Source organism: Indicator indicator, chromosome 22 (genome assembly GCF_027791375.1).
Source record: "Indicator indicator isolate 239-I01 chromosome 22, UM_Iind_1.1, whole genome shotgun sequence".
Lineage (NCBI taxonomy): Eukaryota > Metazoa > Chordata > Aves > Piciformes > Indicatoridae > Indicator > Indicator indicator.
Genome location: NC_072031.1, coordinates 14,891,633 through 15,013,528, shown reverse-complemented (window position 1 = coordinate 15,013,528; position 121,896 = coordinate 14,891,633). Strand labels below are relative to the sequence as shown.

The 121,896-nt window shown below is 51.0% G+C and overlaps 3 protein-coding genes across 6 annotated transcripts; 2 read left to right on the top strand and 1 right to left on the bottom strand.

Annotated features, from left to right (window-relative positions):
- The first annotated feature begins 1,181 nt into the window (after positions 1–1,181).
- On the top strand, positions 1,182–62,666 carry TOM1L2 (target of myb1 like 2 membrane trafficking protein). 4 transcript variants are annotated; one of them, XM_054390945.1, is made up of 15 exons: positions 1,182–1,233; positions 27,253–27,337; positions 27,992–28,070; positions 29,994–30,143; positions 35,587–35,721; positions 36,689–36,847; positions 37,584–37,700; positions 40,344–40,477; positions 42,867–42,915; positions 44,411–44,534; positions 45,875–45,992; positions 47,922–47,997; positions 59,207–59,266; positions 61,923–61,959; positions 62,518–62,666. In XM_054390945.1, the coding sequence occupies exons 1-15, from the start codon at positions 1,182–1,184 to the stop codon at positions 62,664–62,666; spliced, it is 1,524 nt and encodes a 507-aa protein (XP_054246920.1). The 4 variants fall into 4 exon arrangements, with proteins under 4 accessions (XP_054246920.1, XP_054246921.1, XP_054246923.1 ...); XM_054390946.1 differs by lacking the exon at positions 1,182–1,233 and adding an exon at positions 51,597–51,685 and having other exon boundaries at positions 27,261–27,337; positions 47,922–47,995; XM_054390948.1 differs by lacking the exons at positions 1,182–1,233; positions 36,689–36,847 and adding an exon at positions 51,597–51,685 and having other exon boundaries at positions 27,261–27,337; positions 47,922–47,995.
- Positions 62,667–73,332: 10,666 nt separating this feature from the next.
- SREBF1 (sterol regulatory element binding transcription factor 1) lies at positions 73,333–84,025 on the top strand. Its single transcript, XM_054390877.1, has 20 exons — positions 73,333–73,438; positions 76,783–77,178; positions 77,328–77,491; positions 77,567–77,701; positions 77,787–78,005; positions 78,094–78,208; positions 78,304–78,515; positions 79,024–79,186; positions 79,544–79,582; positions 79,753–79,937; positions 80,195–80,456; positions 80,897–81,063; positions 81,152–81,320; positions 81,401–81,509; positions 81,586–81,695; positions 81,795–81,927; positions 82,688–82,850; positions 83,189–83,374; positions 83,454–83,577; positions 83,762–84,025. Exons 1-20 carry the CDS (start codon positions 73,333–73,335, stop codon positions 83,983–83,985), a joined length of 3,381 nt encoding a protein of 1,126 aa, XP_054246852.1. The 3' UTR covers positions 83,986–84,025.
- A 4,656-nt stretch (positions 84,026–88,681) lies between these two features.
- RAI1 (retinoic acid induced 1) lies at positions 88,682–96,184 on the bottom strand. Its single transcript, XM_054390875.1, has 4 exons — positions 90,587–96,184; positions 89,467–89,560; positions 89,091–89,164; positions 88,682–88,696 (listed from the first exon to the last, which is right to left on the bottom strand). Exons 1-4 carry the CDS (start codon positions 96,182–96,184, stop codon positions 88,682–88,684), a joined length of 5,781 nt encoding a protein of 1,926 aa, XP_054246850.1.
- Between the last annotated feature and the right edge of the window lie 25,712 nt (positions 96,185–121,896).

Below are 121,896 nucleotides of genomic sequence, written 5' to 3'. Positions count from 1 at the left end.
CACCACCCTCAGTGCAGAAAACTGACTCCTTTTATCTGGTCTGTATCTCCCTCTTTTAGTTTAAAACCATCACCTCTTGTCCTGTTGCAAAATGCTCTGCTAAAGTCTGTCCCCATCTTTTTTATCAACCCCTTTAAGTACTGGAAGGCCACAAGAAGGCCTCCCTGGAGCCTTCTCTTCTCCAGGCTGAACCACCCCAACTCTCTCAGCCTGGCCTCACAGCAGAGGGGTTCCAGCCCTCGCATCATTCTTGTTGTCTCCTCTGGACCTGCTTCAACAGGTCCATGTTTCTCCTTGACCTGCCAGATTTTCCACTTCCCTTATATTTGTCCATTTCTCTTTAGGCAATATCAGTTGCACAGAGCTTCCCACATCTCGAGGTCAGCACACCACTGCACCCAGAGGGAATTACGTGGGTGTCAGTGTGGGAAGCGGATTGCCCCCCACCCCAAACAAGAAGTTGCTGCTCAGAATCAGCCACAGCCCAGGCCTGAGGTCAGCGCCACGGCCTTGACACTCCCTGGCGCCCCTGACTCTGCCTATCAGGGTGGCTCTGACGCCGACGACTTGCCCCGAGACGCCTCCAGGACACGACTGTGGCCCCGCGAGGCTCTCACCCTGCAGGTCCCCAAGGTCGCAGGTCCCCAAGAGTCCAGGCGCGCTCCGTGCCCCAGCCTGCGCCTTCGCCTCGGTTGCTACGGAAGCCCAGGAGCGCTGCTAAGGACGGCCGCATGACAGACTCAGCCGCCAATGGCCAGGGAGCGGGTGGGAAGGCTGGCTGCTAATCAGAGCGCGAGAAATCCATGTCAGCCAATCAGAACCCGCACCGTGCCCTCTGGGGCGGGGGGAAGCTCACCTGATTGACGTTTCCCTTGCCCGATAAGATTAGAAAATACTTTGGCCGTTGCCCAATGGAGAATGGCAGTAGCCGTGTTCCTGCTATCAATCAACTGGAGGGCGTGGAAAGAGGCAGGACTCCGCGGGGACGGGCCCCTCTCTTGACAGTGATGGACACGCACTTTAACCTATGACTCAACGGGGAGTCCTGCCATTGCCCAATCGAATGCGAGGAGGCGGGCTATGACTAGTAGAATGAGATGAGGTAGGTTCTTGCCGCTGTCAGTCAGGGTGGGGTGGGGGAGGGAGGGCGCCGCCGGGCCGCTGTTTGTTGTCATCCCAAGATGGAGTTTCTGCTGGGGAACCCGTTCAGCACCCCGGTGGGGCAGAGCCTCGGTAAGGCGGCCTGGGCAGCATAGGAGGCTGCGGAAGGGTCTGGAGAGCCAGCGGGGCCTCTGGGACGGGCGGGGGGATCCAGGTAGAGGTGGGGTCTGAGGATCGGTGAGATGCTGTGGAGGCGGAGGGGGGTCTGTGAGAGCCCAACGAGGACTGTGGGGACTGGTGAGCACCCAGGGAGGGTTCTGGATTGTCGGTAAGGTACTGTGGAGGGACTAGGGGCTCTGTGACGACCAGAGGGACGGTCATAGGGGTCAGCGAGATGCTTTGGAGTGAGGAGAGGTCTGTGAGCTCCAGGAAGCATTCTGGGGGTCGGTGAGGAGCTGTGGAGGCCGAGGGAAGGTCAGTGGGGGCCCAGGGAGTGGTCTGGGGTAGAAGCGGGGCTCTGGGAGTCCATGAGGTGCTGTGGAGATGGTGGGGAGTGTTGTGAGGGCCTGTGAGGGCCTCTGGAGCCAGTGAAGATGTTCTATGGGGCTTAGTGGAGGTCTTTGGGGATTGTGGGGATCTCTGTGTGTTAATGGAGGGCTCTGGAGGCCAGAAAGCATATATGGGGCCTAGTGGGTGTCTCTGGAGGTGTGAGAGGGCCTTTGAGGGTAGCAGAGGTTCCGGAGTTGATACAAGCTCTGGAGGTGGTGGTGGCCTTTCAGGGTTGGTGGGGACTGTAGGCCTTAGTGGGGCTTACTGGGGGTTTGTGTAGATCTGGAGGGATCTGTGGGCAGTAGAAGACTGTCAGGGTAGTGGTGGCTTTGGGCAGACTGTTTGCCATGAGGGAGTGACTCCTCTTCGAGATGGTTGTTGGATGAAAGAAAGTTGCTGCATCCCACCACTTCTTTTCCTGCGAGTGCCATGTTACAGTGACCCTGCCATTCAGCCACCATTTTTCCAAGGCACTGAAACTTCCCTGGGCTTGTGATAGTCCCTGGGAGGGTGATGGTGTCTAGAGATGCAAGTACACACGTGGTTTTCAGCCCAGAGCTTGAATTGTGGTTTTGCTAATGCTTTGGTGACATTAAGCAGGTTATTTTGAGTGTGCTTTCACTGCCTGGCTGACCAAGGCCTTCCTGGGTTGCTGTGTCTGCTCCCTCCCTCCCTCCCACCGATGTGTTTGCTCTCGGCAGTGGCAAGTATCGTTTTGGTCTGGGTTGCCACATCTGGTGCCACAGGAGAAAGCCTGGGTGCCACATCTGCTGAGTTTGATAACTTTCCCCTGGTTGGGTGGGCTGCTGTTGCCTCCTGCTTTCATCTCCTAGCCCTGATGAAATACAAGAGCTCTTGCATTGCAGTGGGGAGGAGCAGCAGACTGGCTGAGGTTCCTGTGGTGCAAGGACTGTGGTGTACAGCCCCAGAAGCCAAGGCTTACACTAGCACCCCTCTTGCTGAAACCATGCTCTTAGTTTCCTTGATGTGTTTCATAACCAGCAGTCATTCCAATGCTTTATTTAGGGGTTGTATATAGTACAATGTGTAGTTATTTGTAGTTTAGTCTATAGCTATTCACTGATGGAAGATTTATGTCTTTGGAAATGAAAGTGGAAGAATTTTGCAGATAACCTGGCCATGGCCTCAAAGCCCAGAAGTTCTTTGGCAGTGATTGCTTCAGCCTTACGTGCAGAGACCTCCCCTTGTAGAGCTTTTACCCCTTGGAGTCTCACATTGTGCTTTGAAGATGGCTGGACTCTTGCTTTGTCAGACTATATGGAGCATATGTATAGCTTGCTGTTTTTCTTTAGCCATCTGGGGTGTTTATTTCTTCTGCTTAGGGAGAGGAGTGCGGAGAGTTGGCGGATGGTAATGAGAATGCTGAAAGTTAACCATGATTTTAAAGTGAATTTGCTTTGTTGTCTTTGGCCATCTGACCACATCTGCTGGGACATCTGGCTGCCTTGCTGTGTGGACAAGCCTTCTGCAACGTGCCGTGCTGAGGGGAGGCACTAATTTCTCATCTGGTTATTGTCAGATGCTTTTAGCCTCAGTAAGTGGTTTAAAAGGGCTTCCTGAAGACTTAAGAATTGCTAGTAGAGGTTAGCAGTAAAATCTGCTTTTCTAGCCTTCTGCCTTCCTGACTCTGGAGTGCAGAGATTTTTTTGTGGCTCTTACATCCCTTGTTCTCTTGGAATGAGTCGCTGACAACTTGGAGGCTTCAACACAAAGCTCTGAGGGTTCATCAGAGGAAGATCACAGAATCACAGAATGCCAGGTTGGAAGGGACCCCAAAGGTCATCTGGTCCAGTGTTTCTGGGTGATAGTCTAGTTTACACAAAATGGCCCAGCACCCTGTCAAGCTGAGTCTTAAAAACTGCCCAATGAAGGGGAATCCACTGCTTCCCTTGGCAGATTATTCCAATCTCTAACTGTTCTCATTGTGAAAAATTTTCTTCTTGATTCCAGTTGGAATGTCCTTGGGAGTAACTTGTACCCATCACTCTTTGCCTTTTCATGTGACTCCTTGTAAAAAGGCATGCAGCCCAAACCCTGCTGGCTACTCCCCAGTTGTGGAGCTGGTTCCTTGAGTCTGTCAGAAATGGTGCTGGTGTTGGCACTGTAGGGAACTGGGCAGTCCCTCACCCCAGTTGCCCAGAACAGCACAATCATGCAGTGAAGTCACCATCCCTGGAAGTGTTCAAAGAACATGTGGACATGGCACTTTGGTAGATGTTATAGTGGTCAGGGTGGTGTTGGGTTAACAATGGACTTGATCTTTGAGGTCTTTTCCAGTCTTAATGATTCTATGATCAGATAAGGTCAGATGTGTGTGAGGGGCTTGTAATGCAACTTCCCTTAATGCAAAATTCATAGATTCATAGAATGGTTTGGTTTGGCAGGGACCTTAAAGATCATCTAGTTCCAAACCCCCTGGCATTGGGAGGGACACCGTCCACTGGACCAGGTTGCCCAAGGCCTCATCCAGCCTGGCCTTGAACACCTCCAGGGAGGGGGCATCCACAACCTCCCCGGGCAACCTGTTCCAGTGTCTCACCACCCTCCCCATAAAGAATCTCATCCTAATCTCCAATCTAAATCTCTTCTCTTTCAGCTTCAATCCATTCCCCCTTGATCCTATCACTACAGGCCCTTGTAAAAAGTCCCTCCCCATGACCTCCCTTAGCAACCTCTTCCAGTGTCTCACTACCCTCACTGTAAAGCATTCCTTCCTAATACCCACTTTAAATCTTCCTTCCTCAAGCTTCACATTCAACTGCACTTGACAAAATGTTTTGCCATCACTGGTGTGGGGTGAGAAAGAGATAGCTGCAGATTTTATTTTGGAAGGAAAATTTTTCTGCTTGTCCTGTCACTGCCAGTTATCCCTTTGCAAGAAAACAGGAAAACAAAAGCATGCCTTGTTCTCAGACACTGAGCTGTGCCCAGTGTTTCCACAGTTTGGTGGTGGTTTGTTGGGGGTTTGTTATTTCTTTTTTTTTCTTTTTTTTTTTTTTTCCCTCAGTGAGCTTGTGGAATATAATTCTCACTTATGTTTCTCTTCATTCTTTAAAAGAAACAGAACAAATTTGTATTTCTGTTTAAACATATTGTGTTGAACACAGTTGTGATGTTTTCAAGCAAGGCCTAACACTCACCATACGGGAGCAGTGTGGAAAATTATGTAGGTCCATCAGCACACCCAGAATGCACGGTCTCTGCCAGAAAGTAGCAGTGGTTCACATGAAGATTTAATTAGGGCCAGACAATGTCTTCAGATAAATGCCAGGTCTGAAAGGAACAGAGATGTCAGAGGAGGTTTGGGGAGAACTAAGGGAAGTAATACAAAGGATTTTCTCTTTTCTCCTTTTCTTAGCTGGATAATGTCTGAAGCTAGACAGGCTTTTTATGTTAACTCTTTTGCTTAATGTTGGAAAGTAATGCTAGGATGAGCTCGGAGGATTTGTAATGGAGATGGATGGAGTCTCCTGCATCTAAAGTGCCAGTTCAAGTGGCAGCCTGGTTCCTCCTCTCTGAAAGCTGCCTGATTTTTGGACTGGCTTATATGGTAGCCTCCAGGTAGTTTCCAGTGGTCACATAACAGAAACTGTATAAGACATCACCAGGGCTACTAATTACAAACTTCAGTTAATTTTTTCTTAACAGTTGACCTGTGGGCACTGAACTGTCCTTAAGTCTCTAGTGAAGTCCTCTGCTCAGAAGAGGAAGTGGTTTTTCAGCAGAGCTGATATATGGAAGGCAGTCAGCTGGGAGATTCCTGAACTTCTAAACCATTCTACTCATTCCATCTTGCTTTTTACCTGGAGATTGCAGTGAAGGGAGATAATTGCCTCATTTTACCTATAAGATAAAAACCTTCCCCAGGATTCTGCAGCAGAATCCATTACTTCCCAAACGCTTTGTAAGCAAATGGTGGTTTTCAGCATCCCATGGGATTTAGAAACCCAGCATGGTGGGAAGGAACCTCTGGACTAGACAGTCTAACCCCTCTGCTAAAGGCTTTCCTTCTCAGAGAGATGCTCCAGTCCCTTCAGAATCTTTGTAGCCTCCACTGGACTCTTTCCAGTTGTTTATTGTCTCTCTTGAACTGGGGAGCCCAGAACTGGACCTAGTACTTCAGCTGTGGGCTTACTAGGGCAGAGTAGATGGGGAGGAGAACCTCCCTTGGCCTGCTGGCCAAACTGTTCTTAATGCACCTGTTCTTGTGGTAGAAGAAGTCTTCATGGTCCCTTCAGCCCTTCACAATGTCACTTGGGTTGGTGGTCAGGGGTGTTGGTCTAGATGACCTTTAAAGCTCCCTTCCAAACCACACTATTCAGTGACTCCGTGGTCAGCACTTCCTAGCAGACTCCTCGGGAAGATCCCTGAGCAGAGGCTGTGTGTGGAGGCTGATGTGCTGCTGGTGCTTTTAGCTTGTGCCATGTGCTGGGCACCCAGTGAATCCAGCTGCTGTCGGTAATGCTGGACCAGGAGCCTGGGGGGCACTGGAGCTTTCTCTGGCAGCTTTGTGGTGTTGGCCCTGTGAGGGGTGGACATGCCACCAGATGTGGAGAAGGTCTTTGTGACAGCTGGCAAAGAATCTGGAGGATGGAGTTGGGTGCCGTGGGTTTCGCAGGCTGCTGTGTCAGTGCTGACAAGATCCTTTATGGCTTTGGGTGTTGGCCTCCTTCTGATGACTGAACTGTTTATTTTTCCCAGTTAATGCTGTAAATCCAATAGCCCAGATCCCTAAAAGAGGACAGTTGGGAAGAATATTCCTGATCAGTGAGGAGAAGTACCGGAAGATGTGTAGTAAACCAGCAAAGACAGACTGCTTGCTGTCAGGAGAAGAGCTGGCCTGGGGAAAAAGCTGCAATTTACAGGAGGGGGAATTTGCCTTGAGATTCAGCATCCTGCCATAAATTGTGGTTTTATCTTTCTTTGTTGGAGGGAGCCATCTTTAAAGTGTCACCGCTCTATTCAAGGTTATTAGAACAAATACCCTCACCGTAGGGTAGCAAAAGCATCTGAGGTGATTAAAGCTGATTGAATTACAAGAATGTGGAGTGCTGGTGACTTTTTTATGCTCATTCTGCTTACTTGATGTAGGCCATATGGCTTACATGTGAGCACACAGGAAAACCAGGTATATTTTTTTTTTTACTCTGGAGACCTTGCAAAGGCTTCAGGAGAGTGTTTATTTGCTTAAATCCCAACCAAGCCTTGCTGCTGGCCCCACCATCTCCTTCAGGTGCCAAGAGCTAACTTGGGGCAGTGATGTGTGAAATGTGCTTGGGTGGGAGCGTTGAGGTCTCTTTTGGTGAGGGCTCTGGTTAGGGCTGTTCCTGCTGCTGAAGTCAGCCTTCTTGCCACAGCCTGGATTTTGCTTGACTCGTAGCCAAAGACCTGTATGGAGAGAGGTCCAGCATCTGACTTAAATGTACAGAGACCTGGAAGTTAATTTTTAACTGTAGAGCAGAAATCAAGGTGTCCTGAGGGACTTGGGGTGTTGATACTGATTCACATCCCTGGTCCCTGTTAATGGGAGATTTGGGTGAAGGGTGCAGGTCTGGTCACTCGCCTTGCAGTCTGCTTTCAGAGGAGACACAGTGTGGTGATTTAATACAGACTGTTGTTTAAGGAGGCTACAAAAACAGGGCTTCAGCAAAAGATACAGAGGCACTTTATTGAAGCAACAGCAAGGCAGACAGCTTTTCAATTGATTTTTATCAGAGCACTTGCAGTTTCCATTCAACGCTGTTAAATTGGTAATAAATATGGTGGACAGAGTCTGTTTCAGAGCTGCTGTTTTGTCCTCTCGCTATTTTTTTAGATGAGAAAATCCCTCAGCTTGAGGGGGGATGTATAAACACCTTTTTATTTTCCTTTCCACAAGAAGCACTTAAGACCTTTCTCTGGGTTTCTTATCTTAAGATTTTTATGAGCCTTGCAGAAAAAAAGGAGTTCTAAATAAATGAATTGATGGCTGCATGCAAGAATGGAGAGATGAATTACAGCAAGCAGCCCATAGTAATCCTGCAGGAGGAATTAATTCAGCTTTTCTTGTGCACATACACAAGCCAAAGTTCCTTTCAGAGTAAACTTACTACTTTGCTGTGCTGTGAGGAAAACATATTTTTACAGGCAAACCTTTTATTCCCAGTGCCAGAAGTCAGTGTTTAAAGTGCACATCATAACCTTAGGATCTGGTACCAATAAATTACATGTTTGCAGCATGCTCCTGGGGTCTGAATCATCTCTCTTTTCATTAATTGCATTATAATAAAATAAAAAGCCCTTTGCATTTCCCCCTAAGCACTGAAATATTGTGCCCTGTTCTAAGGAAAGCTTTTTCTCAGTACAAGGTGGCAGTAACTTTTCTTCCTATCAGATGCGCACAGCATACAAAAAAGGTGATTTTTGTCTTTGCCTGCAGTGAAGAGGACACAAGTGCTCTCCTCAGAGTTGAGGTACTTTTATAGGTGCTTTTTCAGCTGGTCAGTCACTTATAATCCAGCCCCCCCACTGCTCATACTGAATTGTGCTAGTCATGCAAAAGAGCCTGATAAAATGCTTTTAGTTTTATAAGATTATTTGGATCTGCTTTCATTTCATGACAATGGATTATGTTGTAGGGAAAATCTCCATGAAATAGGAAAATGGATCTTTTTGCTTTTAAAGGAGCAAATAAATACTGAGTCATGAATCTGGCAACTTGGAGAAACTACATACGTGTGTGAAGCTGGATAATTAGTCTAATATCATTTAATACTAAGGTTTCTAATACTGGATTTATTTTATAGGCACAAAAGCAGATTGTAGTTCATGAAGGTATTATAGCATCTATTTCTGAGTGAAGCAGTTTTATCTCTTCCAGCACAGTGCACTTTAAGGTATGTTCCATGTGCTTCTCATGTAAACCTATGTGTGAGAGGCTGCAGCGTGAGGACAGCTCTTTCCCAGTTTGCTACTGCTCTGCTCACCTACTCGGCAGATTTTAAACTGCATATATGAAATATGCTGGGCTAAATCCACAGAAAATCCTCACAGACCTTACCAATTGATTTTTTTTTTTTTATTTTATCCAAACCAATTTTCACCCCCCAAAAAAGGAAGTGTTATATGTATTCCTTTGTTGAATTAAGAAGAGTTAAATTAGTCATGCTTCTCTTTGATTGTATAAACTACATTGGGTTTTGATTAAGAATTCTCTGAAGGTGTCAAGGCATTTCATGATAATGGTCAGTGGAGGAACAGCAGCAGATGCAGAAGTTTTGGTGAGATGATCCTTCATGGACAAGGACCCTGCACAGTACCTGCAGGGCTGGTACACCTCAGGGTTGGCCTGGCAATCCCCTTCCTCGTCTGTCATTTCTTAATTGACTCCAGGTAAATCATTTCACACTCTGATGTTTTGGTTTCAAAATCTGCCTGAAGTTGTGCCAGGTAACATTCAAGATAGATATTAGGGAAATTTTCTTCACAGAAAGTGTTATCAGGCATTGGAACAGGCTGACCAGGTGGTTGAATCACCATCCCTGGAGGGGTTTAAAAGATGTGTGGATGTAGTGCTGAGGAACGTGGCTTAGTGCTAGTGGTTTAGCATCGGGGGTGGGATTGTGAGCTCAAGGCGAGTAGTTGGACTTGATGATCTCAAAGGTCTCTGCCAACCTCAGCAGTTCTATAGCTCTATGTATAGGTGATAAAAAGCATAACTGTTTGGAGAACACAGGGGAGAAGGAAGCATTGTAGGAACTCTGAGAAGCTGGGAAGTGATCCACAAGGCCAGGCTGAGTGACACCATTTCCCACCCGCCCAGGTCTGATGTGCCGAGGCTGCACAGATCATCCAGAAGTAGCTTTCCGTGTTCTCGTTTGCACTCACCTGGGGAATTATTCATTTCTACGTAGAAGAAACTTGTTGCTGAGTGTGAAAATCCAATCTGAGATAGACAGGCCTTATCTGCTGCCTGTGCTTAGTCATTCTGCTGCCTGTTCTGCCCGATTGCTTTGCTCATTTGTTTCAGATATTGTCGATGGGGAAGGGCTCTTTTGAGATTGATGGCTCTTGAGCATAAAAGGTAGGCTAAATACAGCCTGGTCTTTCTTCCCTTAAGAGCAGGTCCTTTGCTATAGGTAAACATTTCTTTACCAAACTCATGGAGCCAGATCTTCCAATCTCTAAGATTTTCCATTGCTCAGGAAGGGGAAATGCCAGAAAACTCAACCAATCTGTTGCTGACAGCATTGTCTCTAGACGGAAATATGATTGTTCTGTACCTGCCACAATTATAGGCTAGACCCCATCATTCACAGATTCAGAAACTGCATTGGGTTGGAAGGGACCCTCTAAGGTCATCTTTTTCAAACACCTGGAGTGAGCAGGGGCACTTCCAAATAGATCAGGCTGCCCAGGGTCACATCAAGTCTGATCTTGAATGTCTCCACAGATGGGGCCTCAACCACATCCCTGGCCAGCCTGTTCCAGTATTTCACCACTCTCATTGTAAAGAAATGTGTAACTCATTTCAAAATCAGGGATTAGGGAAGGAAAAAAGTCCATACCTGTCTGTTTGGGCAATTCCTGGCACAGCTACCTAGAGATTATTTACCTGTGGTTCTGCATCTCTCCATTGACAGAGCCCTTTGGCACCTCAGTTTTTGCAGCTTAGTCTAAGAGCATCAGGAGACTCAGAAATGAGAAGATACTCAGAGGAACCTGTTGAATAATTGGGTTGGTTCGTAGCCTGTTTATTCTGCGTGAGTGAGCCAGCCTGTTCCCCAGCTGCTCCTCAGAAGCCTTCTGGGTTAGATTAGTTTGGGAAGAAATTCTTTGTTCCAACTCAGATCAAAGAAAATGTACACAAAGTGAAGGCACAGATCGATGTTAGAAACTGTGTTTGAACCCCAAGAACTTTTCAGAGCATTGGTTTCTTGTTCTTAAGCAAGAAAGATTTTGTTAGATGCCAAATGTTGTCAGGAATGTCGAGGGCATTGTTCACTTGAGTGTGTTGAGCATTACCTCTGTGAGATAAATCTACTACAAAAAGTGTGACCAGCTCAGCTTTTGACCCAAAGAACAAAAAAATTTGCTTTTCTTGCATAGCTGAGTGAATGCAGAAAAAAAACCCTCTTTTAAAAACCTGCCATTTCCTGACTTTTTTTTAACTTGAGTTTTGCCTCAATTATAGCTTTCTGCATTTGTTTTCCTTTTGGAAGGAAAAGGGTGTCTTTCCTTGCCTGTGCACACAAAAAGCTACCTTGAGCAGATTAAATAAATTGCAAGCTTCAGCAGCTTTGCCAGCAAAATTTGGAAGGTCTTTGTGCTGTAATAGGACTCCAGGCTTGTGGTCTTTGAAAGCTTCCAATCACTTTGTCTTCTAAGACTAATGAGTGAGTCTGTAATGTTTTAACAGAGGTGTTTTACTTAAGCTGTGATGACCAAATGCTTACTGAAATACAGATAATTTTTTCTTCCCAGACATCTGCAAGACTTTAATTAGTAATCTTGTCCAAAATGTTACAGAATCCCAGCATGGTGGGGGTTGGAAGAAACCTCTGGAGATCCTCTAGTCCAACCCCCCTGCTAAAGTAGGGACACCCACAGCAGGTTTCCCAGGATCACAATGTCCAGGTGGGGTTAGAATCTCTCCAGAGAAGGAGACTCCACAACCTGCCCCAGGACTCTGGCATCCTCACAGCAAAGTTTCTCCTCCTGCTCAGATGGAACCTCTTGGGTTCCAGTTTGTGCCCCTTGCCCTTGTTGTATTGCTGGGTGTGACTGAACAGAATCTGGCCCCATCCTCTTGCCCCCTGCCCTTTAGATACTGATCAGCCATGAGAAGATCCCCACCTCAGGCTGCTCTTCTCCAGGCTCAACAATCCCAGGCCTCTCAGCCTTTCCTGCTCACAGAGATGCACCAGTCTCCTCATCTTTGTTGTCGCCACCACTGGGATCTCTCCAGTAGTTCCCTGTCACTCTTGAACTGGGGAGCCCAAAACTGAACTCAGTACTCCAGATGAAAAAGAGTCCAGCTTCTGGAAGTAGGTTTTTGACTGACATGATCCAGAGATGAGACACTACATTATGACTCTTCCTTCCAAAACATATTTTACTGCACTTGGTACAGTGAACATCTGTTGGGCACAACACAAACACATTTCCCTCTCTCTAAGACCTGTTGAGAATCAGAACTCCACAGTATTCCCCAAAAAGCTCTCCAATCAGCTAACAGAGTGTTAAGGAATTTAACCAGGTAATTGATTCTTAATTTGGATTATTTAATTTGGAGTGAGTCTGAAAATCAGTCTCCACGTTGTGACCAGTTATTACCTGGGTGCTCTCTGCAGCTTTTCTGAGCAGTTTATGATGGGGTGTAGGTGTGATAACAAGATGATTGACAGTGAAAGGTAGGGGTTAAGCAGGACCCAGCATGTGTTGGGTTTTGGGGTACCCTTGTCTCACGTTTAGGCTGCTGCAGTAAATAACTTGTTTTCTCATTATCTCGGAGTTGCCCTTTCTCTCCTGATTTTCAGCTCTTCTAATTAGAAGGGTATTTCAGTGAAAAGAGCGATCTCAGACCTTTGTGAAATTTGCTGCTAGTCCAAATAATGGTAAATCTGAAATCACTTATTAGACCAGAAGTTGTTATGGCAACTCTAAGATGGCTGGCTAATCAGAGAGTGAGATCAGTTTTTATTTACAAGCATAATGAGCAATTAAGTTTGAGCAGCTGTCAGACTTGGAAAGTGATTAAAGTTCAGCAGACAACCCAAATGGGTCAGTGTTCAGTTCTGGTGGTTTTCTGACACTTCAGCTTGATCATGTGTGGGTTTTACCTTCTATAATTAAAACTGCCTTTGAAATCCCCATCTCTGCCAATGACTTGGCATAGCCAGTGAGTAATGAAAAATCCTCTTCCAGACAGGTTCTTTATAGGATATTGGCCTTGAATCTTGCTGCAACTAACAAGGTAATTCAGAGAATCATAGAGTTACGGACTCCACAATCTCTCTGTGCATTCTGCTCTAGGACTCCAGCACCCTCACACCAAAGATGTTTTTCCTAAGGTTCTAGTTTGTGCCCATCACCCTTATTGAATTGCTGGGCATGATTGAAAAGAGTCTGACCCCATCCTCTTGCCCCCTTGTCTACTAGCTCTTGCTGAGCATTGACAAGATCCCCTCTCAGGCCACTCTTCTCCAGGCTGAACAACCCCAGGCTTTTCCTCCTCAGAGAAATGCTCCAGGCCCCTCAGCATCTTCTTGGCCTCTGTTGAACTCTCTCTAGTAATTCATAGTGCCGCTTGAACTGGGAAGCCCAGAACTGGACCTAGTACCTCCAGCTGTGGCCTCACTAGGGCAGAACAGAGCAGGAGGAGAACCTCCCTCGATCTGCTGGCCACACTCTTAATGCACCTGATACATTTCCATTGTTTTGAATTCTACCTCCCTCAGGCTATCATGCAATATGTGGTACAGGGGGTTGCAGTGGAACATGAAATGTCCTGGGTCAGTCCCTGACCTGAAAGATTTACAGAGTCACACAACAAGATCACATAAGCTTCTGAATGGGAAAATTAAATTGACACTCTCAGAAACAGGCATTTGCAAACCTGATCTAAACTTCTGGTATTTCCATTTCTGTTTATCAGTCTTTCTCAGGCTTAGCTCTGGCAGAGAGGCACATGAGAAACAGGGCTGTGGAAATGGAGCAGAATGAATTTTTAATAGGGTTAGTGAAGACCAAGAAATCCTAATTTCTCAGCCTGCAGAAGGCAGAATTGCAACTCATGGATCACATTCATGTTGTTGCCTGGTTTGCTCTCAGGTTTCCTGAGAAGATGGTTTGGAATGGTGAGAAGATGGTTCAGCCACTCAGCTTTACCAGGCAGAGCAAGCTTGGCTCGTTGGAATGGGCAGCTGGCAACAGAGCCCTTCAATTACAGCAGCCTTGGCAAAAGTCATTCCTGTTACCTAGTGGAACAGGAGCCAGCTCTCCCCTCTTCCCGTGGTGAAAACACTTAGTATGTTCCAGACGCTGATCTTCAAGCCGTGGAGATACTGGAGAGTTGGAATGGGACGGGAGCTAGCTGCATCTTGCAGCAGGCCTGCTGTCACCCTGCAGAACCGTGTGAGGGAAGGCTGCAAAGCTGAACAGCCGAGTGAAGCATTTCACACTCCAAAACGTGAGCTGTCAGCCCTCAGAAGCTGCAGGCTCCTTGCTGTCTAGTTCACTTCCATGTGTGGGATGATGGTGGTTTTCCAGAGGACGTAGCTCTCGCCTCTATAGCTGTAGATGTAGAGGAGAGCATGGAATGTGCACATGAAATGGTCTGCTGCAAGAGTTTGATTGCGTTGGTAACAGATTTTATTTATCATATATGAACACAGACTTAAAAATCTTCTGGAGCACACTCAGCAAAGGAGTAAACTTCTTAACTGCTTTCTTTGTAAACTTCTTAACTGCTTTCTTTGTAGAAAATGAAAGATTTTGCCTTTTCCCCCCTCCTTGCTAAATGTAATTAGTGTTTTCAGTTTATTTTAAGCATGTGAGAATGTGGGCAACTGATTTTAGGAGTAACCTGGAAATTGATAATATAAATAATACTAATGTAGGAGCCTGATGGATTATCTCTGCCTTATAGTTTGTTTGCAGCAAACAACGTGTTGCAAGTCAGTGGGTGGGGAGAGTTTTAAATATATGGGAATGGGTTTTTAGAGTTTGCAGCTGACATGGATTAAAAATTCTTAGAACATTTCATCCATGAAAGGCAATTAGTTTTGTTTTATGAATATGAAAAGCACGTACTAGAGTGAAGTCCCAAGTGAGTTATTAGAACTTGCTTTACTCATGTAGTACAAAATTAGTCATCAAGAGCTGATAGATTTCAAATATAGCTCACTGACACACTGATCATCCATAACTTCTCACAGAGACATTTTTTTTGGGCTCACCTGTAATTACTGGATGCAGTTGAGTCTGGAATGGGGCAGCTTATGAGAGATCAGGACTCCTCAGCACAGGAGAGACAGGGACCTGTTGGAGCAGGGCTAGAGGAGGCCACAGCAATGATGGAAGTGCTGGAAACCCTCTGCTGCGAGGCCAAGCTGAGAGAGTTGAGGTTGTTTAGCTTGGGAAGAGAAAGCTTCAGGGAGACCCTTTGGTGGCCTTTCAGTACTTAAAGGGGGTGATCAGAAAGCTGGGGACAGAGTTTTGATCAGAGCCTGTTGTGAGGGGACAAGAGGTGATGGTTTCAAACTAAAAGATGGAGATTTACACTAGATAAAAGGAAGAAGTTTTTTACCCCGAGGGTGGTGAGACCCTGGCCCAGGTTACCCAGGGAGGTAGTAGAAGTCCCATCTTTTGAAAATTTCCAGGTCAGATTGGACACAACAGTTTATCCTACTGGTGTTGTAAACCAACTGTAATAGAGCCTTTAGGTGTTCTTATAACAAAGAAGTGGAAAAATAAATCGCTAAATTCAGCTGCTGCTTCTCTTGGATTTGCAAGTTAAGGCTGATAAAATGAATGGAGTCTGCTCCTTTTTTTAGTAGTTGTTTTTTGGCATTAGGACAAAGTCATGTGTATTCATCTCTCATAAGGAGAGGCGGAGAGACCTGAGGCTCCTAAGCCCGGAAAAGAGAAGACTGAGAGGGCATCTTTTTGATGCTGATCAATAGTTAAAGGGTGGGGGGGCAAGGGGATGGGTCTAGGCTCTTTGTCAGTGATGCCCAGCAACAGGACACACTCCAGCACTTCAATGTCTTTCTTACAGCAAGAGGCTCAAAACTGACCCCAGTATTTGAGGTGCAGGGTCAGCAGTGCTGAGTACTGGTCACTCATTGGTCACTGATGGGATGTTGGTGAGATTTGGTAGATGGTGCTGGAGGAGGAGATGTGGGTAACCATCCCATGGCAGTGAGCTGTTTAAACAACGCTGTGCTGATGAATTCTCCCATGCAGAGTCCTGTGGACAAGTCAGAACACTCACATCTAGTTCAGAACAGGCAAATCCAAGGGAGAACATTTTGTCACCTGCAAAGGTTTTAATTTATGCTTTCAGGCCTCTCCATCTGCAGAAGAAAGATGGACGCTCAGAGTTTGATAATGTTAGACCAGGGGAAGTGCTGCCTAATAGATCACAGATGTTTGCAAAGTGGTGAGGCATCATCTCCAGCGATACAACCGCACGGGGCGACAGTCTGTCATGAGGGGTGACATGTCATAAAGGAGCATTGATCTGTCGCTCCCCTGCAGTAAATCACACCGTAAACATCTCCATTCGGATCCATTAAACCCCATTAATAACAGCAGCAGGTATTGTCAAACGGCTTTGACGTTTCTGATTGAAGGCTTTAGTGGTATCGATTCCTGCTGTGAGCAGCTCGGTGCTTGTCGCTCCTAGAGTGCCACCAGACTGTGAGTGTCGTGGGTTTGCAGTGAGATGGCAATCTGACCAAGGTCACTGCTGGGAGAGGGGAAGAAATGTGTGGGGTAGGCTGAGTTTTAAGGGAAAGTGCCTTGGAATCATGCAAATGACTTGATGGGCTGGGAGCTGCTGCTGTGTGACCTAGCTCTGAAGGACAGCTATTTACAGTACATGGGTCAACACTTTGGCTTTAATGAGCGTGCAGTACACAGGGAAGTTCTGACTGTTGTTTCTTTAAAAGCTGTGTGGAATGAGCAAGTGAAGAGGGCTTTCACTTGCTTGTAAAGGAGCAGTGGTCTCCCTCTCTGCCATCTGTTTTAAAAGAGAGCGACTTACGTACACGTCATTCAGTGGAGCCTGCTGTCGGCAGCAACAATTTCTGCTGATGGAGGAACTTCAGTGAGAAGATTCCTAACAAAAGTCTGTATTGTACAGAAACACACCGTTCTGCTTGGCATCCAGACTCCAAGTGCTTTTAAGAACTGTGACTAAACCATCATTTGTGCCTGACATGAGTGACACCTGAGTACAGGAACTGCTTGGCTTAGGTTACCTTGTTGTCGAGTCACAGAATCGTTCAGTTTGGAAGCGACCTTTAAAATCATCAGGTCTGACCCAGCACTTCCAGGTCACCATGAACCATGTCCCTCAGCACCACATCTCCCTGGCTTTTCAATTGCTTTAGGGATGGGGACTCCACCCCCACTGCCCTGGGCAGCCTGTTCCAGTGCTTAGCAATCCTTTGGGGGAAGAAATTGCTCTTCACGTCCAACCTGAAGCCTCCCCTGGTGCAACTTGAGGCCATTTCCTCTTGTCCAATCACTTGTTACTTGGGAGAAGAGACCAAACCCCACCTGGCTCCAAGCTCCTTTCAGGGAGTTGTAGAGAGCCAGAAGGTGTCCCTTCAGCCTCCTTTTCTCCAGGCTGAACAACCCCAGATCCCTCACAAGACTTTTTCTCTAGACCCTTCATTGCCCTTCTCTAGACACACTCTAGCACCTCGGTGTGCTTCTTGAAGTGTCAGGCTGTATCTGTACAACAGAACAGCATAGTACTGAAAGGTCCCTCTGGTTTTATAACCTGGAAATGCACCAAGCCCTGTGAGGTGTGATAAGCTAAGTGAGTCAGGCTGGTCTGCTCCCTTGCCTGCTCTGATGTTATTGTATAAGGATTTCTGGTTTGGGTTGGTCAGGTGAAGCTGTGATCTGAGAATGAAATAAAAATCTTCTTTGTTGTACAGCTGTTGATATTTATTTGGTGAGTATTAATCCATTTCCCCTGCTCTGCTGCTGAAGCTATGCCCAGTTAAATCAGCTGCAGTTCCTGCTCCTGAGAGAGGCTGAATTTGTTGGAGATGCAGGCAATGCCTTTTCTGCAGCATATCCAATTCACAGGAATGCTGTAGCATGCCTGTGAATACTATGTGGTCTTTAAAAAGGCACAATAATTGCAAGTTACATATTCATGACTGCAGGTAAGTGTGATCTGGAAAGGAAGGATAGACAAGTTTGGCATTTGGGCAGTAGCTTCAAAAAGAAAACCTGGAAGTGAAATAGCGGAAAATGACTTTTCACAGCTTCAGACAGAATCACAGAGTGCCAGGTTGGAAGGGACCCCACAGGGTGCAACCTTTCTACGTGATAGTGCAGTTGAAATGGCCCAGCACCCTGTCAAGCTGAGTCTTAGAACTGACCAATGTAGGGGAATCCACTGCTTCTCATGGGAGATGATTCCAATGTCTCACTGTTCTCATGGAGAAAAATTTTTCTTCTGGAGTCCCATGGGAATCTCCCCAGCAGTAATTTGTCCCCATCACCTCTTGTCTTCTCCGTGGGACTCTTTGTGAAAAGGTAGTCTCCATCTTCCTGGTTGCCACCCTTTATGTACTGCTACATGGTAATAAGGTCTCCCCTAAGCCTTTTTTTCTCAAGGCTGCCAAACCTAGCTCTTTCAGCCTCATATGGCAGCTCTTGCAGTGACCATTCTTGTGGCCCTTCTCTGGACAGTCCCCAGCCTGTCCGCATCTTTTTTGTGCAGCAGGAACTTCTTTATGTCTGCTGGTGATGGCCTTATTGGTGCAACCCACCATCCTGCTGGCTTTCTTTGCCACTGCAGTATACTGTTCACTCATACTGAGCTTGTTTTCCACCAAGACCCTCAGGTCCTTTTCCACAGGGCTGCTCTCCAGCCAGGTATTCCCAGGTTCTAGACCCTACATTTGTCCTCACTGAACTTCATAAGGTTCTTGCTAGCCCACTCACTCAGCCTGTCCAGATCTTCCTGGAGGGTCTCTCTCCCTTCCGGAGTGCCAACCTCCCCACTCATTTTGGTGTCATCTGCAGACTTCATGAGGATGCTCTTGATCCCAACATCGAGCTCACTCACGAAGATATTAAACTGTTCTCAGTTCACCACTGTGGCTTCATATAGCACTCGAGCTGAAGGCTTGTAATGATTGCACACCTGCATGTTCACAGCCTTCTTGTTTGGTTCTGTTTTAACATAGACTCTGCAGTCATCACAAACTCTTGCTCATTTATTCAGCACCAGAAACTTGGTGACAACAATAAGCAGAAGATAGATTATAGAATCATAGAATGGTTTGGGTTGGAAGGGACTTCTAAGGTCATCTAGTCCAATCCCCCTGCAGTTAGCAGGGACATCTGCAACTAAAGCAGGTTGCTCAAAGTCTTGCTGAACCTGACCTTGAATATCTTCAGGGATGGAACCTCAACTACCTCCCTGGCCCCAGAACCTCCAGTGTTCCACCACCCTCATGGTAAAGAACTTGTTCGTAATCTCCAATCTGAATCTCCTCTAATTTCAAACCACCACCCCTTGTCCTATCACTGCAGGCCTTTGCAAACAGCCCCTCTGCAGCCTTCTCATAGGCTACCTTCAGGTACTGGAAGGTTGCCGTTAGGTCTCCCTGGAGCCTTCCCTTCCCCATGCTGAACAACCCCAGCTCATTCATCCTGTCCCCATAGCAGAGGTGCTCCAGCCCTCTATCATTTTCATGGAGAGGGTCCTCTGGGCCCTCTCTATCAGCTCCTTGTCCTTCCTGTGTTGAGGGCTCCAGACCTGCACACAGTACTGCAGGTGAGGTCTCACCAGAGCAGAGTAAAGTGACAGGAACACCTCTCTTGATCTGCTGTCCACACTTCTTTTGAGGCAGCCTAGGATGTGATGGATGACTTCACACTGAAGAGTTTCACTGTAAGCACAGCTACAATCAATTGGGAAATCATGGCAGTCCAAGTGCTGCAGCACTACAACCCCAAGCATGTTTTCCTGTGCTGCCTTGCAGCTCAGGCTGAGCCCGTCTGTTCTAGCTGACTGACTTTTTCTTTGGAAGTGTGAAGCTCAGCATTTTCAGAGCAGTGTGAAATAAGGAATGTAGAAAAAGGACTTGGAGCAGTGAGGTGGCTAATTGAAAAATGCTCTTGGAGCTGTGCTTTCTAACAAAGAAACTGGAAGGGTTTTAGGAGGAAGTCACTTCAGAGCTGAGGTTTGAGCTTCAGTTTTCAATGAGTCACATTTTATGTTTTAATAGCAGCATTTTGGTAAAAAGGAACAAACCTCCTGTTGGTTGCCATAATGTCTAAGTGTCCATGACTGTCCTTAAAGCAAATGCAGAGAAAGCCAGGACCAAGTGTTAGGTCCAGGACTATCCAACTGTGTTCTTACTTAAGTGTTATCTCTCTCTTCCAAGTGAAATGTCTTGAACTTAGGAGCCAGGCAAATGCTGAGGATTTTTAGTCTTAACTTCATTTTGTTGGGACAGCTGAAGTATGTCTCTGTGGCCTCTGGATGGTCTTTCCCCAGGCCTTATGGACAGCGTTGGGCAGGTCACTGATGATTTGTTGAATCCAGGAAAGACAACTACAGTCTCCAAATGTAACTGTTCTTTAAAGCAAAACTATTCTGTAAGCTGCAGCTCAGAGATGCTACCCTTCCATTTGGTTGGAAAAGACCTTTAAGATTGTCAAGTTCAACCATTCTCTAACTCTGCCAAGTCTGGTGCTAAACCATGTCCCTCAGCACCATATCTCTGCGTCTTTTAAACTTCTACCCTCCCCAGGGAGCCTGTTCCAACGTTTGCTAGCCCTTGTGAGCCATCTTGTGTGGTTTTGCATTGCCTTTCCTGAAAGACTTCGTACATTTTGTGGCAGAATTTTGTATTTCACTTCAGCTGGTAGTCCTCACATCTGAGAGAGCTCTGCTGCACCAGAGGGAGAGGGACCAGCAGGATGGAAGTAAAAGCCTGCTAATGCTGTGGCTTCTTCTGTTCCCTGTCACACATTATGCAGAGTGAAATATAACACATCTGACTGTTTGATTTTTCCAATGGCAGTCTTGAAGCACAGCTGGCAGGCAGGTGGGCTGTTAAGAGGCAAGACAAAGATCTAAGAGCCTTGATCTTCTGAACTTGCAAACACAAGAGAAAAAAAAAGGCTGTTTTGTGCTGCTTGAACACCAAACGTGGCTGGAGGGGAGGGGGGAAATTTGGAATCAGAACTGTCTTGCTTTTGGATCTCTCTAATAGGAAGCATTGGCGTGCGTGCCTCTTGCAGAAACAGAAGGTGAATTTTTTTGTGTGTAATTCTTCCCAAATGTATGAGTTGAGAGTCTGAAGCAACATCTGGAGAAGTCCCAAGAGACAAAACTGTGATTTCTCCAAGCACAAAGATCTGTTCATTCATAAGATGCTGGTGTTCAGGCACAATAGGGCACAGGTCTCCCATTTGCATGTAATGGGATTTTTAGCTAGTAACTTGTGCCTTTTTTTCCAAGAACATTGTCCAGCACCACAATCCCTCATTGGTGATTAATTCTACCTACTTACTTAGACCTTCAGGGAGATTTTTACCCTGGCCATGCCTGTCGTCATCATTCAGCTGGAGTAGGTGCCCTTGGTGTTTCCAGCAGTCAGTTCTTCAGTCTTGGCTATGTAAGCATGGATATAGCAAGTGAATTAAACAGCATAAAGACTTCAGCTTGTGCAGTCCCAGTCCTAATGAAAATCTTCAGGCTATTTCCTGTCAGCAGATTCAGTATCATGGTCAGAGATGAGCAATGAAAACAGGAAGGAGTGAGGAGTTCTGCTTTATCTCATCCATATATGAACAGAGTCAAAATTCAACAGTGTCATCTTTGTTGAACTGTAACTTTGAAGCAAAATAGTGTGGACTGAAAAGGGCTGCAAGAGCAGCTTCTTGAGGATGACCAGGGATAGCATTTCTCTGGTAGGTCACTTCTGAGCTGGATTCAAGATGGGTCATACAAGTTCTTCTGGTTTTCCCCTGCATTAGAAAGAGCATTCCTTTCTTTGCCCTGTTTATGATGTAGTGGGTACAAAGGCATTTCTAACTCAATTTCCTTGTGGTGACATCTCTGAGGCTGGAGCAGGTCGCTTGGGAAGAGGCTTGGCTGGGTGGGGAGGTGCTCCAAGACTGTTCACCCAGAAACCTTTATGCGACTGAACTGCACCTTCCGAACAGTCAGGATTTCAGCAGCAGCAGGGAAACACTGATATTGCCATTTGGCAGGGTGTGGAAGTGGAGGCAGGAGTTGGAGCTCAGAGGGCAGGCAGAAGAGACAAACAGCAGAGTTTTTTCTGTTTCTTTGCAGGCTAGCGATAAGCTGATGCTTGTGTGTGCAGAAGCAGAGCCCAAGGTCTGCAGCATGTCAGGCCTGCAGTGCCAGATTGTCTTTCTTTCTACCGGAACATTTATGCTTTAATTTGGGAAACCTGCTGGGAACTGATAGCATCTTGTTTCTGAAAGAGACTTTCTGATAATCTCCCTGGTGGCGTCATGTCTCTGTGCCAGACACTAACTCCTGGCCCATGCTGTGGTGACGGAGTTGGCAATAAAACGGCACCCTGAGCTGCTCTGGGGTCAGGAGCACCCCTGGCACCCTGGCTGGGAGTTGCCAGCCCTTTTGTTACACTGTTAGACTAAACCATAAACTCCTCCTGCTCATTGCCTTTTTCCTTGTCAGATTTAACATTCCTTACATCAGCCTGGAATCCTCTGGTCATGTTCCCGAGTCCTTGTGTGAACTAGTGCCATTTAGATGCCTTTTAATGAGGCTGAAAGAGACTGAGGAACTGGTGACTCTTTTAGAGGGGATCTGCATGCCATTCCTCTGCAATTCTGCAAGACTGTCCAAAAATCTCTTTAATCTTTGTCAGGCCAATCTCTTTGCTGTTTGAGGAGAGAGATCACAGAGATGCACAGCTTCCAAAATGTCCGTTAAATACTGGGCAGGTTACTGAGTATTTTTGATTGCCAGCATTTTGGCTATGCCATGGAAGGATTCTCTGAGGGTTGAGTGCAGGCAGAGCTGCTTCACCAGAAACACAGGGCTACAGCCCACTGCCTTTTGGTTGTGGAGGAGCTCTACAGGCTTTCAGTTCATCTCAGTGTAATCCTGTTCTTCAAACGAATCCCACACAAGCCCCTGTGCCTTCTCTGCAGTCAGTTAACTCCTTTAACAGTTGAGAGAGCACCACAGCAGAAAATCTGGGTCAGACACCCTACAAAGGACAAACGACTACCGATGACAAGAGCTTGTGTGCTCTGTGTTGCTGAAGAAGAGACTAAAATTAGCTTCTGACTCTTATTCGAATTAAAAATTACCCAGGGGAGAAAGAACTAATTCTCCAAAAGACAATGGTTACATCTTAACCCCACACAGTCTCAAACACCTGTTACTCCAACTAGGGAACTGCAATGCAAAAAATTAAAAGGTGGTGACTTTCTGGGACAAAGGGGAGTTCATTCTCCCAAGTGGCTTGAGAGCAGCTCTGCAGAGAAGGACTTGGGGTTACTGGAGGGTGAAAAGCTGGACGTGAGCTGGCAGTGTGTGCTCATAGCCCAGACCCACCTGTGGCCTGGGCTGCTTCCCTACTAGCATGGGTAGCAGGTGGAGGGAGGGGATTCTGTCTCTCTGCTGCACTCTGCTAAGACTCACCTGCAGTGGTGGGGCCAGCTCTGGAGTCCTCAGCACAGGAGAGACAGGGACCTGTTGGAGCAGGGCTAGAGGAGGCCACAGCAATGATGGAAGTGCTGGAAACCCTCTGCTGTGAGGCCAAGCTGAGAGAATTGGGGTGGTTCAGCCTGGAAAAGAAAAGGCTTCAGGGAGACCTTTTGGTGGCCTTTCAGTACTTAAAGGGGGTGATCTGAAAGCTGGGGACAGACTTCTGAGCAGAGCCTGTTGTGAGAGGACAACAGGTTTTAAACTGAAAGAGGGAGATTCAAACTAGAGAGAAGGAAGAAATCTTTTACCCTGAGGGTGGTGAGACCCTGGCCCAGGTTGCCCAGAGAGGTGGCAGATGTCCCATCCCTGGAGCCATTCCAGGTCAGGTTGATTTGGGCTCTGAGCAACCTGCTCTACTGCAGATGTCCCTGCTGACTGCAGGGGGTTTGGACTAGATGGCCTTTAAAGTTCCCTTTCAACCCAAACCACTCTATGATTCTATGATCTCAGAGAGGAAATATGAATGAGGTTGTTGGGACCCTAGACAATTGTTCCTGTGCTACCCTCTGCGAGTGCTGCAGCAGCAGCTCCTCTTCACTCTACTGTCTCTGCTCCACAAGCATTTATAAAGAATCACAGAATTCTAGAATAGTTTGGGTTGGAAGGGACCTCCATAGGTCATCTAGTCCAACTCCCCTACATTCAGCAGGGACATCCTCCATCAGATCAGGTGGCTCAGAGTCTTGTTAAGCCTGACCTTGAACAGCTCCAGGGATGGGGCCTCAACTACCTCCCTGGGCAACTTGTTGCAATGTTTCACCACCCTCATGGTGCAGAACTTGTTCCTAACATACAATCTAAATCTCCTCTTAACTCATTTCAAAACATTGCCCCATGTCCTACCACTACAGGCCTTTGTAAAGAGGGAGAACAGAACCAGGGAGGACCAGCACTGGTCAGGCACTGCCTGATGCCAAATGCTGTCAAGGGCACACATTTGGTAATACAGTTTTAGGTTAAGAAAACAAATCTCTCACCCAGATTAAAGAACACCCTCTAGTTAAGACCTAATCTCTCATTTTGCAGCACTGTGCTTGCAAATCCCTTGAGCTTTGGAGATCACCTTCTCCAGCAGAGCAGATGAAGAGGATTTAGATAGATAGATAGATAGACAGACAGACAGACAGATAGATAGATATATCCCTGAATATCAACTTTTTTCCCTAATGTTAAATAAAATGTTTTCCAAGGCAGCAAGGACTATGTGGAGGTAAAGGCAGAGCACGTTCTATAGCAATATGCAACTAATAAAAGTGGTTGTTACAGGTGGCTTTGCACAGAGATGAATTCCTGTATCCCAGAAAATATTAAACAGCTCTGCCTCTGCTCTTCCTCGAGGGAATCCCTGCCTAACATAGCCTAAGTGCAGTAAATTAAAAATAGCCATTAACCAGTCCAGTATTTACTGGTAGACCTTCTTGTGGCCTTTCAGTACTTAAAGAGTTCTATGAGTAAGCTGAGGACAGACTTTTTAGCAAGGCCTGTTGTGACGGGACAAGGGGTGATGGTTTAAACTAAAAGAGGGACATTCAAACTGGAGAGAAGGAAGACATTTTTTACACTGAGGATGGTGAGACCTTGGCCCAGGCTGCCCAGAGAGGTGGCAGAAGCCCCATCCCTGGAATCATTCCAGGTCAGGTTGTCTGGGGCTGTGAGCAACCTGCTCTAGTTGCAAATGTTTCTGCTGACTGCAGGAGGGTTGGGCTAGGTGATCTTTACATGTCCCTTTCCATCCAAACCAGTCTGTGATTCTATGTTTTATTGGACATTTTGGAAGCCATGCATCTCTCTGAGGGTTCTTCTCAAGCAGAAAGTGTTTTTGTTGCCAAAGTGAACTCCACCATGAGGTGGTGATGGCTAAAGATAACCCAGAGGTGAAGATGGCACAGCTTGGAGCTTTGCAGCCACTATGACTTCCCCGACGGATCAGCTCCAGTGCCTTGCAGCCCAGCCTGTCTGAATGGGAAGCAGGGCCTGCAAAGAATGATCTCCTGTTCCATAACTTCCTTCTCCATGCTGTGCTCTCCATTCTGGAGAGAAATGGCTTCTCTTCAGCACTCTGCGTGGATTTTGCACGGCTGTCTGGTTTGTCTCAGGCTTCTGTAATTACTGTCCTTGGTGGAGCTGTTTTAGCCACGATTCTGCTGTAGACAAGTCACTGCAACTTGAATTACCCAGACATATAGTCTTTGTCCAAATAGTGGCCCATAATTATGGCCTGTGGGCATCTGCATCCTCAGCCACTGTGACAGAAATGTTAATGGAAAAAACGTTGGTAAACAGAAAAGGAGATGTGTGAAGTCTTTGGAAGCTGTTTTTCTCCACCAAAATCTGCCTTGTTCTAGGGGGACAGATCAGGGTCTGGTGTAAAGACAGAAGGATAGTTGGGGAAGGTGGTTCCTGTGATTTTGTTTCTGTTTTCAAATATTTAGAAGTGGGTTTTTTTTTCTTAATTAAACAATGATTTTGTTTACCCTGTTTGCCTTCCAACACTGGGTGCCAGGGATCTGTAAGAAAACCTGGACTAACTTAGCAAGGAAGGTCATATCTTGCTTGAAGGTCCCCTTTTTAGGTCTCTGGTGGCAGGCTTTCTGTTCAACTCAGTAACACTTCAGACCGTGGGGAGTGTAACACAGACCGGGTTTGAGAAGTGTGAAAAATCCAGGGGATGTTCTAGGCACCACCAGACAGAAGTACATTGATTTAAGAGGAAATCCCAAGGAGGAAATCATTCTTGTCAACTGATTACTTGAAGTTATGGTTATGCTGCTCTTGCAGACGTCTATAAATTAAACTGCCAAGAGCTGACATCTGCTGCTGTCACGGTGCTATAGGTCATCCTTCCCCTAGAATTTAGTCTGATGCCGAGTGACTTACCTGCCACACAGATAGTGAGAGAGCACTTGGGATTCAGGAGGAAGACAGGTCATGCTTGGGAGATGTGTACATAGCCCCAGCATGGATATGAGAATGGGGACAGTGTGGGACATAGGGAAGCAGTGCCTAGTCCCCTGGCAAGTAGATATTTAGGGACCATGGTACAGGAGTTAAAGGACATTGGGCAAAAATGGGGGCCCAAGAGTGGTATCATGACCTGAAGTGTCATGATCAGCAGGACAGTGAGGTGATTCTCTCCCTCTGCTCTTGTGAGACCTCACCTGGACCTGGACTACTGCATCCAATTCTGGAGCCCTGTGGTAGTTTTCATCAAACTGTTGGAGGCCAGAGGAAGGCCATGAAGATGATCAGAGGGCTGGAACAGGCTGAGAGTTGGAGCTGCTCAGCCTGGAGAAGAGAAGGCTCTGGGGAGACCTTGTAAAGGCCTTTCAGTACCTGAAGGGAGCTACAGGAAAGCTGGGGAGGGACTTTTTACAAGGGCTTGTTGTGGTGGAATGAAGGGCAACGGCTTCAAGCTGAAAGAGGGGAGATTTAGACTGGAAATTAGGAAGAAGCATTGTAACAGGCTGTCCAGGGAGGTGGTGGATGCCTCCTTCCTCACAGTATTCAAGGACAGGTTAGATGGGGCTTTGAGCGGCCTGGTGTAGGGGAAGGTGTCCCTGTCCAGGGCAGGGGGGTTGGAACTAGATGGTCTTTAAGGTCCCTTCCAACCCAACCCATTCTATGATTCTATGAAATGTTTTCCTGTGCTGGTGATTCTATTCATGCTGAAATTCTGGACTTCCTTGAATTCTGTCTCCCAAGTTGCTCTTTCCTCCCTCAATGTGTCTGGAGGTATTATCTACTAAAACAGGGAGGAGGTCATGTTGATTTTGGGGAGATTTTCCTGCCTCATAACTTGCCAACAATGCAGTATCTGAGAAGTTTAAATTGGAATTAGCTGACATTTTCCTGCTCTCCCAGGAATTCAGGAGTCTTTGAAGAACAGCCAGTCTATGTGGGTTGAAGGTAATGAGCTTGAGGATTAATTGATTCTGTCTGAAAACCTCTATGCTGATCCCTAAAACCAGAAGGGAAGGTTTGACATTGCTTACAGTCAGTGGGGACTTTTTTATCCCTGTCTTTCTTTCACTGGATAGTTTCAGCTCAAAGTAGCTGAAGCTGGATTGACATCTAGTGCCTGATCAGGAAGGGGGTGAAAAGCTTTATTTTTCTTTACCTTCCAGAAAAGGCCACAGATGGCTCTCTGCAGAGTGAAGACTGGACACTCAACATGGAGATCTGTGACATTATCAACGAGACAGAGGAAGGGTATGTGCTATTGCAGCAAACTGAAAGGTTCATGAACACAAACTTCATCCAGTTGTACTCAGCATGGCCGGAGGTGCAGCATCCAGGGACAGGTGCTTGTAGTTCAAATGCAGTTTGCAATGAGCTGCTCAGTTTTCATGCTCCTTGGGTATTTCAGAAAACCGCTGTATGATGCAGGACTGTCTGTGTTTGGTCTCTGCTTGGGAAGGCTGGCATGAAAAACCTGTTGTTGGAGGGGTACCCAGCTTGTGCTTCTGGGGTTTTTCTTTTCAGAGGTGTATCTCTTTGCAGTGCTGCGACGGTATTAGTTACCACCATTTGAATAGAGAGCTTCTCTGATAGATCTCCTCCAGCATCAGAAAAGCCCTGCTGCCTGCAGTTTGCAGGAGAACTGATCTTATGCCCTGGGCCTTTTTCTGAATGCCTGTCAATCTCTCCTGCTTGATCAACATCTTGCCTTTTTGGAGGCCTCGGGCGTTGCTCTGGTCTTGACTTTGGTGACTTTTTCTCTCCTCACATAACTCTATGTGACCCCAGTTTGGTTGTAGTTAAGTAGTCTGGCATTAACACATGGTAAAGGATTTCTCTTTCCACAGAGTATGGCATGTGAAAAGCATGTCTGACTCTTTTAAGAATGTTGTGTTTCTCCTTCAGACCAAAGGATGCTATTCGAGCGCTTAAGAAGAGGCTGAATGGAAACAAAAATTACAGAGAGGTCATGCTGGCACTGACGGTGAGTAGGGGCAGGCTGGAATGCCTCAAAAGGCCAGAACCCTTTTCTTTTGCCATTTTCCTTTTGCTGGCACTCTCTTGTACACACTATTTGCTTTAACAGCCACAGCTCTGCCCTTTTCTTTTTTCCAATTGCCTCCTCACTTCCTTGGGGAGAGATACTGGGAGCTTTGCATAGCATTTTTCTGACTCAATTGATCTCTGGGTTGTTTTTTTTTTTTTTTTTTGTTCAGGGCTCTTACTCATCTCAAGTAGAGACTGAGGAAAGTTAAAGTAGCCCAAATGAGTTTGTGTACCCTTTGGGGCTTTCCCTTTCACTCTCATCTCCCTGTGTCCAACCATTTCTCTACTTCCAGACAAGAGCTGTGGGCATATCTGCAAGTGAGGAGGATGAACTTGCCATATTTGCAGCTTCATAAGTAGCTGATGTGCAATTTCCCTTGTGAATGGATCTCTGTAGGGGACTCACATTAATTTATGCTGATCTAATTTCACTCAATAAAGTGTAAATTATATTCTGTGCGTTTAGGCAGCACTGCTAAGGTGTGAGATAATTTGCCAGTGACCTTTTCTAGTGCTGCCTGTAGCCAGGGGTTTCCCGAGTAGTGCAGCACTCCTGAACGTGCGGTGCTGGGCAGCAGTCTGAGGGATGAGCAGCACTAAGTAGATGGAGTTACAGTGCTGTGGGTAGGTGATCTGTGTGATCCTTTCCCACAGCTCTCGTTGCCTCTCCTTGAGGAAGCATGTCTGTGCTTTCTGTCTTCTTGCCATTCCCTCTCCTGGATTGTCATTTTGACAGATTACCAAAGACCAAACCAGAGGTTATCCATTGTACAGGGAAAGAGTGAAATTCATCAGGAGTGAGTCCGTGTCATCATGGCTGATGAAAGCAGCTGAAGGAGGAGAGTAATTACAGACTCCTCAGAATCAGAGTCACAGTGGTTATTAGGCATGGCAGTGAGGAGAAGTGACGCCTCAGATTTATCTCCATGCTAATCATGTTCTTCAGAGAAAAACCAACAGCTGTTCTTCCATGGCAGTTGAATGGCAAGTGGAAGGTGCCTCTAGCTAGGTTGCAGGGGGAAAATGTGTCAAAGTATAACCTGTCAGAGCATTCACCAGGGAGTGTTTTGAATGAGTGAAGATCATTCACCTGAATTCCCCCACCTCTAGAACACAACTTATAGCTCAGAGCAACCAGGTCCAGCTGTGTGCCAGGTACATAAGAAATGGTGGAGTGCCACAGCACAATGATATCTCACTGTGACAGGATGTCCTCTGTCTTACCTGCTCGTGATGCTTTGTGCTTAGCTGTTCAGCTGCACAGGTTGGACATTTTTTCTTTGAAGATGAAGAAACTTACATGTCTTTGCCTTAGAACAGCCAAAAGCAGATCACAAAAGTGTCCAGGATGTTAATGGTGGGTGAGGTACATAGAATGTGTGTGCAGAGAGGAAGCTTTTGCAGAAAATTCATATAATCATCGAGGTTGCAAAAGACCTCTAAGATCATTGAGTCCAATCATCAACCTAACCCCACCATGGCTATTAAACCATGTCCCAAAGCACCATGTCTAGGTGTTTTTTTAACACACCCAGGGATGGTGACTCCACCACCTCCCTGGGCAATCTATTCCAATGCCTGACCATCCTTTCAGTAAAGAAATTTTTCCTAATATCCAATCTAAACCTCCCTGGCACAATTTCAAGCCATTGCCTCTCATTCTATCACCTGATACTAGGGAACTGAGGAAGAAAAGAAGGGTTCAGAGTGTAATTGTAATTTCTCCTCTATCTTTCCTCTCTCCCATCACAAGTTTTAAAAATAAAAGAAACCCCCAAAATCTGAAACGCACCACACAGGGGCTGTGTGTGTGATCAAGCTTTGCTCCAACCATGAATATTTTGTGTGTGTCTGTATTTAGGTGTTGGAGACCTGTGTGAAGAACTGTGGCCATCGTTTTCACGTCTTGGTGGCAAACCGCGACTTCATCGATGGTGTTCTGGTGAAAATCATCTCACCCAAGAATAATCCCCCCACTATTGTACAGGACAAAGTACTAGCACTGATCCAGGTACACAGCTTGTCTCTGCTTCCATATGTTGCTGCCTGAAATAAGGAGTGTCTGCCTCGCTGCCATGCACCGCTAAACACACTGTCAGCATTCAAAATGTGGCAAGGTTTTTACAGGTGAAAACAAGCAGCGTATCCAGATTGGCAGGGAAGAGCAGACAGGCACATGCATCTGGGGTTTTAGCCAGGGAGAATGTCTGCATTCTAGTTAGAGAGGTACCACTCTCTTCTAAACCATGAGGAATTAATTGTAGAATCATAGAATGCACTGGTTGGAAAAGGACATTTAAAGACCACCTAATCCAGCCCTCCTGTGGTCATCAGAGACATCCCCAGACACATCAGGTTGCTCAGAGCCTCACCAGGCCTGATGTTCACAGGATCCCAGGATGGTTTGGAAGGGACCTCCAAAGATCATCCAGTCCAACCCCCCTGCCAGAGCAGGACCATAGAATCCAGCACAGGTTGCACAGAAATGCATCCAGATGTGTCTTGAAAGTCTCCAGAGAAGGAGACTCCACAACCTCTCTGGGCAGCCTGCTCTAGTGCTCTGTGATCCTCACAGTGCAGAAGTTCCTCCTCACGTTGAGGTGGAACCTCCTATGCTGTAGTTTCTATCCATTACCCCTTGTCCTATCCCAGGGTGCAAGTGAGCAGAGCCTGTCCCCTCCCTCTTGACCCCCAGCCCTCAGATATTTATAAACATTGATTAAATCCCCTCTCAGTTTTCACCAGACTAACCAGCCCCAGGTGTCTCCTCATAATGCAGTGCTCTAGTCCCTTCATTATCCTCATAGCCCTCCATTGGACTCTCTCGAGTAGATCCCTGTCCCTCTTGAACTGGGGCCCCCACAACTAGATGAAATATTCCAGGTGAGGTCTCACAAGGGCAGAGTCGAGGGGGAGGAGAACCTGCCTCGATCTGCTGAACACACTCCCCTTAATGCATCCCAGACTCCTCTTAATGCACCCCAGATCTTGAATGTCTCCAAGGATGGGGCCTCTGCCACTTCTTTGGGCAACCTGTTCCAGTGTTCCACCACTATCATAGTAAACAACTTCTTCCTTATGTCCAATCTACCCTTTCTCTAGTTTGAAACCATTGCCCCTTGTTCTATTGCTACGTGCCCTTGCAAACAGTCCCTCCCCAAAAAAAGATAAATGGGTGACTTTGCAATTTGACAGTCACATCCAGAAGCTGAGGACCTGCTTCTGTGATGGGCTTGTCATCTGAGGCAAGGAAATTTCAGAGGCTCACACTTTTGCTGAGTTGCAGAATGCTTGCTTTGCTGTGTCTGTTTCTCTGACCATAAAATGGAATTGTTTCCCTCCATTAGAAAGCATTCTGAATTCCTTTGAAAGAGGGTTATTGAAAAGTAACTGACCATATAGGAGTTAAAATGGTTTGGGTGTGTTTTCTTTGGTTATTGTGCACTGTCAGATTCTTGCCTGCAGTGGGGAAGTTCAGACCCAGGCCTGTCTGCTGCTTCTCCTTCTGTACAGCATAACAATAAACAGCCACTTTAATTCCACAAACCATTAGCAACACATGAGGAAACATTGGTGCCTGCCTGGAGGAAATCTGACAATTATAGGAAGCTTTATCACTAAGCTCCTACAGGCTATTGCATACACCAGAGACTGGAAAGACACTGCGTGCTTAAAATGATAGAAACCTGCTGCAGTGTTCCTTGTGGGAAGGTGTTTGCAAAGCCACAGCTTTGTTTCCCAAATATCCTTCTGATTTTTTGTGGCAAAGCATGCAGCTGAATTTCAGCTGGTTTATTTGTTGTTTCGTTACACAGACAGGACATCTGTAGAGCATGACAATGTAAAGAAATGATTTCTGAAAACTGAGGGGGTGGAATTAGGTGGCCATTGCATGGGGGGTCCATGAGGTAGCTTTATCTCTGGTCTTTGATCTCAAGGCTTTAGAAAAAAAAATTAAGGAAATTACTAAAAGCAATTCTGGTGCATCTGACTGAGCCCTCGGGTGTCAGCCTGCTGCTGCATGTGGTGACCAGGAAATAAGGTTAAATTATAGAATCATAAAATCATTTTGGTTGGAAGAGACCTTTAAGATCATTGAGTCTGACCATAAATACTGCCCTATAATGAGAAACTGTATGTGTCTTCATGCTGCTTGCTCTGCTGTAGTCTTTTAGAGAATGCTGGTTATACTGGGACCTTCCCAGTCATCAGTGCAACTAAGATGGAAGTCCTTGTAACCTAACCAAAAAATCTGCAGTCTGGGTGTATTGAAAAGCTTTATCTGAGTAGACTTAGTGCAGCAGAGCTAAAAGCCTCACACTGGGTTCTAAATGCCTTTTGGTATAAAAAGCCTGAGAATTATGAAAGTTGCCTGTGGGTGGGTTCTGTTAGTGTCTCTTTAGCTGGAGGTGGGAGGGGACTTTGTTTCCCAGATTGCGTGACAAGTTTGGAAGAGGGATTGCAGTCACTCATCCCAGGTGCCCTGTGGACACGCACCCCCAAAATATCCCACGTGTCGTGACCACTTCACTCAGCTTAGACTCTGCTCTTTAGAGCTCCCTGCAGTTGGAGTTAATTCTATTCCAGGGCCTGATCTCTTGTCAGCTCTGCTCCACTAGTGTTACATTTATCCCTTTCCATAGGCTTTACAGTTTGCTACCAGGGAATTAATAAGAACAGAAAGGAGGGAATTAATAACACTTGGAAAAGCTTGCAAACAGCAAATATCTTCAACCATACTGCTCTTATACTCCTGGGCCTTCCACAGCAAGGGTTGATGAAGCTACCATCCAATTTCTTATCTAGAGACTTGATTATTTTGAGCTATTGAGCAGCTTGTGTCTCACTTTCTCAACCTATTTCCCAGTGTACATGCATTAGCATGTATTACAGATTGCTTCCTTCTGCAACTTGCTGAAAGGCCTTGGAAATCTAACTGTGCCTCTGGTAAGAACTTGTGTATCAGCTCAGGGGTCATGTCACCTTCCTGCCCAGTAGCTGAGCACTGTCATCAAAGATGAAGCATAGGCGGATTTTTAGTGGCATGGGAAATTCTTTTGAGGATACCTGTGTTAAAAAGCGTCCAACACTGGAAAGTTCGCTTGGGATGGTCCCTGATTTAGCAGCCAAATTTGGAGTGGTGTTTAATTAGCCTGTTTGATTACAGGCCAGATGGGATTTATACAGCGGCATCCTTAAGTATCTACCTTTTGCTAGTCTGGTCCAAAGTCTTAGAAGACCTGAATTCGATCTCACCTCTGTCATACACTTGTTTGGACAATGGGCAAGTCTCCTAAGCTCTCTGTGTAGCTCCTTAACTGTAAAGCAGAGCTAATATGACTCTGCCTAGATGAATTGTAAGCTGTCTAGGACAGGGATTGTCTTACAATGTGTGCAGACAGCACTTAGGACAATGGCAGTCAGTCCTACTTGTGACCTCTAAGAGACGCATTGATGTAGATAATGCTCCCAGCTCAGGCAAAGAGGAGTACAAATGAAAGTGTATCCTTTCTCCAAGGAAAAGAGTTGCAGAAGAGGGAATATATTAAGAAGGTAGAGTGCAAATGAAGCGAGTTCAGTGTCATTAGTGCCTCCAACAAAATCTATAGGAAGCCAGTGAAACAGGGGATGCATTAAAAGATCCTCCTGGACAAACAAGCCTCATTAGAAGTTGAAGGCAGCCACACAGCATACTTTTGCCTCTAATTTCTTTTGAGCCATTATTAAATAGAGCATGCCTTGCCTGACATTTTTCACTCTTACTTGCAAACAGAGCTGAAGTGGGGAAAGCCATTATGTAGAAGCATCATTCAGATGATTTCTTATGTAAATTGAAAATGCAGAGAAAGAGCAAGGGTAGAGTTACTTGTACAGTCAATACCTCCATCAGATCAGGGATGATTTGAAAGGTCAGTTCCAAGGAAACCGAATGGCTCTTTGCAGTCAGAGCAGTTTTCCCTGGCTCACATAGGACTGTTTGGACTTGCCTTGCATCAGCACAGTTGATGCAGTTAATTTACTCTTAACAAAGCTGAGAAGCAAGCCTAGAATTGTTAGTGTGCAACTGATAATGGATCATCTTCTGGACACATAGGGTAGGAAATGGACAGAATAGGAATGGCAGTTAAATATCAAAGGAACTTCTTTACAGTGAGAGTGGTGAAATACTGGAACAGGTTGCTCAGAAATGTGGGCCTCATTGCTAGAGACATTCAAGGTCAAACTTGGTGAGGCCCTGAGAAACCTGATCGAGTTGGAGATGCTCACTGCAGGGGGGTTGGATGAGATGACCTCTGAGGGTCCCTTCCAACTCAATGCCTTCTGTGTGTGATTCTGTGAATTATGTCTTATCTGGCTTTACTAGCTTTGATTTCTCTCAAATTAAAAAAAATGGTTAAAAACAGCTTTTAAAGTAAAAATAGTCAAAGAACCAGTGTAAAAATGATGACTAAATGAGTTAAGTTCAAAGCCCACACACGCGTCTCGCAGTACTGGATCCAGCACACTGATACTCTCCCTCACATATGTGGGGGTTTGTGGAGTGCTTCAGTTTTAATTGAGTCATAATATTTCAATTTTTCCTTCCTCTAAAATGTTAATACTTGGCTAATTTCAGTAAAAGTGAAAAGGAGTAAAGGCTTTGCAGATATTATGCTCCTCACAGCTTCATGAGTACTAGAGGCTTGCTAGCCAAGAGAAACACTTGGTACTTCCACTGAAGAAAAAGCTCAAATGTGAATTGAAGTCTTTTTTAGAGAGCAGAGAATTCATGTGGGAGAGATATTATGAGTGTTCTGGCTGTGGGAAATTCTCCCTTTAAACTTGTTCTCTCTGCCACACCAGGGTGTCTGAGTGTTGGCTGTGCTCTGTAAGAGCCAAGGCTTCATTAGTTCTGCTGCTCATGGGACTGCAGGTTTCATGGTGTAAGAACCTCAGAAACTCTCTTTTGTCTTTCAGTTTGGTCCATGTAAAATACTGAAGAAAACTTGAGAGCTATGGGTTGTTTGTTTGTTTGTTTTTTTACTTTGGCAACAAATAAGGATGGTTCAGAAATTAAATTGAGATGACCTCAGATTATTGCAGGACTTTATGAATCGATTTCATCTTTCACACAGACTTCTTTTTTCTGGTGGCTATAGAATATGCAAGAAAAGACCAGCATGCAGTCACTGCTAAGAAGAGGAGACTGAAGGAGGCTTTCATTTGTGTTTGCAGATTTTGATGATGTCAGGGGCTAGACATAGACACTGTGCGCTGGGTTCCTGCCTAGGTTTGAATTAAATGTCTACGTGACTCTCTTAACAATATTTGCAGGACCTTTTAGAGCAGATCTACTGATCACAGCTTCCCTTTGAAGCTGAAGGACATGAAAGCTTCTGTAGCCAGTATCTGAGGTCAGGGTGGAATTGGAGCTTCGTTTGGGAGGTTTATGGATAATCCCTCATGTTTTCCAGGCTTGGGCTGATGCCTTTCGAAGTAGCCCTGATTTAACTGGAGTAGTGCATATTTATGAAGAACTCAAGAGGAAAGGCATAGAGTTTCCCATGGCAGATCTTGATGCTCTGTCTCCAATACACACACCACAGAGGGTAAGCTGCAGGGTTGTTTTTTTGGGGATTTTTCCTCCCCAAATAATAGTTGAATAAGTACTCTTATTTCCTCTCCTGTGTTTCTCTGAAATTGGCTCATTTTCTCACTCCTGGAAGGACTTTTTCAATAGTGAAAAGACATGTGGGAGCAGCATAATACAGCTGCATTTGACAGGCTGATAAAGCTAATGATATCTTCTCCCTTGAGTCAAAACACCATTCTGAGAAGAGAAAAGCGTTTGGAGGAGGTTTGCACACTTGCTTTGTACCACAAAACCACCAGATAAATGCAACTGATTTGTTCAGAAAAGAGTCCAGCAGGATATATGTTTGAGATTTACTTCTTTTGCTCAAAACAATGGTTGTTTCTGTGGGTGAGAACTCTGATCCTGCCTGGCTTTTAAAGGTGTTCAGATTCTGAACTTCTCACTGATCCCACGGTAACATGAGATCTTTCCACCTCTGGAAAGTTAGGTCTGGAAAGTTGACAGAACTGCTGCTGGGAAGTCACTTAATAATCACAGATGTTCTGATTATTCACTCTGAAAACTGGAGTTAATGAATCTTTGAAGTGATAAACACAAGTGATCAAGGACTGAAAGATTACAATTCTAGTGTCAAGATTAATTAAATTCCTTCTCCTCTGTGTATCACGTCTTTTTTTTTTTTTTTGTCAGCTTCAAATAATTGATAATATTGATCTTTGGCTCTTGCTTTTATTTCCTTCTCACTCTTCCTGGAAAGGTAAACTGACTTCAGTGGGTTGGGTCAAAAGACATGGGCATGCATTTTTTGTTGCAGCTGCCTGTTTATGGGCTGGGCCTGCCAGCCTGTTCTCGTAACTGTGCTGACCTTTTCCACAAGGTGCAATTATGTTCTATATTTGAGCCTATTTGGCCTGGGGTTGCTGACAAAGCAAGTGCTGTCACAAGTCAGCATTTGAACTCCTGTCTTTCTGATGCGGCAGAGCGTTCCTGAAGTCGATCCTGCAGCAAATATGCACAATTCACAGTCCCAGCAAAGGATGAGCACCAGCTCTTACTCCTCATCTTCTCCAACAGCGTATTCTGCTCCTCAGGCCCCAGCTCTGAATGTGACTGGTCCCATCACTGCAAATTCTGAACAGGTATTGGGATGGTGATTTCTTTTGAGGGGGACTCTTTCAGCAGTTCAAATTAGAAACCAGTTTGCAGAGGAACTTCATTTTAACTCTTTCGACTTTGCCTCCTAGTTCTGGTTCTACTTTGCAATCTTTCCTCATATTAGACAGGAAAATCCAGGCTCCTAATGGCAGCAGTTAGGAAACTTCCCATGCTGATAGACCAGCCCACTGGGCAGTTGTGCAGTAGGTTAGCAGTTGTTCTCCTTAGCCCCACCTTCTGAAAGGCACAAGATCTTGCAGATGCAGGAAGTCTAACAGGGAGTTAAGTCTGCATCCTTAACAGCCTTGCAAATGCCTTAATACAGGATCCTCTTTTCCCTCTGCAAAAATAACCTGAGCCAAATCTCCTGCTCCAAATCTGTACAGCCTTCCCCACACTTGCATGAGGCACACAAGGTGCACTGAAACCAAGGCCTGGTTGGAGGTGCTGTTTTCAGTTGCTTCCCTTCCACACAAGCACAGCACATGTGGCTTTATGATGATAGTGACTCTTCTACAAAGGTCTTTTCCTGATGCTTTTTTGAAATTCTCTCCTGGGTAAACTTTTTATCTTCACTTTTTTTTTTTTCCCTGCTAGAATGTCTGGAGCCTCAGATGTCAAATCAGACAGAACCAGAGGTATCCCAAAGTCAGTTCTTGAAAATGAACTGCTTAAGCCACACTGTGTACAGTGTTTTGCTGTCTTTTTGCCCCAATTCAGATTGCCCGGCTGCGCAGTGAGCTGGATATCGTCCGTGGGAATACAAAAGTGATGTCTGAAATGCTGACAGAAATGGTACCTGGACAAGAGGATTCCTCAGACCTTGAATTACTTCAGGTAACAGTTCTGTAGCAAATATGATTCCGATCTGTTCTGTGCTTGAGTTTCCCTGGAGGGTGTGGGGTTTGTGGTAGTTCACTGCCTTGTTTTGCTTGGTTTATGTAATGAATGTGGACTATGCTTGACCCTGGTTAGTTTCCTCACTTGATGTTCTTCATTTGTTAAAGCTTCCAGTGGCAAGGGTTTCCTGACTTCCCTTGAAACTTATTCCAGTGCTTTCTTCTCCACGTAGCTAAAATTTCTTCCCAATGTCTCCTTTACCACAAAGCAGCTTAGAATTACTGTAGGCTCAATAAACCCTGAGTATTTCTACTTCTTCTGCATCCTCCACCATCACTTACACAGGGTGAAATTATTCCCAGGCACTATGCAGGAAACAAAAAACACTCCAGGTTTGCAGCTGGACAAAATGTTGCCAAGGGCCTGTGGATCCTCTGCCACTCAAACCATTATATATAAACTGTCTTGCCAGAAGATGTCCTGCAGCTTCTCCTGAAGGTAGTGTGTTGAGGCAGGCACTCAGGAGAGGTTTCATGCTCTCTGGAGGGTAATCAGAAGGGATTTCTTTGCTGGAAAACCTCAATCCAGTGCAGCGTTTATTATCTCAAGGGAGGCAATGGTGTAATCTGAGCTCATGTCTCAGGCTTCATACTTGCTTCCCTAGGGCACTGGCAGCAGGATGGCCTTTGGGCTGAGGAGAGTAATACACATGGAACACAGATGAAGAATACTGTGATCTAGCATTCCAGCTGCTGCCCTTAACATAGTTATTTGCCTTTCCATAGCTTCAGAAGTCAGCTTCTGGTTTGATTCTCCAGCAGGGAGGATGAGCTCCCACCACAGCATATTTGGAGGAAGGCAGGGAATTGCTGTCTGTGATACACAGAGTTTGAAATCCATCCAGAACCTGAAGTCTCTCCCATGCAGTGGTGTTGTGTGCTTGTCTCAGCGCCATCATGGCAGCTGATGAGAGGCTTTGCAATAAAGAAGCCTTTCAGTTAGCGCCCGCTTGGGTTGGACTGCTCAAAACAAAAGAAGCTTCCAGGAAACCTCCACAGCCCAAACCAGCAGAGAACAGTTTGCTTACACTCAGAAACAACTCCTAACATCTTGACAGCATAACCTTACAGCGTAGCTTTAAGGTGAAAGGACTTGATCATAAAATGGAGTGACAGCAAGGCTGCTTTATTCCAACCGGTTTCCTCCTTTGACTGATGCATCCTAAACCTGAATCACAGAGCTGGGGACAACCCAGTTTTGATCACAAAGGCTGGCTAGTCTTTTGAAAGCTGTGTGCTGTGTGCAAGGACTCCTTGCTTTGAGGTTTATATAGCCCTCCTCCTTAAATAATTCCTGACATTTTCTCCCCACAATCAAATGTAAACAGCTTGCTAGAGAGCCAGCTCAGAGCAGAATAGATAGGTACTGTCAGCCCTCTCGGAGAGCCAGCAAACAAACCCTCTGAAATGTCACAATCTGCTTCTAAAGTGATGGGATCAAAACTGACATTGGAGAACACATTCCTCAAGCTGTTAAGGCAGCTGGATTGCACTAGGTGAAATTTATCCAGAGCTTAGGATGTCAGACCAAGCAAGGAAAACAAACACATTTTTGCTTTCATCCCGAAGGTTGTGTACCAACAAGTCATCCTTGTTTAGTGCTCAGTTTTTGCTGTGAAGTGGAGCTGGGGGGAGGGGCTTGGGGGGAAGGGTGGTGAAGAGGATGAGAGGGATATGCTTTAGTTGGAATGTCAGTGCTTATTGAAGTAAAACCATGGGTCTAATCAGTGGCGCCATGCCACATGTCATGTCTCTTCTTGTAGTTCCTCCTCAACAGATCAGGTTTGACCTTTGGTCTTGAGGCCTTTCAGGAGGAAAGAATTCTGCCAAGTGATTGGTGATGGAAGAGATGTCATGGAAGCAGGAGAACTCCTGGTTTAGCAAACTTAAATCTAGATTTCTTGGTGTGAAAGGCTTCTAAAATAAATGCCCTTACCCTATGTTCTTTATGCTTTTCTTCTGAAACTGCCTTTTGGCAGTCTCTTCCTGTGGCATTGCTGAGTTGAAGGGAATGCTTCTGTGTGTAGTTCAGTACTGAAGTGTGTGTGGAGTGCTCATCTTTTCATGCTCCTGCTCCTTGTTTTGTGTCCTCCCTCATGTTCTCAGTAGTTGGTAAGTTCTGTGTCCCAAACACTTCTCATCCTCGGACACTCTTAAGCTACTTGTGGTAGCCCTGATGAACCTTTCCCCCTCCTTGTTCCACCATGTGCAACTTTCATTTTTAAGGATGATGCTGCCAAAAAGAACAGACTGAATTTTCCTTGAAAGTTCTCTTCTGGAAAGCTGCTGTATTAACATGTTTTATTCTTAAAACAGATCACTGAAATACAGATATTTATTTTCTGAAGTGCTCAGAGTTAAAGAAGAATCAGGATGTGGAATTGTAAATAGGTTCTCAAGGTTTTATGCCATCGTCTCTTGAAGGGCATGTTTGATTAGATGTGCTTTTGGGTGACATTTAATCATGCAAAGATAGACTTGTCTTAGTGTTTCTCAGCTAGGGCATACATTTGGCTGGGAACAGAACTCAACTAAATCTGGCTGCTTATCAGAATGTGTGTGCACGATGCATCCCTCCTAGGAGCTGAACCGGACCTGTAGAGCTATGCAGCAGAGAATTGTGGAGCTTATCTCAAGAGTGTCCAATGAAGAAGTCACAGAGGAGCTGCTGCATGTGAATGATGATTTAAACAATGTTTTCCTCCGATATGAAAGGTGGGGCACCTCTTCCCTCAACCCTTTGCATTCCCTCTGGGTTTTCACTTCAGTGGCAAAGTAGTCAGGGGACAAGAGTTGGCCATCTGGGCCAAGGGCACAACATAACCATATGCAGAGAACCAAACCACAGAAAGCATTTACAAAGTGTTTTAATGCTCTTTTATAGTAACGTTCCTTCTGTTCTTGCCTTTAATACTATCACTTTCTCTTTTTTTTTTTTTTTTTTTTTTTTGTCTCCTAGCCATTGAATTTTTGTGGGGCATGGTCATAAATGAAGGGCAACCTTGTGTAAAACTGTGAACTAGCAGAGACCTGAGTCTGAAGTCCCTGTTGTGTGCTGCTTTGCAGATGTAAGGACTTGAGACCAAAAATAGCTCAGCCACTAGCTCCATGCTTGCCTGGGCTCTGCACAAGTGCTTGTGCTGCTTCCTGGCTTAGGGAGGCTCCCGTGAGCTCTCTCTGACTTCTGATCTCTGAGCTTTCTGCTTCCCTTACTAGTGCAAGGGGAGCTGAGGTGGGTGTGACCTTCGTGCACGTAAGGGGTTTGTTTTTAAGGAACATTTAAAATCTTAGGGGGGGAAAAAGAGGCTGTCTGGTGCAGAGCTGAGGGGTTGAAGGGTTGGTCTGCAGGAATCATCCCCAGGGGCGGGATGTGGGTCACAGGACTTTGGACATGTTAGACAAAGGCTCTGTCAGCCACATCTGCGGCAGGAGCTGACACGTGATACGGCAGTCTTGGGAAAGTTTAATCTTCCCCTTAATGACAGGCCTGGGGAGGGAGGCACTAAAGAGTACCCTTTGTTCCTTGCTCTCAGCGCAGGGCTTTGTTTCTCAAGCCTTTAAAAATAAATTAGACTCTAGGTCTGTGTATTTGTGCTGTCATGGCAAAGGCTGGAAGGAAGACTCGGTGGCCTCGATTTTGTCTTTGATTTAGTCGTTCAGAGGAGATGGGGGCAAACTTTGAAACAAATGGTGGCTTTTTATGTGAAATGGTCCCTGTTTCATGCACAGGCATGATTCTACAAGTGGCAGAATGTTACTGTCACTAAGGCTTATTCTAGTCACCCTTAATATTTTTTCTATTTTCCTCTGTCTGTGACTTTGCTGCCTGGGGCTAATGTATTTGTAGTCATTAAACACTGAAAGGTGAGCTGAGTGATGTTAGCAGGCTCTTTGCTGTGGAATAGCTGCGCTGGGCTGAGCGTTTCAATAAATTCCAGTTCCTCCTCTGCCATTCCAAAAGCTCCACATTGATCACATTGATTCCTAGGATGGGGACCGAGCTCTGCCAGTGACTCAAGCAGCAGCTCTGGCCTGCTCCGGGAAGGATGGAAACGAGCAAGTGGTTCATAAGCCTTTGGGTGAGAAAGTTGGAGGTGGGAGGTGTCAGGTTTCCAGCGAAGGGAGCTGGATTTCCAGGAATAGTAGACACCCACAGTTTCCTAAAATGGAAATTTGGGCCTGAATTTGGGTTTTGCTGCCTTTTGAGTCTGCGTTTTCCTCTGTTACAGTAAGAAAACATTTTAGGTTGCTTGAGATTCCCTGTTGTGGTGTATCCATCTGGGAGAAAGCCCACGGGGTTATATGAATATTAAATACCTTACTGCTTTGAAATGAGGAAACATTTGAACCTGATAAGGAAGGAGGCTTAGACAGGCCCTGGGAGGAGGTAGTTCCCTCTGTGCTTTTTTGAATTCCTGAATGCTGGGTCTAGGTTTATAGCCCCAGAAACCTAGCTGGTTGGGGAAGGGGCAGAAAAGAGACCAGATCTTGACTAGGCAGACTTCTTTCCATAAGAACTAGGAGGATGTTTCTCTACCATCATCACCTCTCTTTCTTAGGAAAGTGTGTTTGAACATAGGCTCTGATGATATTTGAGCTGACCCAGAATGTTTTAAGAGCTGGATCTGTTAGTGATTGTTTCTCTTGGGTAGGGCTGTGCTGCCCTGCGTAGGACTCCTCATTTACATGGATTGCAGTAAGAGGGAGCTGTTAAGTGGGAGGAAGACTTGCTGCAAGCCCTCAGCTTACTTAGCTGGGAGCATCAATCTTGCTTCGGTCCCTTGGCTCACATAATAGTCTATCACGGAGCACTTAATGGGACAAAACTGAAACCAAACCAAAGACAAAGCCTACAGAGTTTTTCAGGTTGCAGGATCAGGTTGGTCAGCTTCATGGCCACATCTGCCAAGAGTGCAGCTTTGGCAGCTGTCCTCCCTTTGTCCTGGCTTGGAGTTAAAGCTTTCAGGGTTGCCTCCTGCACCAAAGCAAACTAAGTTCAGTGCAAAACACGTCATGTCATGGCATTGTTATAAACTCATGGTTTTCACTGTTTCCTGGTGGCTTTGATAGTCCTTGTTGGTTTCTTGTCTCTTTTTCTGGACAGATTTGAACGATACAGATCAGGACGTTCAACACAAAACGCCAGCAACGGAGTAAGTACCTAAGTCCATGTAGTATATCAGTAGCTACACCAGACTAGCTATCCTAATACCACTAGTAGCAGACCTTCTATATGACCAGCCTGTGTCCTTCCTGCAGTGGCCAGTAGTGGATACCAAGAAAAGAACATAAGAATGGCAAACATCAGGTGACAACTTCTTGCTCAGGAAAACACTGCACTAAAACATCTCTGTGTTTACAGTCCTTGATGGATTTTCTTTCCTCTATTAACTTTTTTTGATTGCTTTTGAGTCTGTGTGGACTTTAGGCATTCAGAATGTCCATAAGCAGTGGTTTCCAGTTTCACTGCATGTTTTTACATATTTAATAAACATTTTGTTTACATTTGATCGAGTCAATTATTTTTATTTGCTCCACCTAATTCTTCTTTCACTGTGTCACTGGAGTATCTGTTATGAGGAGAGGCTGAGGCACCTAGAGCTGCTTAGTTTGCAGAAGAGCAGCCCCAGAGGGGATCTTCTCAGTGCCCAGAAAGAACTAAAGGGTGGGGAGTAAGAGGATGGGGCCAAACTCTTTTCAGTGGCACCCAGTGACAGGACAAAGGGCAGTGGGCACAAACTGGAACCCAGGCAGGTCCATCTGAAGATGAGGAGAAATGTCTTCCTCTGAGTATGCTGGATCCCTGGATCAGGCTGCCCAAGAGAGGTTGTGGAGTCTCCTTCTCTGGAGAGATTCCAAATCCACCTGGACATTGTGATCCCAACCAACCTGCTATGGGTGCTCCTGCTTTAGCAGGGGGTTAGACTACATGATCTCCAGAGGTCCCTTCTAACTCCTACTATTCTGTGATTCTGTCTTGCAATACCACTGTTCAGTTTGATTTTCTTCATGCCACTTATAATTCCAGGAACCTCTCTGCTTTTTCAGTAGTCCCTTTCCAAGCTGAAGAGCTACGGTTCTAATTATTCTTCCAATGAAAACTCTATTATAGCTGTTTTAAAGTGTTCAAGATCTGAGTTTATAATGAACTCAGATATGGCACTATTGCAATTTCTGTTCTACATTCTTCCAACCATTTCCTCTGTTTACTTTCCCTATTTGATTGCCACTTCTCATGCAGTGTGATGCAAACTTCAGCACAGGCTCTGCACTGTAACTTCAGTCACAGCAAAGAAGTTTTGTTTCTGAGAATGATTTATACCTAATGTGGAAGATGATAGAAATTCAGTTTGACTTGGATCTGATGTTGATCCAGTGCTGAAAGAAGTGGAGAACACAGACACATTACCTAAATCTGAAGAGATGTAAATGACCTCCAGAAGAGTTTCCTACTGTGCTGAGCAGTCACAGTGTGGTTTTCTGGTTGCTGAGCCTTTTTATTCTGCTCTTATCACTGTAGTATCTAAGAGATTGATCCATTTAGCATTGTGCAAGAGCTTTTTAGGAAGCACCCATTAGTTTTGTTGTTTAATGTTGCACTGAAATCTCTGGCATGTGTAACTTGCTGCCTTTCTTGTGTCCCAACAGGTACTGAATGAGGTGACAGAAGATAATTTAATAGATTTGGGTCCTGGCTCTCCAGCTGTAGTGAGCCCAATGGTTGGAAATTCAGCGCCCCCATCTTCACTTTCTTCACAGCTTGCAGGGCTTGGTGAGTACCTGATCTCATTAGGGCTGATGAACATGAGCCTCCAAAGTGTGGACTTTTTCAAGCCATTACCAGTCTTTGGGTCTTGGACAGGCTGCTAGGGCCATCCAAGTGCATGACTGTGGGAGGCAGTGGACTGGAATAGGTTGCACAGAGAAGTTGTGGATGGCCCATCCCTGGAAGTGTTCAAGGCCACTGGTGTAGTGGAAGGTGTCCCTGCTGACTGCAGTGGACTTAGAACCAGATGATCTTCAAGGTCCCTTCTAACCTAAACCATTCTATGATTCTGTGAAGTCTGAGCCACTTGCTGAGGTGCCTGTGACTGACCTGAACACCCAGCACAAGCCCTTATGGCAGTGGGCTGCTGGCATTTATGAGGAGCTGTTTTTCTCATGTGGGCCGGGGAATTTCTGCTCTCTTTTGCTCTCCACTACCTGATGAATGTTGCCCTGTAGCCTTCAGTACATTTGGGTTTGTGATTTACAGGACTGGGAGGGCTTTTCTACTCCCCTGCACTGCAGTGATCTGTAGTTGGGAACCAGCCTGGCACAAAGGGAGGGATTTATTAACCAAAGAGGAAACTGAAGGAGAGGATTTAGGTTCTTGTTGATGGTCAAACTTGTACTATTACTTTTATTTCTGCTTAGGTATAACTCTCAATGAAATCAGTCTGGTAAAGGTTCTTGATTCCCCTTATGCAAGTAGAAAATGTTTGGGTGAAAGACTTCATGAAATTATTAGGAGTGTTATGTTAAATCAAACCAAAGATTGCTTGATAAGATCACTTGATTTGAGTGAAGATTCTCCACCTCTTTCAGCACTGCACCAATATCATATAATTTGATACAAAACTGTTAGTTTCACAGTCAAATAGCTGCAAGACAACACTGTGAAGAAGACTAATATCCATGGACAACATCTGAAACCATGTAGTAAATACAAAAAAATAAATTTAAAAATAAATTTAAAAAGTAAATATAAAAAAAATAAATAAATATAAAACCATGTAGTAAAATAGTAGTAAATGCCTGAGGATGAGACTGGCAGCAGGTGCACAGCCATTCCCAAACACTGCTGTCTGGATGAGGACTGCTGGTCGTGTGGTGCTTGCAGGAGGAACAAGACAATCTCTGCATTTGTCTCTTAAGAATTTCATGGTTAGCAGCTTCCATCTTCTTCTGGACAAAGCTGTGCTCAGTGCTGCAGCTGTGAACTATTTTCACGATCTCTGATTCTGTAGCTGTTGTGTGTTGTTAATGCCATCTAGCCCAGGCAGTCAGGACCATGGTGTTTGCATATGGTTTGCTACTTCATTGGTTCATTTTCTTTTCCTCTGGTTGCAGACTTGGGTACAAACAGTGTCAGTGGCACCCTCAGCTCTCTACAGCACTGTAATCCTCGTGATGACTTCGACATGTTTGCACAGACAAGAGGCAGTTCCTTGGCTGAGCAACGAAAGAAGTATGTTGGAGTTTGTCTTTAGCACTGTTTGAGTCACAGCACTGCTCTTTTCCAAGGGCATAAATCTGAAGCTTCTTGACTTCATTCCAGACTGAAAAAGTAGTTTTGGTGTATGTTTTTTTGTATGCTTGTCATCCAATCCCCATCCTCTTGGTCATTATTAATATGAGCAAGTGGAGAAGTTCCTGCTGCTGGGCAGAGCAGACTGGCTGAGTAATGTTATTTGACTGTCTTAGTTAATGAGCTCACTGGAAACTTGGAATTAAACTTGCCTTTAGTTCTGCAGATGCTTCCTCTCATAAAGGCTTCTCATCCCATCGACCCAGCCAGTGCTTGAGCTACAGGAGTATGAGAGTCCTTCACCTGAAGGTCATGGATACACTTTGGTGACTGAATTACTGTCATCAGAGGCTTGGAAAGAGAATTACTATCCAGTTAAAGTGTCCCTTTGGCCAAGCAGTCAGACACTCATGGGCTGTCAAGGCAGTGTAGCTTGCCCAGCTGCTGTGCTATCCCTAATTTGTTTATACGCATAGGGCTTGCATCTCTAGAGCTGCTAATGTGGCACTTTCAAGGGCATTGAACAGGTCAAATTATTTTAATGTAAAGTAAATCTATGCACTTATTAAGCAATCCTTTGATCCTTGTCAAGCAAGATTCAGTAAAAGACACACTCAGGTGTTTTTCTTTCATACTCTGTTTCTTGCCTCCTTCTGGCTTTGGGCTCCACAGGATGGATTGGCTACCAGCAGTTAGAACGTGGTCAATATCTTGTCTCAAACTGAGAGATGTTGTTAAGTGGTTTAGCTCAGACCTTAGCAGATTATCAGAATCTTACCAGCTCTGTTAAACTTGACCCAGCAGATTTATTAGAATCTTTTATTTGTGGTTACCACTAGAGCTGTTGGTGCTGCCTCAGCTGTGCTGAGAGGATGTGCTCTGCCATAGAGATGTACATTACCACTGGAGATTTTGGGCTGAGAGCCCTAATGTATAGTCAGAAAGGAGATGCATTGCAGAGAGATGTAATGGAGGTCCCTCTGTCTCTTGTGCTAAATGAAGCACAAAACTAGTCTTCCCCCAGTGCACCTCCATCTCCTTCTGCGAGGTAATGGAACGGGGAGCACATAGCAGCCTGTGATTTCACAGGGGAGGATTGATGTGCCTTCCTTGGATTGTGTGCTGTGTAAGTGGAGCAGCAGCAAGGCAGTGAAGATGTGAATGTGACTTGCCACAGTGTGTAGGTGAGAGCCTCTGGGTGCTGTGCTCAGAGCTTGGGAGAAGGCAGCATGCTGGAGAAGGACGTGCTCCTCCTGCTCAGACCCACGGCTCCTCCCAAGGGCTGCCTTGTGGGCAGGTGTTGGTGTCTGCTTCAGCTCATGGCTCACTGTGCTCTGAGAAATTATGCTGTTGCCTCTGTCACCTGACCGCTACATGTCCCTTTTGCATAGCAATTTAAGAAGCTTTTTAAAATCCAAGCTCTGTGAATAGTGCATTTCTTTGTATGCTTCACTGCAGTTGCTTAGTTATGGTTCATCTGGCTTCAAGTCTCCTTCTGCCTCCCTCTCCATGCACGCATCAAGGTCAGGCTTCCAAATGTCATCATCAAAGCTTTGCAAAACATAATCTGTAATCAGGCCTCTTTTCACAGTCCCCTGCTAGCTCTTGGGCACACTCATGACCTATTTGTCTACCTTTCATTACGCCAGTCTTAACTCTCTTTGCTTCAACATGCTTCTGAAACTGCTGGATGGTCTTTATCTAGAGCACACTCCTCTTGCTGGAGTATGTTCGGTACACTTAAGTCTTGTGCAGCAAAAGAATGTGCTTTCTGATTTCCAGGGGAGTAAATCAGAGCAGCAGATGCATTCTGTGTGGGGTGACCGCTGGACTTCCTTCCTAGCTCTGTGATGTGTCCCTCTCTTTCAGCGTGACGTACGAGGATCCGCAGGCTGTCAAAGGACTGGCATCTGCCCTGGATGTCCGAAAACAGAACACAGGAGGGGTAGGTCACTGCTCTGCATTTTGTTATCTGCAGCCCTGTGTGGAATCCAAGCTGTAGGCAGCTGCTTTGAGGTCTCATTCTGTATTCCAACAACATCCTAGTGCTGGCTATTTGGAAATTGATATCTGGAAGCGAGCACTTGCTCAGTAATGATCTCTAAAGAGCTGCTACTTAACACACCAGCCTAAAAGACATCAAAATCACTGTGGGTAAATTCTCCTGTGCTTTTGCAGCTTGCCTGGGGCAGGGGCGTCCAGCTCTTTGATGGAATCACTGCTAAAAATAATAAGTGGCAAACATCTTGTGAACACTGGTGTGCATTTGTTTGGTTTGGTTTTGCTTATGAAAGTTGATGCAGTCTTAATCTACCAGACTTTGTTCTGAGTGCATGGATACAGGAGCAAGTTTGAGGGAGAGGAATTGTGCAGATCTTTACTGCTTCACATGCCTTGCTTTAACTGCCCTTGCATGCAGTCTCTGTCCCGTCTGTCCCAGGCAGGCTCCTGCTGTCTTGTGTGGGCAAAGGCCCATGTACTGTCTCCTTGCAGCAGCTGATGTTAGAAACATGTTTGAGAGAGCAAGCTCGGCCAGCTTTGCACATGCCCTGATGAAGGCAGAAGGGAAGAGAGCTGTCAGATTGTCCCTCAACTCCATTCTACCATGCCCTGCTCTTTTGTACTTAGCAACGTGTAAGTTTTTAGAGCAAGTTCAGAGCCTTTCTCTGAACTAATTTTGATGTCTGCTGACCACTAGGGAGCATGGCAGAGCCAGTGTAGCTTGGGAGAGCAGCAGAATTGCCTCCCCATGTCTTGGCTGATCCCGCCCTGGTTCTTTCATCAGTTGAAATGGGAGTGCTGGGGGCAGCTGGCATGCCTGGCAGCTTGTGCTCTGAGCCAAGGAGAATTTGTGTTCAGAGCCAGCTGGGGTCAGATCACAGCTGCCTGCCTGCCTTGTCCATACTTCAGTGGCAGTGGGGCTTCGGCAGTGATTTTATATGGAGCATCCCCCTGCTCCACAAAGCTACCTGCTTGTCCCTGTCCCTGTCCTCCTGCAAAAAGGGGAATTTGTAACCCAGGTTAGCCCTGTGACCAGTTTCAAGCTTGACCCCACAAAAACTCATGCCAGCAGTACTGAGGGAAAAGGGGGAGGTAGGAACAGAAGTAAGAATCTTAAGGGTGGCAAGAGAGGAATTCCTGAAGGCAGTGGTGATAGCCCAATCCCCCTGGATCACTGAGCTGTGTTCCTGGCAGGACCTGGGAAAGGATTTGAAATTCTGCTCTTTGTTCCTGGCTAACCAAATGCAAGGGGCTTGCATTTAGCTACTGGTCAAGGGGGCTGTATTCCTCTGTGGCCACAGGGTCATGTCCTTATTTATTAACACTTTTGTTCTCAGCCAGCTCTGCTCGAGGTGCCACTGCAATGTGTTATTCACACCAGCAGAGCTGCTGCTCTGCCCCAAGTGTTGTCAGTTCAAAGGGCTGTCTCTAAGCTAATCTAATGGTCAAAGTTTTTTTGGGCAAATGCTTTATGGGTTGTGGAACTTTGGGCTCTGAGATGTCATAGAGACTTTCAGCCTCTTTTCAAAGGTCCCAAAGACTGTATCGTGTTATCATCCTGCCCTGGAGGTAATCAAAGCCAAGTTAGATGAGATCTTGAGCAATCTGGTCTAGTAGAGGGTGTCTGTGCCAGTGGCAGGGGGGTTGTAACTAGGTGATCTTCAAGGTCCCTTCCAACCCGAACCATTCTAAGTCAGCTTGTTTTGAAATGCAGTCACAGGATCCCAGGATGTTAGGGGTCAGAAGGGATGTCTGGAGGTCATCGAGTCCAACCCCCGTGCCAGAGCAGGACTCATAGAATCCAGCACAGGTCACACAGGAGTGCATCCAGATGGGTCTTGAAAGTCCCCAGAGAAGGAGACTCCACAACCTCTCTGGGGAGCCTGTTCCAGTGCTCTGTGACCCTCACAGTGAAGAAGTTCCTCCTCATGTTGAGGTGGAACCTCCTGTGCTATAGTTTATATCCATTGCCCCTTGTCTTATCCCAGGGTGCAGCTGAGCAGAGCCTATCCCCTCCCTCTTGACCCCCAGCTCTCAGATATTGATAGACATTGATTAAATCCCCTCTCAGCCTTCTCTTCTCCAGACTGAACAGCCCCAGGGCTCTCAGCCTTTCCTCACAGGGCAGTGCTCCAGTCCCTTCATCTTCCTCGTGCCAGTCTTTTGGTAATGGTTTGCCAGTCTGGTGGGCAAACACTACATTTTGTCAAGGGCTGTGAGGCTTGTGGGTGTCTCTTCTTAAAGGAAACAAAAACTAAACTCTCCTTAAAGTTAGCAGCCCCAGCATGCGCAGCAGCCGAGCTGGCAGCGCTCAGTGAACGACAGACAGACGTTCATTTGGGCAGAGAGCTAATTTAAGAACAGCTCCAGGGAGGAGCCAAAAGCTTCCCAGCACATTCTTCACACACGTCTCGTTCCAGCACGGTTGTCCAGTGGTAGAATCCAGCACATCCGACGTCTCTGATGTAGCCATTCTCAGAAGAGTCTGTGGAGAGATGGCCCCAGTCACGTGGCATTAGCTGCCTTGTAATGTGATTTAGCAGCTGGAAACAAGGCAAGCTAAAAATACTCTGTTTTCTTAATATTGCCTTTCCATGTTGGGAATTGCTTTTGTTGCCACAGAGTTGTTGCGTGATCACAACTGGGAGGAGAGGTGTCCAAGAAACAATCCTCTAGTGTTACACAGCTAGTAGATGAAGCTGGAATGATTTCCCCCTTCTTGGTTTTTTTTTTTTTTTCAAGTACTGAAATGAGACATAAAAGCTTAGAGCTGCTTCTCCCTTGTCTGTGATAATGGAGACAGGAGAGGTATCTGGATGGAGGTCTCTGCAGATCTAGCCCAGTTCTGGCTGGAACCACTGCGCTCTGCCACTCCCAAGCAAGTCCCTTCAGTGCTAGAGAGGACTCTGTATGCAGGCCCTGGCTCAGGGGTGAGATGCTGAAGGACAAGAAGCCATCTTGAGAGCCTTTGTGTTGCTGTGTTGTGCGGCCTGCAACCTGCTCAGAGGAGCTGGATGCATCAGCTCCTTTTAACCTCTGCTGCCCTTCAAGAGGGGCAGTTTGAAAGCCTGCCAGGACACTGCAGCACACTGCCATTATTTACCCTCCTGCTCAACGCTGTCATTAGAGCCTTTAGAGTTTGGGGCAGAGCCTGCCTGCTGAGACGAGGAGGTAAGTAGGGCATGCTGCATCTCAGCCTCATCCACAAGGGAAACTCCACAGTGCTTCCAGTAAAGTGTGACTGATTTTAGCAGGCTGTGTAACCTACACTTTTTTTTTTCTTCTAAGAAGATGACAAACATCAGCCTCACTACTAAGCAGTGATTCTTTTTAATTATAATTATTATTTTTAATGTCAGCATGGAGGAAGTGCTCAAATTCTGTGAACTGTCTGTAGGAAGTGCAGAGGTCAGGGTGAGGTCTGTCCCTCCAGGGACAGAGCTCTGTAAGGCAAAGCTCTGAGTGTGTGTGGAATGTGTATGTGAAGTTTTTCATTTGCTGCTGTTATTTATCATGGGTTGTTGCTGTGGTTTCTCTCTTTATGGACCTTTCTGTTCTCAACACAGAGGAGAGGTAAAGGTGGGAACTCAGACATGGAGCCCATAGACAAGTGGCTAATTACACAAGGAATGGTGAGGACTTCACCAGTGAAGCAATTCCTACTGCCCACCCCAGTCCCTTTTCCTAGAATAACCATCCTCCATTCACCTCTTGTCCTGCCCTACTGAACCACTTGAAATCAGACAGTACAAGGAGTTGATTTCCCACCTACATGATTACCTGGGGCAAAGGGAAAGATTTGCACCAATTTCTGGTTTGTACAACAAAGGCCTGTAACCAACTGAATCATTTGTAGGGTCCCACATCACCTTCAGAAGAGGTGTGGGGATCCAGCTGGTTCCTTATACTGTCTTGATTTGTTTATGCAGTATCCACTTTTCGAGGGATAATCACAAGTCTCATGGATCTTGTTCATAAGGAGGACACTTTCTACCTGTCTCTAAAACAGGCTCTTTTGGTAGTGCTTTGCTTCATGGTCTGGAATAAACAGATGGAGCTTGTAGGATCATAACCTAAATGAATTGAGTAATGTTGGGATAGTTGTGTGTGAGAGGAAGGGAATGGGAGAACTGCTGCCCAGATTGACATCTTCCACTTCACTGGCATTAGGAATCAGACTCTAAAAGGTACCATAATGTTTCTGGTTTTAAAGATTTAATTCCCATGTCTAGTGAAGCCAGTGCTCTGATAAAATCAAGCTTCTGAAGATCACTGAATCTCTGCACATTTTGACCTTGTTTGAAGTTGTCCTTCATCAACATGCTTGCAGAGAGAAGTTCAAAAAGCTGCTTTAAGTGCAGAAGTCAGAGGTAGGTAAAAAATAGCCTCAGCCCTGCCTTAAAGCCAAGTTCTAAGACCAATTTTGTAGTTTTGGACATATAATCCATCACTTTTAAGTGTTTGAGGGTAATCCCAATAATGTGACCTAACACTACAAAGTCCTTCTGAGACAGTCCTGGCTGCAGCTGGATTCGGCAAGGTGCAGTTCAGAATTCCCTTTGGAACTCCCTGGCATGCACCTGCAGTGCTGCCTGTGGAGCTGGGCATCAGGAGGTCTCTGGAGCAGGAATGCCTGGCTCTGGGGGAGAGCCTTGAATGCCCCAGACTAAGCTGTCCAAATAGAGAAACATCCCAGAGTGTGCAATGTCAAAGTACACCTGCTCTGTGAAACACTTTGTGTTTGTTCTTCTGGATTTAGGGCTAATCCAGATTACTCCTGAGCGCCATCTTGTAAATTTGTCAGCAGTCTGCGTGCCTGCTGCACACACAGAGGTGGGACCTGTGCATATTTACTGTCACATCTGCCTGCCCATGCAAGCACCCAACAGCAGTCCCATGCCTGCTGGCACACGTGGGTAAGCCCAGCTGCAGGTACCTATCCTTGGGAGCCAGAGTTTCACTCCAGTGCTTGTCAGAGATCCACATGAGAGTGAAAAGCTGTCAAGTGAGCAGCTCTTGCTTTGCTCTGGTGCAGCTGACTGTGGTTGACAGAGGCTCTCGCTGTTTGGTGGCTCTGTGGCAGCCAGAGATGTTCTCTGCCACTGTTAGATGTTCATCCATAATGAATAATCCAGTGATTGAGTTAGTTCCTCTTCTTTGCCTTTCCACTGTTTACAAGAGCAGGGAAGCATGAAATCAACCCCCCTGCTGTTCACACCACTCACACCACTGCTTTATTAAAAAAACAAACACAATATTCCTTCCTTGGCTTGTGGTTATTCAGTCTGGAAAAAGGATACTGCAGCATTCATGGAGGCATATGGATTTGGGGAGGGAAGGGGGGTCTGACTGTCCAGCCAGTCACTGCTCTTACAAGCCTCTCACCTTGTTTGTATGCTAAATATGAGAGAAACCCCTCAAATAAAACCAAACTAATCATTAACTCAGTTTCTCTCCTAACAAGTTCTTACCCATATTTATTAATATGACTTTATAGCATTTGCAATACCAGTGGAGTAACTGGCATCCCAGGTGTGAACTTGATGTGCACGTGCTTTGGTAACTTTTTGTCCTGTTGAGATGAGGAGGAAAGAGGGGTGAGCTGACATTGCCATTTCCTGTGCCTGTGCAACTCTGAGACCCCTGGGGGAGACGTTCTCCCCCTGCCAGACCGGTACCCACATCCCCCGTGTCCTGGCGTTCTTTCCCAACTGTGACACATTGAAGCTTAGGGCTGAGTTCTCCCCACTCCATTTCTATGTATCCCAGTCCACCAACAGAGCTCTGCAGCAAAGAGGCTCCTTCAGGGCTCTGTGTGCTTTTCCAGGGAATTTGGCAGCATTGTTTCTGTATCAGCTTAATCCACATCTGCTGGGAAGGTGGTACCAGGACCATGGAGACACAAACCACACCTTTATTCACTCCAGCTATGCCTGCAAAACCAACACAGACAAAATGATACCTGCAGAGAGTGCTCCTGGTTCAGTGGTGGCTTAGGGAGCTGTTTCAGTGCTGGATCTGTTTGCAGGGTGAGGTCTGGGGGTTTGTGCAGTTAAGCTGTGCAGGTCTCACTTGAGGTTCTGCATTAGCTGCCCTCAGACACAGACCTTAGCATAAGGCCATCACAGTTTAGGGCAGGTAATTCCAGTTCCCTTCTCAGGAGTTAGAGCAGATTTATGTGAATGTATTCATCTGGCACCCCTCTCACATACCACATGGGTATTTGTTGTGACAGAGAGAAGCAGGTGGTGCTTAAGCCACCACATCAGGTCAGATGCTGTTTGGGACAGTGACAGGGGAGGAATGAAACTGAACCAGGATTCACAGAAGGTGACAGGAACAGCTTTCAGCATTGCTTCTTGACCACCAGTAGCATGCCTGGCTCGGGAGGAAATTCCTCCCTGTAGTAAAGATATGTGAGTAAAGATCAAATGAAAGCTTTGCTGAGATGTTGTTAATTAGTGGTGCAGCAGGATGCCGCTATGTGTGCCTTCAACAGACAGATAGGATCTAAGATGTGGAAATGACTTGGGTAACATGAGACTGTTGAAATGCATCACCTTCTTGGAGACTAAAGGGCTTGAATTGTGGAAGAGAACGTGTGAAAATCTCGTTTCATCTGTCTGGTCGGACACCTCTCCCTTCTGAAGGCAAGCAGGCGTGTTCCTTTCTTCTGAAGACCACCTGGGTTTTGATACCTATCCAGCCACCACATTTTATGGAGCACTCTACAAGGACAGTGTGATACCTCATGAGAAGGAAGGCTCTGGCTGTCTGGACATGCCTATCAGATCCAGATCAGCTGGTTGTTGTACAGGCACAACAGGCTATGCTGCACCCAAGCTCTTGCCCTTCCCCTCTATGTGATGTGCAAACACAGCTACAAGTGATCAAGTAGCTAATTCAATCCTTATGTGTAAAGCTAAAAGTGTTCTAATATTGAGGCCAGGCAGCTATTTCAGGATTATGACAGCTTTAAATATCTGGTAAGACTGTAGTAGTAAGCTGGAGTAGGCTGCTAGTGTGCATGTCAGTGCTCTCCTGCTATCATAGGAACAGCAGCCCTCTCTTTACTCTTGCTAACCAACAGGAGTGAGTAGCAGCTAACCAAGTACTTGTGTCAGCTCTGTTCAACATCTAGAGAGAAGTGGAATTAACTCAGCTACTACACGAGAGTAGTCTAGCAGCAATTAGCATGAACCTTGTTAAGTATTTTAAGAACACTAATGAGTTCACCTAGAGACCTGAGTTGTCATTTCATACCTGCTTCTTTTCCAGTGGGATCATTTTTAATAGAAATCAAGTGTGATCATAATAACCTTAAACTGTCATTTTAAGGGTAGAATATTGGATTTTATGACTTCTGAGGAACTGTATTGGCAATACTCTTTGGATTTTGATTGCTGCTGAGAACACCAACACATCTGACTTGGTTAAGTATGAACTTGGATTCCAGCTTCCTGTGGGATTTGTGGGATCGAACGCTTGCTTTTCTTCTCCCGGCCTTCCCTTTCCCTTTCAAGACTGTTGAGATGATCCCATTTGTAGGATTTTTCCAAAGACTAAATTAAAAAAAATAAAAAAAGGAATTTTGAACAATGAGCCCAACTTTTAATTAAAGCCAGTTATTTAAAGGACCCCCAGATATTTTGTGGCTTCATTTCCATTTACTTTGAGTGTAGGCTTTTAGAAAAGAGATCACAATATCGTTATAAAAACAGCTCTTGCAGCCAAGACTGACTATCTAGGGAGCTGTCTTGCCAAGACTGAGAGCTCCACTAGACCATGGATGTTTGCATAATCAAAGTATTAACAAGACAGGATCCCATTCTGGAGCCATTTCCATGTAGTCTGTGGCTGCCACTGCTGTTTGTTCCCAGCAAGTGTTGTCTTTTTTAATGTGTAAACTAGCCAATTTATTTTCACATTGCTTCTGTTGTGTTTCAAGGGGATTAGGGTTTTTTTAACAAAACTTCCCTCCACATTGCTCACTTTAGGGTTTCTGGAAGGAGGAGACTTTGCCAAATGCACAACAGACTGGCAAAAAATGAACTTGTACTGTGTGGTCAGTTTCAGATGACATAGAAGTGGTGCAATGAGATAGTTACTAAAATACTTGAAAACTTCCAGTTACTCTTGAGAGTTCCACCCCACCCCCCTCTTTATTCTCAAACAAATTAAACCTGATGCATCTAACCCACATTTTGTGGGGAAAACAGGACTCAGAGTCTGAGGACAGTGAATTGGCAGTTTGAGTATGGAAGGAGCAATAGATGCAAACCCTTGGCTCTTCTGTGAATGTGCTGGAGGATGGGGACAGCTCTTTAGAAGGTCAGTGCTGAGCAGAAAAAGGGCTGACATGCTCAAGTGTTTATCTTCCAGCTCTCTCTGCTTCTTGTATATGACCTGTGAGAAGTGTTTTGCACTTCTGAGGTTGGTGTTTGTTTGTCATGTGAAGTAGACCTGTCTGAAAGTGGAATTCCTATTCTTTTCTAAATATTACACAAGACACCAGCACAGACTCAGTACTGTAAGCCCCAAAGTCCTGCAGTTCTCAGGAACCCATTCTTGCACACTCACCTGTTGTGTTTTCAGGATAACCAGAATCTGAACTGCTGTTCCTCCTAATACAGAAGCTAGAGAACCACCATGCTTTTAAAACCAAAAAACCCTGCTATCTTCCTCCTCCTCTCCATACATATTTTCTTATCCTTAAAGAAACCAAAATATCTGAGCTGCAAACTAGCCAATAGCTCTGAAGGCTACACCCTCCAAAGCATTGCTTGTGGTGTGCAGGGTTAAGCAATCCAGGAGAGAGACACAGGTGAAACGTCTGCTGTGGCTTTTAGGTTGCTGCAGGCTGAATAAATTCATTGCCTTACATCTCTGAAGCCAGCATTTTCCAAAGCTGTTAAACTAACAAGCCAGTTCTACAAGATGCAACTTGTTCTTGGGAAGGAGCAGTGTTGGAAGATGTCTACAGAGCCCTCCTCTCCTTAATGGCTGTCTGGGCCAGCTCACAGCAGCTTCAGCACATTGCCCTGGAGTTGTACCTGTGTGATCCAGTTCTCCACTGCAAATTAAAAAGGGGAAATTATCCTAAATCTGGCCCATTCCAAAGGAAACAGCAAGAAACTATTTGCTGCATGGGATCTTCGTGGACTAGCTGAAAGCAAAATGACGACTTGCACCTCTTGGATCTGTCACATGTACCTAGCGACCTGCAGAACTGGAGCTGAGCCATTTTCCTGGTGCCTTTCTTGGTGTGAGATGCTTTGGATGAACTCTGGATTTCCAGCCCTTTGACATAACTAACCCAATTTATCAGACCTCACCTCAAGCAAGGGTTTAATTGACCTCCTCACTGCAAAGAGCCAACTGATTAGAAGAAAAAGGTTTGTGAGGAGCTCTGATAAAAAGCACCAGCCTGTGCTGCTGCCTCTGTCATTCAGTGTCTTGTCTGTTAGAAAACCATAAGAAAACATCCTGGAGAAGAAAAGGCTCTAGGGAGACCTTAGAGCAGCCTTCCAGAAACTGAAGGGAGCTACAAGAAAACTGGGGAGAGACTTTTTACAAGGGCTTGTAGTGATAGGACCAAGGGGGAATGGATTGAAGCTGAAAGAGGGAAGATTTAGATTGGAGATAAGGAAGAAATTCTTTCCAGTGAGGGTGATGAGACACTGGAACAGGTTGCCCAGGGAGGTTGTGGATGCCCCTTCCCTGGAGGTGCTCAAGGTCAGGTTGGATGAGGCCTTGGGCAACCTGGGCTAGTGGAAGGTGTCCCTGCCCATGGCAGGGGGGTTGGAACGAGAAGATCTTTAAGTTCCCTTCCAACCCAAACCATTCTGTGATTCTGTGATGTCCCAGCAAATTCATCTGCAGAGTCTCTTTCAGCTCTTCTTCCTCTTATAAGAGGTTCAGGCAAAGCTGTGAACAACCCCTGACACCTTTTCATCCTAGGAGAGCCTCTCCAGCACCCTGAGGTCTCTTGCCTGCCAGCCCTGCATCTTGGCTGCCGTGCTTTGGCCTGGAACCTGCGTGCCTGGTGTAGTTTTCCAAAGGTTTTGCAGGTTGCCCTTATAGATCTATTGTGGTGCTTTCCTGTTTACTTCTGCAGCCCTCGGTCAGGTTTCAGCAGTGCAGTTCAGTCAGGAAATCCTACCCCTCACAGGCAACAATTTCCCCTGGCTGACCCAGCTGCCTGCAGTGAAATTGCTGCACTCTGGCACTCGGCACTGCCTGTCGCAGCCACACAGCATAACGTGAGGAGGGGAGGCAGAACTCCCATGCCTGTTTGTTAAACCAGCCATGGAGGCCTGATGGGCTAGCTCCAGTGAGCCTTGGTGGAGCAGGAGTCAAGAGGAATGCATACCATGCTCTCCTCTGCCCACACCCAGGAGCTGCTGCCCCATCCTCCTCCTCACCTGCACCTCTGAGACGCCACACTGGCACACGTTGAGTTTTACCACCTCTGCTGCGAGACAGTCACCTTTGGAAGAGGAATGGGGACAGGGAACTGGGAGTGTTTTGCTTTAAACTGGTGTGCTGAGGCTTGCCAAGGCTCAGTGGTGTGGTGGGAGGAGGATCGGGAAGGAAACATGAGTGTGTGCTCTGGGCTCTGACCGCCTCCACCTGCGGAGAGAACCAAACTGTTTTCCTAGGAGCGTTGCCCAAAGTGCCTCTCTTTGCTAACCATGGGCTAACACCCATTGGCAAAAAAAAAAAAAGGAAGACAAAGGTGTTAAATTGAACATTTCAAACCCTAACTGATATCCAGTATTCTACCCTTAAAAGCTTTTCACGACCAAGATTAGAATCATCAGTTCCATCTTGATGGTTTTAATGTGTGGTCGGGAAGTTACCCTGGCATCAAGTCACCTCATTCCCCATAATCTTTCTCTTGGTCTTTTTTTTTTAGCCTTGTTGTTCATAATTTCCTTTCCAAGTGTTTCTTTATTTGAAATGCCATTTATATTTTGTTGCCTTTTTTTCTTTTCTTTTTTTTCCTTTTTTTTTTTTCCAGCACATCTCACATCTTTGTTTTTTGTTTTGCTTTGAATCTTATTTCTGGCATTTTCCATCGCTCTGTGGCCATGATTGTGGATGTGTTTTGGTTTTTGCCTGCCTTGCTGTTCTCTCGCTGCACTCCCTAGATCCCTGTTGCACAGTCCTCTGTCATGGATGACATTGAGGAGTGGCTCAGTACCGACTTGGTGAGACTCTTTATATTTTCATTTTTCACTCTTGTACAGATAACTTTCAATGCATTGCTGAGTTGCTGATACTTCTCCTAACAGGAGGCAGTGACACTTCCAAATCACACAGCTTATTTCCCTTTGAAGGGAAGATCTCAGCAGGAGGAGATAGGGTTGTGTTCAGCAATCCAATTTTTTCCCTGAGTTGTTTTATTTTCACTTCTCCACGTTAACATCAGAGAATAGCAGCACTCCAGAAATCCTGCCTTTCTGGTCCCCACACAGGAAAGCATTTAAACATGTGCTGAGGTTTCCCTGTGTTCTCCACCAGACCTAAAGCACATGTTTAAGGCTACACGAGCTTTGACATGCTTACACTGAGGCATGCTTTTAAGAGATGCTGGATCAGGGCTTAGACTTCTCTCAGACAGAGATGTCTTTGTTAAATTGGCAAGCAACTCTGACATGTTTCATAACAGTGATAATAAAAATTTATGGCAATCTCTCTTCAAGATTTATAACTTTCAGTTTCTCCTGAATGGTTATTGTCTAGCGATTATTAAACAAACAAGCAAGAGACAGAGCTAAAAGTAGCTTTTCCTTTGTTCTGGAGTTTGTTTTGCTGTACCAGTACACATTAGAGTTAAGCAGTGGTACAGCTAGCAGGCATTAATTCTGCTCTTGTTTTTAATGTAAGCATCTGACTCAACCAAGTGCTTTTTGGGGAGGGGTGCTGGGTTGTATTTCAGACTGGGCTTTTAAACGTGGTTTTACTGAAATAAACTGGTGCCTTGTTGTCACTATATCCCTGAGGATCATCTCCTTCCATTCTTCCAGCTTCAGATATTGTCCCTAGGCTACTCCTTAAGGTCTCCCCAGCCCCTTGTTGTTGCTTGCTCAGCTCCTAGCCTGGGAGCTGTGGGGCTCTGGCAGCAGCGCTGTGGGCACGCTCCGGCACGTCAGCCCTCTGCTCCAGCACCAGAGCTGACTGTACCAAAGGAGGAAAAAGCTGCTGCTCTCCAAAGCTGCCTGAAGTGCTTCAACACATTCTGGCTTTGGGTGTTGGAGGTTGGCAGACTGACTGGCTGTCTTTGAAATGTCACTGCCTTGCAGCTGCAGGTAGCTTTTTCAGGCCTCAGTACAGACAGTTGTTTTCTAATTGAATTCCAAACTGGCCTCATTTTGTTAAAGAAATACAGCAAATGTTGCATGTCCACTCTGCTTAAACAATAAAATTTTGTCTTTGCCATTTAAATTAATTTAGCAGGAGAGAAGATCTCATGGAGAGATAGCAAGGTAGCTCTGTCTATCTGTCATCCCCCTAGTTTTGCTCCAAAAGAGCAGAGCAGAGCTCTGTGTAAATGCCTGAACAAGCCTGAGGACTGCACATGCTGTGACCATGGCAGTAACAGCTTCTCTCCTCCTGGCTGCCTGGGTCCCCATCCTAGCTGTGTGTGGGTTCAGCATAGAGCTGCCCTCTGAGAAAGTCTGGACTGAAATTTTGGGGTTTTTTTCTGGGTTCCCCCTCCCCTTGTTTGTTTTTGGTTTGGGTTGGATTTTTTGTTAATGGTCCATTTTAGTTCTCTACTTCCTGGCTGAGGAAGTTACAGATTAGATCAGCTCATCATTATTTATTTCCTGACACTTTTTGGGGTGCAGTGGAAAAAGCAGTACCTCTGCTGTATCAAAAAAGCTGCTGTGTGCACTGTTGGAAACCTCTGTGCAATAGAAAGCTGGTGAATGTTCCACAGTTTTAATATAACTCAGGCACTAAAAATCTTTGTGAGGCCAGTCATTATATTCCTACTCTCCTGGTAGTTAAGCCATGGTATGGACAAACACTTTTCTTTTCCAAAGCAGGTTCAACAGGAGGTTTTCAAGTAGAATTTTCACCCCTTATGTCCAGGTTTCAGCTGGAAGGGAACACCAGTCAAGACATCCTGATAGATTGACAAGGATGCCATAACCTTGGACTTCTAATTTCATTTTAGTTTCCTTCTTAAAGCACTGTTGGAAGTGTTCTACACAGCTGGTAGAAAACACACTGCCACCCTAACATGCCAGCCCTTACATCTTATGGACAGGCACTAACTGCCCATCTCTGTCCCTCCTGCAGCCCACCCTGGTTTTGTACATCACAGACAGCAGGAGAGCTGCTGTATTCCAATGAACTCCCACAGGAGGAACATTGGCCCCAGACCTGTTTTGCAGCATGTGTCCTTTGTCAGGCAGAAGTGCATTTTAGTTGAAGGCACAATGCAAGTGGCAGTCCTGGCTTCATTAAAGGACTGGGTGACAGAAAAGGTGGCCTCTTGCACAGTGTTTGTGTGACTCACACAGCTCAGGTTTTGACCAGGCCTGCTGCTGTCTGGTGTGGAAACAAGGCTGGACTACCACTCAGATCCAACCAGGAAAGCCTAGCTACCCACCAGCAACCTTCAGAGGCATCTCTAGTGCTCGTCCTCCCGCTCTGCAGCACAGAGAAATGTCAGTCACCATCAGCCTCCTGACACAGGAGCTGTGCCATTTCCCCAGGTCACCGTGCTCACATAGTTAGCATGTGGAAACAAGTGGTGGAAGCTGTCCAGTTGCATTAAATGTGTGCAGAGGCTGCTGGTGAGGGTGAAGCAGTGCCTGCCTGAGTGTTCACAGTGCCTTTTCCTTCCTCTTGCAGAAAGGAGATGAACTGGAAGAAGGAGTGACCAGTGAAGGTAAGCAGAGATGCCTGTGGCTATGAGATGTTCTCAGTGAACAGAGTGAGGGATCTGCTTTGATCCCTGCTGGGATGCTGACTTCTCTCAGCCTGATGTTCCCCAGCAAATGCTTCTGCACACAGAAAGGCAGGAGGAGAGCACTGCAGAGCAATGAGTTCCTGTCTGTGGTGTGAGGAAGCCCTCCTGGCTGCAAATGCTTTCCTGCCATCTTCCTTGACTCTGCACTGTTTGTGCCAGCAGGAATGCATCCCCGAGCTGCTCAGCCCTTTGGAATGATGTTTCCCTACTTCTGTGGCAGCTGATGGCATAGCATGGGATTGATTCCCTCTGCTGCCTGGGCTAGGGTGTCTGAAAGGACGTCCATACCCTTCCTGAGGAAGTCAGGCTGTACAAACGTGTGCCTGCAAACACAGCCCGGCCCCAGGGCCAGACGCTGCTGCTTCAGACCCTACTAACCTCTGTCCCCCGTTCTCACCTCTCTCCCTTCTGTTTTTGTTTTGTCTGTTTGTTTGTGTTTGTGTTGTTTGTCTGTTGTTTGTTTGTTTTGCATTGCAGAGTTTGACAAATTTTTAGAAGAGCGAGCCAAAGCGGCGGAGATGGTTCCCAATCTGCCATCCCCTCCCCTGGAAGCCCCAACCCCTCCAACAAACCCTTCCGGCAGGAAAAAGCAGGAGCGCTCGGAGGACGCCCTCTTTGCACTGTGAAGATCGCTGCCAGCCGCCGCTCTGCGGGCGAATGTCGCTGTACGGCCACTTTGTCCTCCCACACTACTTGGCTAACGATGACCCCCTCCCCCCTTACCCCCCTCAATTTCATACATGGCTTCTCCTTCCCCGCGAGCCTTCCCCAAACAATCCACTACTCCCACAAGCTCTGACTCTTTCCGTTTCAGTCCAACACTGTTCCTGCCAGACCACGATTCTCCAGCCCTCGCTTAATCCCCTCCTTCCTATCCCAGCTACACAAAACCAGCTCTCGATGCTGAAAAACCCCTTTAGAATGCATGAGTACGTCACACCGCCTTGAAACAAAAGCCCGGGGCGGGGGGGGGGAGAGAGAGAGAGAGCAGCCTTGCCCTTCAATTTCTGTAGGGATCATCCTCTTCTGTAAGCAGGTCCTGCCAAGTAGAGTGCTCTGTCGATCAGCATGTAATTGACTGAGCTGGAATGTTCGGGAGGAGCGGGGCTTTATTTTTAGATGGAATGGTAATCTGTTGGCTTTCGTGTCGGATTCGGCAGCAAGGAGCAACTGTTCCCCTTTCAACATGTGCTTCACAAGTTAAAATCTTTTACTCTCCCACTCACATCTCCCAGTACCATATGGTGGTCGCTTCCCTCCCCGCCCCTCCCCCCCACCCCCTTCATGTTCCAACACTCACAGGGTATTTTTTTCCTTGTGTTTTTTTATCTGGGCTTGCTCTGATTTAAAGCAGTCTGTAGGCTGTGTCCAGTAGCTCTGGCAGTTGAGGAGAATGAGGAACACGGAGCTAAATGGATGCTGTATCGTTAAGTGCATGAAGCATTTTGCTCTTTGGGAGAGCATTCACACATCAGGACTTTTTTTCTAGTGTGGTTGCCTTTTAAAATAGCTGAGTTATTTTCTTCCTTACCTCAGATTCCTTTTTCAGTAACTGTAGAGCTCTACGTTTGTCTCGGCTTAGTGTCAGTACCATCCATGCAGATGGATGGGACTTGCTCATGGACTGGGTGTGAACTGAGATTCCTGGATTCCCTCCCATGCCTGGTAGGATAGATGTGCTGGCTCTTGCTGGTAGGTGTGAGGAGAAAAAGAGGCAAACCTCACAGACACTTGTATGAGATGCTGAGGGAGATGGCTACCATGGAGGGATTAGCCCTGCCTGCCTGTGCTAAAAGTGAAACTCCTCCTTTCCTCCTAGCTTTGGGCCTGAGGAAGTGTTGGATGATTGTGGCTGTGCTATTTGTCATTTCTGGAGTATCCTCTGCTACCTCTGCCCCTTTAGTAACTCCCAGGTCCTCTGGGTCTGCAGTCTCCCTCCTGCCTGTTCCAATAAGCATATTCCAGAGGTATGGCTGAGAGTGCTGCTCTTCCTGGAGCTGCCAGAAGGGATTCCAGCATGTGTGCCTGCCTGGCTGGGCTGAAGAGCAGAGCTGGAGCAGGCAGCTCCAGCCATCACTGCAGCCCCCAGTGTGTTCCTTGGTAGGAAGCCAGTGGTGCAAGATGGCAGGGTCAAAAAGAGAGCTGAACACTGCATGGCAGGGAGAATCTCCTGACAAAGGCACTTGATCAAATGAATGCCCAGGCAGGCAGCAGAACTGCAGCCCCTCTTCCTCAGGGTGTTCATTGTCTTGGGCAGCCAGCCACTTGGTTCTGACTTGGCATGCCTGAGCCTCCCAGGATGCTGGTGTATATTGAGCTCTCTCAGAAGCTGTTCTAGACCAAGGAGCTGTGCTATAAACTGCTGATGGGAAGGTGATCAAAGTTTTTATCTCAGCATAGTTATTCAGCTCTCTAGGGTGCACCACACTTTGGTAGGCTGCAACACATAAAACCTCTTACCAAGTGGCCCAATGGCAGCACTGGTGCTCTTGCAAGGAGGGATCATGTTCATCTTTAGAGGGAAGTGTTGGTTGGTGCAGGATTTCCAGGCTGTTCCAGGTCAGACCTTGCTCTGTGGTGTCCCTGTGCATCCTCTCTTCTGTCCTTTGTCTGCATCCTCTTCTGGGATCCCTCCATATGTAGCTGGGCCCAGGTCATGCTGCTCTGCCACCCCCTAGCACTGCCTTGGCACCTCATCACTGCTCCATAGCTCACTGCATGGCTTGCAGGTGGCTGGGGAAAATCAGTGTAATGCTGGAGATAGCTTAGGATGGATCAAGCTGCCTCTTCTCCCCACTTGCTGACCCTCTCTCCATCTGAAGCCCTTCCACGTGGGTCTGCAGAGGGTTTCTCTATGTTTCATCTTCTCTGTGGCTAATGGCAAGTGCCAGGACAGTCTGCCTTGGCTGCATGTATGTGCTCTCACCCACTGCCCTCCCTGCTTAACACAAGGTGAGCCCAATGCCAGACACCCTGCTGTCAGCTCCCGCCTTGTTGCAATACATCAGATGTGGCCACCAGCTCCCAGAAACCCGAGGAAACTTCTCTCATGATGCTGATTGGATTTCAGACAATGTCTGGTGGTTGCCTGGGCAGTCTTGCCAGCACAGAGTGAACTGTTGGTGTTCCTGTCAATGCAAAAAGCTCCATGGGTGTTTTAAGTTTGTATGTTCTCTCCTAAATCCTTGAAGCACGTTGACCCTGTAAATGGCCACATCAGGTGATTCTAAGCGTGTTAATCCAGCTTCCCTGCCAAGCCAGAGGAGATAATCTCATTGCTCAGGCATGGGGACGTTGTCAAATGATGCTGAGTGGCAAGGGTAGCACCAGGCTGTCATCGAGCCACCCTGCAGAGCCTCATTCCTGGCCCTTCTTCCCCCACCCCCAAGCAAAAAGGGGGCTGTGTGTGTGTGCTGTTAATGCTGCTTCTTTCTGTCATGCTAAACCCATCCTGGGACTCTCAGGTTGTTGCTATAAAGAGAGTCAGGTCCCTTTCTGGAAGATCTCATGGAGCTGTCAGTGACTGCTCCCTCCAGCCAGAGAGGAAAAGAGATGAAGCAAAATGGTTGGGGCTGAGGGGAGATGAGGAGTTTGTGTTGGCACAACTCAAGGGACCCTCTTTTCTGTGCTGGCAACCTCAGGCACCCCACAATCCCCACTGACACCCCACTGTTCTCTGCTGGAATTCCAGGGCACTCTTTGCAGGGGGTGGCAGGTATCTTGCCTGGAAGTAGGGCAGCACTCAGGAGATGCTTTCCTTGGGTGGTGTGTGCTCAGCCTGGGGCTAAACATCCTTGTGGTGGGGTCTTTGATGGGTCTGGTTAAAGCACAGCTCTGCCATGAGTTCAGTTTGGAGCCTGCACCCACCAGACCTGGCTCTTAGGGGCTGGAAGCACCGAAGGGGACAGAGCAGGTGGCAGAACGTTGGTGGTTTAGCCCAAACCTTCTGTAACAAAAGTCAGAGCTGTGCCAGAGCTTCCCTAATGTCCTGTATCAGGATCTCTCATCTTCTCCATCCTCTTGTAGGCTGCAAAAAAGCTGTTGGAGGGAAAGGGAAGGGCGTTTTCACTTCGAGGACCAACCTTTTGATTTATTCTTCCTTCGCTTTCACTCTGAAGTGCTTCCTCTGTGCAAGTGGGGCAGAGGCCTTGGGTGGCTCCAATGCTTGTGAGAAGAGGGATGGAGCCACAGCCTGCTCCACTTCCCACCAGAAAATAACATCCCAGATGCTTTCTAGGTGTAGTAGGAATCACAGCTTGACACTCAATGACACTAAATTATTATGGGGGTCCTTTGTAAGTTCTAATCAAACCCTTCTCCAGGTTAAAATATTTTTTTTTGGTCAATATATATTTTTTGTTGTTGTTCCTTTCGAGTGTGTTTTTTAACCTCTTCTGTTAACCTGTCATGTGCTGAGATGTAAGAAATGAAATGGTTTCTATTTAAATATTTCCTCGAGGGGGGGATTGTTTGTTTGGGTTTTTTTAATTGTCATGTGTAGATTCCAGCTGCATCTTTGGCAGGTGTAGTAGCTAACAATGTGCTGTACAGACATTTAGGGTGTTTAGTATGTAGGTAAGGCTCATAGGAGAGTTGCTCATAAAACCCTAGCATGGTGTCTCATAAAGGGAACAGCATAAATGCAGAGACTGGTCCTTACTGGGACCCTCTACGTAGCCTCCCAAGTACCTTTCCCCCTTGCAAGGATCGCAGCCTCTGTCTCTGGAATGTGCTGATCAAACCAGCTCTGCCATTTCCAGGGCTGGTTTTACACCTCCAAGCTGAAGAAGGATTTTAGTGTGGGGGGGTCTTCTGTTCATTTGGCTTTTTTATTATGGGGTGCACTGAACTGTTTCCACTCCTCAGTGGAAGGCTCTGCAGAGCTGACTGGGGTGGAGAGAGACTTTCCTCCAGTGATGGAAGAACAGATCCGGGCAGTGGTTTCAGCCCGGGGCAGGGGTGAAGCTGCTGCAGGATCGGGGTCAATGCTCCCCCGGCCAACCCAGCCTGTTCCTGTGCCTCCCTATTCAATGCTCTCCAGCTTTCACCCATAAGGACAGGACATGCAGACCAGGAGAGCAAGCACAACAGTGTTTCCAACAGTCTTTATCATCTGATGACTTGCCCAGTCTCTCATGGCTGTTGGGAGTCCTGTAGAGTGGGAACTGCTTGTGCTATCTCCATCCCTAGTCCAGCCTCAGCCAGCTCAGTCATTTTTTACCTCCAGAACACCAAACACAAGGCTTGGGGAGCCTACCCTGGAAAAAAAATGCTCATGACTGTTATTTTTGTGGAAATAATGAGGCATGCAATCAGTGAGTGAATTTATGGCCTTCTGGGAGGTAACTCTTCAGCTGATGGGGGCACCCACCCACCCTTGCCCACTAGCAAGGAGAGAAGGCACAAATCCCCTTGCCTGGTGCCCACACAGCACCTTCCCACTCATCCCTCCCAAACTGCAGCCCCCAGAGTAGGCTGTGCCAGCCCCAGGCTCCCCACACCATGCCCCAGGTTTCTTCCCCATCCTGGGGAAGAGGTGAGGTTGTGTTTCAGCCAGAGCCAGCTGGGAGCTCTGATGCTGGTTCTCTTTAGCCCATGGCAAAGCTATGCCAACCATCCCACCCTGCTCTGTGTTTTTATGAGCACGAGCTCCTCACTCTGTACATGTTACGATGAGCTGTCATTAACCCTACAAATGTAACCCCTGTAAGAGCTTCTCTGTATATTACAGCTGTAGGCTTTCCAGATCAAAGTGGATAATATTTATTTACTGAAGATATTGGATATTTTTTTGTTTGGGAATGGGGTATGGGGAGAAGGGGGATGACATAACTGTTTAAAGAGATTGAATATGTAAAGAGAAACAAAATACACCACAAGCAGAGAAACTCAACACTAAAACCGTTGCTGTATTCACGTAGAAAGTGTTTACGTTAAGGACAAGACAACCTTATTAATCTGCCATTGTTTAACTTGCTCCAGAAATCATCTCTACTTTGGTTCCTGCATGTGAGATACTCCAATAAAGACACTACTAGTGTGACCTGGAAAGGTGGCATCTGTCTGTCTGTCTGTCCGTCTCTCAGGTGGTGTCTTGCTCTGCTTCACCGCCCAGCCCCAACGCAAAGGGATGAATCTCACATGTCAAAATGCAACACAGGCTTCTGGGGACCATTGAATCACAGGCTGGGGTGGGCTGGAAAGGACCTTTAAAGGTCACCCAGTCCACCCCTGCTGCAGCCAGCAGGGACATCTGCAACTAGACCCTCAGTGTCCTCCAGATGACAGAGGCCCAGGTCTTCTCGCCAGGAGAAGGCTGTTCCCAGCTGAAGATGCTCTGTGCCTTTATGAAGGTCTTGGCACATCTTTTAAGGCTGACAGCGGACAAGCACACAAGTAACAACCCTGGTGCTTGGTACAACACCTGCCCAAGTTGCAGGGCTTGCCAGATGGTCCTCAGGGGGTAACTGCGTGACCTTGGTGCTTGGTGACCTAGAAAGTGATGGGGAAGGAGCTGTTGTGCACTGCAATGCAGGAGATGTTTCCAGCCCAAGCAATGGGTGACTTTTCCTGACTCATCAGCCAGGAATTCGTTCCAACATCCTAATTTGTGGCAGTGGTTGTGATGGGCAGAGAAGGATGAGCAGTTATCTAGGAACCCTGGAGAAGTGACATGGTGTTACTTTACAGAAACACAGAATCACAGCATGGGGAGGGTTAGAAGGGACCTCTGGAGATCATCCAGTCCAACCCCACTGCTAAATCAGGGGCACCACAGCAGGCTGCTCAGGATCACAATGGCCAGGTGGGTTTGTAATCTCTTCAGAAAAAGAGACTCCACAACCCCTCTTGGTACCCTCACACCAATTTTTTCCTCCTGTTCAGATGGAACCTCCTGTGTTCCAGCTTGTGCCCATTTCCCCTTGTCCTATCCCCTGTGGTGTCCTGTGGGCACCACAGAAAAGAGTCTGGCCTCAGCCTCTTGCCCCCCACCCTTTAGCTCTTGTTGAGCATTGATCAAATCCCCTCAGGCTGCTCTTCTCCAGGCTCAACAGCCCCAAGGCTCTCAGCCTTTCCTCCTCACAGGGGTGCTCCAGGCCGCTCAGCATCTCTGTAGCTCCTGCTGGACTCTCTCCAGTAGTTCCCTGTCTCTATTGAACTGGGGAGCCCAGAACTGGACCCAGTACTCCAGCTCTGGTCTCACTTTGAATGATACTCTCCATCCCACACACAAAGATCAAAAACAGTGGTCTGTGGTTTAGAAGCTGCTTTGGGGGAAGGGGGTTGTGTGTGGCAGAACCTGAAAGATGGGTTTGCCCTCCTTGTAGCTGCAGCTGAGCATGTGTGAAATGCAGCTCTGCTCTGGGTTGTTCACCAGCCCTCTGCGCTGGGGACTTTTGGGTAGGTTCTGAGCCCAGCTCTGCTGAGAAAGGTGTGGAGCTGCCACTGCCCTGGCAAAGCAGAAATCACACAAAAAGCACTGGGTCAGACATTTCAGTGCTCTGCAAGGCAGAGGCTGCCAGAGCAGAGATCTTCCTCAGCCCCAAATTCTGTCTCCAACAGGGGCCAAAGCAGGTGCTGAGGGAAGAGTGTAAGAGCAGGAGCAAGGTGTGGATATTTCACACCTGTGCCCCCCCAGCCTCCAACAAATGGTGACACCTGAGTCCTGAAACCAAGTATCACTTTCCTGTGTTTGTGAACCCTGATGGCTTCTTGCCTCCAAACCTGCTTCTGCAGAGACCATGTGAGCTCCTGGCATGGGCTGGGGACTTCTGCAGATCACTGCCCTCCACTGCAGGCTGCTGAGCCCCCACCACAGAGCCTACTGCTGAGCCCAGTACTGGCTGAGCCTCAGCCAAGGTATGTGTCCCTTGGACACATGGAGCTTCTCCCTTATGAGGAAAGGCTGAGAGACCTTGGGGCTGTTTAGTTTGGAGAAGAGCAATCTGAGAGAGAATCTTCTCAATGCTCAGCAAGAGCTAAAGGGTGGGGGTCAAGAGAATGGAGCCAGACTTTCCTGTGGTGCCCAGTGACAGGACAAGGGCCAACAGACACAAACTAGAACCCAGGAGGTTCCATATGAACAGAAAAAAAAAAAAAAACTTCTTTGCTGTGAGGGTGCTGGAGCCCTGGAGCTGGCTGCCCAGACAGGTTTGGGAGTCCCATGGAGAGATTCCAAACCCACCTGTCCATTGTGATCCTGGGGAACCTGCTGTGGGAGACCCTTTAACAGGCAGGTTGGACTGGATGATCTCCAGAGGTCCCTTCCAGCCCCCACCATGATGTGATTCTGTGTCACTGCTTTTCAGCACTGGGCACCAAGTTTGGCTCCTGGTGTGAACGGGAAGTAGCCATGTGTGCATTTGTCTCTTCCCATTTCACTTCAGGGTAAATAACCCCAGAGCGGGGGCTGTACAGTGCTTTGGAGTGCCACTGACCCCAGCTGTGTGTTTACCCAAGCCATGGCTCAGGAAGGGGTAGTTGACAGGGCAGAGTCACAGGTAGTGAAGGAGAGAAGAGGCTTTCAATCTGTTTGCAACACAAATTAATGATTAATGCCATGCTCTGCCAGAGCAAAACAAACCAACCCCTGGAGCATGTAGGATGCTGAGGCTGGGAGTGGGGCTGCCCTGGGCTTGGCTGATTTCAGAGCAGGGTTAAGGTGTACTGGCAGGTGACAAATGTCCAGAGGGCGTGTATCCCTCTGAGGAGCTTGTTTCCATCTGGGGCACGGCATTTTGGGGGAGCAGAGGGGCAGCAGGATGAGGGAGGGTTGCTCCACGTAGGGAGCCTGAAGCTGCCACATTTGTACTCTGCAGCTCCAGCACAGCGCGACGCAGAGCCTGCCGCTGCCACCAGTGTGACTCAGGACAACGCTCCGTGCCACCAGCGAGCCCTGTGCTGCCAACCAGCCCTGATGCAGCCGCCCGAGCCCGCTGCAGCCGCTCGAGCCTGCCCGTCCGGCTCGGTGGCCAAAGCCCAGCCACCCTGGGGGGCCGGTTTGTTTTCCATCTCATCCCTGTGGTTTCCTCCTCAGGCTGCGCTCAGGAAAAACGTCTGAGTGACTCCGGAGCAACCACGTGGACCCGCTGCCATCCCCGCAGGACCGGTATGATGTAATCGCGGGCCCTGAGCCGTGATGCAGAATCACTCCACTCCGGGCCGCCGCTCTTATTGGCTGCGTGGCCCTGGTCCTACGGGCGGGGTTTTCCCTACTCCGCAACCCCGGGGAGCCCCACCCCGCCCGGCATCTATCGGCCTCCAAACCCGGCGCGCCGCCGAGGGTGCTCCGTACTTCCATCCTGCACAGAGGGTGCTGAGGATTTGCTTTGGTCCCCCGGAGCAGGGCAAGCATCATGTGGAGGTCCCTGGGGTGCACAGATCCTCAGGCTCAGGGAATGTGTCCTGCAAAATCTGGCTCTGCCTGCACCTTGTGTGAAAGCAAAGTCATGTTTATATGTGTGGCTTTTCCCCAGGCTGGGCACCTGGGTCTTGCCTGGGTTGTTAAAGGGGGATGACTCTCACGAGGATGCCCTAAAGTCTCCTGGGGCCATGGCACCTTCATCTCCCCAGCCCTGGAAGCTGCTCTCTCCTCCTGCAGCACACCCACTGCTGCAAGGGCTTTCCTGAAAGCAAAGGGAACCCTCCCACTGCCACGGAGCCCAGTTTCTCCCTGATCACCCCAATAAAAATGTGGGGAAAGCCCCACAGCAGGTTGGGAATCTCGTGGAGGGTTTGTCTCTAACAATGCTTGCTGTGGGTGAGCGATGTCCCAGCAGCTGTCAGTGGCCTGCATGTGAGTGACACTGCCCCAGCCATCAGCATGGAGCTGTGCCAGGACATTCTGGGCTCAATCCAGCTTGACCACAGGTTAACATCCCTAGCACCAGGAGGCTCAACTTGGGGTGAGAGTGCAGTCAGACTGGCAGGGTTGTGTGCCCATGGCTCTGCCACCCACCGTGTGCACACACAGGATGCTCTGTGTGGACCCCAGTGAGTTCCACATCACACCAGGGTGCCCTATGCCATGCAGGGACCCCCGTATGACACAGGGCTGTCCATTGTACCCCCCTGTGAGAGCCAGCAAGGCATTGGGGGAGGTTTTCATGGTGCAGTCAGGGTTAATGCACAGGTACCCTCAGACTGTGCTCAGTGGTGCAAAGAGGAGAGGGCAGACTAGAAGAGGGCCAATGTTGGAGAGTATTTTCTTTTCCCAAATTGTTCCCAGCAGCAAGCCAACCCCCCTCCCCCCCTCCCTCAGCTCTGCAGGGCATGGTGGCATGGGCTCACTCTGACATGAGATCCCCACTCTGAGATTCACCACCCACGGGCACCCACAGGGCTGCTCCCAATGGCTCCAGTGGTTTGCCACAGCTCAGGGTGCCTGGGCTCAGCTGGGGCTCACAGGGCAGCATACCTGCTTTGGCATCCCCTAACTGGGGCCATGGGAGCTCCTCCCACCCTGGACCATGCCATGGTTGGTAACAGTGCTGGGAGGTGCTCTGGATCTCAGAGCTGGGGGGGAAATGTAGATGTCCATAGCCTGCTTCTGTGGCAGGACCCACAGGAGCCTGGAAAATTGAGACAGCGGCCCAAGCTCACCCTGGCACATGGCCTCCACGAGGTGCTGGGGGCATCTGTAGCTGTGGCCACCACCTTCTCGACACCCTTGGTTTTTCTGTCTGCTCCTGTGTGCACCGATCTGGGCTAAATGGTCTTTAATTCCCAGTCCAGGTATTTGGTGCCCGTCCCAAGGGCTGGGTTACATCCCGAGGGCTCAGTGACTGTCCCCAGGGGTTGGTGACTGTTCCTAGGACTTGGTACCGATCCCCAGGGCTCGGTGACTGTCCCAAGAGCTTGGTGACTTCCCCAAGGGACTGCTGCCCTGCTCAGAACTTCAGCCTGCCTTGCTCCTGGTGCACCGGCTGCCTCGCCGGTGCAGCCAGGGGGTCCCTACCCGATACAGCCAGGGGGTCCCTGCCCGGTGCAGCCAGGAGGTCCCTGCCCGATACAGCCGAGGAGTCCTTGCCCGGTACCGCCGACGGTCTCTGCTCGATGCAGCGGTGCGGTGCGGGGAGGCGGCCCTGGGGCGGGCCGCAGCGGCGGATCCGCCTCCATCCCTCCCTCCCGCCGACCCTCCCTTGCCCGGTAGCAGGTCTGGGCACGGTTCGCGGGAGCAACTTGGTGGCTCGTCCCGTTCCTCCCTCTCCCCGGGCCAGCGCGGCCATGGCGGGCGGGCGGCCCCGCCGCTCCTAGAGTCGCCGCCGCAGCCCGCGACCTGCCGCCGCCGGGATGAGCACCCTCGGCTTCGACGATGCGGCCCTGGAAGGGCTGTCGCCGTCCCTCGGCCTCTCCGGGGCCAGCGACATCGACACGGCCCTGCTCAGCGACATTGACGGTGCGTCCCGACCCGGGCAGCGGCGAGTGGGGCCGGGATGGGGACAAACCTGGGTTCGGTGCACGGCCGGGACCGGGCGGATGGAAAACTGGGGCCTGGTGCATGGCCGGGGGGCTGTGCTCGGTGCAGTACTGAGGTTCGGTGCATGGCTGGCACCGGGCCGGAGATAAAACTGGGGCTCAATGCACGACCGTGGGGCTGTGCTCGGTGCAATACCGGAGGTCGGTGCACGGCTAGACCAGGCTCTGTGCATGACCGGACATGAGGAGACCAGGCTGGATGCATGGTCATGGAACCGGGAACCGTGATATGACGGCGGGGAGCGGGTTAGGTGCATAACCGGGACTAGGTGCATGGCCGGAGAAGCGGGCTCGGTGCCGCGCTTGGGGTGGTGGTTGGAACCCACCGAGCTGCAGGAGCGCGGGTCGGTAATGGGCTGCTGGTTCCGTTACCGGTGGCTGGCCCATGGCAGGGGGCTAGGGGGGGAGAAGAGTCCAAGGGGGGGTGGCGGGGTGCGGGTCACCAGGACCTCCGGGAAGGAGTTGCCGGTGCTGGAAGAACCCCGACGGGCTCACTCAACACCCCCCCCTCCCCCTCAGCATGGTGTCACCTCCAGCCCCGCCCCCTCCGTGACATCACCGCCGGGGTTACTCCCGGTCATTCCCTCCAGGACGCCTGGATTCCCCGAGCCATCCAACCGGGATGGGGTGAAGAGGCGGGGGGAGGTTCCTACAGCGGCCCTTGGGGCTGAACGGAGCATCCCTGCGGCTGGGGCCCACCAGCACCCACCGCGCGTGGAATGGAGGGTGCTCAGAGGGTGGGAGGGGTGGTGCTCAGAGGGCGCATTCCCAAAGGGACCCATTCCCCGGTGCCAAGGGGACCTATTCCCAAGGAGACCCAGTCCCCAGAACCAAGGGGACTTGTTCCCTAAGAGCACCCTCTCCTCACCACCATGGCACCGAGGTCTTGCTGATGCCCGGTGCAGTCTTACCATGGCTTTAGACAAAAACGGGGTTTGCTAGCCCTTGGCCAGCCCCAGTGCCCGGTCTCACTGCATGCCCCACTGGCTCTGCCAGTCTGTGCCATCCAAAGCAGACCGGCAGAGCTGGTGGAGCATGTGGTGAGGCAGACACTGAGCCCTGTGATGCCTGCTCTATAGCAGGGAAGCTTTCTTCTGAAGGTGGCATCCCAGGGCTGGAGCCTCATCCCAGTGGAAGTCAAGGCAGATCACCGCAAATCCAGGTGCCACTTGCCTTCCTCTGGCAAGGTTTTGGCATGAGGTTCTGCCACCTTGGGGTTTCACCATGGCCTTTTGCATCATGGCTATCATGGCCACCTTCTACCCCATGGTTCCCCCCACGCTGTTTGCCACTGGTTCCTAGGTGGCCGTGGATTGTCCCTGTGCCCATTCCAGGCTGATTGTGGGATCCACATCCATGGGTGTGGGTGTCCTGTGCCCACCAGGACCTACAGCTATGTGGCTTTGCCACACAGACTCCCAGTGGGCTGAAGCAGCAGGGTGGGGGCAACTGTGGCACCACTGGGTGCCATGCTCATGGCATGGGTGGCAGCAGGTACCACAGTGTAGAATTGTCTGGTGGGTGGGTTGGGAGAGACATGCCCGCTCCTGAGGATGGGCAGCAGGGAGACCGGGAGGGAGCACCCCCTCTCTGTACCCCCAAACTTGCCCCTGGATCAAAGAGGAGCCTTGGCGGGAGTGTGTCGTAAGCTGGTGGGGTTGAGACTAAGAGGTCCCCCCAGAAGGAAACCCACTCGTGCAGGGAGAGATGCCAAGAGCTGGATGTCTCTCAGTGGGCACATGGGGCTGCACATGGGGTTCTTGCAGGGCATTTCCTCCGGGCACCGGCGAGAAGCATCACGTGGGGCTGGCTGGACGTGGGGGGCGATGGGGGGAAGGAGTTAACGGTGGCTGGCCCCAAGTAACCGGGGGCCTGGCAGGTTACGGCAGGGTGCCCGCGAGTAACCCTCTGTCGGGCTCACCTTGGCGCGGCTGCAGGGCTGGCTGGGGGCGGAGGGCAGCGATTGGCGGAGTCACATCACCCCACCGCCAGCTTCGATCCAGCCCTGGCACGGGCAGCGTTGGGGAGGGCTACGGGCTGCTGGGGAGGAGGCTAGAACGTGGCTTTAAAACATCCTGCTGCTGCCACACGGCCGCTGTGGGGCTGAGCGAGGGCCACAGCCTGCTCCTGGGACCCCCGCGGTGCCCACCGGCATGGAGTATCCCTGCAAAGGTAGCCCCTTCCTCGCCGCCTTCCTCCTCCTCCTCGCTTGGCAGGCTCACTGTTGAGGCTCCTCTTGGAGTATTGCACCCCATGGTTGGTGTCTGGGGGGTGTGCACCTCTGGGGAGCCATCCCAGGGGTGGGAATCCTGGGGTTACTGCAGTGGGGACCCCGAGGTCTGTGCTCTTGGGGGTACCACAGTGGGGACATCCAAGGTTCCTGTGCCTGGGGGATCCGCAGGCACCCTGAGGTGTGTGCACCCTGGAGGTACCACCAAGGGGGTACCCTGGGGTCTGGGCACTCCAGGGGCACCATGGTGGGGGCATCTAGGGGTTTGTGCACCCTGACGGTGCTATGATGGGGGTACCCCAGCATCTGTGCACTCCAGGAGTACTGTGGTGGGGGCATCCTTTGGTCTGTGTTCCTGGGGGTGCCAGAGTGGGGACATCCAAGGTCTGTGTGCCTGGAGGTACCACCACAGGGACATCTTGGGCAGATCTGGTGGGAGTGTCTTGGAGCACCTCATGTTGGTGGGGACATCCCGGGGCACCCAGGTCCCACTGAGTGGGGCAGCCCTCTACCCAAGTTAATTTAACCCTGTGCTTGCCCAGCTGCCCTCCCAAGAGGGGTGCTGTGGGTAGGCACCCCTGACATGGGGGTCTGACACATCCTGGGTGTGCCACCTCTCTGTCCCAGTCCCATCATACCCTCCCAGTGATACTTTGGGGGACTTTGGCGTTTCCAGTACAGGATAAATAAACTAGCTGGCACAGGCTCCTCTCTGCCTCCCTCAACCTCAGAACCAGGCTCAAATCCACTCTGTCACCCCCATATCGGGCTAAAAACCTCTGGCAGCTGGTGGCCATTATGACATTATGAGCCCCCTGCCTCAGTTCCCCCACTGGTAGGGTGGCTGGAAGGGCACATCAGATTCCTGCGCTCTTGGGGAATTTTATCCCTGGTTTATGGAGAGATCCATGCCCAGCTGTGGGCTGGGCAGTGTGGGGACAACCTGGGGTCCCTTAGAGCTTTGGGGGGCCCCCTTGGGGAAGTGCCTGTCTGGGGCAGCCACTGATGGCATGGTGGGGGGGGCTGTTTTGCAGACATGCTCCAGCTGATCAACACACCTGACAATGACTTCCCGGGGCTCTTCGACTCACCCTTCGGTGCCCCTGACACCACCATGCCACCGGGGCTGCCCCCGGCGCTGCCCCCAGCTCCAAGCACCCTTGGCGCCTACATGGGGCCCAACAAACCTCCCCCTGCTCCCCCCACCGGCAGCGTCTACCCAGGACCCCCCGGGATGGCGACCTTCACCCCACAGCCCCCCGCCCCGCTGCTGCCAGCACCGGCCCCAGGTGTCAAGGAGGAGCCTGTGGCTGTACCCAGCAGCCAGCCCCAGCCTGGTGTCATGCTGGCCCCCAGCTTCGTCCCTGCATCTGCCAACCAGTTCAAGTCCCAGCCCCTGGGGGGCTACCAGAATCAGCACAGCTTCTCTGGTGAGGATTTGGGGGTGTGGAAAGGGTTAGGGGCTCCCCAGGTGGGGACTTCTTGTGGGAGGCTGGAATGGGAAGGATGCATCCCCATGTAGGATGGGAGTGCCCAGGTAAGCTTGTTCTGGTAATGCTGTGCTCTGCTCTGTGCCCAGCTGTGCAGCCTGGGGGTGCAGGGCAGACCGTGCCCAGTCCCCTGCCAACATCACAGCCAGCCCAGCCTGTGGCACTGCCTGGCCCAGTGCAGAGCGTGGCACCTCAGCAGCTCCTGGCCTCTGCTGCCCCACAACCCATCTCATCCCAGATCCAGCCGGTGCCGGTAAGCCCAGAGCCAGGTGTGTGGGAGGGGGTTCCATTGCCCACCAGCTCCACTGACCCTTCTTCTGTCCCCCAGGTCTTGCTGCAGCCCCATTTCATCAAGGCTGACTCCTTGCTGCTGACAGCTGTCAAGACAGACGCTGGCAGTGCCAAGAGCTCCAGCATCACCTCCCTGGCCACCACCACCAGTGGCTCTGCCACCCCACTGCAGGTGCCAGTAGGGTCCCACCGCTGGGGAGCACCGGGGTGGGAGAATGCTTGGGAACCCTCATCAACCTCACCCCACATTCCCACAGGCCCTGGTGAGCGGAGGAACCATCCTGGCCACGGTGCCGCTGGTGGTGGATGCCGAGAAGCTGCCCATCAACCGGCTGGCACCCAGTGGGAAGCCGGCACTGGCGCAGAGCCGGGGGGAGAAGCGCACGGCACACAACGCCATCGAGAAGCGCTACCGCTCCTCCATCAACGACAAGATCGTGGAGCTCAAGGACCTCGTGGTGGGCACCGAGGCCAAGGTGGGAGCCTGGGCGATGTGGGACAAGGGCTGGGCAAGGGGGGCACTGTCCCCAGTGTTTGGACTGAGCTGTCCCTGTCTGTCAGCAGCTCAACAAGTCCGCAGTGCTGCGGAAGGCCATCGAGTACATCCGCTTCCTGCAGCAGAGCAACCAGAAGCTGAAGCAGGAGAACCTTGCTCTGAAGATGGCCGTGCAGAAGAACCGTGAGTGGAAGGGCAGGTCCTAGGGAGGGTTCAGCCTTGGCACCGCAGCTGCCAGACCCCTGCCAGTGCTTCTCAACCCACTCTACTCCCCACAGAGTCCCTGAAGGACCTGGTGGCCTCCTGCAGCAGTGGGGCCAAGGCGGAGGCCCCCATGGAGGTGGTGAAGGCGGAGGTGATGGAGATGTTGACCCCACCACCCTCGGACGTGGGATCGCCGTCCCACAGCAGCCTGCTTTCGCTCAGTGGGACCAGCAGCAACAGCAGCAGTGACTCGGAGCCTGACAGCCCCCTCTGTGAGCATGACAAGGTGTGAGGGAGCTCTGGGGAGGGATCCCACCACCCTGAGTGGGCAGCTCTGCTGTGTAACACTGAGGGTACCAAGGGCATAGTGTACTTGATGCTGGCATGGGGAAAGGAGCTGAAAGCTCTGGTCTTGCTCTCTGGGGCTGCTCCTCATGCAGTCTAGGGCTGCAGAGAGGCATTCTGGACTGCACTGGGTTGCTGCACCCATGCCCTGTACCCACATCCCATGCACTGTGCCCCAGTATGTGCTCTGTGCCACATGCCTGTACCCTACATTTCATGCCCTGTGCCCCATCACCGTGCCCCATGTCCTATTGGAAGCACCTGTGTCCAATGCCCATACCCAGGACCATGCTCTGTATCCCATGCCCTGTACCCCATACCTGCACCCCATAACCATGCCCTATGCCCTGTACCCCTTGTTCCATGCCTGTGCCCCGTGCCATGCCCTATATCACATACCCATGCCCCATGCCCATGCCCTGGGGCTCATGGCAGCTCTCCCTGTGCAGATGAAGCAGGAGCAGCCTCCACCCTCGCCCAGCAGCCAGGGCATGCTGGACCGCTCCCGCATGGCCCTCTGCGCCTTTGTCTTCCTCTGCCTCTCCTTCAACCCCCTGGCCTCCCTCCTCCGGGGCTCTGGTGCCCCAGCCCCTGTGGGAAACCCAGGCACCAGTGGCCCCAGCAGGAGCATCATGGCTCAGTCTGGCACCATGGGTAAGCCCTGGTGTGGGGTAGGGGTTTTGGAAGTGGCAGATGTTGGGATGGAGGCTATCAGCCTGGTGGTTGTTGGGGTTGGCACAGAGGTAGAGGACACTGGGATGAGGGCTGTTGGGAAGGGTGTGGGGCAGTGGCTGTCAAGGTTGGCATGAGGCTGTTGGGGTGGAGGCTGTTGGGGTGGGCATGGGCTGGAGGCTTTTGAGGTGGAGACCATCAAGATGGATGCTGTTGGGGTTGAAAGCTGTTGGGATGGAGGCTGTTGGCATGAAGGTGATTTGATCATAGTGGACATGGGGTGAAGGCCATTAGGAGAGAGGTCACAGGGTAGGTCTGAGATGGGAGATGATTCGGGTGGAAGATGCTGAAGTGGACATGGGGCTGAGGCTATTGGGTGGAGGTTGTTGGGATGGACACCACTGGAGTGAAGGCTTCTGGGGTGGGCATGAGGTGAGGGCTCCTGGGATGAAGAGCATGGGGTGGGCACAGTGTGGGGTGGTGCTGACTTGCTCCTCCCCACACAGAGGAGCCATGGACGTGGTCACAGTGGCTGTGGCCCACGCTGGCATTCTGGGCCCTGAACACGGCGCTGGTGCTGGGGGCGGTGGTGAGGCTCTTCGTTTTCGGGGAGCCTGTCACCCGCCCCCACTCCGAGCCCTCTGTCCTCTTCTGGCGGCACCGTCGGCAGGCTGACCTCGACCTCGACCGGGTGAGCCCCAGCCCCTTGCCCCACAGCATTTTGCAGTGTCACCATTCTTCACAGTGAGGGTGGACAGACACTGGAACAGGTTGCCCAGGAAGGTTATGGATCCCTCCTCCCTGGAGGTGTCCAAGGCCAACCTGGATGAAGTCTTGAGCAGCCTGGGCTGGTGGGAGGTGTCCTTTCCAACCCAAACCAGTCTATGATTTCCCCCCACTGGTCCCACCCCTGCTGCTGTCCCCTCTGACCCCTTTCTCCACTGTCAGGGGGACTTTGCCCAGGGTGCCCAGCACCTGCGGACGGCGCTGGGGGCACTGGGCCGCCCTCTGCCCGCCTCCCACGGGGACCTGGCCTGCAGCCTGCTGTGGACCCTGCTGCGGCACCTGCTGCAGCGCCTCTGGGTGGTTCGCTGGCTGGCTGCCCGCGCAGGGAGGCTGCGTCCCGACCCCCCACCCCCCGCCCACGTCCAGCAGAGTGCCCGCGATGCCGCAATGGCCTACCACCGCCTGCACCAGCTGCACCTCTCAGGTATAGCCCCATGCTATGGGGGGGCGAGGGGGTGGGACCCCTATGCCCTGCATTGTCCCTGAGACACCATCTCCATCCCTGAGTTTCCTGTGTTGGTTCCTGAGCCCCCCATGTCCTTCCTTGAGTGTCCCATTACTGTGCCTGAGACCCCTGTCCCTGTCCTCATCCCTGAGACCTCCATACCCATCCTGAAGACCTCCATCCTTGAACCCCCATCTCCATCCTTGAGACCCCATTCCTGTCCCTGAACCCTTTGTCCCCATCCCTGAGCTCCCTGTCTCTGTCCTTGAGTCCCTCGTCTTTGTTCCTGAGCCTTACATCCTCATCCCTGAGCCCTCATCTCCATTTCTGAGCCCTCATCTCCATTCCTGAGCCTTACATCCTCATCCCTGAGTCCTCATCTCCATTCCTGAGCTGCTCATCCCTTTCCATCTCTGCAGGGAAGCAGGCTGGGGGGCACCTGCTGGCCATCAACCTGGCACTAAGCGCCGTCAACTTGGCTGAGTGTGCTGGCGATGCCATCTCCGTGGCTGCCCTGGCTGAGATCTATGTGGCAGCTGCCCTGCGGGTCAAGGCCAGCCTGCACCGCTGCTTCCACTTCTTGGCTGTGAGTGTGGAGCAGCCCCCTCCACCCTGGGGCAGAGGGGGTCTCCTGTGCCCCTCACTGCTTCTCTTACTCCCCACTCTCCCTCCAGCGACCCTTCCTCTGCAGTGCCCGGCGCGTAGCTCTGTCCCATGCTGGGGCTGTGCCCCCGGCCATGCAGTGGCTTTGCCACCCCTTGGGCCACCGCTTCTTTGTTGATGGTGACTGGGCCGTCAAGGGCGTCCCAAGGGAGACCATCTACAGCTCTGCTGGCAACCCAGGTACCCCACCACCCCTGGCACCCCTAAGCCCTCTGTTTCAGGGTGGGGATGTACCTGCTCACCATCCCTTTGTGCCACAGTGGACCCTCTGGCGCAGGTCACTCAGCTCTTCCGTGAGCACCTTCTGGAGAAAGCCTTGTGCTGCGTGGCCATGCCTGAGCCTGGCCGCCCTGCTGCCCAGAGTGAGGGGTAAGTGCCAGTGTGGGCATCCTGCTCCCTCTACCCACCATGGGGCCAGCCCCACTCATGGCCCCTCTCCTGGCAGGCGCTTCTCCCGTGCTCTGGAGTACCTCCAGCTCCTCAATGGATGCTCTAATGTCAGCGGCACACCCAGCCCCACACCCTGCATCAGCTCAGGCTTGGCTGCTGTCACAGGTGAGGCCAGAATGTCCTCCCTCCCCTTGGGGATGCATCATAGCAGGGAGCCACAGGGCTAGTGGACATCCCGCTCCCATATCCCTTCTCACCTTGCAGGCACCGACCCTGTGTCCAAGTGGTGGGCGTCCATCATTGGCACAGTTATTCACTGGCTGCAGGGGGACGAGGAGGGGGCTGAGCGTCTCTACCCGCTGGTGGAGACCATGCCCCGGGCACTGCAGAGCTCTGAGTGAGTGCTGGGGGGCACTGGGGAGAGAGGGGTGGCAACTCTTCACACATTTTCCTTCCGTTTTGTCTTGGCACAGCCCTTAGAATCATAGGATTGTTTTGATTGGAAAAAGCCTTTAAAATTAATTAGTCTTAACCCAAGGTCATCATGTCCCTCAGCATCACATCTGCACAGCTTTGAAAGCCCTGCAGGGATAGGGAGCCTACCACTAGCCTGGGCAGCCTGCTCCATGGCTTGACTACCCTTGGGGGAAAAAATTATTCCTCACATCCAACCTAAACCTCCCCTGGCACAATTTGAGGCCTTTTCCTCTTGTCCTATCACTTGTTCCTTGGGAGAAGAGGCCAACCCTCACCTTGCTCCAAACTCCTCTCAGGGAGTTGCAGATAGCCAGAAGGTCTCCCCTCAGCCTCCTTTTCTCCAGGCTAAACATCCCCAGGTCCTCAGCTGCTCCTCACCATCCCTGTTCTCCAAAGCCTTCATCAGCTTCATTGCACTTCTCTGGACGTGCTTCAGCACCTCAATGTCCTTCTTGTAGACAGGGGCCCAAAACTGAATCCAGCATTCAAGGTGTGGCCTCACCAGTGCCAAGTACAGTGCCCCGGTCACACTATTCCTGATGCAAACCAGGACACTGCTGGCCTGCTTGACCTTGTTACTAACACTCTGAGCAGTGTGGCCATACTTCCCAGTGTCCCCAGAGCAGAACACCACCTGTGCCCAGTGAGGGCTCTGCACTGACCCTATTCCCCACTTGCAGCAAGCCCCTGCCCCGCGCTGCCTTGCACTCCTTCCAAGCCATCCGGGCCATGCTGAGCAAGCAGGATGGGAGCCAGGCCAGTCTGAACCACTGTGAGAAGGCCAGTGCCTGCCTACGGGAGAGCCTGGAGCTGGGCAGCCCCACCAAGGGCACCATCGACAAGGTGAGTAGGGCTGGGGACAAGGTATCTGCCCAGCCTGGGTGGAGTGGGAGTGCCAAGCCCTGGTATGTGGTGCCCCTAGCCCTGGTGGGAGGTTCCCCCAGCCCTGGTGTGAGGTGCTCCCAGCCCTGGCGGGAGGTGCCCCGGGCCCTCGCAGGGGTGCATTGTAGTTGCATTGCATGTGTCAGACTGGGAGTGCAATGCCCCTGCCGTGCAGCCCAGCGGGGGTCCCATGCAGCCACGCCTGCCCGCAGGGACCTCCTTGTCCACCCCACACCGTCGTGTCTGTCTGTCCACCTGTCTGTCCGTCCCACACACTGACCCAGCTCCCCTTGCCCCAGGCGGTCCAGTTCTTGCTGTGTGACCTGCTCCTGGTCACCCGCACCAACCTGTGGCAGCAGCAGATGACGGTCAGCCAGCAGCGCAGCTGCCTCTACCAGGCCTCTGCCCTGGAGCTCCGCGGCTTCCAGCAGGACCTCAGCAGCCTCCGGCGCCTGGCCCAGACCCTCCGCCCTGCCATGCACCGGGTGAGCCCCCAGCACCTCATCCCCCCGTGTCCCCTTGTCCCCTGTGCACTGCTGTGCTCATCATCCTCCCCTTGTCCAGGTTTTCCTGCACGAAGCCACTGCCAGGCTCATGGCCCGGGCCAGCCCTACACGTACCCACCAGATGCTGGACCGCAGCCTGCGGAGGAGAGGGGTGCAGGGAAGCAAAACAGGTGGGCCACAGGGTGGGGCACTGCTCCCCACCTGCAGCACCTCAGGAGCGCTTGGCAGCAGGGCATGGCAGGTTCCTGCCTATGCTTGGGTGGTGGCACCTGCTCTGGGGTGGGTGAAGAGCCACAGCACCCAAGGGAGGGTTGGTGCCTTCCAGTGGTAGGTACCCTTGATGCTGACACCGACTCTCCCTCGCAGCTGGTGAGCCGGAGAGCCACCCCACACCACGGGAGAATGATGAAGCTCTGCTCCTGGCCTGCTGCTACCTCCCACCCAGCTTCCTCTCAGGACCAGGCCAAGGCGTGGGCATGCTGGCCGAGGCTGCCCGCACCCTGGAGAGGCTGGGCGACAAACGGACACTGCATGACTGCCAGCAGATGATCATCAACCTGGCCAGCGGCACTACTGTCACGTCAGGCTGACCAAGGGCACGCTACCAGCCCTGCTCCTCGCCTGCCTTGGCTCTGGGGGGTGGCTGGGGTGACAAGGATGTGCGTGCCTCAGTTTCCCCTCAGAGTGGAAGTCCCTTCTGCAGGATGGTGTGAGGGAGCAGTTTTTAAGGAGAGGGGGTGGGCGAATGAGGAGGGGCAGGGCGATGCCCAGTGCCACTGGTGATGCCCATGGAGGTTCCCAGCATGGGACAGCCACGTGTGGGTCACCCTGAATGGGCTTGGCCACCCCTTGGCTCTGTCCCTGTGCTCAGCCCATTTCGGTGATGGGACGTGGGGACCTCTAGTGACACTGTCACAGTATTGCATGGCACTGGGATGCTTCAGCAGTCTGGCCCCAGTGCCATCCAGTACCTCCCGGTGCCCCTAGTCATCCCTCAGTGCCCCGCACAGGGTAGGGAGGGCGTCCTCATCCTCCTCTCCTGGTTGTCCTTGCTCTATCCCCTCTCCCTCCTCCCGCGGGTCTTGCATGGGAGGCTCAGCTTCGCCCCCGTTGTGGGGTTTGACCCCCATGGTGGCAGCTAAGGACTCTCTTCCCCAACCGTGCCCATGGGATGCAAGAGGACTTCATCCCCAGCTTACCCTGCCCCCACCCCCAGAACTGACCAGTCTCCCCAGTTAGGAGCTGTCACTGCCCCCAGGCATGGCTGTTCCTGAGCTTTTTTGGAGAAGGGATGGCAGAGTGGTGTGAGACTCGGAGGGGGCTAGTGGGTACCCCTATCCCCTTGCTTCACCCCAACTTGTACATAGCCCCTCCCCCAGCCCCCTGCCTTGCGTTTTTAAACGGTATTTTCATAGCTGGAGAGTTTTGTACAGACTATTAAAGCTGATTATTTATACTGGTGTGTGCTGGCCTTGGGATCGAGTGGGGACACTGAAGCTGGGGGGCACACAGAGCCTGGCTGTACCTGGGGACAAAGGACACACCCTGTCTGGACACCCTTTACATAAGGAAAAGCTTTTTCACTGTGAGGGTGACAAAACACTGGAGCAGGCTGCCCAGAGAGGTTGTGGAGTCTCCTTCTCTGCAGACATTCAAAACCTGCCTGGACGCATTCCTGTGTGACCTACTCAAGGTGATGCTGCCCTGGCAGTGGGGGTTGGACTGGATGAGCTTTCAAGATCCCTTCCAACCTCTAACATCCTGTGATTCTTTGATTTGGTTGGGCAACTCCAAATTTGGGTCCTACCTTGCTGTATGGGCTGGATGGAGACACAGAATCACAGAATGTTAGGGGCTTCCAGGTGGATTTTGAGTATCTCCAGGGAGAGAGACTCCACAACCCCCCCAGGCAGCCTGTTCCAGTGTTCTATCACCCTCTCAGAGAAAAAATTTCTTCTCATGTTTCCATCGAACTTCCTATGCCTCAACTTCCACCCTCTTGTGCAAGAGGTTGCTATGAGAGACACAAGGGTGGCAGAAATGGGGAAAGGAGACACAGGGGTGGCAGAGATGGGGAACTCCAAACACCCCTTCCTCACCTGGGCAGTGTTGCTTCCCTGCTCCAAACCCCCATCCCCATGCTGCAGCATCCCCTCCAGCAAAATGAGAGGGGATCTCATCCATGTCTATGAATATCTGAGGGGTGGGTGTCAAGTGGAGGGGGCCAAGCTCTTTTTGGTGGTGCACAGTAATAAGACAAGGAACAGCAGGTGCAAGCCTGACCATAGAAGATTTCACCTCAACACGAGGAGACACTTCTTTACAGTGAGGGTGACAGAGCACTGGAACAGGCTGCCCAGGGAGCTTGTAGAGTTTCCTTCTCTGGAGACTTTCAAAACCCATCTGGATGAATTCCTGTGCAGACTACTCTGAGTGATCCTGCCCTGGCATGGGGGGGTTGGACTGGATGATCTCTGGAGGTCCCTTCCAACCTCGAATGTACTGTGAGACTGTGAAGACCCTCAGTGGCACCTGGAGACAAAGTGGCAGGCAGAAGCTGGCACACCCTACCACCACCAAAACAGACAGGAGCTGGCACACCCCACCCCCCCCAGCAAAACAAAACAACCCAAAACCCCAAAAAGGGAGGAAAAGAGAGGCCAGGAGGGGGGCACCACGTACTTCCAAAACAATCGTTGTATCTTTATTGACGCTCTGAATGCAATGACCTGTTTTTAACTCTTAAGGAAAATAAACATCTTTTAGAAACAGCCTTGTTACACACAATCTTCAGTGTGAAGCAATATACTAATAAGAACACTAGTCTTAACATTTACAGTCTTCATATATATTATATATATGTATATGTATACATATATATACACTATATAATGAGGCAATATATAATACACACGGGGGGTTACCATTTTACAGTCATATGTACAAGATGTCACTAAAAATAGCCAGATTTCAGGCAATGCTGCCAAGGACATCAGGAGTTTTACTGTTTGTGTGGGTTTTTTTCTTTTAAATTAATTATTTTTATTATTCTGCCTTCTTCTTTTTCTCTTTTTATTATTTTCTTTCCTCTTTTTCCTTTTTTTTCCCTCTTTTTTCCCTTTTATTTTGCTATTTCCCTCTTTTCCCCCCATTTTTCCTAATTTTTCTGCTTTTTGCCCCTTCCCCCCCCTTTTTTCCCCTTTCTCCCCTTTTTCCCCCCTCTTTTTTTCCCTCTATTTTTTCCTCTATTTTTTACCCTCTTCCCCCCCCCCCCCCTTATTTTTAGTTCTTTTTTGTGTTTGTTTTTGTTTGTTTCTTTTCACTCCTGTGTCCAAGGCAAGCTGCTGAAACAACAGACATTTTGTGGCCAGCAAACCTTGAGGGTGAGGACTGGGTGGGACGGAGGGGATGTGACAGCTGATAAGGGACACCAGATGCTGACCCTGTGGGGACAGGGATGGATGGGAGCAGCTCTGTGCCCCCTCCGCCCCCCCCAAACTTTGTGGGATGTCTCCCACAGGTGACTGGGTTTTTGGGATGAGAGTTGGGGTTGATTCATCCTGGATTGGTGATTTGCTACGTGTGCTAGGGTGGGAGTGTGTGCAGACTAGGGAGTCATGGGGGGCACCCTCTAGGGACATGGCCGGGGGGGTGGTGATCCTAGTGCTGGGCAGTTCCCCAGCTCCACCAAGGCGGCCAGGAAAGTGAAAGTCAGGGAGCTGAGCAAACCTGGCACCCAGGGCAGCGAGGGGTGAGCCCAGGGCCACACAGAGAGCGGAGCAAGTGCCTCTTCCTCCTCCTCCAGCAAGAACCCTGCTGCTGGCTGGAAGTAATTTCTGAGCTGCTGGCACCCTCTTGCACCAGGCTAAATCCCTGGGGTTCAACATGCAGAGCCTGAGGTTGGACCCAGAGCCTGGGGTTTGCACCCAGAGCCACGGGGTTCAGCACCCAGAGCTCTGGGACTCAGCACCCAGAGTCTTGGATTCAGCACAAGCCCCATGAGCAAAGCCCATCCCCATCAAGAGCTGCAGAGGTGCTGATAAGGCTGAGCAGAGGGAGGAGGGTGAGTTTTTAGGGTGTCCCAGAGAGCAGGACCATGGGATGGGGAAGTCCAGTGGGCACCCACCGGCCCAGCCAAGCATCCTGGGATGGGCAAGGTGGAGACAGACAGGAGATGGCAGAAGGAAAGGGAAAATGCAGAGTGGTGTTTCAAACAGCAGGCTGATTTTTGGCTTTTTTCTTTTTTTTTTCTCTTTTTTTTTTTCTTTTTTTTAATTCTTTTTTGTTTTCCTATCTTTTCTCCGCCACAGGTATATACAGACAGACACCGTGAGGTTTGCTGAAGGCAACATCTCAGATCAGATCAGTGTGAGATATGGAGAGCCAGGACCCTCAGGGGGTCTGGCGGCCCCACTGTAAGACAACATTGCTGGACCCCTCCCTTTTACACGGCCCCTCCCTCCCCCCTCCCCCCCTGTGCAGCCATCGAGGGCCGAGGGATCCCATTCCATCCCTCTGTGCCAGGCCAGGTTTTACTAGGGGCCCAGCAGGAAGGAAAACCCAGCACTGGCTCTCCCTAGAGGATCCTGTTCCATCTCTCCCATATGGCCAGGCTGGGTTTTACTGGGAACCTGACAGGGGGAAAAACCTGGCACTGGATCTACCCGAGGAATCCCACCCCATCTCTTCTCTACTGCTAGGCCCAGCAGGAAGGAAAACCCAGTGCTGGCTCTTCCTGGTGAATCCTGTTCCATGTCTTCCATATGGCCAGGTCGAGTTTTGCCAGAATCTGGCACAAGAGAAAACCCAGAAATGGCTCAGCCTGGAGGATCCCATTCCATCTCTCCTTTACAACCAGGCCAGGTTTTGCCAGGGTACCAGCAGGAGGGAGAACCTGGCACTGACTCTGCCTTTGAGGGGATCCCATTCAGTCTCTCCCATACAGCCATGCTGGTTTTTTTTCTGGAGTCTGGCAGAGGGAAAACCTGGCACTGGCACTGTCTGGAGGATTCTCTTCCATCTCTCCCAAGCAGCCAAACCAGATTTTGCTGGGGTCTGGCAGGAAGGAAAACCTGGCACTGGCTTGATTTGCCCATGTTTTGCTGGGGTTTGGCAGGAGGGAAAACCCGGCGCTGGCTCTGCCCGCCCAGAATGGGCTCGGGGTGGGAGACACGGGGGGCAGCGCTGTGCCCACCTGCAGCAGGGCAGCTCCTGGTACAGCCCAGGCCGGCCCCACTCCTCTCCCAGGGTGCTGCCTCTTCCACCGGTCCCTCGCTGGTGGCAGGGCTACACTGGCTGCCTCTGTGGGGAGAAGGGGAGTGTCAGTCCAGTGGTCTTGCTGGGATGGGGGGTACCCTGGCTCCAGTTCCCATCTGGTGGGGATGTCCCTGGGATACCCACTCTGCCCACCCATCAATAATCAGGTGCCCACCCAGCACTTTTAGACAGGGTTCAGTTATTGCCCCACATCTTGTCAGCACTCAGGACAGAGAAATAAACCCCCATAATCCAGCTTGGGGGGGTCCCAGACCTGGCACCCACTTGCCTGGAGGGCTCCTGGGTGGCCTGGTATCCCCCAGGGATGCGATGCCTCATGCCACATGGGGCTGAGTGCCTGGGGTGGGTGTACTGCAGAGCAGGGTGTCCCCAGTGTGGTCTGAAGGCAGGTCCCCAGAGGACTGCAGAGCACTGGGGCTTGCAGGGGGGGCTCTGGGCTTACCTTATGTTTGGGACACTTCAGAGAGAAGCTCTCTTCAGTTAATAAGCAACCTGCAAGGAGAGAAAGCTGTGTCAGGGGAGTCCCTGCGCTGTGTGATGCCTGTCCCCAAGTGTGGGAACACAGCATCCTCTTCTTGCCACCATCCAGAGCAGCCACGGCATGTGCATGGAGGGTTCAGCTGACGACAGCCAAACTCAGGACACCAGCCGGCATTCCGGTGCAGAGGCATTGCCATCCTGGCAGGCAGGGAGCTGTGAGCCCACCCTCCCGTTGGGTGGGTTTGAGCATTGCAAAGTGACCAGCTGGGTGGAAGGGTGCCAGGGGTGCCCATGTCCCATGCTCCCACGCTCACCTGTGTCGACGGCACACGCGTAGTGGTAGGTGTGGGGACACCCCTTCTGGCAGCAGCCCACAGTGGCTCCCGCTTGCTGACAGCTTGAGCACTTCTTTAAAACACACCCAGGAATTCAGAGCAAGGATGGAGAGATGCAGAGAGACAGAGAGACTCCATCAGAGCCCAGCACAGGAGCAAAGCACCCTGACAACCCTACCTGTTAAGGCAACGTGCTGTTGACCCTGCACCTCTGCACGCCACCAGGCAGCATCCTTCCTCCTGTGCTGGTGCACTGTGGGTGATGCTCTGCCTTTTGCTTGGCCATCTGCTGCCACGTGCAAGGTTTCTGCCTACCATACTGTTCTCCTCGACAGACTGAGCCCACCACTGCTCTCCGAGGGCAGAAGGTGCAGAGATGAAGGGACATGGCCTGGGCCATGCCATGGCTCAGTGGTGGGGGACTGTGGTATTTGCTATTTCTTGCCCTGTCCCCATGGGTGCAGCAGGGGTGAGAGCAGCACCCAGTCCTGTGGCACGGGCAGGGAAAGGGCAGCAGCCTCCTGACAGCCTCGAATGCCTGGAAGTACAACCAGCCCAAATCTAGTAGCAGGGGGCTTACTGGAGGCCCCCTGCCCCACCTTTTCTGGGATGACTTGTCCCTTCTGTCTCACCAGCACAAAACCCTCATCTCCCTGGCGCGGTCTCCCAGCAGCATCCTCCCTGCAGCAGAGCTGTACCCTCCCTCCAGCTCCCCTTCCCCTGCTGTGGTATCAGGGCATGCCATGCCCATCTTTCACCTCACGTTCTCCCAGTGATATGTCTGGGCTGAGGGCTGCAACCCAGCAGGAGCAGCATTCTCATAGCCCCTGGATGGGCTCAAAGCATAACAAAGTCATTAACACTTCTATGCCTAAAAGAGATTATTTTACGCGCTACCAGAGACATGGCAGCACCAAACTTGCAGGAAGCCAGCAGGGTTCAAGGTGCTTCAACACCCACCCTACTCTCCCAGGGCGACTTGTTGGACCCAACCCTATTAAATTTCACCCCAGCTGGAGGCGCAGCCAGGAGAACGCACTTCGCCCACAGGATGCCCGCAGGATGCTGTGCTGTGCCATGCGGGCAGCCGAGCTCTTACCAGGTCAGCAGCTGCCCTGACGGCTTCCTGCAGCCCGTAGAGCTTCCCTGCCACCAGGAAAACCCCTGCGGTCCATACGGCACAGGCCTCGTGCAGCCAGTGCTCCTGTGTGTCACCCGCCAGCTCCTGCGGGGGGGACTCGGCCTTGTGACATTCGTGCCGCCGGGGCTTTTCGGCCGCCTCCTCGCCCTCTGTCCTCTCATCACAGCAGTAGCAGCTCTGCAGCCTACGGAACATGCCCCGCGGGCTGGACCGCAACGCGCTCTGCTTGGCCACCTCGGCAGCACCCTCTGGCCGAGCTGCCTTGCTGCCGGCACCGCAGCTGCCCTCTGTCCCTCGCGGTGCCCGCTCAGCTGCGGCGGGGGGCACAATGTCCTCTCCTGGCCCCTCTGCCCGTGCTTTCTCCTTCATCCGTGATTTCTTCTTGGGCAGACAGTCCTCAGGGTAGTAGGGCCCACAGAGGTCCCCCAGGTCCTTGTAGTTGGCGGGGTTGCGGCACAGGCAGCAGACCAGGCAGGCAGCACTCAGTGCCTTCGACACCACCGGCCCCATGTGCATGGTGGACGAGGCAGGTAGGGCTGCCCGTGGTCGCGGTGCTGGCCCAGCTGGTCCCCGTTGCAGCCGGGCCTCGTCGCCGGGTGAGTTGATGATGGTGCAGGTGGTGGTGAACTCGCCGTGCCGCTCCACGTGGATGTAGGGGGCAAAGGGGGGTGCCCGGCTGTCCACCCGCAGCCGCTTGCAGGAGATGTACTTCAGCCGGATCTCAGGCTCGGCAGGGTGCAGCAGTGGGGCCTGCTGGGCCTGCCGCCGCCGCTTGCTGCGACTCTTGCACCGCGCCGGCACAGCCTTGGCCTTGCCATGGGCCAGACGCTTACGCTGACGCTTGGAGTAGCCGTTGTAGTTGGAGTGGTTGGCCCGTGGCTTCGGCCCCCGTGCTGGCCCACTGGTGGAGCGGCCCTCGGGAGGACCCTCGCCTCCTCCAGTCTCTTTGTCCTCACTCTTTGGTTTCTTGCCCTCCCGCTGTGCTTCTTCCCCACCACCTGGACCAGCCGCACGCTCCCGGGACAACAGCATCGGTGTGGGGCCCAAGGGGGCCTTGGCCATGCCTAATGCCGCTGCTTTGCCCTTGCGGTTCCTCTTCTTGGGTCCCAGGAGCCCCAGGCTCTTGCCTGTCATGGCAGAGCTGGGCTGGGTGCCCAGGGCGGGTGCGCAGGCTTCGGCCTGGCAGCTGTCAGTGCAGAGTTTTTTCCCGCTGCCCAGCTTCCCCTTCAGTGCTCGGCTGTTGGGGTTTCGGCAGAGCTGATCAGCTGCTGGCACGGTGGGCATCTTCTGTGCCATTGCTGGCTTAGACAGCCGTGCGTCACCCACTGCCAGAGCCATCCCACTGTGCTTCACTGCCCGCTCCCTCTCTGCTCCCACTGGGCTCAGGGAGGTGCTGTAGGCAGTCACTGTGGCCACTGTTGCCGTGGCTGATGGTTTGCAGGCAAACTTCTTCAGGTTGGGGGAGGTGATCTTCTGGACGATGGCCTCCAGCTTGAGGCCACGGCCCTTGCGGGGAGGCAGCACTTTGGTCTTGGTGGCCTCCTGGAAAGCTGCCCGGGAGGTGATCTTGATGCAGACATCGGGAGCCTCTTTTGACTGGGGGGGCTTTGGGACAGCTTCACCAGAGCTCTTGGGGGGCAGCTTGGCTTTCACCTTCTTGGTGACAGGCATCTTCTTGAAGAGGCTGGGAGGTGCCTCAGGCATCTCCTCTTTCACGCTGCCACTGTTGCTCCGCAGGACCAGGTTCCTCTTCTTGGCAGGGATGGGGGAGATGAAGGTGGATTTCCTCTTCAGTGAGTGCAGGGAGCGCTCAGACATTTTGCCCCCCATGCCTGGCCCTGCTTTGGGCAGCTTCATCCGGGCACCCACCTTGCCCTCCTTGTGGGGGCTACCTGGGGCTGCCAACTTGAAGGTGGGTGGCAGGTGGTTGTTGGAGATGAGTTTTTTGGGTGCCTTGCAGTTCTTCAGCCGGACGTCAGCTGCCCGCTTGCCCCGCCGCCTCTTGGTGTAGAAAACCTCTTGTGTCTTTGTCCGGGAGCGCAGGATCATTGACCGCTGGTCCCTGTCCCCCACCTCCACTGCATCCCCATCTGCTGGTGTTGGCCCTGAGACCTCCTCTGCCACCACCAAGCTGGGCACCAGGAGGGTGGTATCACTGGCATTTTGGACCATTTTGGGGCCCGGTCGGTTGCTGCGCTTCCTGGCTCTGAAACCAACCCTCTGCTTCACGCCGCAAGCAGGCTTCTTCCCCAGCTTCTCCTGGTGTGTGGGGGCCTTCAGCCCCTCCAGTGGGGCGGGAGTGCGGGGCTCAGCAAGGGCAGTGAAGGAGCGGGTGCACATGCGAGCAGGCAGCCCCTCGGCTGGGAACCGCGGTGTTTGGCTGTGGGCGTTCTTGCTGGGTATCTCCCCTTGGCCATCTGGCCCTAGGCAGGTACTGGCCACACTGCCAGTTGCTGGGAGGTCGTCGAAGGGGCTCAGCATGGCACTGCCAGGGCCATCTCCCTCCGGCAGCCGGCAGTGGACCCTCTTGTTGCGGAGGCTTTTGCCCCGTGAGACAGGCTCCGTCTTCCCTGGAGTGTTTTCGGGGGTGAGTTGCTGCTTCGCCACAATTGATGAGGAGGATTCAGCATCGGCCACCTCTGGGTGGGACATTTCCCCTCCACTGCTCTCCTCCTCGGGCTGGATGTGGGGCAGGGAGGACTTGAACCAGCTCTTCACCTTGGTCTCTGTGCCCACGGTGGGGCCCAGCAGGATGACAGACTCATCAGAGAGGTGTGGGGTGGGGGCTGAGCTCTCCTTCTCCACCGTGCTGACGGTCTCCTCGGCAGACACAGGCACCTCACTGGAGGACAGCACTGCAGGCATGTCCGGGGGCTTGGGCGATGAGGCATCGAACATCACCGACTTCTGCTCTGATCCAGCCAGCTCACAGAGCGAGGAGTACTCCTCTGCCTCCAGGTCCGACTCCTTCAGCTCTGGTGAGGAGATGATGGGGATCTCACTGAAGTCCCCAGTCGAGCAGCAGTGCCGGGCATCCTGCAGCCACCGCTCACTGTCTGCCTTTGTTGCTTCATCATAGGTCAGCGTCTCTTCTTCCTCCTCTATTGCCTGCTGGCTGAAGTCTCGGGCTGGCTCGCTCTTGGCTGGCTGCTCACCGTCACACAGATCCAAGCCACAGGCCTTTTTTTTCTCCTTGCAGGAGTCCACCAATTTGCTAGGGAACAAGCCCTTGGGGAGGTCGGTGGCTTGCAGTTCCTTCCATCGCAGGCACTCTTCGCCCAGGCTCTCCTCTGGCCACTCAAAGTGCTCCATGGTGTTCTCAGACCCCACCGAGTTGGCTGTGGTGGTTGAGTAGCAGCTGTAGCTGGTGGCTCCTGCACTTGATGTTGATGCTGGGATGCTGGGCTTGGAGTTGAAGGCCAGTGAGGCTGTGTCCTTCAGTGCATCCTTGGTCTCAGTGTCTGCAAACTCCACCTGAGGACCCTCGAAAACCTCCTCACCAAAGTCTTTCCCTGTGCTGGCCCCTGAAGCCTTATCCAGCTTGAGGGGTTCAGTGAGGGTGCTGGAATCTCCCTGGCTGGGCCAGGTGCTCTTTACCATAGAATCCAAGCAGGGTCTGTGGTTCTCCAGCTGGAAGGGAGACTTGGTGGCCTCCTTGCTCAGCATGGGCGAGTTGGCCCAGGCTTTGTCTGCCTTCTCATTGATGGCATCCTGCAGGACAATGATCTCAGAAGCCAGCTCCTCCTGGGACAGGGCACTGAGGAGCAGCCGGGGACAGTCCCGTTCATTGGTCACATACTTGGTAAAGGTCTCCAGGGGCAGGCTGGCATGGATGCTCTGGAAGGAGTCATCCGATTTGGTGGACATATCATCTGGGGAGGTCACGGAGCAGGTGGACACTGACTCAGGCTTCGCCTTGGAGTTGCTATTGACGCGGGCAGGGCTGCGGTTCTGGTTGCAGTACAGGAAACTCCTCTCCAGCTGATCCTCTGACCCGCTCAGATAGTCGGTGTCCTGCGTCTCGGCGTGGACAGACTGAGGGGTGCTCAGTGGGTCAGACAGGGGTGTCCCCACCTGCTCTGCTGAGTAGGTGCTGCTCTCAGGGCTGCAGTGCTGCCCCTTGAGCTGCTCAGGGGTCCTTGCCGGAGTCTTGATTCCCTTTTTCTGGGGCACAGCAGCTTTGGAGAGCAGCAGCTGCTGGACAGTGTTGGAGATGTTCTCCACTTGGGAGGTCAGTGCTGTGAGGCTCTGCAAGCTCAGGTCTGAGAGCAGATTTTCAGGCAGCTTCTCCTTCTGCAAGGTTTTGCAGTTCCCAGATTGAGCATCAGGGCTCGAGCCATCAGTAGGAGAAGGGTTCAGCAGTGGCATGAAATGGCTGTGGTCAGTGATGCCGGCTGGGAAGGTGCCAGTGCTCAGTGGCTGCTGGCTGTACTGGAAGTTCTCCAGGTTGGGCATCAAAGGGGAAGGAGTAGAGCTGTAGGATGGGGACCTGCCAACAGAGCGAGCTGGCGAGTGGCTGGCACTGGGGCTGAAGGTCTGGTAGTACTGCTCTGGTGTCCGGACAGGCGGTGCCTCACCCTGGCAGTAGGTCTGGCCTGGCTGGTTGTAATGTTGGTATTTGGCCATGTTTTGGTAGTGGAGGGTCTCTGGAGCGTGATGCCGCCCTTGCAAGGGCTGCGGGGGCTGTGGGGGTTGCGGGGGCTGTGGGGGCTGAGGTGGCGGTGGCGGCTGCGGGGGCTGCGGTGGTGGCTGCGGGGGCTGCTCGTAGCCAATGCGGTTGGGCTGGTAGCCGTGCAGGTTGGGCACGCGGGGGCCAGGCGCCAGGCTGGCAGCGCTACCCAGGGGCCGCTCCAGCGGCGGTTGCCCCGAGGGTGCAGTACAGCTCTTGTAGGAGTGTGCTGGCTGGCTGCCCCCTGGCACTGAAGAGTAGGTAGAGGAGGCAGGGAAGGACTGTGAGTGCTGCCCAAAGTGGGGGCTCTGTGAGAAGGGCATGGGTGAGGAGACGTCGTTTGGCAGCTTCTGCCGCTGCAGCTTGGGGTAGGGGAGCGCAGGTGGCTGCTGCTGCTGCTGCTGCTGCTGTTGCTGCGGAAAATGAGTCCGGAAGGGCAAGGAGGCAGCTGCTGGCTCGTGGTAGGGCCGTCCCCCTGCCAACGCCGCTGTCTTCTTCATCAGATTGTCTTCATACTTGGCCATGCCACCAGGCAGCGCTTGTGGTTGGCCACCCCACGCCTGCAAGCTCTCGTCCCCTGAATAGCGAGCTGGGTAAGGGCTGTTCTCCTGCACGGCGTAACTGGAAAAGGCCGGCCTGCCTTGCAGCTGCTGCCCTGCTAATTGCTTGTTCCCCCGGTGGTATTTCTCCACAGTACTGTTCTCGTAGCCTGCGTACGGCAGTTGCTGCTGACTGTAGTACTCCTTTGCCACCAGCCTCTGCCGCTCGCAGTTCGGCCCTGCCTGACTTTGATGCCTGTAATTCTCCAGGCGTGATGTGTCTTGTGAAGCCGGCTGGTAGCTCTGCTGGTTGCCATGGAAACCACACCTTTCTCGAAAGGACTGCATGGCGCGGGCTCGTTATCTGCGAAGAGAGAGAGGCAAGAATTCAAATGAAGCACGGCCACCAGGGCAGGCCGGGGAGATCAGCCACGCAGGGAGAAGGGCACACTGTGTGTGCCATGGGGGGGGACCGCATCGCCTGGCCTGCCCTGGCATTGCCCCGCGGGGGCCACATCGCCTCACGGCTGCCACAGCACCTGACGCTGCATTGCCTCGCCTCACCCTCCATCTCATCACACTGCATCACATCCCCTGCTATCCCTTCATGTTGCCTGGCATGTCATTTACCTGCACCATGCTGCCTTGTGTTGCATCACCTGGCATTGCATTGCCCTGCATCGCATCACTTTGCTTTGCATCATCCTGTGCCACATCCTCTTGCATGGCATTGCCTCGCACCACCCTGCTCTGCCTTGCATCACCCAGCAGCACATCGCTTCGCATCACATTGCCCAGCATCACCTTGACTCACCCTGCATCACATCACCTTGCAGGTCATCTTCTTGCATCTTGTTGCCTTGCCTTGCATTGCCCTGCATCGCATCACCTTGCTTTGCATTATCCTACATAGCATTGTCTCGTGCTGCATCACCTCACCTCACTCAGCAGTGCATCACTTTACATCTCATCGCCTCACCTCACCCTGGCATCACATTGCCTTGCATCTCATCTCCCTGCACCATGTCACCTTTCATCGCACTGCCTTGCATCACATCACTTTGCATTGCCTTGGCTTGCATTCCCTGCATTCCTTTGCCTCACATCTCTCTGCATCAGCCAGCAGTGCATTACTTTGTATTGTACTGCCTCCCATCACCCTGCATTGCATTGCCTTGCAGTTCATCTTCCTCCATTGTGCTGCCTCACACCACGTTGCCTTGCAGCTCATCTCCCTGCATCACACTGCCCTGCATCACAACACCTTGCATTGCATTGCTCTGCATTGCCTCACATCACCCAGCGGTGCATCACTTTGGCATCCGTCACCCAGCATCACCTCAAACCGCCCTTCATGACGTGACCTTGCACTTCATTTCCCTGCATCATGTTGCCTTGCATTGCATTGCCCTGCATCACACCACCCTGCATTGCATTGCCTTCCATTGCATCACCTCACAACACTCTGCATCACCCAGCACTGCATTGCTTTGCATCACCTCACACTGCCCTGCATTGCATTGTCTTGCATTGTCCTGCATTGCATCACCCTGCATCACATTACCTTGCATCGCATTGCCCTGCAGCACGTCCCATCCCATCATCTCACACTGCACCACCCTGCCTTGCCCTAGATCTCAGCATCTGGCTTTGCATCACCCCCCATCACTTTGCACTGTGCTGTGTAGCCCCACATCACACTGACTGCATCACCTCACCTTCCATTGCCCTGTGTCCTCCTCTATCACAGCTCACAGCTTCCTGCATTGCCCACTCTGGTGCCCATGGGCAGGGAGATGGTTGGGGTGCTCCCTGCCTGTGGTGTGCCCAGTCAGCCATCCTTGCCCTTCTGCTGGGAGCCTTCCCCATCCCTGTTGCCCATCCCAGCTTTCCAGGGTTCATAAACCCTTTTTCTGCCTACCCAATGTGGCATCATGATCCTCTGCACCATGCTGGAGTTCCCCAACCCTGGTGCTCTGCATTTCACACATTTGTTTCCCCTTGCCTCTGTAAATCACTCTCCCCCCCTCCTCCTTGCATGCCCTCTCCAGGGATGCTGGGATCCTGTGAGCCCCTCTGAACACCCTGCTTATCACCACTCTTTTTAATTATTGGGCTAATTACTGGAAGCAGCAGCGTGGAGGGCCAGAACCGCAGGCTCCACTGCAAAAAAAAAAAAAAAGTCATTTCAACTTGCTGGCTCTGCCTGCTGCTGCCTCCCATAGCCCCCCTGGCCCCAGCAGATCCCCCTGCCCCAGTGCGATGCCATCTGGAAGCTGTCTGCTCCCGCCAGCAGCCATCTATTAGCCAAACCCCTCGCCAGCTTCGTCATCACACCTCCCCATTTCCCAGCCCTGCCTGCAGGGAAGCACCTGGGTCACCAGTTTGATCTCAAAGGCAGGTGAGTGGCTTGTAGGGGGCTAATGAAGGCCACAGTGGGGGGCACATCCTGCCCATCCCCAGTACCAGTGGGTTGGAAGCAATGGGGGAAACACTAGCCTGTTTCAGCACCATCTTCACGTTTGGGAGCCTAGGTTAAGGTCGCTTCAAGAGTCTGCAGCTCCCTGGGCACTTCTTTGTTACTGCTCCCTAGGCACCGAGCTGTGACAGTGACCCTGGTGCTGTCTCCCCCTGCCTTCATTAAGGTGATGAGTATAATGAGGTGGTTGCACTGCCAATACTAATGGAGGCAAACCCAGCCGTGTCCTCCACATATTCCTCTGTCACCCTCAAGCCACCACCACAACATGACAACAGCACATGGCCTGGCACATTCCCTTTGTCAATAGCTCTGCCATAGCCACACAAACCACACTGCTGGGTTGATCAGTCCCAGCCTGGCCCCATTTCCTCCCAGTGCCCTGTGGACACTGGTAACGTCTCAGCAGCTTTTTTGGGTCTACACACACATGGGGATTTATTTAGTTGGATTTCCACAACCACCAGTGGCTCAGGGATGCACCAATCACATGGTGCCCTCCAGAGCCACCCATGGTGCCACCCACACCAGTCCAGCACCCTGTACCCCCATAACCTCCCCCCATATTTTGGGTGCTTGCCGTGTCACTCCCCCATGTCACAGCTCCACTTTGCAGGCTTCATGGATGCAGTTAAAGCCTAGAACTAGGGGGGAAGATGGATCAGTTAAAAATCCTGTAAGGCTTGTGTGGAAGTGCCTACCACACCATGGGCTCAGTGCTGCCCTGTCCCATGCCAGGGCTGCCAGAACAAAGGCAGCACAATCAAAGCCAGGCCTCTGGGGCAGCCCTGAGCATGGCAAGAAAATTCAAGGGAGAGAAGGGCCTCTGATGCTCCATGTGAATTCAGGTTTGAAAAATGAAATTGGCTTGAGAAGCCCCTGGGCTGGTGTTTTTAAGGGGACCTTTCCCCCCCTTTTCTCTTTTATTATTAATTATCGTTATTAATTAATTATTGTTAACGTTCCAAACAGCTGTCACAATGCCAGGCTGAGTGAAAGTGCTCAGTGTGAGGGGACACAGGTCACTCACCAGCGTGAAGAGATGGGGATGCACACAAGGGTGTGCATGGATTTGGGAAGGAAGAAGCTCTCATACAGGATCAAGTTGTGGCCATTCCTGTAGGATAATCCATGTCCTAGTGCCTGGCAAGGCCTGGGGGACTGATCCTGCACCCCCGGGTTTCTCCCTACAGGACCTGAACAAGATCCACCTGGCACGAAATGCAGCTGGGGGCTGCCCATTTCTTCCCCATCCAAGATGAGCCAAAATCCTGTGCCAACAAGCCACTGCCCCATCTCCCTGTGGCCACCCAGGCTCTGAAGGGGGTCCCATGCTGCCATTTAGGGCTGGAAGGGGACAAACTCATCAGCAGTATCACCTGGGCCTGTTGGCAGAGCCAGAGGCCAGCTCTGCCCTTGGCTGTGCCGCAGCTTTGCCGGGGAAGGGCCAGAACAGATGTTGCTGCCTGATGTAGGCTGTTTCCGAGCAAACGCTTTAATGGCATCAAATCAAACTGTCGACAGCAGCAAGGTTATGACCCTTCCCGGGAGGGGGAGGTGGCTGTGGCCACATCCCAGGGGCTCTCCCCCCACCACGTCCCTGCCAGACGTGCTCTCCCAGCCCTTGAAGAAGTTTCCAGCCCTGCTCCTGCGGCGTCTGCGATGGGAATTGATAAGAGGCTGTCTGCACATGCTTCAGCCAGATGCGTGCCCTTGGTGGCTCAGGAAAGCCACGGCAGTTACAGACAGTGCTCGTGGAGAGAGTCTCTGGTAAGGGGTCCCTCAGGACATCTGTCAGAGGAGGCAGGGACTTGGGGCCATCATGGTGCCCAGAGGCAGCAAGACCCTGTCCTGGAAATACAATGAGCCATGGTTGCCTCTGTCTCTGGCCAACTCAGGGCACTCCATCCCCAGCCAGCCACACAGCTCTAAGCATAGCTGTAGTGCCACCCCTGGGAGACACCCAAGGACCTGCTGCATCTCCCAGTGCTGCTGCATGCCCTGGCACTGTGCTGTGGTGCATGGGGCTGTACTGCAACACCTGGCATTGACATGGGATGTGGGATCGGTATGGGGCATGGGGCTGATGCAGTGCCCGGGTCTGACATGGTGCCTAGAGCTGATGCAGTGCTTGGGGGTAATGCTGGGAGCTGAGCTGTGGCACTGCAAGGCAGTGCCAAGCCAGCTCAACCCCATCGCTGCAGACGCCTGCTCACACAGTGGCTCACAGCCTGCCTGCTGCTCAGGAGGATTTGTGCTGCGTGGCTGGGTTTGGTATTATTTTCCTCCCCCTGATCCTTCCTTCCTTCCTTGCCTTCTCCTCTTTCCTCTTGGCTGACAGAGACATGGTAGGGCTGGATCTGGAGTCCTCAAGGCAATCCAGGACTTTCCTTAGCAGGAACCCTTTGGTAAGCACCCAAGACCCCTAATGCTTCAGCCCTGGGGGGGCGGTGGTTATCCCTCAGCCCCCCTGCACCCCAGCCTTGCTTCCCAGCTGCTGCTGCTGATCCCATGGGTCCTGATCCTGCTGCTCCTCCGGCTGCTCCTTCACTGCTGTGCCAGCAACAAGGACTCAATGCCTAAAAATAGCAGCGTGCCCTTGCAGGGGGATGCTTCACCATCACAGCAGGGCTGGCACCGCGCGTCCTTTGCCCTCCACCCTGAAACCTCTGCGCCAAATCCCCTCCCAGCCCAGGGGTGCAGCCCCACGTGGTGAGGCAGCATCAGAGAGGGGAACAAAAGGGTAGGACCCCCTCCTCGAGGCTCTCAGGGGAACAAACGCCTATCAAGCAGCGTCAGCCCCGGATTTGTTTAATTGTGAGCTGGTGGAGTTTAAAGAAACCCTTCCTGGCTGGCTGCCACACCGCAAACTGCGCCGGAGAATTTGATTATTGAGGGAGGAGAGAAAAGGGAGGGTAAAGGCAGCGGGGTCGAGATGTGTGGGACAGCCCAGGATGATGGGAATGAGAAGAACAGGGGGGGCTGGACAGAGAGACCCCCCTGACAGTGTAGAAGGACCCAGAGGTTCGCCTTGGGCAGGGTTAAACACTGCAGGTGGTTGTGGAGATGCTGCCTGCGGACACCCCCCAGCAGTGCCTGGCACTGGGTGATGGCACCCAGCTTGGAGACATTGGGCATTCCCAGCTGGGTGCACCTACTGCCCATGCCCACCTCCCCCCATTTCAGCGCACCCTCTAGTGACCCCCTGCTAATGAAGCCTCTCTCCAGTGCACACCTTTAATACATCCTCTTTCCAATGAGCTCTCTTAATGAATTGTCCCCTCGACAACCCCTTCAATGCACCCTCTGCCAATGCACCCCAACAGCACTCTCCAACAAACTTCTCCAATACAGCCTCCCCAATGAACTTCTTTAATGCACTCTCTCTTCAGTGAAGCCCTTTAATAGACTCTCTCTCCAATGCACCCCAATAATGCATCCTTCCCCCAGTGAAGCCCTTTAATATACCCTCTGCCCAATGAACCCCTTTAATACACCTTCTCTTCAATGCACCCCCTTCCTAATGCACCCCCTTAATGCACACATTCCCCAGTGAACTCCTTCCCAATGAACCCCTTCAGTGCATCCTTTCCCCATCACACCTCATTAATACATCCTTCCCCCAACAAATCCCTTTAATGCACCCCCTCCCTAAGGAACCCCCTTTAACATCCTCTCCCAATGAGCCTCACTAATGCACCTCCTCACCAGTGAACCCCTTTAACGCACCCCCATTAACACATCCTCTCTACAGTGCACTCCCATTAACAGACCTTCTCCCCAGTCCTCCCCCATTAGCACCACCACCTCCCAGCACACCAACCCTCCATTGCAGTGCAGCAATGGGGCAGTAGGATGATACCCACAAGGCAGACCCCAGCTCCCCATTTCCCCTCCATCACTTTGTTTTCCCTCCCCCGCCCCAGTTCGGCGCTCAGCCGACCGGAGCAGCTGTTCCCTGCACACTTCACTTGCCCGCAGATGATGATAAATGGAGCTGGGGCTGCACCGCCCATTGCGCTGGGATGGGCGGGTGCGGGGAGCGAGGAAGAGGAGGAGGGATGGCGTCCCCATCTCTTGCAGCACACCCCCCCCCCAGATCACGCTGCTCCTCCCATCCAGCTGTTTGGGAATTCCCTGGGTAGGTGTGTGCCGTGTGTCCCACCCCCACCCCCCCAGTTCAAACTCCACTCCCCAGGGAATTCCCATTGTGATGGGATGCACCTCCAGCAACATGCCCCTTCTGGTGGGTAAAGTCCTTCATCCCTGCACCACCCCCCGCCGGCTCCACTCCTCCCCAGTCAGGAATTTTACTGGGGAAACAAACTCTCATCGCCTGCGAACCGCACTCGTGACTCAACGTTTCTGCTGGCCCCGATTCCTCCATTGCTTGCCAGGGGAAGCCCGTGGCCTCCTCAGCCTCATCCCCTCACATGGAAATTCGACTCAACTGCCAGCTCCAGCCTCTCACCCCCTGGCTCTTCCTCCTTTATTTTGAAGAGGGGGAAGATTGAGTGCTTGGTGCCGGGGCTGGGAGGTTGGCAGAGGGCTGTGCTGGGGAGTGTTTGAGGAATAAGGGGGGATGTGGAAATCAGAGCAAGTTGTGGTGGTTTTTTCTTTGCGGCTGCTGGAAAATGTCAGCTGGCAAGAAGGGATTTGGAAAGGGGGGGGAAAGGGAAAAAAAAAAAAAAGAGACATAAAAGGGGGGGGGGAAGGGAAAAAAAGAAAGAAGAAAGAGACAGAAAGGGGGGGAAAGGGAGAAAAAAAGGAAAAAATATTTTTAAAAAGGAAAAAAAAAGAAAGAAAAAAGATGAAAATCCAAAGAAAATATATGTAAAGATAAAAAAGAAAAAGAAAACAAAAGGAAAAATATTTAAAAACAGAAAAAAGAAAGAAAAGAGAAAATAAACAAGAACGAAAAAAATAAAAGAAACAAGAAAAAAAAAGGAAAAAAGAAAAAAAAAAGGACAGTAAAAAAGGCAACATGAGAAAAAGGAAAAGAAAAAAGAAAAAAGGAAAAGAAAAGCCATGGTAATGAAAAAGGAAAAAAGGGGGAAAAAAGGAAGAAAAAAGAAAAAAGAAGATAAAATTAAAAAGAGGGAGGGGGAAAGAGGAAAAAAAAGAGAGAAAAAAAAAAAAAGAGGAGGCTGCTCAGGCAGCTGCTCAGCCTGAGCCTTGCTGAGTACATTCCCTCCCCGGAGGGTCATGGCTCCGGAGCACAATCCATGGCAGAGGTAAGGTGGAGGCAGGGCTGGGGCATGTTCCTGCTCTGGCATGGGATTCACTCTAACCTCAGGGTGCCAGTGGGAGAGGAAAATGAGCCTGGCATGAGGCTGGAAACATGGCTGAGGTGACAGAGAGCTCAGCTCCCCCAGCCTCTGCTCCTAAACTCTGCTGCTGCTGGCCAGTACGGGCAAAACAAGCCTGTGCCAGGCACCAATGGGCACACCTACCGCCATGGGGTGGCCCCTCACCACCACAGGGACCTTCAGCCAACCCTCCAGCCTCAAACAAGTGAGCAGCACGGTGCCAGTACAGTGCCAGCATGGTGCCAGTGTGAAGTGACAGTCTGGATAAATCTCAGTGCACTTTAATTTTTCTTCTTGACTCATTTTCTGCCTGACAGGTCAGGATCCTTCTTCCTTCCTCCCTTCCTTCCTCCCTCCTGCTCTTGGCCTGACTCACTTCAGTTCCAATAACAACCATTCCAACAATAATTACTTAACCATTCCAATCATTATGCCTTCTATTTTGAACTCCCCTCACTCTCCAATGCCCTGTTTTGCCTCAGTTTCCCCCTGAAGCTGGATGCCACTGCATCCCCCTGCAAGGAAAGGGGAGTAGAGCAATGCAAACAGAGTGATGCTTATGATGAAGTGCTGCCTGGTGGTGCCTGGATGCAGCTCATCGTTCTTGCCACCCAGAGCTGATTCCAACTGATCATTTGTGATCATTGACTCTTGCCACTGAGAGCCTCCCCACAGAGCAGCCTCACAACTGCTCACTCACTGGCATGATCATTGGATGAGCTGCTTCACTGTAGCTATATAAAGATGCTGGTTTGTTACTGGGAGAGATGTGGGTGCTGGACTCCCCTTGATAGGCAAGGAAAATGTGTGCCCCATGGTACCCTTACCCTTCTTGGTGATGCTGAGGATGTGGCTGTCCGCAGTCCTGGTCCCTTGGGGTTCACAGAATCATACAACTGTTTTGGTTGGAAGAGACCCTTAAAATCACAGAGTCCAACCATTAACCCAGGTCACCACTGAACCATGGCCCTTAGCACCACATCTTCACAGCTTTAAAGTCCTCCAGGGATGGGGACTCCACCACTGGCCCTGGGCAGCCTGACAAGGGCTTGACAACTCTTTTGGGGAAGAAATTTTTCCTCGCGTCCAAACCTAATCCTCTGGTCCAACTTGAAGCTGTTTCCTCTTGTCCTGTTTGCCATGCTGCTTACACCCAAAATAAAAACTTTTCCAAGGGGATGGGAGACTGAATGGATCCTTGTCCCTGTCCCAGATCTGCTCTGCATGATCTCATGAGCCAGCTGCTCATGGATGCTGCAAGTGGCTGCAGGTGAATGTGAGAGGCTGAGCTCCCTGGGGAAACACAACAGGGACAGCTCTCAGTGCCCAGGCTGTACTGGCCCATGGGCACAAACCCAGTGGCAGGACCTGGCACCTGCCCATCATTGCAGCTCACAGCTGGCCTGCACCCTGTGTAGGAAACATAGCTGGGTGGGAACCGAGACCACTCTCCAGCTGTGCCTCAGTCCCCCCACCTCCGGGGTGCTCCAGGTTTGTGCACTGTGTTGCTGCTCCTGTTCCCAACCAGCATGGCAAATGTCAGACTGGGACCATGGGGATGGATTGGGCTCATGCCCCAGCCCTGTGCCAAGGTCCCAGACCTCCTCTTCTGGCAGGTGTCCTCATCCCCAGCAGCCCTGGAGACCCCAGAGGGTGACAGGTGGCCATCAACTCCAGGACATTTCTAGCTCTCCCAGCCATGCTGTGGGGTTAATCCCCTCCAGCTCTGGTGGATCAGGCTCTGCCCCAGCCACAACTGGAGAAAACTTTCAGCAAGTTCATGCTGAAACCAGGAGACTGCTGCAGGATGGCTACTGATGGACCCTGGCACCTGAACGCAGCCCAGCCCCCTTCCATAATCCTGCTCCATCTCTGGGAGGCCATGGAACTTTGCCACCTCTGTGAACCATGTCCCTTCCCTGCTGGTGGGCATGCAGGGAGATTTATGCCTGTGCTTCAGATCAGAGTCATTAAACACCGGTGGTCCCAGCCCTGTTGGGACCCAGGATAACCATGGGGCTCATCACCCTGTTCCCAGGTTTCCAGTCCTATGGTCTGGTTTCACAGTTCCTCCTCCCTTCACTTTTGGCACAGCCTCTCCATTGTGCCAAACTACACACTGCCCAAACTGCAGACCCAGTGACCACCAGCTGCTTGACACTGGCATGGCAACCCCCCACTGGTCACCGGGTGCCCCACAGACACTGCACTTTGGTGTCTGCCTACAGACACGTTTGTCCACTGGAGATGAATTTGGCTGTGCCTCTGCCAAGCTCTGCCCTCTAAGCTATCTCCTGCCAGCAGCAGGCAGCTCAGTAATGAAGCAGAATGCTCCAGCACTCCCCGGAGTGACAGTGGCCAGCACCGGCTGCGTCCTGGCAACTTGGCACAGCCTCCTCTGCCTGCTGGGAGGGGTGGAAAATATGAGCATCCCCTTGCCATAAGCATGGCCAGGGGCTGTGGAGTGGCACATGTCCCCAGCTGGCATGGTGGAAGCTGGTACCCCTGGCTGGACCTGTGGATAATGAGCAAGGATCTCTTGGGAAAAAGAAAGAATAAAAAAAGAATAAAAAGGGGCTGAAAAAAAATCGAAGTAAAAGAATAAAAGGAGGTTGAAAATCATAACTGGAGTATTGATGCCAAGTGAGAAATTATTTGGGTATTATCCATTCCCTGTGCCCAAATCCCAAAGACAAACACTGGGCACAGGTGAACTGGAGGAAGCAGATTTCCAAAAGCCTTCTCCTGGTTGCTGGTTATTGACTCTGTCAATCACAGGCGGGCGTCAGCCCAACCTTTTGCACCTCGCCAACCCTGCTCCTTTTGTTCCTGCTGAAAAACCAGGCGGGAGGATAAAGGGGAAGAGGGAGAGGAATGTGGGGCAGGGAACTTCCAAAAGGGATGATTAAGGAGTTAATCTGCCTGAAATAGATAAGGAGCTTAGAGCTGCTGGTATTTGACTGTCCAAGTTTGGATTCAGTGTGTCTTAAACACTGGCTGGAATGTACTTAGATATGACCGAAGAACATGTCCCCCTGAGGAATTACCAGGTTGCCAATTAGATTTGCTTCCCAGATTCACTCAAACCTTCACAAGCTTCTTCAGAGCAGGAAAATTGCTGCCTGTCCCTGGGGAAGTGGTGGAGCAGCCACTTCTGCATGGCACAGAAAGGCATGACACACAGAACATGGCATGGCACACGGGCAGAGATTCTGGTGGCACATGGGCAGCCACTGGGATCTGAGAGAAGATGGCACAGCTGGGGTGATGGTGAAGTAATGATGTGGGGGCATCAAGTATGGCCTGGTGGTGCTGTCAGTGGAGGTTGGATGGTTTGGGGTGCTTGGGAATGTAGATGTGAACCTTGCTATGGTCAGAGAATCATGGATTTTTTTTGGCTGGAAAAGCCCTTTAAGATCATTGATTCCAACCAATCCCTAACTCTGCCAAGTCTGGTGCTAAAACCATGTCCCTTAGCACCACATCTCTGTGTCTTTTATATACCTCCAGGGAAGGGGATTCAACCACCTCCCTGGGCAGTCTGTGCCAGTGTTTGAGAACCCTTTCAGTGAAGAATTTTCTTCTAATGTCCAACCTAAACCTCCCCTGGTGCAACTTGAGGCTGTATCTTCTTGTCCTATCACTTGTTACCAGGGAGAAGAGACCACACCTCACCTGGGTCCAACCTCCTTTCAGGGAGTAGTAGAGAGCCAGAAGGTCTCCCCTGAGCTTCCTCTTCTCCAGGCTGAATAACCCCAGTTCCCTCAGCCACTTCTCATTAAGACCTGTTCTCCAGACCCTTCATCAGCTTCGTTGCCTTTCTCTGGACCTCAAGCTGGCCATGGCTCAGCACCAGGCTCTCATCAGACCAGGCTCAGCATTCCCTGCTCCCTGGGGATGCTCCTGCTGCTGCCATGCAGCTAAATCCAACCCAATGTACCCCAGCCTGACTCCAGTTGAGCAGCCATAGTCACCCTGGCCTCCCAACACACAACACAATGCAGAGCAGAACCACGATGCTACATGGAGAAAGTGAACAAGCACCAGCAGTGAATGCTCAGCTCCTAGTTCCTGCAGGCACCCAGCACACTACAAGCTCACTATGAGCTCAGCATAATCTTGATGATCAGAGCAGTGAGATCCACTGCCCATGCCAGGCCGGGGGATACCACCCAGGGGGCACAACCACAGCCAGCACCGGGGCAAAGTGGCAGTAGAAAAGCAAAGACCATCCCCTGCGAAGCATCTCTCTACCTGCTTATTTAACTACCCCATGCATCACCATTCCCATTGTCAGGCATTGCAATAGGTTGCCCAGAGAAATGGTGGCATCACCATCCCTGAAGATTTATAGATTCATCGAATGGTCTAGGTTGGAAGGGACCTTAAAGATCATCTAGTTCCAACACCCTGCCATGGGCAGGGATACCTTCCACTACATGTTCAAGAAATGTGTGGACATGGCACACCAGGACATGGTTTAATGGCCATGGTAGTGTTATGGACTCAAGGACCTTGGAGGTCTTTTCCAACCCAAACAATTCTATGATTCTGTGATTATTCATGGTGCTCCATAACGTAATGGTGAAAGCAATCAAGTTTAGGGGGTGAGATGATGGTCATGGAGGTAGGATCACAGCGATGGACCTGCATGCCAACATGTAGGTGCCAGGCTCCTGTCTGGAGCCGACTGGGCTGTGCTCACTAAATCTGAACTGAGCTTCTCTGCTGGCATGCCAGTGCCATGGAAAGGTGTCAGGAGTGGCAGCATGTCTCTCTGGGCCAGTCTCAGCATCACTGGAGTGGCAGCGGCGTGATGGAAAGTTGCTGGAACATCAGCTTCGGCTGCTGAGTCCTGGTAACAGTTGCTATGTGAAACATTCAGAGGTGGAATTTACTGTCAGAGTTAATAATAGATGAAGGTTTTAGAATTTTTGATGCTTTACATTTTAAGCTGTTTGATTTATAATGTTTCAGGAAAGGAAAGGGGAGAGAGAGGTGAGGGAGGGAAGGCAGAAGCTGAACAGCAGCACATGGTAAACACATCGGGCAGGGATGGGGGTGGGGGGGTGCCATCCATCCCCCTCCCCATGCTACGGACGCAGGCAAGACCCCCACCATGGTCATTGGGATGGAATCTCCCCAGCAAGCACTGGGGAGCATCCCTGTGGAAAACTGGGGCACGATCAGGAGCAAGCCCCTCAGCTGCTAGATTGCACTTCAATTCTCTCTTCTGTTTTTCCTCCAACCGCTGCCTCTCTCCCCGTGCTGCCCCCGCTGGGGGTTTCGTTCCGGCGGGCTGCTGGGTTATTTACTTGCTGGCGCTCCTCTACCCTCTTGCAGGTGGATTTCAAGTAGGCTCCTGAAATAGCAGCGAGCCTGCGGCGGTGCGCGCTGGGTCGTGCTGATTAGCAGCACGCTGCCAAAGCCACCAAGGGTCTTATTTCCCTGCTGAGCTGCCACCGGCTTTGTGCGAAGAGGAGATGATGATGCCCTGGCACGCTGGCATGCTGTGGCTGGAGCTGGTGGAGGTGGTGCTGCCATGGTCTGAGCATTCCTTGCTTTTGGAAAGCAGCAGCCAGAAAGGGCACTGGCACTGTATGAGGGACCTTGGCATCCCTTGGTGTCCTTCAGTGTTCTTCAGCATCCCTCAATGTCCTTGGCATCCCTTAGAGTCTCTCAATGTCCTTTGATGTCTCTCAATGTCCTTTGATGTCCCTCAATGTCCTCTGATGGGCTCCAAGGCCACCCAATGTTCCAGATGGCTTTATCTTCGACATCTACTTCCAGCTTCCAGCATCTCTGGAGCATCAGAAATGTGTGTGTGAAGTATCCCAGCTCCCCAGACGTGTGTGATCTGGAGGATTTAATTCCAGCTCAGTGTGAGCTCTGGGTCAGGCACAAAGCGGGGAGCAAAGGGGAACCCCACAACAGTGCTGGGTATGCAGCAAGGACTTGATAAAACTGAGGTGAGGATGGATGAGAGGGGGTTTCCCCTTCTGCACCCCCAAATCAAGAGGGATGCAGTGGTGCAGAGGGCAGGAGATGCACCATGATGTTATCTGCAGGACATGGAGGATGGACCTGGGATGCTGGAGCCTCCACCAACCAAAGACATCCCAGTCCTAAAGGGCTTTGTGACTCCTGCCAAGGCCCTGGGGCTGCTGGAGCCCAGGAGGTGGCTGGGGCACACCCTGATGGCACCCTCCAGAGTCCCCCCACTTTCCTTTGGACTGGGGATTCCCAAAGGTTCTGTGCTGAGCTGCCCCATGATGTCTCAGTCAGGACTTGAGCATTGCCTCATACTGGCAGACTGGTAGAGTTCCTTTGTGAAGCAGCTTTGGGGAGTGGAGCAGCTCACCATGGTGCGGAGGTAGTTCCACAAAGATCTGTTACAACTGTCCTTGGGGCAGGCAGCACCATGATGCTCCCAGCTCTCCCCTGGCCACTATGTCCTCACTGGATTTGCACCTGCAGCTCAGCCAGTGCTGGTGACCTCCAGCTTGGTGGGCTCCCACACAGGTCCCAGCAAGATTTTGATGTTCCCTCAGCTCTGCTGGCTGCCTCTCTGTGATAAAAATTGCTGGTAGGACTGAACACACAAGCACATGGCACATCTTGGCGTGAAAACCGTTCAATCCTCCCCAAAAAGTGGCTGTAAGGAGGGAAATTGAGGCCAACATGGTTCCAGCATTCCCCCAGTACCCATGAAGTCCAAATACCAACCTGGCTGGATGTCCCTAACCATGCAGGCAGCCGTTCTCCTCCAAGACACCACAGCCCCAACACTGCCACCGCTCCCACCCAGCACAGCTCAGCCATCACTGTGAGTGCCAACCATTGGCTCATCACTACCAGAACCCCCTTACCCAAAACAAGTCATCCATGGGCCAGCAATGTGCCCTTGTGGCCAAGAAGGCCAATGGGGTCTGGGGTGCATTAAGAGGAGTGCATCCAGCAGATCCAGGGAGGTTCTCCTCTCCCTCTACTCTGCCCTGGTGAGATCTCACCTGGAATATTGCATCCAGTTTTGAGGTCCCCAGTTCAAGAAGGACAAGGATCTGCTGAAGAGAGTCCAATGTAGGGCTACAAGGATGATGAAGGGACTGGAGCACTGCCCTATGAGGAGAGGCTGAGAGCCCTGGAGTTGTTCAGTCTGGAGAAGAGAAGGCTGAGAGGGGATTTATTAAAGTTTATAAACATCTGAGGGCTGGGGGTCAAGAAGGAAGGGACAGGCTCTGCTCAGCTGCACCCTGGGATAGGACAAGGGGCAATGGATATAAACTACAGCACAGGAGGTTCCACCTCAACATGAGGAGGAACTTCTTCACTGTGAGGATCACAGAGCACTGGAGCAGGCTGCCCAGAGAGGTTGTGAAGTCTCCTTCTCTGGAGACTTTCCAGCCCCATCTGGATGTGTTCCTGTGTGACCTGTGCTGGATTCTATGGTCCTGCTCTGGCAGGGGGGTGGACTTCGAAGGTCCCTTCCAACCCCTTAACAACCTGTGAGCCTGTGATCCTATGGACCCTTAAAAGGGCTTTAAGTCCTAGAACTCCCCCAAAGAGCAAGTTCCTCCTTGCAGAGCCTGGGCCAATTCAATGCACTGGCTCAACCCTGCCACTCCCCCTCCCCATTCCCCGCCACCCACCCGGGGGAGCCCCGTTAGCGGCGGGTGCCTCGTTAGCCAGCTTCATGCCGGCGATTGGCTGAGACTCGTTGGCGGCGTCAAGCACCTCTGCCCCAGACACCTTCCCATACGACCGGAGGCTCGCTACGTCCCAGGGCACTGTCACAATATATTAAGACGCGGCGCTAAAAATAAGCAACGGCAAAAAAATAAGCGAGGAAATCGCAGTCCCTGCCTGCTCCTGCCGGCTTTGGCGCGGGCAGAGCCCCCCGCTGCCACCCGCAAGCTGGGGGAAGCACGGCAGGAAGGAAAGGATTTTTGCTGGGATTTATTAAAACGCCGCGGGTTTTCCCTTCCTCCGCCCCCCATCTCCAGCCTCGATGGGAAGCAAGTGCCGCGGTGACACGCAGGGTTTGGTGACAACTCATCCCGGGGTGGGGAGGTTCTCCCACACACCGCTGATTTGGGGCTGGAGCAGATCCCTTGCCTACCCGACGGAGCCCAGGCCAGGGTTGTGCTCCCTGCCATGGCGATCCCCAGGGCTGCCAAGGCAGGAGCTGAGGGTGCAGCACCACGTGCCCTGCCAGGCTTTGCCGTCGAAGGCTAACTGTGTTGTGGCCAATCCTGTGTTAGAGGCAACGCTCAGGCTGGTACCCCACAGCCATCCCCATTGCTGCAGCTCCCCAGCGGGGTACCCACCTGCAAACACCCCATTTAGCCCACTCACTGCTGCCCAGGCATGGGAATGCTGATGCAGCACAGCCCATGGGATGGGAGCTGGAACATCCTCCCCTCCAGGGATGCATTTTGCACTGGAGTAAAACAGGGTAGAGACAGGAGCAAGAGGGTCCCTGTACCTATCCTACTGCCTGCACCTATCCTGCTGCCTGCACCCGTGGCTACCATCCTCCATACCAGGTCCCACGGGGACATCAGAGGGACCAGTAATGACACAGTCCTTTGCTGCCTCCGGGAGATGAAAGAGCATCTCCAGGCTCAGGAATGGCTCCGTGTGGCCACCCTGCTGGCTGTGCTGCGGCTGGAACGAATGCATGCACATACCTCTGCCCCGGCACGGGTGTTTGCTCTTCTCTTCTGCGGCTGTGATTGATTAAAGGATCAGGGACATCTGAGAATGGAGGCAGCAGCAGCAGCAGCAGAAGCAGCTCCCTTTGGACTTGGAGAGCTTCCTTGCCTGCTGCTTGCTGCTGCCGTTGCCTGTCAGGCAGCTTTTAATCAAGGTTTGCTTATATCTGCAAAGGCCTTTCCCAGAGGGATGAAGGGAGGAAAAGAGGGGGGGGAGAGTATATTAACATGCCAGCCACCCTCCCTCTCCCTCTCCTTTGTTTATGGAGAGGGTCAGTGCTTGGAAATGGCTGGCAGGGACAGAGAAAGGCACTTTTGGGGGTACTGGGGGTGCCAGTGATGTGGCATGGCTCTGGGCATGGCCGGGTTCCACAGCGTGGCCATGGGCAGGACAGGACATCGGCACCTGGCTGGGATGTGCTCAGCAACGGCAGCAGCGTATGGAGGGAACAGGACCTGGCAGCCAGAGCTTGGTGGCTTCTTCTGGCTGGTTCTGGACATGTGGCATGTCCCCATGGATGCTGTCATGGGCATGGCAGGGATGTAGGGACCAACCTGGACACCCCTAAATTGGAGCTTCAGCCTGGAGGGACCAGCATTATCCATATGCCAAACCCAGCATAATCCCTATGCCCAGACCAGCACCATTTCTATGCCAAGACCAGTGCTGTCTGTACACCAAGACCAGCACCACTTGTACACTGAGACCAGCACCATCCATATGCTGAGACCAGCACCATCTGCACACAGAGACCAGCACCATCTGTACAGCAAGACCAAGACCATCCATATGCCAAGGCAAGCACCCATTAGTACAAAGAGGCTGTCCAGGCACAAGTAACCCAGGCCTTTCCATCCCTTCCCTAGCCCCACTGAAGGTCAGGGTCTCCCATCCTAGAACAGCACCAGAATCCCCAGGACCATGTTCCAACATCCCATCTCCCTTTTGCAGCATGGGCTTGAGGTTGCAGACGGACCAGCACCAGCCCCAAATGTGCCCCACAGCACCCAGGGTTGGGTTTTCCCCACGACACAAGGATTCCAGCACAGCACAACCAGGCTGGGAGCTGACCTGGCAGCAGCCACCACACCACCATCACCCACTGCAGCCACCACTGGCGCCCACGCAGATCCATTCAAGCAGTGTGGGAGGATGGGTGACCCTCAGCTCCATGTCCCCTCATGGAGTGATGTGTCTGCCTCTCTGCCATTTGCACGCATCACTTTGGCTCTCCATGTTGTCTTATTGCTCAGCTAATGACCTGCTAAAAGTATTATGTGAAAAACCGCACTCTTAGCCAGCCATTAAACTGGTTGGGACCAGCAGGTCATGCTTTATTGCTTTAATAACTGAGTTTATGAAAGGTCATCTCATAACTGATAACATGCATAATTTTTGTAACTTAATTAATGCTGCTAATATACTGGAGTCTCCATCAGCTGCCGTTGCAACTGATGTGCAGTTTGCATCCTGGGCCAGGCTCTGCCCCGCTGTCCTTACCAGGCAGCAGCTGTGATGGGCACAGGGTGTCTGTCTCTCTTCTGCAGCAGAGAATCCTGTTTGGAAACCACAGAATGCATGGGGTTGGAAGGCGCCCTCGAAGGTCGTCTTGTCCAATCTTTCTGCAGTGAGCAGGGACATCTCCAACTAGATCAGGTTGCTCAGGGCCCCATCAAGTTTGCCTTTGAATGTCTCCAGGGATGGGGCCTCTACCACTTCTCTGGGCAACCTGTTCCATTATTTCACCAGCCTCAGTGTAAAGAACCTCCTCATGTCTAACCTAAATCTACCCTGCTCTAGTTTAAAGCCATTGCCCCTCATCCTATTGCTACAAGCCCTTCTAAACAGTCCTTCCCCAGCTCCAGCTGGGAAGGGGATTGCTGTCAGTGGATCTGTCCATGGGGCCAGACTCTGACTCCCAACTCCACAAGGCTGTAGAGAAGCCATTTCTTTGCTTTCCCCATGCCCAGCCCAAAATGAGTGGATGTGGAACCTGCAATCATAGAACTACAGAATCCCAGATTGGAAGGGATCTCAAGGATCATCTGGTCCAACCTTTCTTGGGAAAAGCACAGTCTAGATAAGATGGCCCAGCAATCTATCCAACTCAGTCTTAAATGTTGAGGCTTCCAAGATGTCCCTGGGGAAATTATTCCAATGGCTGATTGTCCCTGTGAAAAATTTTCCTCTTGTGTCTAATTGGAATCTCCCCAGGAGTCACTTGTACCCATTACCCTCATCTTTTCCACGTGACTCCTGGTAAAAAGGGAGAGTCTCCCTCTTCTTTGTAGCCACCCTTTAAATCCTGGAACACAATGATAAGGTCTCCTCTAAGCATTCTTTTCTCAAGGTTGCATAAACCTAAATCAGGTGGAGTTTTGCTCCAGGGAAGAACCAAAAGACCTTAGTGGTATGGGAGTTGCTACAGAAATCCCATAAATGCCCTACCTGGAGTTAAAACCAAGCAAAGGAGCATTGCCCTGAGTGCTGATTTGGGACTGTGCCCCAAGAGGGTCTCCCCTGGGAACCCTGGGACTGACTATGCTCCTCCAGGTGATGCTGTGGGCAGCTGAGCTGGCACAGGGCAGACTCCTGGGTGCTGCACGTCAATTGTGCCCCACTGAGGTAAATGCCATAGAGCTGGCTATCTTTCTTCCCAGCACTGTTATTTTTTATGGACAACCTCCTTGACAAGAACACATTTTTCTCAGTAAAGGGAGGGAAAGGGGAAAAGGAAAAAAAAAAAAAAAAAAAAGAAGTAAATAACTCCTCCCCACCAGCCCCAGTGCACACCGGGGGGAGGCTGAGCATCTGTGGGGGGTGGGTTGCGGGAGGGAGCTGGCAACAACCAAAGGCATTTTCCAGGCAGGAAACCCAGGCTCTTCCCTTGTTAAAAAAAAAAAACAAAACCAAGCCAGAAAACAACAAGCAACCCAATGTAAATAGGAGCCCAGGTGCATGCAGTGTGCAAGTCCCTGATATGCTGCTACCAGCAAATCTGGTGAGCTGCGAATCCCTGGCACCGTGCACCCAGCGCCGCAAATCTGAGCTGCTCCCCTTGCCTGCTTAGTTTTGCAAATTCTTTCCTGCTGGCTGAGAAAAGCCAATATGTCTGCTGCTCCCGCTCCAGCGTAGTAATTGTTCAGCACTGGTTATCATCCTGCCAGAAAGGCACCAGCTACCGCTGGGGCACTCTGCTTGCTGTAAAATGCAGCTAGATGATTTCCTAGCAAAAATGCAAGTTTGTTTTTTTTTTTTTCCAAGGAAGTGGGTGGAATCTGCTCGACTCTGATTAGACAGCTTGGGTTTTTGTTTTCCTGGTGCTTTAGGGAGAGAGAGAGAGGAGGGAGGAAAAAAAAGAAAAAGAGGCACAAAATACGTGGCTTTCCATCCCCTCTGCCCTGAAAGACAGGCTCGCACGCATCCTGGAGATGGTCCCCCTGGGACACGCAGCTTTGCCCACACTCTGAGCAATGATCCTGTGGAATGAGGCTATGATCTTTCATCAATCACTGCCGAGTGCTTCTCCCTCCCACGCCTGCTCCCCTGCCTGTGCTCATACGGCCACCTCACTCTGCTTTCCCACCCTCACCTCCCAAAATCCAAAGGTGCAGGGCTGGTCCCCAAAATGCCCATGAGGCCAGGACCCTGCTTGGGACTGGGGGTGCTCAGAACAGCCCCTCTGCCACCGTCGCAGCTTGGTGTGATCAAAGGATGCTTGGGAGGGGATGGGGGAATGCCAGGGAGCCCTTCTGCAAGAGGAGGCTTGCAGGATTGCTGCTGCCAGGCAGGGTGAATCCCGAATCCCAGGGCTAAAGCAGGATGCTGCAAGAGAGGAGGGATCAGGACAAGCCCTGAGGCTGCAGAGAGGCAGGTCTGATTCCCCGCCCTTGCCAGGGGAGGAAAAATGACTTGAAATTAAGATTTCCTGATGTCTGGGGGCTTGGAGACCTTGACACCCCCTGCGTCCATCTGGCTCTTCCCCTCTTGCGGCAGCTCGTTCCTGCGTCCCCGGCTATCTGTGAATACCAATTATGGTTTAGGAGAATGTATATCTGAGATGTGCAAATACAAAAGGCAGGAAATAAAAGTCATCTCTTACTGAAGAGGAGAGGTAACCATGACTACCTGGGACCTCATTTAAAACTGTGCCGGCCGCAGGCTAAAAGGCAACGAGCTTCCTATTGTTACACACGTTTACGGAAAGCTTTGAAAAGCCCTTTCCCCCCCAAAACCAGCTGGGAAGGGAGCATGAAAACGAGATTTGGAGTGGAGGGAAGGATGGAGAGGATATTTATTGGTGTTTGTGCACTGGTTTTGCATCCCCCCTGCATGAAAACAGCCTGTGAGCTAAGAACTTCAAATGAGCAACTTGGAGGGAGACTGGGAGCACCTGCGGCTGCGGCATCGTGGCTCCGACGCCACGTGGCAGCCGACCGGGAGCCCGAGCGGCAAAGGCAGAGCTGAGGCTCAGAGAGATGGATCTACAGAGGAAAGCAGGGAGCAAGTGAGACCTCAATGGGCTCCTGATGCTTCAAGCACTGCCAGGATGTGCTGGGGCCTTGAGGGGAGCTGAGAGGAGATGGCAGCTCTCAGTGCCAGGCCACATCATTGCTGCTCTCTGCACCACAGCTGGCACCCTGGCGTGCTTTGTCCACCAACATGGTCTGTAGTTGATGAGACCTCAAGGATTTGCTGGTCTCTCATGTGTCATGGCTGCTGTTTTCATGCTGGATCCTGTGCCCTGCAGGAGGGATGCCTGGGAGGCTGGGGGATGATGAGGAAGTACCAGCTGCCCAGCTGAACCTCTTCTACAGCCAGGTCCACAGTGCTGGCTTGGAAACAAAAGATTCTGGCTCATTGTTTCCAGTCACCAGCAAAGCCACCCAGTTGCTCCAACATGAGTTTAACCACGACTTGCCCCATCCACATCAGAGACTGGAAAAGCTGTCTTCCAACCACCACCTAAACCAGGACCTCATCGTGCTCTTGAGCTCATGGTTACAAGGCCATTAAATTCCCTGGGCTTTAGTTCAAGAGCCATCCCACCTGGCTTGCTAGTAGCATAACTCTCACCATGGTGAAGCTGTTGGGAAGTCAGTCTGTGCCAGTGCTTGCCCCACTGCCACCCCATGAGTTCCTGAGGTTTTGGGGGCCACTAAGTCCTTGAGGTTTTGAGGCTGGCTTTCCCCACGGAGGACAGGACCTGAATGGTCCCCTTGCATCAGCCACAGTAAGCCACTGCCTGGGAAGGATATCCCAACAGGGCCACCAGCAGAGTGAAGAGCAGCAGCTCCAGTGCATCAGGGCCCTTGAGAGGTGCCAGCAGCTCCCATCTGGCTGATGCAAGGTCCCTGCTCCATGCTCACCCCATTTGATGCAAGCAGCAGGTGATGAAGTTCTGCCACACTGATTCCCAGCCAGGGTACAGCCAATTTCCCACTGCACTAAAGCCCTGCAAGGGGCAATGTGATGGATGGGAAAGTGAGAGAACCAGGAGTTCTCCTCCTCGCTGCCAGGCTGTCAGGAATGGAGAACCCCCACCAGCTGAGCAGGATGGCACAGGGGGGAGGCACAGAAATGGGGTCTGATCCAGATCCTGCTGCTGCATGGGATGTGGCAAGCATCACTGCCCTCTGTGCCATGTCCTTCACATCTCCAAAATCTCCATTCTATGGGGTGGGGTCACAAAATGCCTTCCCAGTCTAGGTAGGTGTGCAGAACGGCTCTGCAAGTGTGGGTACACTGGAGCCACCCTGGCACTGCTCGCTGGCACACACAGCCAGTAGGAATCACCTTGCTGAACCTCCAAACTAGTTGCCACATATGGTGCATGGCACCAAAAGGCATCACTGTGGTTGCAGTTGGATGTGACACTTGCCTTCACCCCTGTCATGGTCACTGAGCACCTGATGCAAGCTCCCTTGAACAAAGCACCCCTGTACCCTGCTGCCAGAGTGCCAGACCCACACCTAGGACCACACAACAGTGCTGCAGGCTGGAGCCCAAGCCAGGAATTATGATCTGTACAAAAGACAATGACAGTGAATCTTGTTACTGGCTTTTCAGCAAACGTAATTCCTTTTTATTAGAAAATTAAAGGGTATGAAAAGCTTTCCAAGGCTGAAGAGCTGAAATGTGCTTTCATAAAATATGCGGCGTCTGATAAAACGGATTTGCTTGTCTGCCTGCCCCGGCCCCCTCCCCCTCCTGGTTATTATTCCTACTGGCAAGGTGATGCCTTTTGCCAAAACACTGATCCTGACATGGCCAACGCTCACCCATGGAGACTCTTGGGGACCAGTGTTGCTCCCTGGCCATCCAACCGCGAGGCATCACACAGCTTGTGCCTGTTGGAGGGTTGGTTTCAGGTTTGCTTTTCACCTAAACAAAGCTCTAAGGGGCAGTTTTTCCCCTTTGAGATCTCAGGGAAAGGTTGACAAAGATCCAAACCATCACCCCAAACTCAGCCATGGGAATGCAGAGTGGCAGGCAGGAGGAGAAGTGAAGCCAGGCCACGGTAGAGAGTAAGCAATGGATTCTCCCAAGCCATTTCACAAACAGCAACTATTAAAAACCTTCCAGGGTGCCTCTCCTGAAGAGCAAACCATTGCTGCCACACTGAGCTGTGTGCAAGAGGTACCCAGGGTCTGCCAGGCATCAGGCAGCTAAGGTAATGGGAGGAACATCCTTTTCTTCCCTTTAATCGTTCCCTCTCTCTGGTTCTTTCATCTTTCTGATGGCCCAAATCAACCTTCCAGGCGTGCAAGGTTAAAGGCTTCTTGCTGCCTTCCACCTGGGCTTGCAGGGCTGGCACAGGCCGAGAGGACACTGTCACCATGGAGCAATGCCCACAGGCAGTGCTGCCTCTCCCGACTTTCATGGCCACAACTCCCCTCACCAGCCCTCCACACACAAGGGCCTGTCTCAACCCTCCAGGTTTTGCATTTCCATTGCCAGGGTCAGTTCTGCCTCCGCAAGTCCCTGAGGACAAAGAGCAATGGGACACATGTCTGCATCCAAATATCACCACAGCCCAGGTGTGCTGGGCAAGGTGCTTCCTGTGACCACTGGGGCTGGCACTCTCTGACAGTTTGTCATCCTTATCCTGGTGGAGACTGGAGAGGTGAAACAACATCCCTTGGCTACATTAGGGAGCCACTGCCTCAGCTGGGACATCCCTTGCCACTGTCCCCAAATGACTCTAGCCCTGGTGATGTGACATAGAGGCAGGCAGCGAGGGGACAGCAGCACCCACTGCAGCATGTGGGACAAGCCACTGGACACAGGGCTGCTGGGGGACAGGTGGCACCCAGCCGGCTCCTCACCATCATCCTCACCAGCACCACTGCTACGGTGAGAAGTAACCCCTGCGGCAACACCGGCTGTGCCACAGGACCAGGCGTCCCTGTGTGCCCCTTCGCTCCCCTCACGAGCAAATGAGCCGCGACCCAGCTGCAACAGCTTCTTTCCAGCCCATCCGCCGTGGCTCCCCGGTGCGGCCGGCAGCGCCGTGCGTGTGCTGCCCGACCGGCGATTACCACAGGAAGAGCCCTAACGCTCCGGCAAACCTCCCTGCTCAGCCCCGCTACAAATCAGGGTCAGGCGGCAGAGCTGTTAGACAGAGCCTGCCGCGACGTGCTCCTGCTCCTAATGTCCTCCTGGCACGCTTCATGCGGACACTGAGGAGAGCGGGGTCCTGAGACGGTGCCCCGGCACGGCTGCCCGTCTCGGGGCTGCTGCCCCACGATCCGGCTCTCCTGTAGCTGTGCCAGCTCGGAAGAGGGGCCGGCAGGGGTTAACGTCAGGGAGGCAGGGCTGCCCGGGGATGTTGTTCTCCTCCGGCGTTGCTCTGGCTTTACCTTTAGCATCTGCAAATGTGGTTCAAAGTTTGCCGAGCCTATTTTTAGAGCCTCCTCACCACATGCGATTTCACCATCGTGAGACAGGAAACGCTGAGGAGGTTGTTCACCACTGAGCTGCTTTCTCCTCTGAGCTTCTCTGATCCGTGTGGTGCTGCTATGGCATCGGCCCCCAGCTCCCTTTGAGGGGACAGCATCCTGAGCTGGTAGCCACAGCAAGAATGCCACAGCAAGCCCCGCACATGCTAGAATGGTGGTCACAGTGAGGTCCCCATCCACTGTCCCTAGGCAGTGGTGATCTCCACATAGGAACAAATGTGGAGCTGCCATTAGTCCCCAGGTAACTGAAGAAGCAAAACTGACAGTGGTAATGGAAATGCAACACCTGGAGGGTCACGTCTGCCACAGCTTGAATACTGAGTTCAGTTTTGGGTCCCTCACTACAAGAAGGACATTGAGGTGCTGAGGTATGTCCAGAGAAGGGCAATGATAAGTGGTGAAGAGTCTAGAGCACAGGTCTTCTGAGGAGCATCTGAAGGAGCTAGGGCTGTTTAGCCTGGAGAAAGGGAGGCTCGGGAGAGACCTTCTTGCTCTCTGTGACTCCCTGAAAGGAGGTTGTAGCCACATGGAGGTCAGTCTCTTCTCCCCAGTAACAAGTGATAGGATAAGAGGAAATGGCTTCAAGCTGTACCCGGAGAGGTTTAGGTTGCACATGAGGAATAATTTCTTCCCTTTGAGGGGGAAGCCCAGGGCAGTGGTGGAGTCCACATCCTTGGAGGAGTTTCAAAGCTTTGTAGTTGTGCTTAGTGACATGGTTTAGTGGTGACCTGGCAGTGCTGGGTTAACAGCTGGACTTGATGATCTTGAATGTCTCTTCCAACCAAAACAATTCTGACTCTAAGCCAGACCCCAATACTGCAGCCCTTGTCCACCGACTTGCCCTGTGCCTCAGTTTCCCTAAACCAACATCAGTTCACTTTGCTGTCCACCCTGCAGCAGCTTGGTGACTGCCACATCTCTTTGACCACAGGCTGCATTCACTCATCAGCTCCAGGCGTGGGTCTGCCAATGAGCAGACCCTGGCAGGGATGCCAACCACCCACCCTTTTAATGCCCACTCTCCCCCCAGCACGACCAGCTTGGCACGTCCCCAATGTCATGCTTAACACAAAACGCTTTGGAGCCCGAGCAGAGCCTGACTGCCCTGCTGGGCACCGTCCCTTCTGCCGCCTGTCATAACCCCGTGCTGGAAGCGGTGGCAGGGGCTCGCCAGCCTGGCAGCGGCTGGGCGGCGCGGGTGCCCGCTGTTTGAATGTCAACACCTCATTTATACATCTTGATTGGCTCTCATCAGCCATGCTGCGTTACACCTGATTGCTCCGCGCCCACGCGGGGTGCCAGACTGCAGCGCCTAATTTCATTTAATTGGCCCTCCATCCCAAGCAAAACAGAAATAGAGGAATCAAGAAACAATAAAAGAAGCCTCCCCTCCTTCTCCCTCCCCCTTCTCCTCCCTGAAAAAAAAAATTAAAATTAAAATCTCTGCATTTTCAGGGTTGGTTTTATTTTATAAGCAGCAGCAGGCCATACCGAGGGCTCTGGGAATTCCTTCCCAGAGGTGCTGGACCCCAAAAGCTGCTTTGCCACCCCATGGATTTGGTGTGCCCACGCTCCCCCTCATCCCCTGGTGAGCCC

Coding starts and splice junctions, on each gene's coding strand:
- RAI1 (XM_054390875.1), bottom strand. CDS start 96,184: ATGCAGTCCTTTCGAGAAAGGTGTGGTTTCCATGGCAACCAGCAGAGC. Junction 89,561..90,586: donor TCAGGGCAGCTGCTGACCTG/GTAAGAGCTCGG, acceptor TGTGTTTTAAAG/AAGTGCTCAAGCTGTCAGCA. Junction 89,165..89,466: donor CGCGTGTGCCGTCGACACAG/GTGAGCGTGGGA, acceptor CTCTCCTTGCAG/GTTGCTTATTAACTGAAGAG.
- SREBF1 (XM_054390877.1), top strand. CDS start 73,333: ATGAGCACCCTCGGCTTCGACGATGCGGCCCTGGAAGGGCTGTCGCCG. Junction 81,064..81,151: donor GCTGCTTCCACTTCTTGGCT/GTGAGTGTGGAG, acceptor CTCTCCCTCCAG/CGACCCTTCCTCTGCAGTGC. Junction 81,696..81,794: donor AGGCTTGGCTGCTGTCACAG/GTGAGGCCAGAA, acceptor CTCACCTTGCAG/GCACCGACCCTGTGTCCAAG.
- TOM1L2 (XM_054390945.1), top strand. CDS start 1,182: ATGGAGTTTCTGCTGGGGAACCCGTTCAGCACCCCGGTGGGGCAGAGC. Junction 45,993..47,921: donor TTGGCTGAGCAACGAAAGAA/GTATGTTGGAGT, acceptor CCTCTCTTTCAG/CGTGACGTACGAGGATCCGC. Junction 47,998..59,206: donor GAAAACAGAACACAGGAGGG/GTAGGTCACTGC, acceptor TGCACTCCCTAG/ATCCCTGTTGCACAGTCCTC.